The 144,179-nt window shown below is 38.7% G+C and overlaps 1 protein-coding gene across 2 annotated transcripts; it reads right to left on the bottom strand.

The window, feature by feature from the left end:
• Nucleotides 1-49,646: 49,646 nt before the first annotated feature.
• LOC131046625 (pentatricopeptide repeat-containing protein At2g20540) lies at nt 49,647-123,441 on the bottom strand. 2 transcript variants are annotated; one of them, XM_057980399.2, is made up of 6 exons: nt 121,566-123,441; nt 121,274-121,455; nt 121,067-121,138; nt 53,201-53,374; nt 52,539-52,695; nt 49,647-49,925 (listed from the first exon to the last, which is right to left on the bottom strand). In XM_057980399.2, the coding sequence occupies exons 1-2, from the start codon at nt 123,257-123,259 to the stop codon at nt 121,332-121,334; spliced, it is 1,818 nt and encodes a 605-aa protein (XP_057836382.2). In that variant the 5' UTR covers nt 123,260-123,441; the 3' UTR covers nt 49,647-49,925; nt 52,539-52,695; nt 53,201-53,374; nt 121,067-121,138; nt 121,274-121,331. The 2 variants fall into 2 exon arrangements, with proteins under 2 accessions (XP_057836382.2, XP_057836383.2); XM_057980400.2 differs by lacking the exon at nt 53,201-53,374.
• Nucleotides 123,442-144,179: the final 20,738 nt, after the last annotated feature.

The following is a 144,179-nucleotide window of genomic DNA, read 5'->3' as shown; positions in this document are numbered from 1 at the left end:
ACTCAATAGAAGATATCAGTGTCTTTTGCTAGGTTGGTGTTTAATAGTGGGGATTGGTGTCTCTAGTGGGTAGTTGCCTGCAAAGATTAGTGGAGATTAACATCTCTAGTAGGTTGGTGTCTACAAAGTTTGTAAGAGAATTTTAAAAGCAATATTTTGTTGTGGTTTTCTCTTGAAACGTTTTCCACATAAATCTTGTATTCTTAATTGTTGGTGTTGTCAATAGTTGAAACGCCAAAAGGAGCCAACACTAAGTAGTTATAACTAGAATATTCATTAGTCTACGCTCATATAATAATATTTCACTCAAAGGTTATGAATGAGATTTCAAAGTTGCAAGATTTCAACTATTCAAGTTTGTGTTTTTTTAATAGTTATTTGTTGTGGTTTTAATCGTACAATTTTTTTAGTTTATTGTTTCTATAGTTGTTGACGCTTTCATGTTATTCATGTAACATATTTTGATATATTACAAACCCATTAAATATTAAAAAAAAGATCGAGATTTTATCTTTCATTTATTAGCTTTATTTTCTTTCTAAAATATCAAAGTTTATTAAAAAATAATGGATAATCTAGGATTGTAATTGTAGACACCTAAAATTGTCATGTCTAATTAAATAAATATCTTTATTTATTTAATTACTTGAGCCAAATTCTTCTATTAATTAAATGAATCTTTATTTATTTAATTAATTCATTTATCCTCTTCTAGCCTTATTTCTCATTTAAATAAATACATTTATTTATTTAAATTATCTTTTTTATAAATTAAATAAATACTCTTATTTATTTAATTGATCCCACTTCCTCTATTAATTAAATAAATCTTTATTTATTTAATTAATTCATTAACCTTTTCTACCCATGACACATGTCATTCATCTCTTAATTCATACACTACCTACCCTTTCATTATTTTCTTATTTCTTTTACCTACCCTCTAATCATAGCCGACCATTTATCTTTTACACCTTTCAATCTCATCCCTCCATTTCTTATAGTGTCTTCTATATAAGGATATGCTTCCTTCATTATCAAACCCTAACTAACTACTTGATCAATTGACTACACCATGCTTTTGAACTTTCATATGCAATCAATCCTAATTGCAAACACATTTCCATTCTTTGTTGACCTCTTGTGCACATAAAATCTGAGAGCAAATATATCAAGCAAGATCAATGGAGATAGGAAGAATGGAGATTCAAACCCTATTGGACATGTGATGGTATAATCTTTGTGATTTCATTTGATTTGCATTGTCTTAGGTAATCTTCATATGTTATGGTGGATCTTTGTTGTTGTTAGGCTAGGCTTTTGTGGTTGAATCTATTTAGTCTTTCAATATTGTTGTTATCCATTTTCACCGTATACATTTTGGCACACTCGGTGTGACTCTTGTCCCTTTTGCATTTAACATCTTTTGTTGCAGATTTTGTGTTTTGAAGTTGCAGATCTGACATTTCCGATAAACTTTTGATATTTTCGCGTCTGCGTGGTTTCGGATCACGTTTTTGGTTTTCTGCTGCGTCTATGACATCTGGAATCGCGTCTACGCCCTCGACAGTATTTTTTTTTTTTTTTGCAGATTCCGAGAAACACGTTTGTGTTCCCTAGTCGCGTCTGTGAAGTCTTTAGGCGCATCTGTGTCCAGAAGCAGCGTCCATGTTCTAGAATCACGTTTGTGTCGGATCTAAGCGCGTCTGTGAAGTTATAAAGCTTTTGTGTCTCTGATAACTGCGTCTGTGTGAGGTTGTTACATTTTTGGGTTTCTTTGATTCGGTTTTTCGTCATTTGGGTTTTCAGATCTAGTTTATTTTGAGCTAACATCTTCAGATCTAGCTAACAAAATTGGTGCAGCTTGTTTAGAAGACAAAATCATTTTATTGAAGGCCCCTATTTCACAAAGTCTTTTGGATCTAAAATATACCTAACTTGTGTGCTTGCAGGAAGGGGTGATCATTTGAAACAATCCAAACTACTAATAGATCTTTGTTGCAGAACCTTGACAAGGGTTTTTGATTTTTATTGTGTGCCTTATTTTCATAGACTAGCAAACACTTCAATTGGTGCACTAAAATTGAACCATTGTCTTTTGTGTCTTGAGCAATAGGCTCTTTTTGTTTAATCTTTAGAGGGCTTGTCTCCCTGTGTGGTCATTAGGGCTACTAGTGAGGAGAGAACGACCCAAGTGGTAGCGAGGAAAATCCACCTCTTCCAAACCACTATAAACAACTGTATCCATGGTGAAAACTATAGATAATGTGTGTTGATTAGTTCATACCGACACTATGTCTCCCCATAAACCCGTTTGATCAAATTTATTTGATCAGTTGTAGGGCATAACCCCTACCGACTCGGAGCCTTCTGTATTTACAAAGCTGAAAATGCCACATGTATGGCCACACGAGCGGATGCCCTTACTAGCACCTTTTTGTTTTAGAAGCCAAAATCCTTCTAGTTGTTGGGGCAGGAGGTCGAACCTCTGGTAGCAGCCCACACACATACGGTTCTTAGTAGAGATACAAAGTTCACCACGGGTAGTTTTCATGGGGACTGATGCTTGGCTGCCTTGAGAAGTGAGTGCCGAGGGTGGAGCTAGTGGGGTCAAGCATCTAAGTATCCGCTCTGAATAGCGTAGCCTCGGGGGAAACTCCATGTGGGATCAACAACTATTGTCTTGGCTAGCCATAAGAATTGTGCTTGACTTATTTTAAACAATCAAACATTCAAGACCAAACACCAAAACATTGTCTTTTGTGTCTTCAAGTGTATGCAAAACAATTTTACATCAAACAATACACTTTTCTTTGAGTCATTTTGAGTCTAAACGCTTGCAAACATTGAGTCCTCATCAACACTATGTCCTCTTGTCACACGAAAAACAGTCAAACATTCAGATTTGGTCACAACAAAACAACTTCACAGATTGGAAAAATTGCACAAAGTTTGCAGAAACACGTTTATGTCTGACAGAACCACGTCTGTGTTATCTAAACGCGTCTGTGAAGGGCAGAAACATGTCTGTGTCTTTTGAGCAACATTGCATTTACAACATCTCAGAAACGCGTCTGTATCTGACAGAACCATGTCTGTATCATTTAAGCGTGTCTGTCTCTGATAGAATAGCGTCTATGTCCTTTAAGCGCGTCTGTGAAGTATACAGGCACGTCTGTGTTCATAATTGAAAACTTTCATAATCCAGCAAACAAGGAACAGTCAGTTTCAAACTTATTGAGCTTCCTAGGTATCTCTTTGGGTTTTCATCTAGAGTTCAACCTATCTTTGGGTCTTACAAAATCCATCATTGCTTTACACCTTACATTACATTCACATTTGTCTAAACTTGAGTCAAAAGGTCACTTGCTTGTCCTCATCATACTTTGTCAACACACTACATACAACTACATTTTGCTAAGTGGTCCCTCATCAAGGTCTCTCACCTTTGGGTCTCATTTGATCTTACTTAGAGTCAAGGTCAACTTACCTCATCAAGAGAAACTATCATCTCTTTGGAAGCCACACCTACTCTACTACATACATACTTGGTCTTACACTTTGGAAATTGCAAGTACACCTCAGATTCATTTACATTCCATCCAACTCTTGGTCTTCCATACTCTTTTCCATTTGCATCTACTTTCATACATCTTGGTCAAGACCTAGTTCATGGTTGAAACTCGTTCCCAAAAAACTAGGAGAGAAACTAAAGAGGCTCAAGAGTCCGCAAACATGAGTTCCTATGAATATGACAATGATATCTTTTTCAATTATGATCATAACACATTACCTGACATGGATGCTTATAGAAACATTCCAAATGTTAAGAACATGGATACTACAAACAACAATGACACACACAATGACAATATGGACAACTTTTCAGTACATTCAACAGAAGTGGAAGACACCATTATGGATCCCCGTTTCAATAGATTGGTTGAGGAAATAATGAAGAGAGATAGACAATATTTCTTACAAGTGATGGCACATAGTGGAGCCAAGATTCCACGTGAGTTTGACATATCTCAAATAATGGAAAATCGACCTTTGCAACAATCTCACTCCAACATGGATCAAAGGAGGCCTAATAGTGGAGGCAATGGAGGACCACATCTTGTGCCTGAATCGCCATCATCTTTGTTTCAAAAATCAGAGAGCCCATACACACATGGTCAAGCATATGATACTCACCTTCGCAAACCATTATGAAAGTCTTATGCAAAAAAATAAGGTCAATCACATACCAATGCTAAGGATCAACCACCAAAGCAATTGGATATTCAAAGGCATGCTCAAAATTTGGACACAAGGAAACCCCACGTCAAATTTGGGGGCAACACACTAGAACAAACTCATGACATTCCTATAGAGTATGGTATACATGGACAAAGCAGATATTCCATTCCTCAACATGACTCTATACCAATTGGTCCATATTTACAACATTATTATAGACCTCCTCCATATGAGCATGTGTATGATCAATATCATCCATATATGCAACATGTTCCTCCTCCACTCGGTGGTTCAGGCATGGGGTATGGTCCAAGAAGTCGATCTCCACCTAAGAACAATTTGGAGCAGCAAATCAAGGACTTACAAAAGAAAATGGAGGACATAAATACACCGAAACCAACTTGCACAATGAGAGACATATGTCCCTATCCATTTGACAAAAGCATTCCAATGCCTCCATTTCCTACACACTTTGTGACACCTAAGTTTGATAAGTACAGAGGAAAAGGGGACCCTAAGGCACACATAAGACAGTTTTTCACAGCTTGCATTGAGGTAGCAGCAGAAGAGACATATTTGATGAGATTATTCCCATAGAGCTTAGGTGATCAAGCTATGGAATGGTTCTCCCAACTTCCACTTGGAATTAAGTCTTGGGGTGTTCTAGCAAAGACATTTATCCAACATTTCTCATACAACATAGAGACAGACATATCAATCACTACCTTGTGCAACACCAAGCAAAAGGATGGAGAATCTTTTTCATCATTTTTACAAAGATGGAGAAATCTAGCCAGCAGATGCTCTTGTGAAATTCCACAAAAACAAATGGTAGAAATGTTCACCCAAAATGTTAACAAAGACATTGGTTATGACTTAAGAAAATCTTGCTTGTCCACCTTCAAAGATGTCATTGAAAAAGGCTTAGCAACAGAGAAGGTCCTAATTGAACAAGGAGTCATTAAGATATTCAAGGAAAACAAAGAGGACTTTAAAGGAAAATATAAGCCAAGATTTTGGAACAAAAACAAGAACACAGTCAATGATGGTGTTGTGGATGCCAATACAGTACGACCCAAAATCGTTTTTTTTTGGATTAAGCTCTACAAACAATCAAGTGAATACTCAAACAACTTCCAAATCATGAAGGAAGTATACCCCATTGGGAGAACCACTTGAGTCCGTTTTCAAAAAACTAGTGGCAAACAAGATAATCACAATTCCAGATTTTCCTCCATATGAGCCAAAGGTCAAACCAAATTGGTGGAATGATGATGAGTATTGTGAATTTCATAAGAGCAAAGGACATAAAATAGGAAATTGTCATCGACTGAAGAACATCATACAAGATCTCATTGATAGAGGTAACATTGAGATTGAAGGACACTCATCCAATCAAGAACATGAGATGTTTAAGGAACCATTCCCAAAATATGACAAGGGAAAAGCTAAAGCCATAGATGACCAAACCAACTATACCAGAACATCCTATAACTATGATTCCACTATCAATCACATTTCGATGGACAATTATGTCTCTACCATTATCATCAAGGACAAAACACCTGAGAATTCTACCCAAAGACCCAAGATTGTCCTAAAAGGCATTGGATCTTCTTCTGAACCTACCTCTGATTGTAATGTCACAACTCGTCGAGGTAAATTCACTTTACAAGGTGCTCCAGCTAAAAACACCGCTTCCTCATCAACCAATCCTGAGTACGATCTTGTAGAATAGTTAGGGAAGACACCTATGCTTATCTCAATCCTTGAGCTCTTACGCATATCCCCCGCACATAAAGCTATTCTTGACAAAATCTTGAGAGACACCATTGTCCCTACTGATCTGAACGTGGACCAGTTTCAAGCCATGGTGGGATACCTTTCCGTTCCACACTCGCTTACATTCACAGAAGCTGACGACGCCTCTGTAAGTCAGCCACATAATGCACCATTACACATTGAAGCCTTCATACACAAACATTGAATAAAACAAGTCATGATAGATGGAGGAGCAGGTATAAACATTTGTACATTGAGCACTATTAAACAATTTGGATATTTTGATAAAGCTGTGAATTCTACAAACAAAATTACCATCAAGGCATATGATGATGAAGAGCATTCATCCAAGGGCACAGTCACCTTACCTCTCAGAGTTGGGCCACTTACGAAGGATGTGGTTTGTCAAGTCCTAGACCTGGATCTCACATACAATATATTACTAGGACGTCCTTGGATTCATGAAATGAGGGCAGTCCCATCTACATATCACCAATGCATTAAGTTTCCTCATAATGGAGTTGAGATAACAGTTAATGGTGATCCTAATCCATTCATATACTGCAATAGCTTGAGACCGAAAACTGAGACGATTATTCCAAGTAATAGGGAAGTTGTCCCTTCTTCTGTATACATTGATCCCGAGTCATTAAAACCTTCGACCTCAAAACAAGGTGAGCTTAAAGGGAAATTTCAGGACAAGGGCATGGGTGAATACACTTTGAATCAAACCATGTGCTTACAACAAGTTATGAGTTCACCAAAAGAATATGGAAGACCACATCTTAATAAGCAGGTATCTATCATTATACTCAAATGGGACCCTACTATCTTTCAAAGATGGGGTGAACTGGAAGAAAAAGACTTATACAACATGTTTTACAAAGACATTGAAAATGGTACACAAGATCACATCAACATACCATGTGAAAAGTATGGCAAAGGATTCAAGATCCTACAAAAAATTGGGTATGATGGCAAAAGTCCTCTTGGCTTAAGGAAGGAAGTCATTATTGAACCTTTACAACCTAAATTGACATTCAAAAAGGAACGCTCGAAAGGACTTGGTTTCATGACTTCCAAGGTAAACACTCAAATGACAAGAGAAGCATTACAAATCAAAGCTGCCAAAATTCAACAAGAGAATCGCTATTCCACAGACTCTAATGAATGGGAATGGGATTCAAACAAATAATCCAGTTACTATGAACTCACCGAGGCATTCAGAGAACCAGGTGAACCCACAGAAGAAGAGGAATTTTATAAAAAATTCAAAGTTGGTCAAGAAACGACTCCTGAAGACCCCATACAATCCTTGCCTCTAGGTTCTAGGTCGAAACCACATAGAATGAGAACACCTATCCTAGAATGCGCTACTAGTGATGATAATTTGGATTCGTTCACGATCGAGACATATGAGGAGAGTGCCAACGATGACCTCGATGACTACCTTGACATACCTGAATATAACTGCATTTTCACTCTTAGCCCCGCTAACTTCGAAGACATCAAAGGCCTTCCCTTTGTTCACCACCAACTCATTGACTGGGACCATGAAGGACCTACACAGTTCGATACATTCCAAAATGATGAAGCCTTTATTGATTATCTAGGCATACGAGATGATCTTCCCCTTGGGGACCATAAGGCAGGATACACTATAGAACTTAACAACGTGGCATATTTTGGTGAGGGTGTTGGGCCTTCCAGTTGCAAAAATATAAAAATAAAAACAAATCAAGGGTCTTATGGCGAAAACCACGTTGTGGTGCTGTGTGACCCCAAAAAAGTAAAAAGAAAGGACGTATCTGAGGGCGAAAAACTCTCTGAGGCACCTGAAGATGGAAGGCTTGACATTCTCCCAGCATCATATGAGGAAAGGTCATCCATGTTGGTAGAGGAGACCATCAAAATAAACATTGGTACATAAGAAAGTCCACATAACATATTCCTGGCACAATCTCTGACGAAGACAGAAAGAGCAAAGTTCATAAGTTTCTTCACAAAACGACAAATCAATTTTGCATAGTCATACGCTGATATGCCTAGATTGGATCCGGATTTGGTAATCCATCATTTGACAGTTAAACCAGGGGCAAAACTAGTGAAACAAAAATTAAGAAAGATGCATCCACAAGTGGCATTATTAGTCAAAGTAGAGCTTGAGAAATTATTGGATGTCGGATTCATACGCCCAATTGATTTATCCCGAATGGATCTCCAACTTAGTACCTGTCAGTAAACTAGATCATAGCATCAAGATATGTACAGACTTCAGAGACATCAACAAAGCTTGTCCTAAGGATGACTTCCCATTACCAAACATAGATTTGATTGTAGATCTCATAGCAGGTCATGAAATGTTATCTTTGATGGATGGATTCTCTGGTTATAATCAAATAAAAATCGAATCTGAGGATCAGCACAAAACAACATTCACTTGTCCTTGGGGAACTTTCTGTTGGAATGTCATGCCCTTTGGGTTAAAAAATGTAGGCGCTACATATCAAAGAGCCATGACTACTATCTTTCATGATCTCATGCATGTTACTGTGGAAGATTATGTTGAGGACCTCTTGAGCAAATCAGTAGACAGAGATACACATTTGGACATACTTTTAGTCATCTTTGATCGGTTGGAAAAATACAAAGTAAGATTAAACCCCAAGAAATGTGTCTTTGAAGTAACCTCCGGGAAGCTCCTGGGATTCATTGTATCAAAAAGAGGAATCGAAGCTGATCCAGCAAAAGTCAAGGCCATCCTAGAGATGCAACCACCACGAAACATCAATCAACTTCGATCTTTGCAAGGGAGACTCCAGTCCATACGAAGATTCATAGCACAACTTGCAGATAAGTGTAATCCTTTTCAGCACTTGCTACATAAAAACATCAAATTCAAATGGGATGATAACTGTCAACAGGCTTTCCAGATACTCAAAGATTATCTTCTAAATCCGCCAGTTTTGATGCCACCAGTTCCAGATCAACCTCTATTACTATACATATCAGCTACTTCAACAGCACTGGGGGCACTCTTAGCACAACAGGTTGCTGAAGGCAAAGAAAAGGCAGTTTACTACATCAATTGCACATTGGTGGGATATGAGATAAATTACACACCAATTAAGCGTGCATGTCTCGTTGTGGTATTTGCTTCACAGAAATTATGACATTACATGCTAACTCATAAAAATAAGTTGGTTGCAAGGATCGATCCATTGAAATACCTTCTCAATAAAGCAACACTTACTGGGCGACTAGCCAAATGGGTGATGCTCCTGAGTGAATTTGACATCGAGTATGTGGACAGAAAAGCAATAAAAGGACAAGCTATAGCAAATCAGTTAGCAGATGCTCCCATGTTAGATGATGTTCCTTTAATTTCAGAATTTCCAGATGAATTCATTTTAACAATATCACATGCAAAGCCTTGGCAACTATACTTTGACGACTCATACACACAACATGGGGCAGGAGCTGGCATCCTCTTCATAACTCTTCAAGGGGATTCTATACCAAAATCTTATCGATTATCATTTCCCTGCACTAATAACATAGCGGAATATGAGGCATTAACAACTGGATTATGGATTGCAGTTCTGTGGAAGATCCAGGAACTTCGTGTTTTTAGGGACTCTCAACTTGTAATTCGTCAAGCAACTAATGACTACCAAACAAAGGACGAGAAATTAATACCCTATAAAAGAATGGTGGATGACTTGAAACAACATTTCATGAAGATAGACTTTGAGCAGATACCAAGAGAGCAGAATCGAGCCGCGGATGCCATGGCTACAATTGCTTCACTAATTGATCTACAATAGAATGAGACCCGCTATGAGTTCTTGGTGGATAACCTTTTGATTCCCTCATAAGAAATCACTCCTACTGAGATGATATGTGTCGTCGGTCCTGAGTCCCAATTATATGGTTCCATTTTCACATACCTTCGTGACAATACCCTTCCTCCTGACCTATCCAATAACCAATGTCGCACTTTTATTCGCCAATCTTCTCGATACGTCATTTTAGCTGATATCCTATATCGTCGAGGTCTAGATGGCACTCTTCTTAGATGTTTAGAAGGAGACTAAGCTCAGATTGCGTTACGTGAAGTTCATGAAGGGATATGTGGTCCACATTCTAGTGGTCCTACCTTAGCCAAGAAACTCATCAGGACTGGATATTACTGGCCCAATATGGAAAAAGACTCATATTAGTTTGTCAAGAAATGTAAGTAGTGTCAACTTCATGGAGACCTCATTCATGCGTCAACACAAGAACTTCAACCAATTGCGACTCCTTGGCCCTTTTGTCAGTGGGGACTCGATCTCATAGGCAAGATTCACCCTCCTTCCAACAGTCATAAGTTCATCATCACTGCCACATAGTATTTCACAAAATGGATCGAAGCGGTGCCTCTTACACAAGTCACTGGAAAACAAATTGCTACATTCATTCTCAACTATATCATTTGTTGATACGATATTTCTGTTTCCATCATCACCGATAACGAGCGTCCCTTCAAAAATCAGGATGTTCGTGAACTTTGTGATCGCTTCCATATTACCCATCATTTTTCCACACCTTATTATCCCCAAGGTAACGGTCAAGCTGAGGCATCTAATAAAACAATCCTTAAAATCCTAAAAAAGACAGTCGACGACGCTGGCCGCAATTGGCATATCCAACTTAATCCCGCACTTTGGGCTTACCACACAAGCGTCCGAACACCTACAGGAGCTACACCCTATTCACTTGTCTACGGCACTGAAGCTATCTTGCCTATTGAGGTCGATTTACCCTCTTTACGAGTCTCTTTGCAAAACATTATCAGTGACAAAGACTACAGGGTCTCTCGCTTACAAGAACTTGAACTATTGGATGAACGAAGACAAACTGCTTTTAATCATCTCAAGGCTTATCAACAACGAATGAGTCACAGCTACAATCATAAAGTCAAGCCTCACACATTTGAGGTAGGTGACTTAGTTCTCAGAGAAAATCCTAAAAATTAGCAAGACAGAGAGAGGAAGGGCAAGTTTGAACTGAACTGGCTTGGTCCTTACATCATCATAGCAGCATATGGATCTGGTGGATATCAGCTCTCAACCACAGAGGGTGAACCTTTGGAGGATCCTATCAACAACATGCACCTTCGCAGGTTTTACACATAGCTCTTCAAAGTATCCCAATTCGAAAATACAAAAAAAAATCAAAAAAATTTCAAAATACAAAAAAATCATAAAATAAAAAAATCGTTACTTGGTGAAAACCTGGCAAACAGGTGCCTTGTGACAAAAAAATTGAAAAATAGAAAAACATTTTGTCCAACGGTGAAAACCACTTCGGTGGTGCCCTGGGCAAATACCATGGTGAAAACTGGGTCACCAACACCATGCGTAGAGATATTGCTCCTTCCTCCTTCAGGATTCCATCTCATCCTTTCACTTTGCACACACTCACAACCTATCTATCCATAATAAACTTTACACATTCCCATCATGGCTTGTTATTAATCTACCCAAGATTGGTTAGCCATTCATAATAAACCTCCCTTTTCAACCTTTCCGTCCATAATAAATTAGATCCTATCTGTGGCTAAGGCAAATCCTACGTCTAGTAATGGGTGTGGAACTGAAAGCATCACATGTTTCGAGGAGTACAGTTTCTTCTACTTTTCTTCAGTCTATCCGCGCACAATCCGTAATAAAGCAACATTTGCATCATAGATCCGCAATAAAGTTCCATCTTCTTCACAATAAAGTATCAGTTTCATGGATTCAGTCAGTTTCAGATGAGACACAACAGCAACAATGGGCTTCAACAAATCAAATCTTTCAACAGACTCAGACAACATTATGGTTCAATGCAATCTATCCTTTTTGTGAAAGTAAACATTGTGACCACAATCAAATAAGACTTATACAAGTGACAAGAGACACTAAACTTGAGGACTATAGTGCATGTTGGTGTCGAGTCTTGGTTTTCTTTTTTTATTTTATCTTTTGTTGACATGTCTTTTAGCTTTTCCAGGATGTCTCTGACTAGAGATTCTATCTCCAGGATGTCTTTGACTAGAAAGGCGAGGATGGGGTATCGTCACCTATTTTTCTTTTGCTACCTATGGACTGTCTCTTAGTAATGCTATGACTTGTCCAAGGATATGAGGACATTGTGAGTCTAGTGTGAACTGGGGCATTCCTTGTTTGTGACTATCTTATCTCCATGCAAACGGGTACAATGACTTTCTGGGCCGAACATATGCTTCGATTGTCATAACCTATTTTGCCATAATAAAGCTCAATGATGATAACGCAAAATAAGCTCTTTCACTTTCATATCTTCTGTCTTCCATCCCTCGTTCTTGATTGACTTCCATCGTCCTTCTTGAGTCCGTGTAGCTTGCTATCACACGACTGAGTATAATGACACGCCAAAAACACTTCTGCATTTCATGTAGTCTGCACCTGCATTTCCACATATTAAGCATTTCATACATACATATAGATATCACAATTGCATCACATCCTGCACACAACACATGTTAGCACATTTTACATTCTCATCATGTATATAGTCATTTGCATTATCATATTCATCCGCATTTCATACATTTACATTTGCATTTGCATAACATATTGCTGGTAGTGCTAATCCTGTCTATGTCATGGTATCCCAAGCCACGTGTCCAGCCCTCATCTCCAATCCCGAATCCTAAAACACTCGTCTCAAGACATCCCTGTCTTCGTCTCGACCATAGGGAATCAACTCCCCATCAATCGGTATCCTCAGAATCCTGTACACATCCTCTAAGGTGACTGTCATCTCACCCATCGGCAAATGGAATGTGCATGTCTCAGAGTGCCACCTCTCAGGAAGTGCAGTCAACAAACCCATGTTCGCCCGAAACTCAGGCACATACAAAATGAATCACAAACCCATAACCTCAATTGTGGCTCTGTCCTCAAATGTCAGCTCTAGTCGTAACCTCTGAGTCGATGGGAATCTCTCCCGTAACTCCAACATAGGCAAGTACTCTTGCAGTCCAACAAATCAATTGTGTTAGTCAAAGTGGCATTCCCTGTTCATCACAAAATGATGCTCTTTATCTTAAGTGCTTATGATACTCTATCCTAGAGACACTCACTGTTCATCACAAAGTGTTGCTTCTATCCTAGTGACACTCACTGTTCATCACAAAGTGTTGCTTCTATCCTAGTGACACTCACTGTTCATCACAAAGTGTTGCTTTTATCCTAGTGACACTCACTGTTCATCACAAAGTGTTGCTTCTATCCTAGTGGTACTTCCTGTTCATCACAAAGTACTACGTGTTTTGCACTCCCTGTTCATCACAAAGTGCTTCTCATATTTGCACTCCCTGTTCATCACCAATTGCTGCTCATATTTTATATTCCCTATTCATCACAAAGTACTATGTCTTGGTACTCATTGTTCATCACAAAGTGCCTCGATCTATCCTAGTCTTCCCTAGAGGACCTGCTTGAGTGTATCCTCTCAGCAATTTATCCAATCGACAGTGTATGTTCATCACAAAACTGTCGATTTGCCCTAGAAGACATAAATGCACATTTTTGACAGAAACACGCCTTCATGACATAAACGCGCTTACATATTGCACAAATGTGCCTACTCTGCACAGACGTGCCTGAAATACATAGACATGCCTCTGCTCTGCACAGATGCGCTTGCTTTGCACAGACGTCCCCACATAGCACAGACGCACCTGCACAACGCAGACGCGCTCGCATTTTGCACAGACTTTTTTCCCAGCACAGACGTGTTTGACACCAACACAGACGCACCTAGCCAACCCAGACGCGCCTGGCACAAACACAAACGTGCCTACACATTTTTTGACATTACCTAAAAGTGCATTTATTGCACTACCTAACATGCATTAATGACAACATTTATTGCAACAAAGTACAAGGAGGTTTTGAGGTACTTACCGACTTTCTTGCATCTGTTGGCCTTTGAAATCGGCAAACGCGATCGAATATGTGAACCAATGCCATCGCTGCTGACTGCTGCAGCTCTATTCTCTCTCTGCACTTTGATCTCTTGGATGTGTGGATGACAATGAGGATGTATTCCCCTCGTGGTCTATCTTATAGACTGCCCTAGCCCTAGCCCGAGTCAGTCTTCTTTATCTCGTGACTCTGTCACTTTATCCTATCCGGTCAGTCCATTCTAGCCTTTCTTTCTTATCGAGAGATTGTCTGTGATCTTTTTAGACATTTTCATCCAATCTCTCGAGGGGGCATATCATTCCCATCTTGGGGCAACTTTGTATCAGTTCATCTTATCTTCTTTGAAACAACGCGACAAGCTACATTGTCTCAAAGAGGGGCAAAATGTAGACACTTAAAATTGTCATGTCTAATTAAATAAATATCTTTATTTATTTAATTACTTGAGCCAAATTCTTCTATTAATTAAATGGATCTTTATTTATTTAATTAATTCATTTATCCTCTTCTAGCCTTATTTCTCATTTAAATAAATACATTTATTTATTTAAGTTATCCTTTTTCTAAATTAAATAAATACTCTTATTTATTTAATTGATCCCACTTCTTCTATTAATTAAATAAATATTTATTTATTTAATTAATTCATTAACCTTTTCTACCCATGACACATGTCATTCATCTCTTAATTCATACACCTACCCTTTCATTATTTTCTTATTTCTTTTACCTACCCTCTAATCATAGCTGACCATTTATCTTTTACACCTTTCAATCTTATCCCTCCATTTCTTATAGTGTCTTCTATATAAGAAGATGTTTCCTTTATTATCAAACTCTAACTAACTACTTGATCAATTGACTACACTACGCTTTTGAACTTTCATATGCAATCAATCCTAATTGCAACCACATTTCTGTTCTTTGTTGAGCTCTTGTGCACATAAAATCTGAGAGCAAATATATCAAGCAAGATCAATGGAGATAGGAAGAATGGAGATTCAAACCCTATTGGACATGTGATGGTATAATCTTTGTGATTTCATTTGATTTGCATTATCTTAGGTAATCTTCATATGTTATGGTGGATCTTTGTTGTTGTTAAGCTAGGGTTTTGTGGTTGAATCTATTTAGTCTTTCAAGATTGTTGTTATCCATTTTCACCGTATACAGTAATATTTTATTTAAAAATCATAAATCTAAAACTTATTTGCCAATTTTTTATTGAGGTTAATAGACATTTGAGGAAATGTAATCATAATTAATCAAATTATTGTCATTAATTACTTATTGCTTAAGGACTAAGCAACCTAGCACGTCATCAAAAGCATCTAATAGTTTTATTTCTAGCCTCACTACAAACCTTAATCCACTTTACTCAAATTATTGTCATTAAGATATATCATTCCCAATCTTGGTGTTGTTTTTATTGTTTGCAAAATTATCAATAATAAGATATAACCTTAGCAACATATCATACTAGTAACACATTTAATATTTGATGCTGCTACAATTATTCCACCTTCTATGAGCATTACTTGGTCTCATATACCAATCAATTCCTACTTTGGAGTAATACTTCCCATACATTTGTTTTAGTTCACAAGGGCTTTGGCTTCTCATTATTTTTGCCAATCGCTTCTCACTCCTTAGCTCTATGATAATAATTTATTTTATACACTTCCTCTTCTCTCTAGGCTTTTTTTGGAATTAGAAAAAACACAATGGAGTTGCTCATTCACTTTGGCGGTGTTTTATAGTAGATCACTTTGTGGAGATCAATGATACTAGTTTGAGGAAAATATTTTCTTCCAAGGTGGTCATATATTGGCTGCCATTTTAGAAGTGCTTGGTGATAAAACCTATAGTTCCATGTTTATCAATTTTGACAATATGTAATAAAATTTTGTATATAGATAGTCACATGTGGAACATAGAAGCTCCCTTTTTATCTCTCTCAATCACATTTTTACTATGTCTATTTTCTAATGATTTTATTCTACTTGTGTGGCTTGCTTTGTGAACCATTTTATCTTTCCTTGAACCTTAATGTTTGAATGATACAAAATTAGATGTCGTAGAAATTTGATTGGAAGTAGATTTAGATCATTTCTCGTCATTATTTTAAAATGTATTATTATTTTGACATTTTTGAGGGGTGGAGGAAGTAGATGAGGCCCCACAATTCCAATCGTTAATTCAAATAGTTAGAGTTCAAGATTTCTAGCATGCACGCACATTCTACCACATAATTATTGGAAGCTAATTCCATAGTCATTAATTGACTAATCATGTCTCTAGAACATTTAGTTAAATTAGTTAGTTGTTTCTAAGCCCATATTGACACATAAGTGTTGTAAGAAAGTGGTGGCTAGCTTGTCAAAACAATGGATAGAAATAGGAGCTAAGGATTAGAAGTATTCAAGAACATGGTCCTTTGAATTCATTGAAATGGTTTAGGTAAGAATTTATCTTCATATGCATTATCTTAACATGTATCAGTAAGAGCTCATAGGTGAACATTGTGACCACCTTTTCCATAATATAACCCAAATATAGCTACAATAAAGCCAATGGAAAATGGATTTGTAACAATCTCAAATGCAAAAGGTGTGCAATGTAGAATCATCATAGAATGATAAGAAAGAATACTACAAATATTAATAATAGTACTTATATGAATATGAATAAAAAGTATCACACTTTAAATTGAGAATTCTAACTTAAAAATAGATTACAGCAATTTAATAACATCACAAATTATACACACATAATGTACGTACACAAAATAATAGTTTCCATCTAAACATATACCTTATATAAACCTTCCTCAACTTTCTAAAACTCAAATATTTTTTTTGCTAATTTGTATGGTGAATTGCAACTACAATTACCTATCATATCAAAATTACTTATAAATATGTAGCTACGCTTTCCATAAATTTCTTCCAGAACAGTTGCAACTACCTCTATCTTTATCCTTTATGCTTTGATGGATGTCCATACCCTATTCTAAAGCTTCCAGCTGGAAGGATGCTGGAAAAAGCTGCCAACTGCATTTGATTGCAAGTTTCTAAAGCCTTTTCAAATCCATTTTGTTAATATCTTGCAATCAGGGCATTGAGAACATATTTCTTTGAGGCATTTTGTTAAACAGTTCGCATGCCTTGTTACGCTTCCACATTTTGCATATCCTCCGATGATGGCATCCTGTAAAAGAGTTCGCGTGCCTTGTATATCCTTACACATCTTTTCATTCACGCCTGCCAAGGTAGTTGCAGCTAAAACATCTGATAATTTTGCTTTATCGATTATCCCGTGTTAGCTGTCCATACCCTGTTCCAAAGCTCCCATTCGACACAGATTGGGAGGATGCGAACTCTGAGGTTACACCTGTACATTTGGTTGAAAGTGTCTAAATCGTTTTCAACTAATGCATTTTATGCCATCCTGCAATTATAGCATTCCATAAGACCACATTTCTTTCAGGTATCCTGTCAAATAGTTTAGGTGCTTCCACATTCTGCATAAATGTCTGCCAGAGCATTTCCGACCGTAATATATGACAATGATCTCCCATCAAGTATGCTTTGATGGGTTGCCATACCCGGAGCTACTGCAATAAACATTTGTGCATCAGTTCTGCTTCGAATACCTTGCAACGTCTTGTTTTATGTTATACACGGGGTTTCTGAGCGGGAACAATTTAAATATGAAATTAACGGCGATGACTTTCAACTCAAACGGAAACGGACACTGGTGACAGGAATGGGCCCGCACATCTGCCACATAAGTAGCTTAGTGTGTGATGTTTAAGGCCGGCCATTATTCACAAACAGTGAGAAAAGATGTCCACATAGCCTCCGCAGTAATGAGCCCCTTTTCAAAATTTCACATAGGCACAATAGATCTCCATTATGCTCTCTGGATCGACAATAGATCTCCATTATGCTTTCTGGATCGACATCGAACCTCCCAGGCCTCTCAAGCTCACTACTTTTTGCATCTCTTCAAATCATCGATCACAAGCATTTTGCATGCACGATCGACCTTCCTTTCTCATGCTTTGAAGGCCTTGCGAGGTAGAGGGGAAATTATCTCCCTCCCCCGCGAGCCCGCATGGCTTCTAAGGCTCTCCACAATATCCTGCAGGGTGAAAATCCTTTGAGATCCTTGAGAGTTATTTTTTCTTCTGTGCTTCTTCATTTGTTGTCACGAGCTTTAGATTTTCTTTTATTTCATTCCTTCGTATCAAACTTTCCTGGGCCCACCATGATTTGAATAATATATGTCATATTAAATCATATCAAAATGATTCAATATATATTTCATTTTCTTATTCCATAATTTAAAATGATCTAATAAATTAACTCCCCCTTTTTCATGCTACCAGATATTTACATCAATAAAATGATTTAAAAAAAAATCATCTTCCCATCCAAATTTTTTAGCATTATCATTATTTAAATCAAAGAGATTTAAATAACACACAACTTCACACTTAGGTATTTAATAATTAGAGCAGGTGATCATTTAATTTTGACGCTTCAGAATTGGCTTTAAAAACTGATCAAATCACCTCTTTAAGCTCTAAAATGCCAAACGGTTGCTCATGATGATGCCTGAGATGAAAATTTTTAATCCTTGAACTTGCCTACTTAGTCATTTTCTGAACTTGCATCTTTCCAACCATCTTGAAACCCATCCAAACATTGAATTGAAAAATTATCAAACCTCAGTTTCAGGGGCCGACACTTGGCAAACTGATACATTTGTCTACCATGAGCATTTGTGCAAGGGGTTTGTCTTAAATTGATCACTTGTGCAAAATATTAGCATCCAAACTTTCCTTCTCTGAAAATTTTGGAAACACTGATTTAAATATTAGCATCCAAACTTTCTTTCTCTGAAAATTTTGGAAACATTGATTTTCAAACCGTGAAAAAGTCCATTTGGAATTAACTTTGAAAAAATATCGAATGACGTGTTGGGGTGTTGCAAACTGGCATATTTGTAGACGAATATATAGAGAATCATGGGGAACATTCATGTTGATGTGCAGGCTATTAGGCCATGAAATAAAAAATCAAATGCAGGGCTACTTTTGCAGATTTTACATTTTCCAGTCTGCAAATCTAAACAATTTGCAAATGGATTCAAGCTGGAAAACATGTCAAATGGATTCATGGGGCTATGCAAACTGACATGGGGCTTCATTAAGATGCAAACAATCACCAAAAAAAATTGGTTTGACATGACACTCAACTGGTGACAAAATGTAACTCCTCAAGGATGGCTACTTAGAAAAGTTAACCAGTTGCAATCAACAAACCTACTTTAAGACCCTAAAACAAGGACTTCAAAAACTCATCAAATTTGATCTTGGGAAGCTGCAAACAAACATATGCCATACCTAATAAGAGGGTAATATTATCCCAAAGCGTTTTTTCATGAAAATTAAGTGGTGTCAAAATACTGGCCCTCAAAGTGGGCTACTTAGGCAAATTTTGTAGATGTAATTTCTAAGTGACAACAAAATTTCCACTTGGATTCTCAAAATTTAACCAAACTTTGGAGGTCACAACATCCCCTACATTAACCTAGAACTCAACTAAAAAGTAAGATATTTTATATTATTTTTATATTAGAAAGCTTCTTTTTTTTCTTATGGATTTTACATTTCATATTAAATGAAACTTTACATAATATTTTTAAGTTTATAAATAAATATAATTACTTTAAATAAACTATTTCATTTAATTTTTTGAAAAGTATATATATATATGATTTGGATTTCTAAAATATTTTATGTATATTAATAACAAAATTATAATAATAAAATATATTTAATTATTAATATGAATTCTACTTTATTATATTTAGGAATTATAAGAAAAATCATGAAATAAATAAGCAAAATTATTTTATAATAATACTTACAAAATAGAGTTGTTACATCGTCAGAGCTAAAATTGTCGGGAGCATGTTAAGCAATTTGCTATAGTCCCAGGAGGATGTCGAGAAGATCACCATGGTCCCTCCAATTTTGCCTGAAATTTAGATTGTGGGTTAGTTATAGTCTACTTCATTGGGTCTTTTGTCATAATCTGTCTGTTGGTTCACTGTCTCTCTATGCATACAAAAGGGTCATCTTGTAGCCTTATTTTACATCTTTCTTCTTAAATTGTAGAGTCATCTTCAAGTACTCCCATGAGGGACCACTGAATTCACCTTGTGCCTAAGAACATCTTGGGCCAAGCAGATCATTCTCCCTCTTAAAGTGATTAAAACGAAAATAGGTTTTAAGCTACCTAGTTTGCCCATACAAGCTAGTGAACCCTACTTCCCCACATCACATTTTGGTGAACCTGGCCCATCCTATACTTCCATCTTCTGATTTTCAGATCTGATTTGGGATGTTTCATAATAGAATTCATTAAATTTGATTGGTTTTCTATTTCACATGTGATTACATCAAGCTTCTAAGTTACATTTATCAAAATTATATGTTGGATAATGGTTTCTTTGACTTCACATTGCTTCTTTTAATTCATAGTACTCTTGCATATGGTATCATTATAATTTCAAAGACATTTCCTACATGTGCAAATCATTTCTCAAAGCTTTTATCCATTTTCTATGTTGTTTTAAGATGATATTCTTAAGAAAATGCATAACATATGTAGATCACATGAAAGCTTTTGTAGAAAATGATAATCCTAGAGATGACATTAAAAAGCCTAACACTTGTACCTCTCCCGGGGTATCTTATGAGAATGAGGAAAGAATCAACACTCCTATCAATGATCTCCCCAATGGAGAGGAATCATTGAAGAGAAAAATGACATCATCTTCTTCTCATATACATACTCTAGTGCAAGTGGGGCAAGGTCAAAATCTTGGTATATCAATCCCTCTAGATCCTCCTTATTCTCCTAGAGCTTATCTTGTCTATCAAGATATTTGTAGACAATATCATGTTATGCACTTTATGCATGATCTATCTCCTAAAATAGAATTATGCAGGGATGAAGCTTTAAATTGATAAGGGTTCTTCTTTCCAACCTACCAATGTGAACATGAATAATGATGATAGAAAGGAGAATCTCCCTACAAAGGATATTCCTTCTTCATCTATTCATCCCTTTTGCCCTTGAAGTTGTTTTTACACAAAAAACTTTAAGGAAATTCATGACCAAAGTCCCTCCTCTTCACAATTAAAAACATCTTATGAGGTTGGTCATGATATCATTTCCTCCACAATGCTATATAGGACAAGGACTTCGAAAAAAAGAACAAAGAATCAAGGTCCATATAGATATTCCCTTTCAATCTACTACAAAATGTTTAGGATAACCCAATTCATCAATAACTATGGATGATCTCCATAAGGTTCAAATGCTTAAGAAGTACATTGCAAGACATAGAAACTATTGTCCATCTGTTGCCCCCTTTTAATTTTGGAGTCACCATCCAATTTTATTTTTCCTAAGTGTTCCTTACCACTTCATGTTTCAAGCTTCTAGTCGTGGGCTTTGTGAGTATTCTAAGTCATGTCGCGCAATGTGTCCATTTTCCAAGCTTGTCGAGGGGTTAGAAAGTTTTGAAAGTATCTGATCGCCCGATCTCCGTTTGTCATGTGCTTCGATCGCTCTAGCACGAGTTGTGAAAAGTTTGTAAATCTTGACTGTAGGTTCCTAAGTTCATGTTTTTCTCAACTGAGCGACTTGTCAATCTCACCTAGGTCTTGGGGCGTCGCCTTTGTGTCAAGTCATTGTATGGACTAACGTTGTTTGCCTTGTCAGCAGGAATAAGATGAATTAAAGGACAGTTTTGAAAGGCAAACTAAATGCAACAATTAAGGCATGTCACATCACTTGAGGACACAAAAGGGGTGGCGAATGATTTTTGAACCAACTTTCATTTTTTAGGTTTCACAAAGTGCATTATCTAGCTCGTGTCCATGTAGAGTGTGATACAAAATCACTGGGTGGGTGTGCGAGACATGGAAGTAGAACAATTGACCCTAGAGACTTTCCTGCAAGAGCTTGAAGGAGGTGAGAGAGCTCCGTTGCGATAAAGAATTTTTCAGTGTGGCTTGGCTATTGCAGTTGCTTTTCGTCTGTCATTCCCTACACAAATTTCATTGTTGCATGCTCTGAAAGATACAACCTAGAAACACAAGCAGAAGACGGTAGGGTTGTAGCACAAATTTATGCTAAAAGTGTGTCTCGTGCTTTGTGTCTTCCTGAGAAAGAAGCCTTTGAAACCATGTTCGTTCTAGCTGACTGATGGAGTTCACCTAGCTTGCTCACACTTCACCTAGTTGGTGTTGCTCAATTCCACCAACTCTCCAAGCCTATCTATTCTCTAAGACATCCAAGTCCTTCTCAATCTCTTATAGGGCTTGCTTCTTGTCAATTTCAAGGTGTTTGCTTCAAGTGTTTAACTAGGAACCCTACTAGTTTACAATGTTTCCCATGTGCTCATTATGATTGTCTTGGCTTCAACTTGTCAGTTTGACCTCCTGCTGTTATGAGTTGATGTAGAGGTGTGGAGGTGGCTTCTAACATGTTTTTAATTCATTTTGGTTTCAATTGAGGTTTTCTTTCATTTCCTTTCTTACCGATTTCACCAATTTGCCTAGAAAAGGGCTATAAGGAATGAGCCCCAATTAGGCCTCCAAAATATAGTTTTCTAGGGCTTGGAGGAAAATGATCCAAAAGACCCTGCAACAAGGTTTGATATTTTCAATGATACACCTATCCCCAAGTGATTTAGGTGGTTTTGTTTTCTTAACCCACCGTACAATTCCCTAACCCAAAAATGAGGGGTTTGAAGGGTTTATAGGCCTTCTAACCGACAGTGACTGGTCAAGTTTGTGTTTGGCTATTAAATGGTCTTGTCAAGGCTTCCCCTTGCATTCACAACTCTGTATGAACTTAATGGACCCCTCCAAAAGGTTATTTTGTGGTCTTGTATCCACCCCTGCACTTTACACTCCAAATTCACTCTGTCTCCTCTAGCCGGGTTGCTCCTGGACTCGCCTAGAACAAGGTGACAGTCATATCAAAATTCATCTCCAACACTTGTCCCTGCATATGTACATTGTACAAGTGGTTTCCTTCCATGTCCCAACATTCTGTAATGGTATCATAGAGGGAGTTCATGGGGCAACCATTTTACACAAAAGAGCTATTTACAAGCCAAAACTGGTTGTTTGCAAACAAAACCAAGAAAACACTAATACAACCTAACCACAAAGCTTGAAATGAAACTAAATACTCTGAAACACACCAAATAGACTAAATCCATTACTGGATCAATGGATTCAATCCATTTGTATTCACAATATCAGCAAAATAAGCCAAAATGATGTCAAACGGTCCAAAAATGAGTAGTTTCAGATTGTTGAACTTACAAAAGAAAAACTCCAACCTTGGTAATCATGCAAGAGAAGGTTTTTATAGTCTTCCCCACGTGTGGAGGCATTCTAGGGCGTTGGGCTATCCCTAACTCCATCGCTAAGCAATTTAGGACAAAAATTTTCATGACAACTTTTTGCAATTTTGCACTTTTTGCACTTTTTGCTTTCCTAATCTATGAAACCTATTCAAAGTCACTACTCATGAATTTTCAAGCATTCCTAAGACTATTTTAACCCTACCTAATTCTTATACCAATTTTTACCACTTTTGACCATCAAGAAGGTCAATTTCCTACTCAAACCACTACTTATGCACAAAATGCAAACCTAAGAAGAACTAACTCAATCTAGGCCTACATTTTACTCATCACACTCACTCTTGGATCCTCCTAGATTCCTCATTCAATACCTGACTTGGCTAAGGTCAGTACAAGCCAAATGTGAGAAAAACCTATAAGCCTAAGTCCTAGGTGCTCCTGCACCATTCTCCCAAACAAAAGAAAATTATGTCACCTCTTTGGGAATCAGATTTTGATCAATGCATAGATTCTTAAACTCTGTCTCAATCACCTATGTAGCTTCAACATCATCCATACCCTGTCATTTGATTACGTGCTCCCAATAGATTTGATGCCTTGTCTGCTTGGCGATCCTTGAACTCAACACCTTCTCGGCCTTTGGATTTGGTCTTGCTGGTAGTTGAAGGTTGTTCACATCATCTGATACCTCTGAGTGACTGCAATCTGAACCTTGAATTGGTCCCTTGTAGGCAACTAAGTCTGCTATGTTGAAAACCGGTGACAATCCTATGTCAATAGGTAGGTCCACCTTGTATGCATTTTCTCCATACTTGGCTAGTATGGCACATGGACCCAAACTTCTCATTTTCAACTTGTTAGGCACTCATTGCTTTAGCCTTGCTTTGTTTAGGTGCACCATGATAAGATCTCCTACTTGAAATTGTAGGTTCTTCCTTCTTTCATCAGCTTTTTGCTTGAGTTTGCTTGTGTTCTCCATCAAGGCTTGCTTGACTGATTCATGTACCTCCTTCATTGACTGAGCAAAGTCTTCTGCATATCCACTTCGTGCTACTGCACTACCTAAGTCTCTCAACTCCAAAATACCCCTTGGGTGAACACCATAAACCACTTCAAAAGGGCTCTTGCTGGTGGTCCTATTTATTGTGTCATTGTATGCATATTCAGCTTGTGAAAGCACTTGATCCCATGTATGACCATACTCTTTGGTAAGGCACCTCAATAAGTTCCCTAAGCTTCTATTCACCACTTCGGTCTTCCCATCTATTTGAGGATGGTAGGTTGATCCAAAAGATAGGTTGGTGCCAAGATTTTGCCAAAGTGTCTTCCAAAAATGACTCATGAACTTTGAGTCCCTATCTCAAACAATGCTCATGGGTAAACCATGTATCCTTACTATTTCCTTAAAGAACAAATGAGCTATTTGGCATGCATCATGAATAGTCTTGCAAGGCACAAAGTGGGCCATCTTACTAAACCTGTCCACAATGACATAAATGTTGTCAAATCCATGCTTTGTCCTTGGTAAACCTACTACAAAGTCCATACTAATGCACTCCCAAGGTCTATTTGGTATGGGAAGAGGTTGGTATAAACCGGCGTTTGAAGAAGTGCCCTTGGCCTTTTGGCAAACTATGCAAGTCTCCACATACTTTTTCACATCTTGATTCATCCTTGGCCAATAGTAGTACCTCTGAACCAACTCTTGAGTCTTATTGACTCCAAAATGTCCACTAAGGCTGCCATTATGCTTCTCTTGTATGAGATTTTCTCTCATTGAGCCCCTAGGCACACAAAGCTGCCCACCTCTAAACAATAGTCCATCTTGCAAAGTAAATTCAGAATACTCACTATGGAAGTGATTTTGATACTCCTTACACACCTTGTAGGCATTTGAGAAGTATTTATCCTCTGGGTATAGATCTCTAAACTGTCAACTCCTATGCTCCTCAATTGGATTTCTTGGACTATCAAAAGTCTCCTTCTTAATGCATCAGCAACCCGGTTTAATTGTCCTTTCTTGTGCTTGATTGCGAATGTGTAGGCTTGCATGTACTCCACCCATTTCATGTGTTTATGACTGAGTTTGTCTTGTGAGTTTGGGAAACTCAATGCTTGGTTATCCATATAGACTACAAATTCCTTAGGAAGGAGATAGTGTCTCCACTTCCTCAAAGCCTGCACTAAAGCATATAACTCCAAGTCATTAGAGGAGTATTTTCTCTTTGCATCACTTAGCTTCTCACTATGGAAAGCTAGTGGTCTTTCTTCTTGGCTTAGGACAACACCTACTGCAACATTGCTTGCATCACATTCCACTATGAAAAGTTTCTCAAAACTAGGCAACACTAGCACTGGTTGAGTAGCTATCTTCTCCTTCAAGGTTTCAAAACCTCTATTTGCTTGTTCACTCCACTGAAACCTTGCCTTCATTCCACCTCTAATGGTGTCTACCATTGGTGCACATATAGCACTGAATTGCCTAATGAACTTCCTGTAGTACTGAGCTGGTCCATGGAAGCTTCTCACCTCTGTTGCTGACTTAGGAGTAGGCCAATTTACTATGGCTTTAATCTTGTTGGGATCCATCTTGAGGTTTCCTTGAGACAACACAAACCCAAGGTAAACCAAATCCTTCTTAACAAATTCACACTTGTCCAAATTCATGGTTAGCTTTTCATCATACAATCTTTGTAGTACATCTTGCAAATGATTAATATGATCTTTCCTATCCTTACTGAAAATGAGAATATTATCTAGATATACCACCACAAATTTACCTATGATGTCCTTCATCACCTCATTCATGAGTCTCATGAAGGTGCTTGGAGCATTGGATAAGCCAAATGACATTACAAGCCATTCATAAAGACCCTCTGTAGTCTTAAATGCAGTTTTCCGTTCATCACCCTCCTTAATCCTAATTTGGTGGTATCCACTTTTAAGGTCAATCTTGGTAAAGTACTTGGCTTCCCCTAAACAAACCATTAGGTCTTCTATTCTAGGAATTGGAAACCTGTATCTGATGGTGATCCTATTTATAGCTCTACAATCAGTACACAATCTCCAAGTACCATCTTTCTTTGGGGCTAACATGGTAGGGACAACACAAGGGCTAATGCTTTTCCTAATTAGGCCTTGGTCTAAGAGCTCTTGGATTTGCTTGGCAATCTCAACATTTTGTTGGGGAGTCATTTTGTAAGTTGCCTTGTTAGGTAAGGATGCTTTGGGAATAAAGTCTATTTGATGGCTTATGGTTCTTTTAGGAGGTAAGGTGGCTGGTTGTCCATCACTCACTATGCCTTTGAATTTCTTCAACAAGTCTTGAACCTCTATTGGCAATTCTGGCTGCTCTTTCTTGTCTTCCTCTTTAGGTTTCATTACTAATGCAAACCCTATACCTTCACCTTCCTCTAGTGTCTTCAAGAATTGTTTTTCACTCAACAAAAGAACATTTGGGCCTGCTGCCCTCTTTTCACTTTCCTCAAGGATAGACTAAATCTTGAATGCGAATCCATCTTTCTTGAATGAGTATGCATTCTTGGCTCCATCATGAATAGTTTGTCTAACAAATTGCCATGGTCTTCCCAATAGAAGATGACATGCATCCACGGGTAGGACATCACATAACACCTTGTCCTTATACCTCCCAATGGTAAAATCCACCCATGCTTGCTCATTGACTAGGACATGTTGGCCTTTGTTCAACCAAGTGACTCTATATGGGTTGTTATGAGGTATCCTTTTCAATTTGAGCTTACTCACTGCCTCTTCTAACACAATGTTGTCTGTTGACCCTGAATCAATGATCACTTTTCAAACCTTGTCCATAATCTTGCATTTGATCCTAAATAAGGACCTTCTTTGGCTTGGCTCTTCTCTGACCAGTTCTTTGATCAAAGTTCTTCTTATAATCAAGTTGTCACCTACCTCTGATTCTAAGGCAACCTCTGAAGTCTTGATGCTTGAAGACTCTTCTTGAAGATAGTTCCCTCTTCTTTCACCACCTTGTGATGATCCCTTCTCTGGACACCTATATGCTGGATGATCAAGTTGGTTGCAATGGTAACACTTCATTGTTGCAAAATATGAAGAACCATTACCTTGTCCACTAGATCTTCCTCTAAAACCACTGTTTGATCCCCTTCCTCTATTGAATCCTCCTTTACTAGTGTCACTCTTTTGTTGCTCAGTGAGTTTAGACTCACTTTGTGTTCTTTGTTCAAAACTTATTCCTCCAAAGCCTCCCCTATGGTCTCTATTGTCTTTTTCTCTACCTTTGCCCCTATTTCTACTTGAATCATGTCTTCTATTCAGTTTTTCTTCCACCTTAAGGGCAAGTTGATAGGTTTGATGAACTGTCTTTGGACTCATTAAACTGATTTCTTCTTGGATGTTCCACCATAGACCATTTAGGTACCTAGCAACCTTGAGACTCTCTTCTTCCACTGCATGAGATCTAAGGCTAAGTTTATGGAACTCCTTCGTATAACTACTGACATCAAGGTCTTTTTGTCTTTTCCTATGAATTTGCACTTCATAGTTATCAGGGAGATAGACTTCTTTGACTTTGACTAACATCTCGTTCCAAGAAGAGATGGGTGCTTTGCCCATTTTCTTTCTCTCATCTTGCACAAATTTCCACCATGTGAGAGAAGATCCTCTCATCCTTGACTTGGCTACCTTGACTCTTTGGGCTTCAGTTATGCCTTCACATTCAAAATGGTTCTCCATGCGTTCTATCCATTCTAAGACAACTTTTGCCTCCATCTTACTAGTGAACAATGGCAATCCTTCTAGTGATTTACCACTTAAGGCCTTCAATGCCTTTAGGAAAGGTTCTTGTTTTAGGACAGGGTTAGGTTTAGGTACTTTGTCAATCTCTGACACTTCTTTACCCTTCCCTTATGCTCCTTCAACCTTTACCATCACTTCATCTGCATTGGTTTCAATCTCACCAAGCTTACTTTCCAATTCTAGCAACTTCTCCTTTAGGAGTCTATTTTCTTCCTCCTGATAATCCACTTTCCTTGCCAACTCTGAATTGTTCACCATGTTGTTGTCTCCTACAGATTCCACTGAGGATATCTACTCACCTAGCCCTAATCTTATAGGCTCTGATACCAATTTGATAGGGTTCACCTAGCTTGCTCACACTTCACCTAGTTGGTGTTACTCAATTCCACCAACTCTCCAGGCCTAGCTATGCTCTAAGACCTCCAAGTCCTTCTCAATCTCTTCTAGGGCTTGCTTCTTGTCAATTTCAAGGTGTTTGCTTCAAGTGCTTAACTAGGAACCCTACCAATTTACAATGTTTCCCATGTGCTCATTATGGTTGTCTTGGCTTCAACTTGTCAGTTTGACCTCCTGTTGTTATGAGTTGATGCAGAGGTGTGGAGGTGGCTTCTAACATGTTTTTAATTCCTTTCGGGTCCAATTGAGGTTTTCTTTCATTTCCTTTCTTACCAATTTCACCATTTTGCCTAGAAAAGGGCTACGAGGAATGAGCCCCAATTAGGTCTCCAAAATCTAGTTTTCTAGGGCTTGGAGGAAAACGGTCCAAAAGACCTTGCAACAAGGTTTGATATTATTCAATGATACACCTATCCCCAAGTGATTTAGGTCATTTTGTTTTCTTAACCCACCGTACAATGCCCTAACCCAAAAATGAGGGTTTTGAAGGGTTTCTAGGCCTTCTAACTAGCAGTGACTAGTCAAGTTTGTGTTTGGGCATCAAATGGTCTTGTCAAGGCTTACCCTTGCATTGGAAACTCTGTATGAACTTCATGGACCCCTTCAAAAGGTTAGTTTGTGGTCTTGTATCCACCTGTGCACTTTACACTCCAAATTCACCCTATCTCCTCTAGCCGAGTTGCTCCTGGACTCGCCTAGAACAAAGTGACAGTCATATCAAACTTCATCTCCAACACTTGTCCCTGCATATGTACACTGTTAAAGTGGTTTCTTTCCATGTCCCAACAGGTCGTGATGGTAGCACGGAGGGAGTTCATGGGGCAACCATTTTACACAAAAGAGCTATTTACAAGCCAAAACTGGTTGTTTGCAAAAAAAACCAAGAAAACACTAATACAACCTAACCACAAAGCTTGAAATGAAACTAAATACTCTGAAACACACCAAATAAACTCAATCCATTACTGTATCAATGGATTCAATCCATTTGTATTCACAATATCAGCAAAATAAGCCAAAATGATGTCAAACAGTCCGAAAATGAGTAGTTTCAAATTGTTGAACTTACAAAAGCAAAACTCCAACCTTGGTAACCATGTAAGAGAAGGTTTTTATAGTCTTCCCCACATATGAAGGCATTATAGGGTGTTGGCCTATCCCTAGCTCCATCGCTAAGCAATTTAGGACAAAAATTGTCATGACAACTTTCAAAAGTTGTCATGACAACTTTTTGCAATTTTGCACTTTTTGCTTTCCTAATCTATGAAACCTATTCTAAATCACTACTCATGACTTTTCAAGCATTCCTAAGAATACTTTAATCCTCCCTAATGCTTATACCAATTTTTACCACTTTTGACCATCAAGAAGGTCAATTTCCTACTCAAACCACTACTTATGCACAAAATGCAAACCTAAGAAGAACTAACTCAATCTAGGCCTACATTTTACTCATCACACTCACCCTTGGACCCTCCTGGAGTCCTTATTCAATACCTGACTTGTTTAAGTTCAGTACAAGACAAAATTGAGAAAAACCTATAAGCCTAAGTCCTAGGTGCTCCTGAAACATAGGCGAAGAGTATTTTTGAATGCACGGGGACTGGTGTATGAATTGCATTGCCAGAAATTGGTTAAAATCTGAAAAAGGAGGTAAGTCTCAATTGCCTGCCAAATTAAAAAGGATGCATTTCAAAGACGAAGCTACATAAATTATAGTTCTCTTGCACCGTGTTGTGGGAAGTTCTTGCACAGATTCTTTTCAGTGTTGGATGTGTCAATTCATTCTGGTAATTTGTGCTCCTAGGAGTTTTATTGACTAGGCCTCTATCATTAGCTCTCATTTGCATGAACAATTGTGAAATTTTTGTCAGTCCCTTGTTTTTCATATGTGTTCATATCTGATTCTCATCCTATCTAGTCAAGAGTCTGCTTGGTCAGGGTTGGAATTGCATCATCCTCTCCCTGCATTCACCCTCAGCTCACCATGCGTAAGGTTATGTAGGCTTTTTCTCGTGTCAATGATGTATTCTCAATGAATATGGTTAGAAAATTAAAAGGAAACCCTGGCCTATGGATTTCCCATGAACTAGCTAACCTTGTGACTAAAGTTGGGAGTTTCTACACCCAATTTGACAAGTTCACATACCTTAGAATTGGGGGTTTTGAAAAGGCCCCACTGAAATTGCCTCGATTCTCGTCTGATTATATTATGTTCCTAGAAGTTTGCTGCCAAATGGATGTGGTAAATATCAAATACCTGAACATGGGAAAGAAAGGATACTCCTTCTCACTATCCACAACTTACTTTTCTTGTAAAACAAATGGTGTTGCTAAGGTCGTGGCGACAATTCTAGAAAAAAATCATTTTCTATCTCTGCCATCTAGAAGTAGTTTTGATAGCAAGGAATATGTGAAATGCCATTTGTATGGAGCCAAAGGTTACATGCATCGGTTTGAGCTCGAAGATTTCTAGGAGGATTGTTTAGATGATGCTGAAGTGTTTAAGAGAAGTTTCATGAGGCTCTCTCAGCAAAAAATTCACGCTCTTTGTGTTCCCTTTAATGTTCCTGATGATGTGGTTGAAGATGAGGTCATTATTGACCCAGAGTTTCATACTCTTGCCAACACAGCCCCCACAGAAGTTGATTGGTCAAAAGGATAGGTCTCAGACCTAATGGTTCGTACTTCTCTAGTGTTGAGAAGGACATCCAGCTAGTTAAATGGCAAGTGGAAACAATAGGTCGGCTCCTCACAAAGCTAGAAGTCATCATCCCGCATAGAGCAACGAGCAGTTTCCTCTTCCCCCATCCCAACATCAATAGTTAAGTTTGCAGATATGTTGTCAAACTGAAGCTCTCAATCAAGTGGTGATGGGGAGAGACCTGAAGAAACCGCTACCAGATTGAAGTCGACCCTTGAGCGAGATGATTGAATTGTGCTACCAAAAGGGAAATCGCCTCTGATTGATTATGAATGTATTCACCAACAGATAATTGATGATCATTCTTTTTCTGATTTGCTTGAATTGCCCTCCTCTCTTGTGCAAAATACTCCCAACACTGTTAATAAAGAATCTAGACTTGAAACCTATTGTCCAACATGGCTGAAGACGGAAGTAGAAAAGAAAAGTGTTCACCCCTATTCCCAATGAGATGGATATAGTTGCACTGCTGCTAAAAAGTTCTCGCAAGCCTAAACAGGATAAGAGAATGTCTTTGATCATTTCTGACTCTGTATCTGGTCATCAACTCCTAGAAATTTCCAACCCTATTAAGGATATGAGTGCAAGTTGCATAACATAAAAGGATTATGAAATCAATCATGTGGATATGTGACCTTCTACTTTAGAAGGGGATACCTACCATGCTGACTTTTTAGTTCATGCATTGATTAAAAGGGCTCAAGAACAAAAGAAAAAGATCCTGGAGCTGCATTCCCAAGTGGAGTCATTGCAGGATTTCATTTCATCTATTATAAATCCTGCTACTGGGGAGGCTTAAAGTTCACATGTGCAGGGACTTGATCCAGATACAATGAAAAAGAGCAAAGGTAATTTGGGGTATGTTAAAGCTGTCATTGAATGGATAGATGAAATGTATAGAGTTGGTGTCAGTTACATCACTAAATCAAGAGTGTTATATGTGAACATTTGGAATAAAAGAAAGGAATTATTAGTTGAGCTACAACAGGTCAGAAAAGAACATGGGAGCATATTTGTGCTTTCAAAGGAGGTTACAAAGCTCATGTCATTAAACCACGCCACTCTAATGACTACGAAATTGGTAGAACATCCTAAGGAAGTTGATCTTACTTGGCATGAAGCTTTGGAATGGAAGGAGAGAATCTATCGTGACTATATCAATGACATTGATGATGCTCTAAAACAGTACTTGAATGATATGCTGAAAATAAAGAATAACCTTGGTGCTTTGGATGTTGACCTCATGGACAACTTTGAGGAAAACGTATAGGAACTTAATGAAATGATGGGCCAATTCAAGGGTAATTATCAGAAGAGAATCAAGGATACTCAAAATATTTCCTTGGAATCCTTTAAGGCATTGCGTCACTTGCAGATGCATACCATTACCTTTGAGTCTAAGATGGATGAAATGCACAAAAACATAGCCACTACTGATAGGTTAATTTAAAAATGGAGAACAAGGTCCTACGTATCACAACAGTACAAGAGGACATGAGCTCAGAGTTGATCGTGAACAGGTACCATGAATATAGACAAAGACTTAAAGCCCAGGAAGTGGCGCGTGCTGAACAGGAGGTGGAGATCATTGGCGATAATGAACCGGAAGCTGAATAGGCAAGGGCAGTTTCATGATTTTACTATTTTATTGTTTTTCTTGATTATTGGCTTGGAAGCCTAAAATACTTATTTTTAAATAACGATTGTCTTCTAGAAACAGTTTCTCTAAATATTTTAAATAGCTGGACTTAGTTTCTTTTCAGGATCTGTTGGGCGAACTTTGTTTTACTCTTAAGAGCAAAAAACTTCTTTAAGTATAATTTTGTTTCCTGTTTTGAATATAGAAAAACTGTTGGTAGTTTTTAGATATTCGTAGTCTTTAAATTATGATATGCGAATGCTTTCTGTTCTTTTGAATGTTTATCAATGGATGGATTTATATTTGAGCTGGTGGATGATTTAAATTTTCTATTACTACAAGAATATTATTTGTGAATGATGTTTTGTGGTGATTTAGTTTGATTCAAAATCTAAAAAAATCTAAATAGTGTTTGTATTTTATGCATGCCTTTAGAAAGTTTTCTGGTTAAAAGCTATTTCCTTATTTGCTTTCGGGTTAAAAGCATTCTGGTTAGTTCTTCATTCAATGAATATTATCTAAAGGTAGCTGCCACCTTGTAAAATAAGCAGAGAATCAGTTAGTAAATAGTTTGTTTAGACTGGTTCAACTATGGCTACATTTGTCACCTTTGTGGGCATGAGAATATAGAGTTAGGTGGTAAATCTGTCAACCAACACCATCTAAACATGCTTCTTCATCAAACAATCCTCCTCCTCCATTACCAATCCTTTTACCACAAGAAAACAACCCTTCTTCTTCCACAAGTGTATTTTGCTCTACATCTCAAGAGAGAATACCTATCCATGTTGAGAATCATGAATAATCAGCTACAAGAATCTTTTGGAGGTTGAAATATGACAAGAATGTTACTTTTCCTTTCATAAAACACGTTAACAATTATAAGAACAAAGATGGTGATGTGTATTGTCTCTTTCTTCATAGTTATTCTGATTCTCTTGGAAATTGTAAAGCTTTTAAAGAATTTGTGCAAGACCAATATGATAAATCTCGTATTACTCTCACACCTGATCTTAATATTTTTATTGGTGAAGAGGTTGTGCCTTCATATTCTTTTTGCCTATTATATTGCTCCACACCATGTAATTTTAGTAGTTGACCTTGACCTTTCAGGGGACTCTTTGTTTTGCATGTTGTTATGCTTTTATTTTTCAATCTTACTTTGTCAGTAATGTAATAGCTCCTTCCTTGTCTCCATGCCTGGGGAGCAAGGATAATATTTCATCTCTCTCTCTCTCTCTCTCTCTCTCTCTCTCTCTCTCTCTCTCTCTCTCTCTCTCTCAAATATTGCCTTTTCCTTTGGGTTGCATTTTTCATTATTTGACGTCCTTTCTTACATAGGGTGGTCCTCCATGCGAGTACATGTATGTCTCATGGTTGGACTTATTCTTTCATTGCATTAGGGTATCTTCTTATGAATTATCTTCACTTAGTGAATGTTTGCAATCTTTCTTTCTAAAGATACATATTTCCCTTGGTTAGGTGGTGTTTGCTTATGATATAATGTCATTTCTTGTGTGGAATTGTTTGGTTGCTCAAGGATTTTCTCTTATGCAAGAGGTGTGTATTCTTGGGTATAACCTCTTCCCCACTTGATGATGTATGTCTATTTTAAACAAATTCCTCGCTTGGAATCAAAAAGTGTGCTAATTCCTCATCAAGAATCCCTTTACCTAGAAATAGGAGGAAGGTGTGAATTATTGTTCTCCTTCCTTTCTTTGAATGATGTTATCTTTGTTAAAGATATCCTCTTAGAGGTAAATGTCTTTGAGCAAAGATCTTTTCCTCCTTCTTGTGTCCGTTAAAAGGATCCCTTTACAATTGTTGCAAGATATCTCACTATTATACTTTCCTTGGCTCATAAGAGTTATGCCTCTTTTGCTAGGATTGCATGCATATTATTGTTATAGATATCTCCTTGGTGATTGAAGGTGTGCATCCTTTTTATTATTTTCCTTAGGATGTCACCATAGCTCTACGCTGTCATCTTAAGGAGAGGGGCATATATGTAACCTTCTTGTGTATTAGACAATGCTTTCCTTGGTTATCCTTTTGCACCGTGTTTAGTGTATTTCCTTGGAGACAATGCTTTCCTTGGTTATACTTTTGCACCATTTTTAGTATATTTCCTTGGAAGACATTGCTTTCCTTGGTTATCCTTTTGCGCCAGTTTTTTAGTGGCTTTCCTTGGAGACAATGTTTTCCTTGGTTATTATTTGCACTATTTTTTAGCAGATTTCCTTGGAGACAATGCTTTCCTTGGTCATCCTTAGGATGGCTTGACTAGCATAACACAACTTTCTAGACTATTCAACTCTTTGTTTGCACCAAGCTCTCTTGGGATGAGTCAAACTAGCATAAAACAACTTGCTTGACTATTTTTTGCTCTTCCTTCCTCTTTCATGGATCACCTAGCATAACATAGCTTGCTAGCTCCTGGAATCCATGCTCTTCTACTCTATGCTCTATGATCCCATAGCATACTTTGCTTGTTGATTGGATCATGGAGTCTTGTCTCATCTTTGATATGTGGTCTTTCTCTTTCTAGGTAACCACTCATGCTCTTGCAATAAGATTCTGAGGGTGATATTAGTGGTTGAGACATTTTGATTGTCGAGGTCTCTTCAACTAGATGAATTGGAGCCTTTGTTTTTGTACTAAACCCCTTTTGTTTGTGTGTCTTTTGTCTTTATTTTTTATTTGTATGCCCTTCATGTGGTTGTAGTGTATTTAATCATATATCTAATCAAAATTGTATTGTATTTAATTTCCACTCAGTGAATGTGTGCAATCTTTCTCTCTAAGGATCCACTTTTCTAGCACTCTAAACATATCAATACAATTTTTTTTATTATTGCAAGGTTGAGACACCATTTTTCTAACAAATATCACACTTGTTGAACACCTTACAGGAGCAACGGGAGGGTTTCCAACATCATTGATTAATCACTAGGGGCTGAGAGGCCCATAGACTCCAAACACCATTTGAACTTCTTTGTGCTTACAACCTTAGTTAAAAACTCTGCAACATTCATCAAAGTCTCTAACTTAAGTAGCCTCACCTTGCCATCCTTAACCATATCTCTAATGAAATGATACTCAACACCAATGTGCTTGGTCCTGGCATGGAACGTCAGGTTCTTAGCTAAGCATATCACACTCTGACTGTCACAATAAACTATCGCTACACCTTGTTTTAGCCAAATGGCTTCTTTACAAGCATGAGTAGCTACCACATACTTTGGTTCAGTAGTGGAGAAAGCAACCACAACTTGTCGCTTACTCATCAAACTAATTACACCATAAAATAAAGTAAACACATAATCATCAGTAGATCTTCTACTATCAACATTACCTGCCCAATCTGAATCCACATAAACATGAATATCAAGGGAAATTTTATTTCCTATCAAATTGCCATGATAACATAAAGAATACTTCGAGGTACCTTTCAAAAATTTGAAGACTTTTCACTACATCCCAATGAACTCTACCAAGATTAGACATATATTTGGAAAGAAATCCCACAACTTGGGTAATATTTGGTCTAGTGCATACCATAACATACATCAAACTTCCAACTGCACTCTGGTAAGACACTCTGCTCATATCTTCCATCTCCGATGGGGATTAAAGACAAACTAAAACAAATATTTTTGTTCCAACTATAAAAGGAACACATAATGGTATGCAATATTGCATGTTGAACCTATGTAAAATTGGATTCACATACTTATTTTGGCCTAGCCATAGCTTTTTGTTCACTCTATCTCTTCTAATTTCCATCCCAACAATGTGTTTAGCCACACCAAGATCTTTTCATTTCAAATTTAGCAGCAAGTTGAGACTTTAGCTTTAAAATTACACATTTTCTTTTACCATGAATAACATATCATCAACATATAATGCAATGTATATGAGATTATCACCATCAGATTTATAATAAACACAATGATCCGATTTAGAACGCTTAAATCCCAAACTCTAAGACTCCATTTGAGGCCATACAAAGATTTCTTCAATTTACAAACCAATTTGCTTTTTTTACCACATAGTGTTATGGCTATGTCATATACGTATCCTCCTCCAAATCTCCATGAAGGAAAGTCGTTTTCACATCCATTTTCTCAACCTTTAAATCATAAACAACAACAATAAAAAGCATAAATCTAATAGATGTCAGTTTTGCAACATGAAAAAATATCTCATCATAATCAACACCTTCAAATTGAGAGTACCCTTTCACAACCAGACTTACTTTACAATTATCAATACCTCCATCTGAACCAATATTTTTCTTGAACACCCATTTGCAACGAACATGGTTATGTCCTTCAAGAAATTGTACAAGATCCCATGTATCATTCTTTTTCAAAGCTATCATTTCTTCTTCCATAGAAACCTTCTAAGATTCTGCATCATTCATGCATCTCTAATCATCAGGTGGTTGTCTATGTCTTGTAGACATTTGGACAAGATAAGTTGGATGTTCTTCCTCCTCTTCTAAAGACTCAGAGCTAGATGAGTTCTCCTCCACTTTTTACCTAGCTAGGGGTCTCGATTCAACCCTTTCGAGCATAGAAGGAAATTGAATCACATCTTTTTGTTCAGTCTATTCTAAGTGCAATGTAACAAAATGACGTTTAATTTCTCTAAAAATGATGCTTCTAATATGTATTACCTACTATGCAACAGGGTCCCAAATCTCATATCCTTTCACACCAAAACTATACTCGATGAAGACACATTTCATAGCCATGTTCTCCAACTTTGTTTGCTTCTCCTTTGACACGTGCACATGCCTTGCAACCAAAAACTCTACGATATCTCAATGAAAGCTTATGACCTAACCATGCCTCCATAGGCATTTTATCAACAAGAGCTAATGTAAGATACCTGTTAATTAGGTAGCAAGCAATGGCAATAGCTTTAGCCCAAAAATTTTGTTCCAGACCAGCACCACTCAACATATTTCTAGCCTTCTCCACTAGTGTCCCATTCATTCTTTCTGTAACTCCATTCTACTATGGAGAATACAAAGTTGTCTTTTATCTATTAATGCCATAGTCTTTACAAAATCTATCAAAATCATTAGAGAAAAATTCACCACCACTATCAGTCCTCGAATTTTTTATTTTTTTTCCAGTTTGCAACTCCACCATTACTTTAGATTTTTTAAATCGACTGAAAATTTCAAATTTACTCTTCAAAAAATAAACCCTTTCCTTTCTACTAAATCATCAATAAATGAAACATAATATGTGGATTTTCCAATGGAAGGAACAACTAAAAGACCGAACATGTCATCCGAATGAATGAGATCCAAAACGCCACAAGATTTATGAGAACTTGAGTAAAACTGAATGCAATTTTGTTTACCATAAATTCAATGCTCACAAAAATCAAAGTCAAGGTTACAATCATTCAAACCTTCAACAAGGTTTTTATTGTTTCAACATCCTTAGACCCTTTTCTCCAATGTGGCCAAGCCTCTAGTGCCATAACATAGTCTTCTATGCAGGTAACTTTTCTTCAAAAGAAAGAGAACCCTTAGGTACCCAAAAGCCATGCTCATCTGTTGAAGGTGAAACCCTCAAATATTTCAACAAAGTATACACAAATTTAATTTTCACATAAGTGTTATTACACAACAGTATATGCATCTCGCTTATACAATGTGCCAAATCTAAAACCTCTAGCAATCACCATAGAACCCTTCACTATTTTACACATTACATCAAAAAAGACTACCTGTACACCTACATCTATTAGTTTGCTCACAAATAACTAATTTTGTACTAATCTTGGGATATTCAACACACCACTAATCCTTTTTACTCCATCATTAGGAAACCCGATTCTAACTTTACCTTGACCAACAACATCTAAATGAGAATCATCACCCAAGTACACCTTACCTTCATTAAATTCTTCTTATTCAAAAAGCCATTCTCTATTGGAAGTCATATGGAAAGATGCACCTGAGTCAATTATTCATACATCATTACCTACATGAGTGGCCAAAGTTGCAATGAATGCATCACCATCTTCTTTCTCTGGCTCAGAATCAAAATCAAACTTCTTTTTCTTGTTCTTTTCTTCTTTGCAATCCTTATGAATATGTCTTGATTTACCAAAATTCCTAGAAATGACTTTGGACTTTCTAGGAGATTTGGATCTCCCTCTGAACTTGGATTTATCACACTTCTCATTCTTTTTTCTTTAGGTCTTTCACAAATAGTTAGGGATTCCTTTAAATTGGTAGATACCTTCTTCTGCATCTCTTCACGAAGGCACCCACCACATCTTCAAACTTCAAAACAACATAAGTGATACTGATAGCCATAACAAGAGAATCCTAGGAATTAGACGTAAAACAAAGCAAGATTTGACATTTCTCCTCCTCGTCCACCTTGACACGAACATATGTCAATTGAGCCACCAACATATTGAATGTTTCTAAGCGGTTTTTAATCCATCCACCCTCTTCCAGTCTCAAGGAATATAATTTATTTCTCAAAAATATATGATTCAATAAAGAATTGGCTTGATACATCTCACCAAGCTTATTCCATAGCTTCTTTGCAGAGGTCTTTTCATGGACATTGATTAGAATAGAGTCTACCAAGCACAATCTAATTAGACCCTTCACTTTACAATCAATAACAGCATACTGAGCAGTTAGAGGAGGATTTGTGGGTCTAGAGACATCCACATCAATAACATCCCACAGATCTCTATTTGTTAGCAGATCCTTTGTCTTCAACTTCCACGTCTCAAAATTATTTCCACAGAACTTCTCCACCACTATTCTCCCTGATGAAATTGCCATCTGAAAATTCCTACAACAAGATCAAAAAGTATCTTCTGCACAAACTCCCACTCAAATATGTATTAGTTCAAAAATTCCAACAACCCACAATTAAAACCAAAAGTGATCAGGCTCTAATACCACTTGTAAGGAAGTTAAGTAGCGAAACAACTTCTTACACTAACCTTGAGAGGAGGATAATGCGAAACTTTTACAAATCTTTATAATAGTTACAAAAACATAACAAAAATAAACATGATAACATGCATACCACAACACAATCATTTCCATGTGAAAAACCCTTTCGAGAGAAAAACCCCACACTCCAAAAGTTGTCCAATATATTATTCAACAACTTCTTACAATATACTTGCGAAGCAAGCTTCTCACAAGGGTATCACCAATGAAGATCTAGAGGCAACTCAACAACTATTAGACTATGATAATACATCACACTACATGGTCGTAATACAACGCCCTTATAATATAGGGTTGCCTTCTAGGGAAAACAAAGCACAAAAGATATTCACTGTTAGATCCATGATCTGATGATAAACAATCAAGATTAACAATAAAAAGTTATACATAAAATGTGGCCTTATAAACTATCGAACATTCTAGAAGCACTTTTGTAGCACATAGAATGCACTAGTAGGAAAAATTGAGCATTCCTTATCCAACACTATAAACGCACCAATACAATTTTCATTACCGTTGCAAAGTTGAGACACCATTTTCTTAACAATTCATAAAATTGTTGAAAGCATAAGTGTCTTGTTGAAAAGTGGTAGAAGATTCAAGATTCTAAATAATCTGATAATGCTTATGTGGATTTGGAAAGCTTTAATAAGGGTAATCAGGTGGTGATCAAGAAGGGGCCATGTTCTCGTACACAAGGTAACTTAAAGAAGTCTATTGAGCAGGCTAAAAATAATTTGCAAGAGATAAACAATATGCATCATAATATAAACCAACTAGAGGTCAAGGTTGTTAAGGCCCTCAAAAACCTCCATTAGTGATGTTTGTTTGTTTGTTTGTCCTCTTTTTGGTTTGTGCTTGTGTCTTTGTTGTTGGTGTGTTCTTGGTTTTTGGCTAGATGTGGGTTTTTGGTTGGCTATGGGTATCTTTATGTTAGTTTTTTGTAAATAAGGTTTCAGGGCCTTACAAAATCTTCTTTACCCTTAATAAAAGACATACCAATAAAATATGGTCTCATCATAATTATTTATTTATGAGGATAAGATGGTGCTTTGGGTTCTTTTTACAACAAGGGCTCTATGCGAATGTTGTCTATTTTGAACCTTATCCCCCCTATTCATGATTTACACTAACAACAATGAAACTAAAATGAAATGAAAAAACATACATTGATTTGATATGATAACATAGCAAAAAGAAAAATGAACTTTTCAATTGTTATCTTTTTAAATTTAAAAAAGATTATATATCTACGATAATAGCTAGTGTTTCCTTTAGGGTTGGGATAACGATTCAATTAGGTTTAGGGTTAAGTTTCTATTAGAATTAGGATTAGAGCCTAACTATGATTTGACTGAAGGCTAGGCTTTAGTTATGGTTATGCTACTTTTAGAATTTAGTTATAGTTAGGCTTAGAATTAAGGTTTAATTAGGGTTAGGATTCATTTAAGATTAAGATTAGGTTATGATTTACAAAATATATGGTTACAATTAATGTAGTTAGGGTATATTTAAACTAAATATCTCTCCATGTATTTTATATAGATTTTTGAAAATATAGATATGATGGTATTATGATGCTTATAAATAAAATGTATGCAAATTTTATTATAGTAATTTATTTTGAAGTAAGTTAAATAATTATCATATTAGAAAAAGATTTAATTTATTACTTTTGAAGTGAAGTTGGGTAGTGGGTGTTACCAAATAATACATAATAATATTTGTTGTAATTCTTAATTATTATAATTTTGAATTATTATTATTTTAAATATATTTATATAATATTAACTATAACTCTTACTTCAATAAAATAGTATTAATAATTATAATATAATATAAATATTATAGTGAAAATATACATGTCCTTGAAAACATAATCTTATTTTAATTAAAAAAATATTATAATTATTATTATAATAATAAAATTAATCTTAGCATTAATTAATAATTATTAGTTTAAGATTATATTCATGTAATATTAATTATTACTACTATTAATAATTATAAAATTATATAATAGAAACATTAGAGTGAAAATAGGCAGTTTTTTAATGACTTAAATGAAAAATATTTAAATTTATGATAAAAGTTTTAAAATGGTTAAAAAGAAAATTATGATTTTAAGAAGTATTAAAAAATAGAATGATTTAAAAAAAAATTATACAAAATTATAATTACAAAGAATACATACAATAATTGGGTTTATTTTTTAGTAGAAATACTTGTCGTGTGATCCTTGTAATGAAATAGTTTATTTTTTATTTTAAAATTTATTTAATTTAATTTAAATAGTGTAAGCCAAATTCCTCTAAAATAACTAATTGATTTTATTATTAAAATCTATATATCTAAATATAGACAAATCACTTTATTTACAATACTATAAATAAATAAAAAATAAAACTATTTAAAATAGACATTTATTTTTTAAATATAAGGATCCAAAAAGAATCTTAAAAACTATCATTCTTAAAATCTATTCTAATAACACCAATTTTTTAAATCATAGTGTAGATAAATAATTACTATAATATATTAAATTAAAAAATATAAATCTCAACTTTATAAAAATCTTATTTTGATAACAAAAATAATGATCACTTATCCATGAGAATATTCATACAGGAGATCTCACACGGCTACACTTGGATGAGATCCACAAAGGACAAAACACCGTTTGAAATTGGATTAAGCAACTTCATGGCAGAGTTGGAGAAGATAAGAAGACAAGAGGGCAGAGCTCGAGGTGGAGTGATCCCTGGAGTAAGAGCTGAGGCAGTAGTACCTTTGACCTATGTTGTGCCAGATGCTCCTATGGTGGAGGAAGTGAATTTCTCGAGCAACTCGGACAAGGAGCAAAAATGGATGGATGGGCCCCTTAAATGGGTTGCATGGTTCTCGTTCAGTGGATGAGTTGATCTCATATGACTTACTACTTGGCTTAGTATCATGATTTTGGTTATTGCTTCATAGCGTATGTAATGTATTTAGACTGATACAGTTTAGTTGTTACTATGCTAACACAATGTGGTTTAGTAAACATACTCATGATGTAGTATTTATGCTTTGATCTGAACTATAGATCAGTCATTTTGTATATTGGCTATCGTATATTTAATAGAAAAAAATAATAATAATCACTTTTCATTGGTGCAAAACAATTTATTTATTAAGCTTCAATAAATGTAATAGTATTACCTACAAGGTCACAATTTGAAAAGAGGTGTTATGAGACCTTAGTGCCTTTGATTTGGTTGTGAAAGTGGCTGTGTTTGTTCTTTGGAAAGCTTGTTATGGAAGATGTTGACTGAGGTTGTGGAACCTAGCTTTAAACCAACCAATTTCATTGCTTGAAATTTTTTCAAGCCTTCTCAACAAATCCATTGTTATGCATATCTTACAATCATTCTTGTAAGTTTCTAAAGTATTTTGAACAATTTTGTTTTCAACATATTTGGAATAAGCATTCCACGAGTCTCTTTTTATTCAGGGCATTTATGTGCCTTGTCTATTTTTCTATTTTGCCATGAGTTTTCCAGCTATAATATCTATCCAAAAATATCTAAAATATACTTTATAGTATCGAAAGCCTTATTTACCTAATCCATTTTGTGCATTTTCTGCAATCTTTAAATTTTCATGAGACAAGATCTCAATAAGTTATTGTGCCCAATGGGTCATACACCATGTTTATGCTTTCACAAATCATGTGCATATTTACAAAGACGTTTATAGAATTGAATAATATAACAAAGGATATGAAGCAGTATATCAATAAGAGAAGTAATAAAAGAAAAGGATTAATGATGAAAATCAAGGTAGAGTTGGATGGATAAGATAGTAAAAAGAATTAAGGTATGAAATTTCTTTTTGTAAGTGTGAGAAATCAATATGTGAATGCAATTCTTATAATTAAGATAATAAGTGCAACTTAAAATAGGAATAATTATCATCTTGAAATAACATTTTTCTTTAAAATGTAAACCAATTATATATGGTAATAAGTTTTTTAGGCATTATTGTGATTGTTAAATCTATAGAGAGCATCATAGCATATTCAAGTTTTAACTAGCTATATTTATACCATGATGTGAGCTACATTTCCATAAAAAATAGACATTTTAGATCTAATTTCACGACCTCTTAAGTTTGAATTAATAGTTTACTTTGTATCAATCACGAGTGTATTGGAAATTTGTCTTTAATTTGTAATTGGTAAATTTCTTCATCATTCGTGTTATTGCAAACACGCCTTTTCATGCTTGAAGAATGTAATTTTTCATGTTTGAAGAATGCAATTTTTAAATAAATACTTGATAAAACCTTATGCTTTATAAGGGGGTTCAAGTGTTTTAAAATTATAGCTACAACTTGACTAGCATCATTATTGATCTTTGATTTGTTATGTTTCCCATTCCTTTGAGAATTTTAAATGTTTATTTGTAATAGCCATAGAAACTAAAGAAGGAAATTCTAGTTAACTAACCTAATTTATCATGATAGTTTGTTTATCAAGTGTTATCATTTAAGATAATTATTACCATCATTGTTGACTTTGATATTTTGTAAAGAACAAAAATTATTAATCATAAATTTGATTTTTGTTTAGTCAATAGTTGGAGATTTATTTGCAAGTAATAGTCCTCATTAATCAATAGTTATGAAAATTTTACAAATTATGGAATTATCTTCAATACCAACTTAAGATATCAAACTGGTACTTGATGTAGAGGGAAAATAAGTTGCAATGAAAGTACAATGATCAATGGCTTGGTTGATAAATTATCTCTTCTTAGTAGCCGATTTCAAGATAAATCCAATGGGACAACAATTTTTATGGGATTTCTTAAGAATCCAAACACATTTTGAGATACCCTTTATAGAGTTAAGACTTCTCCTATTTGTTGCAACCTTCAATCTAAAATGTAAACCCTTCAAAATGACAAAAAATAGTCCTAATTAGCCCTTAAGGTCTTCAAAATTGAGTTTTTAAGTGATAACACCCTTACACATTCCGAAATGGTACAAAACCTACTTGAAAAAGTTGAATTAATTGATACATACTTACAAACCTAATTTCATTAGTTGGAGAGGCAAATCTCAAAAATCCAAATTCCTCCTTTCTACCCTATGTAAGGTTTTGACAAAGCAACAAAGGTAAAAATTTGATTTTTGAGTTAATAATTTTTAGTTTCAAGACCTCAAATAAAGTGCATTAGGTACGTATTGATCCTTGACATATCTAGGTATCAATTAGAGTTCTTAAAATTTTGTATAATGTCTAAATTAATAATTTATCAGTAAAAAGGGTACAAAAATATGCACTAAAATCCATTGATTTAATTAAAATTATTCTATTTCACCTAGAGAATGATGAAAACATAGCTATACACGAATATTAGACAACAAAACTTTGAAACCCATTTGTTTTACAAAAATGGAGGTCTAGAACCCCTATTCAAATCCTGTGAGCTTACCTACAACAAAAAACTTGAATTTCTCTTCAAAACATTATGAAAAATATTTTTTTCTATTATTTTATATAGTTCTATAACATACCTAACTACCCACCCCATGCCCTTACAAATTATAATTCACTAACTATGGTTTAAAAGCCTTGTTAAGGTGCTTGTGGTTGACTTACACACCAAAACTAAAAATTTGTGACATTATTTATTTAAACCTAACTAGTTGTCTCCTAAAAGTTAATTAACACCAATAATAACATTTAGTACAAGCCTAAAACAAAACAAAAAAATGATGTTCTTGCATCATTATCCCAAGGGGAAAAACTTGGCTCATAAGCTCTTGCTTAAGGTCTAAAGGGCACTCCCATGCCCACCAATGTCTTAGTTGGGTCACATTTAGCATCACCTTCTTTGTATGGATACATGTCTACACCGTTGAGAATAGGAAATATATCAACACCACTTGGAAAATCTCTCTCATAAGAATTGTTATAAAAAATTCTTAAAATCTTACAACCACCAATTTTCTTCATTTTTAGTTTGTTGTAATCACCTTTAGGAACCTTATTCCTCCTCAAATGAGCTAATAACGTCTCTGATTTAAATATTAACCCCTCTCATCTTGAGGAAGAGTTCGAATACAAAATTAGCATTAACTAGACTTTTAACATTTGAATGGTACATGTATCATCAAAAGGTATTTGAGGACATGAAATAATACTTGTTAAATGCACCAATAGTATTGCATGCTATTCATTGAAACCATTGTTATTATACATATCAAACACATTTGTTGAGAACAACAAAGAACATGCAATTTATTATAGTAGTCACAGCTTATAGATTACGAGACATGGTACACCTAAAAATATTATATATTTAGCACTATTCTTTTCCTCCCAAAAACTAAGACACCATGTGATCCGACATAGACATTTTTAAGTAAAAATGATTCTCTGAAATGCATGTTATCTAAAGCCAATCTTTTGGGTCACATTGCATGATAACCAATGATATTGTCAAGTTTGACTTTATGTTTGTCTCCAATAAATATAATAAAGGCCAATAAATTGTCAACCAATCACCTAAAATATTGTTGTCAACCAACTAGCTAAAATAGTGTTTTCCTTTGTCTCCTTGTATTACATTTTTCATGAATCTAAATGTATTATTGGTTCTCAAACAAGAGTGAGCAATACTAATAATACCTCTGTAGACACCTAAAAATGGTCAACGCTTGCAGAGTCATGCTTTAACATTTGCGCATTGCCTCATTTTAGGTTTTTGCGTCGCATTAACATTTCTCCTATGTCACGCATTTGGTCTTTATCATTTGCGAGCATCGAGTCATTCTTCTGCATTCTTCATCTGTCTCGCTTTCGAATTTGGTCTTGTCGACAACAATCTTCAGTCATGATTTTGGTCGATCTTTGTCCTTGTCAATCTTGTCATATTGCGATCGATTCGTCATCGATCCTTGTTCTTTTCAATCATGTCAATTTGGTCAATTTTTCATTGATTTTTGTCAACCAATCTCAATCAAATCATTTATCAACACTGGTCATTTATCAATTCAAAATCATGATCGAATTGATATCAATTATCCTTTGTCAAGACCTAATTGTCATCCTTGCATTTCTAATTCATCTTCCAAGGTTTCATGATTTAATCATTTAACCTTGCTTATCATTTTCTTCCTTTAGGATTAGTAAATTACTTATTTATCCTAAGTCTTCTCATTACAATTAAATATTTATTTAATTGACTAATTATTCCTCTTTGTGAATGAATTAATTAATAAATGAAAAATTATTGATTAATTCACTAATTTTCTAATTTCATCATTTCTAAATTCTTAATTTCCACCTATTTTCTAATTTCCTAATTGCAATTTCCACCTAATTAACTTGTCTTTAGTTCTCCCTATTTTTGTGCTTCGTGCGTCATACTCTTGACATAGCAAGATGTCATAAGATTCTAGTTCTCTAACCATTGCATTGGCAATATGTCATAATTCATGACATAGAAGGTGTCATAACCTTCTTCTTTCCACTCAATTTTCCCATTTTGAAATCAATTGCCTCTTATGTCAATTTAATGCTAATCTTGTCATTTCTCCAATTTGTCTATAAATTGGATGAATTTCTTCAATCAAATCCCTTAATAACCTTGAATCTTGAATCCGAATTTTCTATCAAACTACCGAACTTACGCTTCTAGTACTCTTGAGCTTTTCATCAATCTTGCTTTCAATTGTGTGAGCACTTGTAGGTGAGATCCACAAATCCATTGAAGAGGAAAGAAGAACAATGGAGTCGCATGGAAGAAGCATCCAATTCGTCATCTGGTTTGCATGATATTTGTGTTTTGAATGCTTTGTTTTCATATCTCTATTGAGTGTGCTTAGGATTAGGTTCATTTGCAATGAGTGCTCTCATGATTGAGTTATCATGTCTAGTGTTTTGATTTACTTGTTTTGATGATTCCTAATTTCTACGCTACAACCTCCATTAAGACACTTGATCACACCCTCTTTTCAACTTTGATTTTTCTTGCGCTGGCAATGTGATTGAATATTAAACATTTAATGTAGTGTTATGTGCAACCACATCTTTAAAGTTACAAGCAAGAACAATACTAATACCTCCCTTAAGAGACTTGGTCCCCCTCTTTTCAAATTCATTTTTTCTTAGAACTAACAATGAATGTTAAGCCATTTAATATGGGGTTATTTGTAGCCACTTCTTTAAAAGATTATCATATTGACATCCGTGGCAATTCACACTTATAGCTAGACAATTAACTCCAACCACAAGACCGGAAAACAAAAGAAGATTGACACAATATCATGAGTTGGCAGTATAACTACTTGATTCTTTTGACTCATTCCCCATCAATACCATCCCAATTTGTGATGGTTTTGTTTACCCATTTTATTTTTGGTAGCTAAAAACGTGTTTCTTATTAATTTTTTTGAAATTTTCAATCCATGATGATAGCTTAATAAAATTTATCATGTTTGATATTAATTGGTTACTAGAATAATAATATTGAATAATTTCTTGATGAATAGAGGACTATCAATAGCTTTCTAGGAGGGCAATTATCTCTTAAATATTAAACATTAATAAAAAATAGCACAAAACATAAACACATGTAGTTCGAAAATGTGCCCAAATATTCAAATACTCGACTCATCAAAATCAAAATATCCATAAAGATAATGTAGCACTACATATAACATTCCTTTTATAAGGAACGACTCCAAGAAATGCCCCACAATGAGATCCAAAAGAAGCTAGGACAATTACCCCTTAGACACTAAATATCTAATACACCAAAAAAAAAAACCATAACATGAAAATGTGCCCTAATCTTCAATCAACTCAAATTCAAAATAACAATAACCTAACAATAACCTTAAAGGTAGTGTTATACCATATATAACATTCCCCAAATGTTTCCCCTTTATTTAGGGATCGTGTGATTAGCTAATCCACTCAAATTTAAAAATAACAATATCCTTAAAGGTAGTGTTGTACCACATAACATTCACCAAATGTTTCCCTTTATTTAGTAATTCCACAATTAGCTAATCCTAAAGTTAAAAGAGTTAAATCCCTACTTTGTCTAATTCATATAGGGTGGACTAATGAACAACTACAATTTATTTCACCATTTAACCAATCAAGCCACTACAAATGCAACTCATTGTGCCCATACAAAATAGACCTAAGTTCTATGGCCCACAAATTAGCTACTTCATTACCTCATACATCATAACGTCATGGTCCTAGGCACATAGGACATCAGCCCCATTGTATATTAACATTCAACCTACCACTGAAAATTTTTCACCCTTGAAATACAGTAAGGTAACAAACCAAGCAGTAAGACTTCCACATGACTGTGCACACTAATACCATGTTGGATATCCATTCATGATCATGTTGGCAATCCTCAAAAATGACATACATACCAAAGCATTGTCATTGTCGACCTAAAAATGATGAAAGCATTCTATTTGTCTATAGCAATGTGCATTTGCATTATATATAGGAGCAGACTAATGTGTGCATATAACTATAAAACTAAGTGACTCTATGGTCTTCAAAGAGGGCTTGCGCCATCTAAGAAACAGTAATCCAAGATGCTAGATGATAACCATTACCAAAAATTGTAGCTTTTAATTGTGATATTACAAAATTTCATGCACACATCTAAACCATATATTGGTATATTCCCATTTGCATGTGGTTTTGTTTTCATTCTTTTAAAATCATTAATATACTAAATTTGGACTTGCAAAATACAACGACGGTGTAGGGCTCAACCTGCTATGTGAGCAATTCAACACAGAAGCTGAACTATTTTTCATCATAAGGTACCTGGGCCAATTCGCTTCATAAGGTTAAGATACCTGCCAGATATGACAGAATGATAAGGGTGTTAGGCTCGCTTTGACGGCATCCTTGTAAGAAAACTCCTCAGAAGAAACACAGTTTAACCAGATATTCATTTTTTATGGATGTTTCAACAGAATTTTTATTAATGATCAATGGCATGAATCTGAATGGGAAGAAGACCAGTTTAACCAGATATTCATTTTGTATGGATGTTTCAACAGAATTTTTATCAATGATCAATGATATGAATCGGAATGTATGAGTGAATTAACAGAGCCACACCTACCAAATACCTTGATGCAATAGGAAACTATAAGGAACTTCAAGTTTCGTCCACACAATAAAAGTTAAAAATAAAATATCACAATTGAATTCATTCAAGAGAGAATTTCTGTATAAATTCTTAATTATTGAATTTTGTCCATAAGTTTTTGTAAAGGTTGTGGTGATCTTTCATTAATCACAATTTGAAATCACAATAGAGAATTTGTGCAATGTTAATGGAAAGGCTGTGGTGATCAGAAGTAGCAAATGGCTGATGGCTGCTGTGTGGGAGTTAGTTGATACACCAAATAGATCGAATCAAGTGCTAGAGCAATGAGGGCACGCACTTTTATCCCTTTAAAGGTGATCCATTCAAATTTACCCTTCAGATGCTATAGAATACCATGCATAACACTAGATATACATACATACATACATAATACTCTAGATAGATAGAATCAAGTGCTCGAGCAATGAAGGCATGCACTTTTATCTCTTTTAAAGTTATCCATTCAAATTTACCCTTCAAATGCTATAGAAGGAAACAGCATAACACTAGATATATATGCATATATCACACTCTAGAATATTTAGAGTCTGCCAAAAATTCTGCCACATATGTGATAATATTTCGTTAAAAATTATTGTATTTTAGAACAAAAATGCATAAATACAACAACCATCAAATTTAGCCCATGCAGCTATACAAAAGAATAGCTGACACATATCTATGCACGTGTTTGTATCTATATGCATTCGTTCATAGCAACAATCACACCAACATACATGCATGTGAAATATGCAACATTGTAACATCAGCCCATATCGGTTTTAATTTGTCTATGTATGGTTTTCTAAAATCAAATCAAATCAAATCAAATAGAGAATTTTCTGAATACTGGAAATTCAGAAGGATTATAGTAAATAGTAAAGTATATACAAAAGAAAACTCCAAAATCATTTAACTTTGGTATCTAAAAATCTACAAAACATTGTGGTCACTACTGGCCTCATCTGCAATCAGATGTATAACTCATACATCTGATAAGGTTGTCATTGGAAACAAAGAAGTTCTCATTGGGTTGGGAGTACTGCCTCTGGAAGAAGAGTTCTAACAATCAGAACTTATTAGCATGAGCAGTAAGTGTTCAAAGAGTTTCTACAATCTCTGTAGTCAATACTACAGTGAAACCCTATGTGGTCTACAATTGCTTGAGGTTGAAAACTTTGTTGTCAATTTGTGAGAGTTTAGCTTGCTATTTGACAAATTATTTGTAGGTTGTATCAATTTTCTTTTGAAGTACTTGGACACTTTCTAAAATGACATTGCATGCAAAATCAGCTTCTTGATGGATAAAGTTAACATAGATCTAACTCTAGGACAAACTTTTTTCCAGTCACGTGGATCTGTACGGTGGTTAAGATATTTTAGGATGTACTTGGAATGGATGTAGTTAGTGAGAACACATGGTCCTTGCTTGCTGAGTGAAAATCAATGGAGAGATGTTATAAATGGTATCACACGGATAGTGACTGGAGAAATTGAAATAGATGTAGAAAATTTATTGAGATAGTGTTGGTAGATGCAATTGATAATAGAATAGGTGGCATTATTGACCACACATTTTTCCCTTGCTTCACTATAGTAATATTGACCACATGGAGCTCTTCACCACCCTAAATTTAAACATATATATATAGAGAGAAATAAGAAAAAGAGTTTCCCTGTCCTCTTTTCAACCTAGCTTACAAGGCAGGTGGGCCCCAAGCCTTGTGCATGGGAAATTCTTGGACTGGCTGAATTTGGTGAGATCCGCCCCCGCGTTCCCTGATTGCTCCACTGGGTTAGAGGAGTTTGCTTCCTTATCAATCCGGGCACAGCAGATTCTGCCGAAGCTTTGAGCATAATAGGGGCAGCCGGGGCCTCCCCCGGCTGTCCTCCCGGGTTTGTGGGGGATGACGAGGTATATATATATGATAATAGTTTAAAAATATTCTACTCAAACAAGCATCAACATGAGACCAATACAAACTCTTGCGGACACAACAATGAGACTAATACTAGCTCTTTTCGAGCAACTATACTAGAAACCACTTAGGAAACCCAAGAGTCATAACTTGGAATTCCATATTAGATGTCCCTTTTTGGGATTTGAACTTTGGCCTCCACAATGGGAGCTCAATGCTTCAACCAATTAAGCTCAACCCCTTGGACAAGTTAAAAAATATTTTAGAAAAACTATTAATTAAATACACAATCAAACTTATATAGGGCTTCACGGTTAAGAAACATATTACATAGAGACATTTGATCAAATAATTTAAATAGACAAGATCACCAAGTCAAATTTGAGAATAGATACCTTCCATCAGATTCATCAGTACATGGAACCATACACAAACATCGCAATGTTTTTCCTTATGGTAGATAACTGCTATGTCGTTAATAGAAACACTTCTTTGTCCTGGCAGTTGTCCTGTCTGCATGAATTTGAATAGATAATGGTGATTTGTACTGGCCTGCAAAGAAAGATAAAAATAGGGCGAGTCCATGTTCATTCTCGATAAATTGTTATAGTAATGCTCAATATCAATGAGTGTCTTTGTTGGGATCTAGGTTAAATTTATCCATTATTAAAAATTAAAACGGAACATTAAAAGTAATCTCATCTTCTGGTTTGAAGATCAAAAGTAGTAGTCCAAACAACCACCTTAGAGATGCAAAACTATTAGTTGTTTAAATGTTTTCATTTGGAAGGTAAAATTCAGCTATCAGTTTTCAATTGAATTGACAAAATCTCTCAAAGTTTTTTGGTAGAAAGGGTGAAATTTGAAAATTATGTTACAAATTCCTGCATTTCAATGGCATGGAAAACAGAAAAAATGAAGACACAAAATTTCATATGGGTATGAATAGTGGATATCGTGCTTCATGAACTATTAATTGTAATTTGAAAACATAAGCAAATTCTGAATCATTTGATCACCTAATAAATTTATGTGGGAATTGAAAAGCTGAGATTACCTAAACAAAGAGACAGAATCTGATGCAGGAGCATGTGGGAAGACAGGCGATCAGCACCAACCAGAAATATTGGTTTGTTTTCTTCAGTTTTGATTTCTCTGTCCAGTTGGCTGTGATAAGCAAATTAAAAATCTAGCCTCTGCTCCCTAGTGTTCCATCTGTGAAATGGGAAATCTGGAACAGCGCATGGACATCCATCAAATGACAAACTAAGAGAAAAGAATATGAGGCAATGAAATTAAAGTACATATTTATCAATGCTTTATGATTATAAGAAAGAGGAAAACTGTTGGTAGCATCGATCAAGAAGGAGAAGTGGGCAAAATATCAAGGCATCCTATACATTTGATAATCATTCACATTAGATCTTTTCTATATGGAATTTTGATTTCCGGTCCATGTAGTCACTTGCTGTTATGAAATTTTCTATACTATGAAAGCTGCAAGTTCAATGAGAGAAACTAATTTACCACGGCATTTGTTACATTTGTTGACTCAGTCAAGTAAGGTGTAATTAACGGCAGACAGGGAAATGTTAGCAATTGCTGAGAGGAGTAGGAGCATAACACAATTCAACTCTCTTTGCTGATGGTTTAGTAGCACAATCTATTGGGCTTGCATGACAAGATTTTAGTTGTAGAATAGCTCTGTTGAATAAGTATGCAATGAAGTGATTCAGTCAAAGAAGATGGTCCTTCAAAACATATTTAAAGTTGAAGTTCGTATACATGCCAATATTATGATGTTAAATTTCTACTTGATTTCAAATATCTTAGAAGGATTTAGTGCTGATCTCAAGAGGCTTCGAAAAGAAAACAGTGGTAACAAAATATCTTAGAGAAGTAAGGGAATGTAATTGCGCAGGGATAGAAAATGGTGGTTGTAACATAAGGGAAGGCAGAGGGTTCAAAGATCAATAAGTGAAAAGGCAGGACTACAATGCGATCACATGGTAGTGTTATTAATTTGCAACCAAGGGGAGGTATGGAAGAGGCAGCCAAGAGGAGATAGCAGGGGGCTGTGATCAAGAAAGAAGAGATCAGCCCGGTAAAGATTAGCAGGCATTGTCCAAGACAGTTTATTGTGTGGGTTGGCTTCATAAAGAGTGAGAAGCGATGTATGGTTAAGTGCACAAAAGGATAGTACGTGAGGGGAGTAAAAGAACTCAGTGCACGAAGAGATGATGATGGATGATCCGTGGGCAGTACTAAGAAGAAATTGACTGCAAGGTGAAAGAGGAGCGTGTAGCACAAGGAAGAGAAATATGGCGAAACAAATGAGAGGGGGTACGATGAGAATAGAGGAGATAAAGTAGAGAGAGGGATTGGTTTGATGAATACAGAACAGAGGCCAATGTGAAGGCCATTTTTGTAATAATGTGATTACAAATTCCTTTTGTTTTGAAAATCATGAATATGTTGCAATCTAGCCTGTGTGGATTTTTTGTTTAGTGTTTTGAGTGTTTGTAGCTGGAGGAGAGGATCCTCTTGCATCAGAATCCAAGATTCATGCATATTCAAATGGTCTGTGACTCTGCCTGCCTTTGTCTAGGACTCTAGACTATAGAGCTGTCTCCAATTCCCCAATACACTCCTAGCAGCAAGTTCCTGCTTTCCTGTTTTCAAATTTTCAAGGCTATTAACTTTTTTCTCATTTTCTATTGCAAGAATTATAGACTCAATGTTGGGATGACAGAAAATATTAGTTTAGTGTATGTCAGGCAAAAGGAGCTAACTATGATAAATTGACTACAGCCAAGGTGCAAGTCTTTTCAGAGTTTATGAGGGAGAAGTTATCCTAATTGTTCTAGAAGCTTCCTTGTAAAGATCTCAAAACAAAATTTCAAAATTGTTGATAAGGCCTGCATTTGTTTCCCAAGCTGATGAGGAGGAAAACTAGAAGGCCCATGTCACTAAATAGTATAAACATATCACTTGAAGGCCCATTTTGACTGGGATATCCTTGTAGAAGCAGATGGAAGTAGATTCCATTTCACTATCTATCATTGTTTGCATGTGGACTAGCTGACTCCAAGGGACACATAATACCCCTAATATCCAAGATAGAATTAGAAACAAGGTAGCCTCAGAGATACCATTTAGCTTCCCATGTCTAAGAGTGACAACGTATTTAAGGAAAATGGCCAAACTACTCTGGTAAAGAAAGCTAAAGGTGGATAAGAACCTCCTAAACCTCTAAATAAAGAGTACTGTTCCTCAGATCTCATTAGGACATTTGGAAATATGCTATTCATCATTTTCCACCTTATGGAGACAATAAAGACGACAGCCTATCCCAATGAGGATTAAGGTGGCCTAGCTCAATTTGTAGTTGGCGGAAACAGATAGCAAATCTACGGAAATCCTCAAGCCATGTAACCAATAGTGTTGGAGATAATGATGCCATCAACCACTTGTAACAAACCTTCAGAGTAGAAATTGATCATGGGATCAAGAGGCCATGGGGGAGAGGCTTAGGGGGCCTCAGTATACCTTCAGTGATGTCTCCAACAAATATGTTCATCAAATCCTTTGAGGGAAGAAAATGCTGAGGGATGCCCAAAAATTATCTGAATTGAAGAAGTCAACGAATAGAGATGCAAATCAGCTGCACCCAAAACTAAGCCTTAGAATACCAACATTGTTGATGTCCAAGAAGACCTAACAAAGCAACATTGTCCAAAGAACACAGTGCCAAGTAGCATGGGTGTCTCTCATGGCCGAACATCAATCACCTAGAAATCTAAGATTATGAAGAAAAAGATCCAATTCTTGACCTCTTTCCCTCCATATGGCTTGGGCTATTTAGTTGGAATATCCGAAAAAAGACACTATTACCTAGGAGTTGCAGGTTTAGGTCATAGAAGCACCTTATCACTATTGAAATGATAGCTCCTACATTTTTTATCTTGATTAAGAAGAAGCTTTTTTTAAAGAGAACCCCTTCAAATCTATTATTTTCTTAATTCCATAAATGGGAATGGTAACTAAATGTTGGCGGTAATTTGTCGACATAAGAATAAATATTTGTTATGTTTAGTTAGTAATTGGCCATGTAATGTTCCCGTAGGGGTTAGTTGGTAGTTGGCGATGGTTGGTATCTCTGCCAACTGCCGGAGAGTATATATGCTATGTTGTAACGGGAATGGGGACATTATTACTGTGTGTCTAGTTTATGTGATGAAATAAAGCTATATCTTTCTGCCATAAATGTTCTGTGAATGATATTTGTTGTTAGTGTTCATGTACTTACTATATTCTGTTTACTTCTGGTAATCTGAGAACGCACTCCATAGGGAGTAAACATTTTGGTGCCGTTGCCGATGCGAATTCGGAGATCAATATGGCGGCAAGTGGTAGGCACGTATAATGAGCCGACCATTCGAACAACAGTTGATAGTAACTGAAAGTGATACAAAGATGAAGTGACGCAGGCGGAAGTAGGGGAGGATCAATTGACGGTAGACTTGGTAGACCTGTGGGAGGTTTCAGTCACCCAGTACATGTAGAGGGAATCTTGGGGGAGAGTTGTCCCTGAAGGCACGGTGCGTGGTGAACTCATGGTCAACACTGTTGTCTTCGATTTTCTCATAAGCCTTCTGAGGTTGTTGGCGCGGAATCTCATTGAACTACAAGACCGAAGGGAGGAAAGCAACAATGAACATTGTCGGCAACAGATACTGCAATGATACGAAGAATGGAATTGTACAGAAGAGGAGAGGATATGAGCAAACACCATACCCCTGGCAATTAATGCTCCTATGACTAAACAAAGACTAACGACGTGTACTAGAACCACCCAAGAGGTGGGGGAGGGAATAGTACAAAGATCTCTCCGTATAAGAGAACAAAGTGTGCGGGGATAGTGGTTACGAGAAATTGTTGAAGGCTTGGAGAGTCCGGAAAAGAGAAGCAAGAGTTGAAGTATGAGTCATAGTCCAAAGAGGCAAAAATCGTGTACGTGGAACCAGTTGGTAGAGGTTGCCAAAAACCTACCACTTCCAAACGTAGTAGAGGAAGATCTCGCCGACCAAGCGGCACACTCGACATCGAGTGAAGAGTTCAGAACCGAGTCTGAGAACAGCTTGTCCGAACACTCAAAACATGACGAAGAGGAAGTATGGAATCTTGAAGCCGAGGTTGCCAAGAATTTTGAAACAAACCTATACCAAATCGAGAATCTGTCCCCAGTGGAGCAATCGAGCATAGAAGGGTTTGAGCCGAAGACTCCGGGAAGAAAAGACTACAAAAACGAAGGTGACTAGGGTGTGGAAGACACAGAAGGTGGATGGGTAGAGGGCTTGCGCGTGGCCGAGAGTGCAAGAGAGGCACCAGAACATGAAGAGCAGGAAGGTCCAATCTGGTTGAACGCACATGGTACCTTCCAAGCGACACATAGTACCTTCCAGGAAAGGACAATGTTGCAGAATCAGAATAACCCGGAGAGGCAAAAACTTCCAAGGTTCACAGGTGATGGATCGAAGGACCCTGCACGACATTGTAAAACATGTATAACGATATGGGAGGCGAATGGCCAAGATGACTAGGATTACTGGGTGAAGGCGTTTCTTGCCACCCTTCGGGGGATTGCCATTGACTGGTATATAGACCTTGACGCCTAGCACAAGGCGGAATGGACTAATCTAAAGAAGGCATTCGAGGAGGAATTCAAACTCCTAAGGGATGACAACGAGATTGTGGCCGAAATCTACAATACCAAACATGGAAAAAGTGAAAGTGTTCGGGCTTACAATCATAGGTTGAAAGAATTGTTGAACAAAATGGAATACCAGCCGGCCGATGGCTTGAAGAAGAGATGGTTCGTGGAGGGACTTGTCCCGTCCCTCAGAAGGAAAATGAAAGTGGTCCCTCCGCCATCGTTTGATGAAGCCTATAACCGAGCAATGGACATTGAGAGCAAGAGCAAAACATCCAAAGGGAAGAAAAGGGTTAGTGATGATGATAGTACAGGTGGAAGTAGCGACGGAGAGTCAAAGACTGTACAAGCCCTACGAAGGAATATGCTATGAATGATGAAGGAGTTGACAGTAGGGAGGGAGAGTGCTAAGGAGAGTAAGGAAGTATGGTGTACCGACTGCAAGGTAGAAGGTCATACCAAGGGCACTTGCTCAAAGAAATCATTCTGTGACATCTGTCAAGTACTCGGCCATTCCACCAAGGAATGCCCGTACAACTTGAAAACAAGGAGCACACAAGTGCTCTACGCCCAAGGGGAACGGGCTACCCCACTAACCACACTACCCAAACCACCAATAAATGTGGAATGCCTCACTAGGAGGGTACCGTAACAATTGGCGAAGGAACAATCGTTCTAACAACAACACATCGAGAAGCAAAATCCAGTACGATGCGAATGGGAGACCCATGATCCAATGGTGGAAGTGAAATGAGTGGGATCACTTCACTCGTAAATGCCAGAGCAGTAACAATAATGGGAGTTTGATGTGTAAGTGGTGTGGACCAGGAAACCATGAGGATGCCGACTACCCGAAGCAGAAAGGAGTCAACATGTTGAACAACAAAGAGCCAGGCGAGGATGTACTGGCGATCACTAGGCTCCAAACAAAGAAAGCATTGTACTTTGATCCGCATATGAATAAGGAGAGGCTCTAAGAGGCAAAGGCGGATGTTGAACAGGTGATGGCGGAAGAAAGAAGTCTCACATGAAATCGCCAATACTCCACTATGGGTGGAGTCCGAAAAAACCATAATGCGGCAGATGTTGCAAGCCATCGTACCTGTACGAGTGGCAAACCTTCTACAAACTATGCCACAATGGAAAGTAGCCCTCAACAATGTAGTCAAGGTTGAACCAGTTAGCCAGGAACACAATAAACCAACGGCAAAATCAGCCGTTAACCTGGCTACTAATCCCATGCTACTCACACTAGGGATTGGAAGGAAACCGACAGTAGTGGAAATGGAAATTATGGGACAGAGGTTGACCGACACCATTGTCGACGGAGGCTTTGGAGTGAATGTATTGCCTGAAGAGACCTAGAAGGGCCTCGACAAGCCAACACTCTAGCCACCAACCTTCCAACTGGTAGGTGCCGACTAGCACGGGATCAAACCTCTTGAGACACTCATGGCACAGAAGGTCATTATTGGCACTCAATCCTTCCTCTTGGACTTCGTGGTCATTCCACTAGAAAATAAGGCATATGACACTATCCTTGGAAGGGGTTGGCTAGTCGTGGCTAAGGCGGATCATAACTGGAAGAACACACTCTCCATCGATCGAGAGCGAAGGGCGGAAGTACGTCATTGATTTGAAGAATCAAGCCATAAGTGAAGAACTGGCTTCCTCCGGCTCAAACTCAAACGACTCTCATGACTATGAATGGGGTTCAAAGGATGGGAAGGGGAAGATGGAACCCAATGACAAAGGGGTGTTGGAACTAGAAGGCTGCTTGAAAGATGAAACCAACTCTCTCAGAGGGCTCTTTCACTAGCAGATGGAGGACTATGAGGTCTTCCACTCGGAGTGTAACATGTTGCAAATCTGTGAGATATAGGAGACCAGAGAAGGTACGAAGAGTGCGACCTTCTCTCCAAAGTACGGGGAGTACCAAGAGGGCATGGCACGGGTGGATGATACACTCGCTCATCAATTCGAGAGGGGCAAGGCTATCAAGTACGAGGAACCGAATATAAAGAAAGTGAACCTGGGAGATGAAGGCAACCCGAAGGTGATCCTCTTAGGGGATGACTGGAATCCTATACTAAAAGCCGCAACATTCAAAATATTTATGGAGTACAAGGACATCTTTGCGTGGACATACAAAGACTTGAAGTGGATACCTCTAGAGTTGTGCATACATAGAATACCTCTCATACCCAGTGCCCAACCTGTACACGATGAACAAAAGCTATGCGGCCAAAGTGCATGAGGAGATTGAAAAGATGCTCGAACAGGGCATTATCTTCAAGGTAGAAACAAGTGAATGGGTATCACCCATTGACATTTCCCTAAAGGAGGCAAACCAAATTTGAATCTGTGTAGACTTTCGATGCCTAAATGCGGTGACGATCAAAGATCCCTTCCCAATTCCATTCACCGATAGCATCCTAGAGGCGGTGGCAGGCCACGAAATATATTCATTCATGGATGGATTCTCAAGATATAACAAGGTCAACATTGTCGAAGAGGACAAGCTTAAGACCACCTTCATAGTAGAAGACGAAATGTATGCCTACAACCAAATGCCCTTCGGTCTATGCAATGCTCCAGCCACCTTCCAGCTGATAATAGTACATATCTTTGATAAGATGTCAGTGTGGAATTTCAAAGCTTTCCTAGACGACTGGTCCATTTATAGTGAACAAGGAACCCATCTGAAGGCGCTGAAGGAGTGCATGGAAAGGTGCCAACGGGCCCAACTGGCTCTCAACCCAAAGAAATACCAATTCATGGTGTCGTAGGGCAAGTTGTTGGGCCACATAGTCTGCAAAGAGAAATTGAAGATGAACCTTGACAAGGTAGGGGTGATTGTTGCAATGGAGAGTCTAGCGGATGTGACGGGAGTGAAGTCCTTCCTCGAGCACGTAGCCAATTATTGGCGGTTCATCAAAGGGTTTGCTTAGATTTCCTATCCAATTGATGAACTAAAAAGGAAGGGTGAACCATTCGTATGGGGAGCTAAGCAGGAGGAGGCTTTCAAAGAACTCAAGTCTTGATTGGTGAGTGCACCAATTATCGCATACCCCGACTGGGACAAGGAGTTTCATGTACACGTAGATGCTTCCAACTATGCCATCGGTGCTACATTGGCACAAGTAGGCGTTAAAGGGCTAGATCATCCCATTTTCTTTGCTAGCCGGTTACTCTCCAAGGCTAAACGAAACAACAGTACGATGGAGAGGGAGGCACTCAGCATGGTGTACTCCGTACAGAAGTTTTGGCACTACTTGTTGGCAACACCGTTCACATTCTATGTGGACCATCAAGCACTCATGTACCTTGTCAATAAGCCGATCATCCAGGGTAGGGTGAGCAAGTGGCTACTTCTCTAGCAAGAGTTCAACTTCACTATAATTGTATGACTTGAGAAGTCATGTTATTGTAGACCAACTCTCCAGAATCAAGTCCAGAGAACCTCCAGAGGGGGTAAATGAAGACTTCTCGGACACTCACTTGTTCTAGATAGCAGCATTGCCCCCATGGTACAAAAGCATTGGTGAATATCTATCTACCTCGATGTTCCCGAGGGATATGCTATTGAATGAGTGGCGGAAGTTGGCACTAAAAAGTAAAACATTCCAGTTGATTAATGGACTACTATATAAGATAGGACCTAATCAAGTCCTATGGAGATGTGTAATACAAGAAGAGATTCCAAGCGTACTCAAGGAAGCACACGAAGGGCTGGCTGGAGGCCACATGGGACCCGATGCCACCACACAGAAGGTTCTCCTGGCGGGCTATGGTGGCCAACCCTACACACAGACTCTCGGGAATGGGTCGTGGGGTGTGACACATGTCAGAGAGCGAGCAAACCACTGAAGAGGGATTTCATGCCTCTATTTCCATCCCAGCCACACGAGTTGTTCGAGAGGTGGGGCCTCGACTTCGTCGGACCCCTGAAGGTGAGCAGCATGCATAGATGTCGGTATATCATAGTGGCCATCGAGTACCTCACGAAGTGGGCAGAGGCAAGGGCCCTTAAAGACAACACCACCATCAGTACAATGAGGTTCCTATATTAGCAAATTGTCACAAGATTCGGCAGCCTAATCTAAATTACCAGCAACCGCAGGGTACACTTTGTGAACCAAGTTATCAAGACTATGACAGTCAAACTCAAGATATTTCATAATTTGTCAAGTCCATACTACCCTTGAGTGAATGGTCGGGCTGAATCTACCAACAAGGTGTTGGTGTCAATTATCTATAAGTCCTATGGGGTGTAGGAAGATTGGGAGGAGCAACTTCTAGCCGTACTATGGGCGTACAATACAACCTACAAGGTGACAACAAGCCACACACCCTTCCAACTCATGTACGGACAAGAAGCAGTGGTACCAACGGAGTACACCATACCAAGCCTATGGATTGTTGTGGAAAATCGGTTGGGTGACACGGAGAGTTTGAATGAACGTGTCTTGAACCTGACAAGATTGAATGAACGGCGGATGATGGCACAATGGGCTATAGAGGTTGCCCAACGAAGAAAGAAACTTTGGCACGATAAACACCTACAGCGGATGAACTTTTAATCAAGCCAGTTGGTTTTGAAATATAACGGTCACAACTAACTCCAACCAAGGAAGTTCCGAGTTCATTGGCTAGGACCTTATAAAATTTGGGAGGTTGGGATAAATGGTGCAGTTAAATTATTGACACTAGATGATAATCCCATCCAAGACCCTATGAATGGTTCTAACTAAAAATTTACAGAGAATGTGAAAAACTTGTGATTTCCGTCAACATGTTGGGATACGCCACCAAGGGGGACTGGACAATCAGTTGAAGTGATGCACTTGAGGAGGACCCCGTGATTATGGAGCAACCCTACAAGCCCGATGAGAATTGGGCTGACCCTGTCACATTCTTGGAGGAGAGGATGGTACGGAAACACGTTGAAGGTGTTGTAGTGCCCCGCATACACAAACACCTCACAAATGCGTACTTTGATACCCCAGCCTTGTGGGTAAGGTATGGCGGACATTGGTTGAGGAAGGCTCCATATGAAGGGACCGTGAAGGTTACATAGCCTACAAGATTGATGAAGAGAGTGAAGCAAGACGACGGGAGGAGGAGGCTACTAAAAAAAAGGAACAATTAGAGGAGGTTGAGGATGACCCGGAGGAGGAAATCGACCTTGCAGTGTATAGTTCAACCCTCAGCTCGTGCTTAAAAATAGTGATCAAGGCAGAGGATTATTTCATTGCAGAAATGCATCTGAGGGACAGGGAACCAACATCCAACTTGCTCTAGTGGGTAATTACCAACCCTACCGGCCCACCACACATTGAGGGAGAAACGGTGACTTGGTACCAACAATATGTTGGACGGTACATTGATGGATGGTACAAAGGGGTGGGACCAACACCCCTGCTCGATAATTTTTTTGACCTGGAATATATGGGCACGTGTTGCGAATAGGAGTGTTTCAAGTGACTGCCACTCACCTATTGGTGGCTATATGACTTAGAAATAAAAGTGCGACAGAGGACCCCGTAGGAGTAAAACGGGAGAGAGGAACTAGTGAGGAAGAGGAATCTCGTAAAAAACAAAAGGTAGAGGCTAGTGGAAAAAGAATGGAGATATGTTTTGGAAGGCGGATTAGGAAGAGAAAGGCCAAAAAATTAAAAAAAGCAATTGATCCAATAAAACCAAGAGCGCAAATACACAAAAGCAAGGCTAGAAAATCTAAAGTTGGGAAAAATTACTACAAAGTGCTTAAGGTATGAAAATTTAAATTTAAATATTTTGGTGCGCAAAAGTATTGGAGGAAATGTATTATGAGAAAAGTGCTAAAATTGGAAAATATAAGAGTTATAAAAATTAAAAGGAAAGGGTTGGACTTTGTTAAAATATTAAAAAAGATGGGAAAAATAATAAAGTGATGCAAGTGCTAGGCTAGGTGAGTGCAATTCAAGACAAAACTGTCACAATAGGCCACCAAGGAAACCCAAAACACCCTACCAACCAGACTTACACCTTAAAAACACTCTTCAATTAATCATAAACAACATTTTGGACCCTAAGGATAACATTGACAAGATCTTAGGATCAAAAGTTGAAAACTGCTCAAGCCTACTCAAACCGGCTGGACACCAAACTTGGCTTCAAGTTGGAATTTTGACAAAACAGTGAGCAGGGATCAAACCAAATGGTCAAGGTGGATGAAAATGCCCATACAAACATGCACAAGGTGTGGTGACACAACAAACTGATCAATTCAACAAGGTTCCTTTGTAAAACCCCGAAATCCTTATATACTCAAGGGGACTTATCAAAACAACTTTGCAAACTTGCAAATGACCAACAAAACAAAATGGATATCCAAATACCCTTTATTGAAAAAGGTCTAAATCCAAAAGGAGGTGGTCTGGAAAACAAAGGAGACCTGCTGCCCTTCACAATTGCAAGTAAGCCTACTTAGGCTTAAGTAGGTGGGTTTGTGAAGGAAGTGTATGAAATGTGATTGATCAGAAAGTTTCACCAATTGAAAAAGTGTTGTCCACACCCCAATTGACCAAATCCAGGAGTTTGTGCATTGGTTCAACCCATATTTTGTTTTATCACCAATTTTGCATTTTGAAACTAGGTTGTCACATGAGGATGCCAACCTAAAAATCAAAGCAAAGGCCAAAGACACCTGAAAACCTGCAAATTTCTTCCAGAATCATTGAGTACATATACAAACCTCTCATTCCACCAAGTTTTAGAATTTTTGTACAGTGGCCATGAGAGGAAATGCAAAAATAGGTCAAAACCCTATGTTTAGGAGGGTTTCAAAACTGTTTTTAGTAAAAATGCAATAACTTTCGAACCAGAGCACTTAGAGACCTCAAATCAAAGGCAAAAGAAAGGTAAGAGGCCCCTCAATTTGAATCCATAAGTTAGAACCTCCTAGTAGTCCGAAAATAATCCGTACAAGAGCAAAAACGTGACTGTTTGCAAGAAAACAAGGTTTTTTTATTGATTGCCAAATGAAAATTTACATCAACTCCTTCATCACCCACCTGAAAGGGCTTATGAAGGCCTCCCCCATCAGTTACAACCAATTTTCGAACTAATTAGCCAATGGGGAAGGATATTTGCTTACAAACAAAAAGTTGTCAAGTGTTGTGATGACAACATTGACACTTTTTGACAATTTTTGCTCAAAAGCACTTAAAAGTGCAAACTAACTTTCTAAATCCTACCAATGGTCATGAAGGACCAATTTATTGCCAAAAACAAGAAAATAACTCAAAACTAAAGTTTTATGACCCTTTGACCATAGTTGACCAAGTGGCTCAGAAATTGCCAAACCTGGGACTAGGCCTCACAAATGGATCAAAAACAAGACCAATGACTCCTAGCATGAAATAAACAATCCAAGACCCCTTAGGAGTCATAACAAGGTAGGATAATCAAGTTTTTAAAGTTGGTGCTCCTGCACCATAAAGTCAATAAAAGGAAAATTATATGAAGTAAAAAAGAGGATGTTTTATAAAAAGTTGATAGAATATTTGGTTGCAACCCTAACCCTAGCATCCAAGGGTTATAAAACCCCACAAAATAGCCGTGTAGTCTCAAAATGCATGAAGGAAGAAGTGGCATGAAGGAAGAAGTGGGACTGGGAAGGCAGTGGCAAGTAGAGAAATATGCAAAGAGACAAGGCGAAGATAACCTACCATATGGATTGGTATTGTACACTTTTGATTTGCAAGAGATTATACACCGTACAGGCATATTACCACAGAGATTATCGTACGGATTGGTGTGGCACATGGCTAGTTTGGGAGAGACTACACGCCGTCTGGATAGTGACAGAAAGATTTCCTCACTGTACGGGTTTGAGTGAAGGGGTGGGTTATCGTACGGACCCAGTGATTACAGAGAGAGGAGTATGTTGTACAAACTCAACAATCTCAAAAACTGAAAAAAATGAAGTCTATACCATACGGATTCAAGGCCGTATGACTTCAAAAAAGGAAGGTAGTGATATTTATACTGTACATCATACAGATTCACAACTTGAAGGAGTGCATGCGAGCAGAAGGCATATCGTACGTCTACACCTTACGGTCAAAGGAGAGGAAGAAAGGTTTCACTGGGTACGAACAGGTCATACACGATATTGATTGCCATATGGAGGAATCATTCACAACGTACAAGAAATTGTCCATAGCAATCGTACACCAGGAAAAAGAAAATCGTATGCCATAATAGAGGGACCCGTACATAATGAGGCGTAGTCGTACAACATAGGAGGGCAAGAACTATACAGAAAACGAACAGCACCAAAGCCATACAACCAAAAAATTTGGCATGGTTAGGATGATTTTGGGCAGCCCCAATTGGGTGAAAAAAGGGGTCCATTATAATAATGGTTATAATGGCGGTCAGCATAGCAATAAAATTCATAATGCCAAATTCCCACGCATAGAGCCATGGCAACCAAAATAGGAGAAGCTAGTAGTAGTTTGCAGGTGAACGTACGATCGAGGGTCCAGCGTGAGGAGAAGGTGACAGTGGAAAGCTTGACATTCGAGAGTGTAATAGGCATTGAGTGTCGTACCTGGTGGGATGAAAACCCTGCAAACCATCATTTGAAAGCTTCCCTCCAAAAAGCAGAGGTGGACCATGCTATACAAATGCCTGTGTTTAACGTGAAGGAATTCAAGCCCGTTCTTTGTACCCTTGTAGCAAGGTATGACTCTCGTTCACAGAGGTCTATTGTGCAGTACCAGGGCTCTAACATCACAATATCCTTCAAACCAAATGAATTGCAATGGGTATTCGGCATTCCCAACAGAGGGGAGGCAGCCACAAAGCCAAGAAGTAAAATGAAGAAGAAAAGGAAGGAGTGGCTGTTGAAGTTAGTTTGTCGTAGTGACCTGACATTGGTAGAATTGAATAGCTTGTGGACCAACAACAACAACAAAGGGTTGAAAAGAACTTTTATTAGCAATCCTGAGTGGCAATGCCTTATGGACCTGGTGAAGAGTATACTCACAGGAGCCAGCCGAGTGTCAGATATAGCCGTTTGGATGATAGGATCAATGAATGGCATTCATAAGGGGAAGGTGGTGCAGTCACGGCTAGGAGGGAGCTCCAAGAGATCTATCTGAACCATGCAACAGGAGTAAACACGACGGAAACAAGACAAGATGGTGGAGGCAATGCAGAACTGATTGAATTATATCATGAAAATCATTTACAATCTGTCGGCAACATGCGGGCTACAAGATTCGGCTCACAGGCCTAATACATACATGCTCAATTACAATGTCAATCAACTCCGAACCTCTCAATCCCTGAATCTATCTTCTATGTTCTAATAATTGATTTCTACAAGCTCAATTACATTGATTTATATGATCAAGAGGGATCCACATTGGGCCCAAGAAGAATCAAATGCCGATGAACAAGATAAAATGTGTAAAACCACCAGGTCGGCCTCCGCCAAAGAGAATCCTCCATAAAATCCAAAGGATGAGGCGCAAACCAAAAGGAAGGTCGGCCACACGTCAAGGAACGTTGGAAACAACAACCGGATGCCCTGCAAGCTACGGAAATGATCCGCAAGATTCACCAAAGCCAAAATAGGTCCAAGTGGTTCTGGTGTCCTAAGCCAAAAAATTGTCTTTGATTCCAGAATCGATGACTTGCCGAAAAAAAATCCAAATGTCTTGCGGACTTAGGGTAAGGAAGATGATCATGTCCACAAGCGAAATCCAGCTCCGCAAGATCTGGTGAGAAAATGCAAGAAAATGCAGAAAGAAATGTTGAAACTGCAAAACAGGAAACAAACTAAAAGAAAATGTTTTTGGTTGATGCAAGATTGCCAAAAACCAAGGATGCTCCTGCATCAAAAGGTCTATAATTGGGCCCAACTGCTTTCAGATAGGATTCAAGACTTTTTATCGTTGGAACACAAGACCTTTTATATGTGCCATCATGCAATTGGCCTGTTTCTGGAAACTATGAGGACACAAGTACCACCTGAAAGATGGGGCAAGTTTCAGCCGTAGAGCAGGGTCGAGCCAAACAAGCCGCCAATGTACTACTGGGTACATTGGAATACTCTCGGGAATGAAAGTGCACAGTTGACTAGGAAGAGGGGACGGCAGGAGAGTGAGCCAAACATAGAGGAGGATAGTTTGGAGGAGGCAGAAGAGGAAGAAGACATAGAGGAGGTAGAGAGCGGAAGTGGCGACGACGGTTTTAGATTGGCACCCCATGATACCAACTAAGGGGAGGACATAGAAGAAGTGGAGGGGCCACATTTGGAAGGAGGGGAAGAAGAGCAGTTGACAACAGCTAAGGAGGACGTACCGACACCACCACCAAGGAGAACACCTACCCCTACAGTAAAGAGGGTTATTGCGAGGGTTAAATTGTGATGTCCCCATCCTTTAAACATCATGGCCACCAAGTTCCTCAATTTTGTGAAGTCTCTGGAGAGACAAAATTGCTAAGCAGCGATTATAATTCAATAAAGTTAATGAACATATATATTCTACGAACGAATAACAAATATACTTTGAAAGGAAGCATGGTTGCATCGTTAAGAGTAACGATTAACCTATATGAGGACCACAACGACTTCAAGGAAAAAAACATAGAATAGATGATACAAGTCAACGATATCAAAGCCAAAAGGCCAATTGCCAACAAGTCAGATTACATCATCAAGCCAACAATCATGATCAAAGACATATCGGGCACTTCATGAATCCGATTTAATGAACCGGTCAAAGAATATATAAAGAACAATTGATAAGCAGAGCTTCATGAATCCGATTTAATGAACCGGTCAAAGAATATATAAAGAACAATTGATAAGCAGAGCTTCATGAATCCGATTTAATGAACCGGTCAAAGAATATATAAAGAACAATTGATAAGCAGAGCAATCCTAAGAACAACACCTATCTTCCAAGAGCCACCTAAAGTGATCGACCAATATTGATATCATGAGCGTTGTGATTTGAATACTTCCTTGGTGATTGTTTCTCGTTATGGTGTCTATAATTGGAAGGCTAGAATTATTAATGGACACTGCCACGACAACAAAACACTTGAACAAGCCAAGTTCAGTATCATTTCTCACAAGAATGACTTGATGGTGGAATAAAGACCACGCCGTATGATGGGATTTGGTTGTTAGGACAAATCGGCACACTCAATATGATAGATATGACTATTAAATCAATGTTAGCTCATCCTTGGCATCAAAACAAAATCGGAGGTATTAAATCAATTATCGTGGGTATAAGAATAAGTGGCCCATTGCAATCACCTTGGAATATTATTGCCAGCAATGTATATGTCTCTCATTATAGTGTAAACATACGTATTCAGGCACCACGATAATAAAATTTGGAGAGAGTAGACATAAGTGAAGTATCGAAACCATCAGAGAACCATGAAGAATATGTAGGCGGCAAAATGGTAGCAGTCGTCATGAATAACACATTGGAAAGCTATGGTTTGACCGAACCAAAATTAAGTCACTAATTAGAATTGAAATGGGTTGATAAGAGGATTGCCATGCCATCCAATGGTTAGCAAATACACATAGGAATTTCCATTAATAAAGAGCCACAACATTATATACTAATTAAGCTATGAGGAGGCACCAGCGATTACAAGAAATTCCTTGAATGGACGTGTCCCTACATGTGTCTTATCATTCCAATCACATGGTATAAGAAAGCACTTCTCCACATTTGAATGGAATCATAGGAGGGTTATTGATTATTTTTGCAGCAGTTTAGGAGGACAAAAGGGAGTGCAGGCCAAAGGCCAATATCGTGTATTGGAAGCCAAGGGTATTCACATCAGGCGCAACATCTTTGATAATAACAATCCCAAATCGAAACAATAGTTACCAGTTGGGCGTATTATCCAGTCCAAACTAGAACAACCATTCATATCACTATTATGACATCTAGTCCATTCACATCTACATTGGCCTATCGAACAACAAGCAATTGTGCACTTAGTGCAAAATTAATATCAAATCACTCCAGTATAAATTAAACTGTATAAGTCAGGGTAGCTAGTGGCTTGACCATCACCATTTATTATATATATTTACATCCTTATCTCCAAATATCTAAGCTTATTGAAAGAACGAGACATCAATTGTCGCATTATTCATATACTGATCGATAGGGGACATTACAGTTAAGTTTGCAATAGGAAAGTTACCTTCTATAGCACACTTCGTACCGGCTGAATCACTTAGGATAGCCACAACCCTCGGAGAGGCCACTCTCGTAGGTGTTTTGTTCTAGCAGAGGATACATGAGGCAACCGTATAAACACGACACTATGTTGTGCCTTTTCCGCATAAAGTCACACTTGTAGTGGAGGGAGTGGTACAGGAAGATACCCCTACGGTATGGGAGGATACCCCTACAATCAAGGGAGTAGTATAGCAAGTTACCCCTACGGCTGAGGGAGTGGTTCGGGAGGATATCCCTATGGCCGAGGGAGTGGTACAACAAGTTACCCCTATAGCCAAGAGAGTGGTACGAGAGGTTACCCCCTACAACCAAGGGAGTTGTGCGGGAGAACACTTTGACGGTTGTGGAGGAGAGTGTAGTGGTAAAGGGAGCGGTACCAGCAAAGGATGTGGATTGTCATGTTCCCTAATATTTGATTGACGATAGTATTAAAATATATTAATTAGTTTATATAAATTCTCCCATTCATTTATATAAATAATTAATATTAACAAGAATGTCTTTTATTTAAATGTATTTGTTTAACTCCGTAATTAATCCTAACTATTACGGGATTTTAACGGGATTCATAACCAACTGATGGTAATAAAAGAATGGGCAGCACCCGTGATGAGGACATGGAGTTTTTGATAAAACAAATCGTGGAAGAGTTTATAGGAAGTCTGCGGGTGTTAATATACATTCAAGAATTGTTTTAGCCTTTCGCTAGTCTCTTAGACTGGCCTATTGGTCTAACAGGAGGAGGAACCATTGGTAGTCCATAATAAAGTTCCTATGAAACCTGCAGTGAACGTACCTTTGCAAATTCAAATCGCGCAGTGTAGCGGAATGCATAAGTGGTGAAATCGCAGAGAACGGTGTCTATCATATCATCCACATGAAGCTACTGGAGCACGGGAACTCATCACATCATCGGTCTTCTGCATCCCGAACACAAGTCTCACGTAGCATAGCGAGGATTCATTTTATTAAGCATAGCAGATACTTAGTGTTTCCGCTCATGTAAACAAGACCCGATATCGGGTGTAATTCCATCGTCCCTTGCAAACGCGTTGGCACACGTGTCATATTCCAGTATAGCGGGAGTATGGGTAGGAGTATATCGGTGTAGCAGAGATAACACACCATGGAGCAACAGAATCGAGAGCATTGTGAACGTAGAAGGAATTTTACAGAGATTGTGTAAGCAACACATAATTAAGGAGATCTAGTTTTCCTTATGCTCACGGTGGATCCATACTGAGATGGTCAACAACACAAGCATGGCATCAAAGTATAGAGCGGTTAACAGGTGCACTATGTATACATTTTTTCTTTGATTAATGAATATCCAGTTCTGCCAATTACTAAAGTAATAGTAAATATGAATATCTAGTTCTATCAATTATTGAAGTAATCCTTGCTTGAATGCTATTCATTGTTCTACCATGTCTCACTGGCTATAATGGAAAAGACGTTGCTAATAAAAAGGATAAATATCTAAAAAATAATTAAGGAATTTTACATGGATGCCTCTTTGGATAGTTCGTTGGGCAGATTTGTTGTGACAGTAAACGCACCCCCACCCCCTTTCACCACGTACAATTGTGGGTGGCTAGATTGGGGGAGAGAGCCGCAGGAGTAGAGCAGCATGGCAGCAAGGAGGAAAGCCAGAGGGATAACATGATCATAGACATTGAAGATGAAAGCATCGAACTAGGAGAAAAGGGGTTGGTTGGTACTGAGTCAGGGATACAGGAGGAAGACCGTGGAGATAACAGCATTAGGATGTCCAAACCTGACCCACACAATGCACTGGGATCCGTTCATAGATTTTTGGTTGAGTTGGATGGTTTGACAGATGTTACTCAGGGGATTGCAGACTTGCCCAGGTAGGTGGATGTGGACTCCGTCCCTGAGGCTGAGAAACTCCTCACATTCATGAAGGACGGATGTCAGGAGGATTTTGTACAACATTTTACACAGAACGGCTGGCCAGCTGTAGGGACTGAGGAGATGGTGATGAGTTGGCAGCAGATGCATACCATGGAGGGATAGGGAAGAATTGGGGCCACGTTGCAGGGCGTGGAGAGCTCTTTCAAAGAGATTTTTTTTCAAATGCGTAGGGCCTAGGCAAAGTGAGGGTCTACCATGGAGGAAGCCGCTTGCAACTAGAAGGTGTTGGACCATCAAACTAAACTCATATCGACCAAGCAGAAATTGCGAGTTGCTCTGGAGGAGGAGCAACACCAGAAGACACTTGTAGCTGAGCAGAGTGATAAGGTGAGGGAGTTGGAGGATCGTCTGACCGTACTCACAAGACTACTGGAGCAGAAGGGCAAAGATATAATGGAGGCATTCTACGTGGTGAAGACAACCAGGGAGTGCCAGCTTGTTGTTGAGCATGACCTGCAGCTCCACACGGATCAGCTTCAACACCTTTGACAACAGTTTCCAGTGTCCTCCACTACTCCAGGGACATCTTCTCACCCTCCCTGTTCTTAGTAGTGAGTAGATTGATAGCCCCGTTTTGTCTTAGTTGTCTGGAAGACGACTTCTTTCTTTTCTTTCTTTTTTTTTTTGGGGGTTGGGGGGGGGGGGGGGGGGCTGATGTTGGTGGTAATTTGCTGACATAAGAATAATACTTGTTATGTTTAATTAATAATTGGGATTAGTTGGTAGTTGGCGACGGTATCTCTGCCAACCACTGGGTAGTATATATGCTATGTTGTAACGGGAACAAGGACATTATTACTATGTATCTAGTTTACATGATGAAATAAAGCTATATCTTTCTGCCATAAATGTTTTGTGAATTATTTTGTGAATGATATCTATTGTTAGTGTTCATGTACTTGCTATATAATGTTTACATCCAGCAATCTGAGAACTCACTCCGTAGGGAGTAAACACTGAACATTCAATCACCTAGACATCTAAGATTATGAAGAAAAAGATCCAATTCTTGACCTCTTTCCCTTCATATGGCTTGGGCTATTTAGTTGGAATATCTGAAAAAAGACACTATTACCTAGGAGTTGCAGGTTTAGGCCATGGAAGCACCTTATCACTATTGAAATGATAGCTCCTACATTTTTTATCTTGGTTAAGAAGAAGCTTTTTTTAAAGAGAACCCCTTCAAATCTATTATTTTCTTAGTTCCATATATGAGAATGGTAACTAATTTTTTTACAAGAGTGGATAAAATTTTCTTCACTAAAAAAAATACTACTATTGGTGTTCTAAATGTTTTAGAAAGGAAATTTTATGTTTTTTAAAAAATGATTGAGTAAATTGATCCTAAAAATGAAATAGGGTTATGGGAAATCACTTCTAAAGAATAACCTCAACACTCCTTGAAATGCTGAATGAATCTTTGGAGAAATGCATTGCATGTAGAGGGTTGAGTTTCATTCCATGAAGCCCTAATAAAATTCATTCATAAATTTTTGAGCGAAGTTTAATTTTTTTCAAATTTATAAGGTTAATAGAATATTAGCTTATCTTTAATGTCGAGAGGCATTCTACGGGAAATAATAATACAAATAACAATGCATACCAAATATAGGAGTAAAATATATTTATTCGCACATTAAATTATTATAGAGAAGAAGACTAGAGATGGTTGGCTAAGGATTACAATTCATTTGATTATATCCTACCACCTTCCTTGACGATACACAACATATTTAAAGGACCCAACAGTTGTCAAGAGGAACACAACCGTCAACCAACTGACACATTAACTACCCAAGAGTGACAACAAACTAAATTTGGAACATTAATACATTGTCGGATAACCAATATTATCAAACATAACAATAGTCGTTTTATGCTAACTACATCATCCCCCCCAAGAGAAAAAGCTATCTTCTAGACAATAAATAAACATCAAGTAATATTCAGGAAGACTAATGACAAGTGTGTAGACAATGAATTGTGCTGGACAACCCCAACTTGTAATGTACCTACCAAATCAAATGGGGGTTTGGAGGCAACGCCCCCAACAGGGTCAAGGGGCAACACCCCTTGCGGGGGCACAGGGTCTCGGGGCAGTGCCAGATTAAGACCTTCAGAACCACACATGGCGCACATAAGTTTTCTGACTTTTTAAGACGCCAAAAACAATGTTGATGAAGCCAAAAAATAGAGATTTTGCTCCTACCACCTACTTTATCTACCCTTCTTCTACAACCTAATCACGTACGACCCCCCTCACCTCATGTATGGCCTGATACAAATCACTACGGTTTGAAACAAAACACGTACAGTCTAAAACCTTATGTATGGGTTGATGGTGTTCACATACGGCCATTGTGGTACTCCACGTACGGTCTTATAATCCTCAATTCTGTCGTATGGCCCAATATCCCTGTATGACTTACTCTGTTTGTATGCAGTGCTTACTTTCATGTATGGCCTATGCTTCTCCCCGTACAGTCAACACTTCTTTCTCGTACGGTCTTAACAATTCTTTCTCGTATGGACTTGACACTTCTTCCCTATACGGTCTTGACACTTCCTGTACGGTTTCTCACCCACCTCATACGGCCATTCTCCATGCAGCCACTTTCTCTCTCCAGACAACTTGTCATGTGCATATAAACTGTGAGTTACTTTGTGGACATTTGTGGCGTACAACTTCAACTCGTACGGTTTCCCCTCATACAACGTTTTGATGCTGCTCACGTATGGTCTTCCTATTGCCAAGTATGGCTTTTGTAGCCTTATGTATGGCCTACTATCTCCCCCTCCATACGGTGTTCTCCTTCCTTGTCCGTACAACATCCTCTTCTCGTACAGTTTCCTTCTATTCTTGCCATGTGGCCTTCCAATTTGCTACTCATAAGGTTTAATGTTCCTGTACGACCATGTGATGATGTCCCTTCCTCCATACAATTTGGCAAGGTTGTTTGTGGTGTACAATTTTGGATCCTTGTCCTACGTGAGGGTACGGGAATGTTGTACCGTATGTTGTACCTCAGAATGTAGTTGCCAAAATCTCAAAGTGTCATACCAAGATTATTGGGTGGGCTTTGTCAAATTATGCCATATGAAATGAAGACTTGGATGCCATATTATAAAACTCCTTGGAGGTTGTGCATTGAGTATTGAGTGTCGTACCAATTTAATATATCCATTTTTAAATTTTTTCTCATTGGCCAACTCCCTATTTTGTCTTCTTAATTTTTTCATTTTTTTATTCCATTTTCTTTTTCCTTCCATTTTCCATCTTCGTACTATCATCCATCACTTTACACACTTTCATCAATTTCTCTCCAGCAAGAGTTGTAGCTTCAAGAAAATTAGACATTGGCAAAAATACCTTGTAGTCCTTCATTTGCCAGTGGAATAGTCCATTTAGGGAACTCGAACTTGTCTCATCTTCATAGCAGTCTTCCAACTTGAGCACCCCTTCATCATTAGGTTTCATTGTTTTCCTTCCTTCGCCCATACTCGACTCTCTATCCTCGGACTTTGATTCAGAGGATGCCATTTCTTCACTCACCGCTTGGTTCCTCAGGTCGATGACATACTTCCTCCTGTCACTCTCAATCGAGTGTGTTCCACTTCCAATTATGATTTGCCTTGGTAGTAATCAACCATCCCCTCCCAAGGAGTGTGTTTTATGCTGCCTTTTGCAACGGAATGACTACGAAGTCCAAGAAAAATTCTTGTGTCCCAATCATTACTTTTTGTGCCATCAATGTTCCCAATGGCTCAATGTCATGCTGGTCGGCACCTACCAAGTGGAAAGTTGGCAGCCAGAGCATTGGTCTTCCAAGGCATTTCCAGGTATCTTCTGGTAGTACCTCCCGAGCCTCCATCGATGATGGTGTTTGTCAACTTCTTCCCCATTATTCCCATCTCAATGATCGCTAGCTTCCTCCCGATGCTCACCGTCAGCAACATTGGATCACTAGCCTCATTCCCTTCACATGGTGGTTTCCCCGTTGGTTCTTCTTATGGTTTACATTGTTTTTGGCTAACTATGTTGCCATTGACCATGTTGGTAATTGCCACTCTCAGTTGCGACATAGTTTCAAGGTCTGTCAGCTTGATGGGTATGGTTGTCTGTAACACTTGCTGAACTATGTTCTTCTTTGACTCTTGCAATGGCGTATTTGCAGTTCCATTGGAAGTTATTTGTTCCTTTGCCAACACTTGTTCTACTTCTACCCTGGCTTCTCGAAGTCATTCCTTCTCCATACAAGGGTCTGAGTACACCGCCTTCTTCGTCTATGCTCTCATGATTGCGAGAACTACCTCGTCTTGTTTCGCCAAGTCCAACATATTAATACCCTTGTGCTTCGGGCGAAGAGTACTTGTGTACTTCTCATCTTCAAATTGTATGGGCACTCCTTGATTGAATGACCTAGCACTTAGCAAATTACACAAAACATATTTCTATGATAATTACCTTTCGTGTGCCCCTCACTTTTGCATTTTGTACATCATAGTTCATTACTTTCTTTATTGCTTCCTTTCTGTCTTCAATTCTTTCATCATTCTCATCATATCTTGTAGGGCCTAAACCGTTTTGGATTCTTCATCGCTACTACCTTCGGTGCTCTCGTCATTGTCAGTCTTCCTCTTCCCTCGAGAGGATGATTTGTTTTCACTCTAGATGTCCATCGCTTGATTGTAAGTATCAGCATACGAGGAAGGAGGCACTACTTTCATCTTCTTGTGTAGCAGGGGGATTAGTCCCTCAATGAACCACCTCTTCTTCAACCTGTCAGTTGGTTGTTTCTCCATCTTACTCAGCAACTCCTTGAGCCTACGATTGTATGTCCGTATGTTCTCATGCTTCTCTTGTTTGTTATTGTAGATTTCAACAACGATTTCATTATCGTCCCTCACGAGTTTAAATTCCTCCTGGAATGCCTTCTTCAAGCTATCCCACGATTCTGTGTGTTTCTCTTCTAGTTCTAAGAACCAGTCGATGGTTTTTCCCTGTAACGTTGTGTTGACGTGTATTTTGTACACCATCATACACAAAATAAAATACCTTAAGGCATCTTATCCTCTCTTGAATAAAGCCTCTAACTGCTGAAGATTCGCATGAAGGATCAGTTAGGATGACTCCAATGTTCTGGTTAGTAGGGTCTCTACGTGTGGACAAGCTCGCCGTGGTATGATGTGATTTGTTGTATCCTCAAGGGGTCTTACGCTTCTGAAAGCCTAAGATTTTACTAAACTAAAAGCGCTCTTTAAAAAAAAAAAAAAAAATGACAAAAAAGAAGGGTTTTCAAGAGGTCTAATCTAGTCTAACCCTAAGAATGACTTCGTGTGAACAAGACTTGGCAAGATTCAACCAACTTCAATTTTGCCATAAGATAACAACTCAATTGAAATTGATGCGATCTTCTAAGGTAACAAAATGATTTTCAATGCATCAAAGATCAAAGACACTACCACGAAGGTACATATCCAAGACACAATAATGATTGAAGGTTAAGTGATTCAAGGTATTCTCCAGTCGACCACGCAAGGCGTTCCTACAATCAGCAAGAAGCTAGTGGTTTGGATTACGAATCCTACCAAAGATCAAGTCTCACACTATGTCCTTCAAATTAACACACTACTTTGATTGAGCATGATTCAAGTAAATTGAACAACCATGAAGATAACCAAGAAAATTGCAACAAAACACCATAACTTTCAATATTTCATTGATTTCCAAGTCACCATGTACAACAATTGCTTGAATCGCTTTCCTCAAAACTCAATCTTGCTACAAAAGTAAAATTGCTTCTAACTTTAATCTCTCTAATCTCTCAACTATCTCTATTCTCTATTACTCTAGTTACAAATGAAATGAAAAATGAGGGTATAAATAGCATCCTCAATTACAATGAAAGGTCCAGATTGAAAGTAGATCAACGGTCAAGATCATGACACCTAAACCCTAATTAGGGTTTGTTACAAATGGCCTCCTTTTTACTGAACAATATTAAATGCATAGCCAAATATTAAATTTGGCACAAAAACCTAGGAGACATAAACCAATGACAAATAAGATGCCATGTCATCTATAACAACCTCTCATCTAGAATCTTATTCCCTTTCCAATTCTCTTTCTTAGCATATGCAATGAATCTTGATACGATTCCTTCGATCTCTGCAATTGGAATCTCGGGAAGATTCTTCATACTTTCTTCCAAATGGATGACTTGATCGAATGCATCTAGAAGAGCTGCATCCCATGAAGATTCAAGTTCCTTTGTTCTTTCAATCAGGAGCATAGTGGCAAACATCTGATCATATTGCTCGTCCGTAACATTAGCATCCTTGCAAAAGATGACCTTGATTCTATCCTCTAATTCCTGCATATCCACATCTGTCTCGACCTCGATCCTCCTGCCAAGGATGGTACGAAGTACCTCAAATACTCTGTCCTGGATAGGATTGATCACCTCCTCAACTTGGCTACATTTAGTACTGATGTCCTCGAAGAGAACACTCTTCATATGGAGTAAGGTTGACCACTGAAGCAAACTGTGAGGTCCTCCATCCATGATCTCCTCTTGTGCTAAGACCTTCCTTGATGTGTGTCTAATTACTTTCAAGACAGGAATGATAACATCTTTGGTATGAGCAAATGCGGCTACTGTTATCATCAAATTGTGGATTATCTCAAGAACCTGGATAGCTTGATGAATAATCTTCATCATCCTTGTTACAAACTCTATGGCAACTGTATGAGATTTATCCATCCAAGTACTTGTACGCTGGACCATATTCTTGAATCTTTCTGCCTCATTGATTGATTGAAGTGGAAGTGCCTGCACTGGTGATCTAGCTGGATCCTGACGTCCCAAAGGCTCATTGAGATGACTGAAATATGTCCTCCATGCACCGACCTCTCTCTCAAGCCTTCTATTCTTCTCCATTTCTTCTCTAAGCTTGTCTTTCAATGCTTCAAATGAATCGGTGGCATCATCCAATGTCTGCTCTGCTGTGGATGGTCCTAGCTCAAATGTCTGTATATCATATTCCTCTGCTAGGATTTCTCCCTCATATTTGTCTACTGCCGGTGTAGCTACCTGCAGTTTTCTGGATCCAGTCTCATCTCTAATCATCTTGGACATCTTGGTAGCCTTCCTCCTCTTTGTTACTTCGTGAGAACGTCCAACAAGGCTTTCCAAATCAATTGCATTATCTTCGTCTTCTATCACGATCACCTTGGTTAATCTTTCCTTCAACCAATCTGGGATAGCCGATCTTGTCTCTTGAACTTGAATTTCCTTATGTACTATTTCTTCTTGTCCTGGGAGGAGATGTCATTTCGTTGTCCTCTTTATCTTCATCTAACTCATAATCCTGGAGAGATCCATCTGGTGACCCTTGCTGTGCATGTCCTTCTTCCCGCCTGTCGTCCTGTACCATCGACTCCATGGATTCTTCCACTTGAAGTGTCCTCTTCTCTGGTCTAGAAGAAGTACCAGATGAACGATCTCGGTTGGCCTCTTGTTTCTTCTTGGAAGATTCCCTCTTTCCAGGTCTCTCTTTCCTCTTCGAGCCTCTTGGATGGAGATTGCCCTCACTGGCACATCGAAGGTTACCTTCACCTGAATTTCTAGGATTAGGATTGCCTTCACTCACACTAGCTCCACCTTCGGCTGGTTTCTCTTCCAAAGTGAAAGTCATAGCTATGCCTTGCTCTCTCAACTTCTGATGCTGTACGTCAACCCATCTGCGAGTACAAGACAAAACTGGAGCCATCAAAGTATCTAGATCCACGACCTCAGGCTCATTCCAATCCAACCTTATTGTTTTACTTTCTCGATCATAGGATGACTGGATATGTCTACCACTGTCCTGTGCTTGGTCGGCCACTCTGTAAATCCTGCATTTCCTGATGAAATCTAAAGGCAATCTAGAATGCATTTTTCGTTTCACTTCAAGATCATCTAAGAGATTCATCATAAAATCTTCAATTTGGTACTCATGCTTAAACTTCCTGCCGACTGTCTCCTCTAAATGTCCATGTGGATCAAAGCTTTCTCTCAAAGCAAAAGATGAAAAAGAATACAAGGCTAACTCCTTCTCTGCATCATCCATAGCTAAAGCATTAGGACATACCTCAACTGAATTGCCCAAAATGATAGGTACCGGAACTCCATTCCCATGTCTGTGTCTGAATGCCTTCGCATAAGCTACCAACTGTCTTGTTACTTCAAGTAACACAATTCTGTCTGTCGGATATCTCGGCAACATGTATGGAGGTAAAGGACATCCATGCACTCTAATATAAGTGAACTTCGGAAACTGAATAAACCAAGCACCGTACCTCTTCACCAATTCCTGTGCATCTTGAGATAATCTGTTGTGAATCCCACCTTGCAACGTCCTTGTGATGTTCATCGTGAAGGTATCATTAACTAGCTTGTAGTTGCTCCCTGGCGGATGATGCAAGTAGGCATAGGAATCACAAGCTCTGACCTCGCCGGGTCCTCTTCCAATCACTCCTCTGTGAGGTAGTCCTGCGTACTCAAAACTCCTGATCAAGGCATAGATGACGTATGAACTCATGTGGAAGGACTTGGTAGCCTTGAGTCTCCTCAACTGTACGTCCAAGCAATGGCTAATCATTCTAGCCCAATGTATGGTACCTTTCCCTTGAACAATCACCTGGATGAAGTAGAACATCCACTTCTCAAAGTAGAAGGCCTGAGGGGCTCCTGTAACTCGGTTGAGCATCGTGGTCAAATCTCTGTACTCCTCTTGGAAATCAATCCTGCGCGGTGTGTTCAGGATCTTGCTTAGACGGGGACGGCTCTTGAGTAACCAGTTCTTATTAATTATGCTTAGACAAGCATCTGGATCATCTTCGTACATAGACCTGGCTCCTTCTATGCTCTTGTATATCATGTCCCTGTGTTCTAGAAGATGGAAAGCTTCACTTATAGCTTCCTCTGAAAGGTACGCCAAAGTGTTTCCTTCATTGGACACGATCGTTCTGGACTGAGGGTCATAATGACGAGCACACTCGATCATCAACTCATGGCACTGAATAGCTGGAGGAAAGTCGGCCGCCTTAATGATGCCACTCTCGATTATTCTCCGGGCGACAGGTGATGGCTTGCCAATGTAAGGGACCTCTCGAAATTTCTTCGTGCTAAAGTTACCCAAGTTGGTATCTCCAATGTTGCTCCACTTCGACACGATCTTGGTCTCCACTTCTTCAGTCCTTTGATCTTCCTTCATGAGAGCTGAACAACTGGTGGATGCTCCCGCCTTCGGGGTCGCCATACCTACACAACATTTCATAATGAGAAACTAGATCTTGCAATGAATAACATAGATTAGAGAATATTTTTAGGAAACCTCATGATAAGTCTTAGAGTTATCATTTCCTAAAAACGAATTGAGCTAGGAATTCAAAATTCAAAATTTCAAAATTTAGGCTATGACGATCAAAACTAAAACAATAAAACCATTATCGCCATACCTTATTAGAGAGCTAACTCTAGAACGCAAAATGAATAAAATCGCTTAGGCAAAATTGAAGTTAGATAATCTTCAACGTGATCTCTTCTTCAAATTAGGAACTTCGCCACCTTTGATATGTTCTTGATGTGATCTCCAATGCCTTTGACAAATTTGAACCTCCTTGGATAATATTTGCGCCACCTTTAGATATAAATTCGCACCACCTTGCTTGAAATGAAATTCGCACTCTTCAAACACAATTCGCACTTCTCCCTCAAGAGCGCATGTGAGATGATAAAATGATAATGTGAAAATAAAAGTCTTTCACCTCCCTTTATAGCGCTCACCTCATATTCACCTTAAGGCCGACTTGGTAATTAATAAGGCAATTTAAAACAATTTTTAAATAAAATAGAAGGCCGACTTTCATAAACCAAGCGCCCTTTTTTAATTTTTTATTAATAATTGATAATTAATTATTAAATGCCTTCGTTTATTATCAATAAATTCGATTTTCCTTTACAAGGCAAAAAAAAAATTAATTAATGAATACCATGCGCTATTTAAATGCTTTTAATTAAATATCGATTTTCCTAGCATTTAAATAAATTCAAAAATGTGTTTGGCGCCAAAACTTGGAGAGTGGAAAATTACAAACCTCATCGCCTTGGTCCCTGACTAAGGGACAGGAGCGATCCATCATCTTGGTCTTGATTCTTGCATTTTTGACGTTCAAAGTCTTCATCTCCACGTTGAACTTGGCATTTTCGCTAGGGATTTCGAGCTAAAGTGTCTTGCTTGTGTGAACAAATGCCTTCTATGACTATTATCGCCCTGGTCCCTTGGAGAGGGACAGGAGCGATCTTCATAGTTTCTCCTTGATCTTGCTTTTTTAATCTCCAATTTTCATCATAAGGTGAATAATAACATTGTTTCTTTACTCCACGCTTGTCTCACTTGACTTCTACAAGGCGTATTTGATGTTTGGAAGGTTATCGCCCTGGTCCCTTGGAGAGGGACAGGAGCGATCCTTGTCTTCTAGCTTGAAATTCTTCGTTCTTGACTTTAACTCCTCGTTCATCACCTTTCAAAAGACGTTTCAATCCTTTTGCAACTTGGTTTTGACATAATCTTCGAATGACAACAAGTGCTTTAGCAAATATCGCCCTGGTCCCTTGGAGAGGGACAGGAGCGATCCTGGTGTCCTGGCTCAAATTTGCAAACTTTCAATCTTTGTTTCTTGTTCAGAATCTTCCAAATGGCATCCTTGATCTTGTGCAACCCTGCCCTGTCTTGATTTTGAAGGAACATGAGTGTTTTAATGAAAATCGCTTTGGTCCTTGTCCAAAGGACAGGAGCGATATAAGTTCCTTGGCTTAATTGATAGCATTTTGACGTTTGGAACCTTTGTATATCATCTTCAAAAGATACCTTTGACCCTGTGCGACCTTGCAAAACCTTGACTTAACGTGATTTTGGAAAGATTTGGCAAATATAATAGATATCGCTCTGGTCCCTTGGAGAGGGACAGGAGCGAAAACTTCAAGGTCCTGGGTTCATGCTTGCCTTCTTCAACTTGCCACTGCCTTCATTGGGTAAAATGAAGTCCTTCAATCCTTCTTGATCATTTGATACCTGTTTAACTTTCAAAATCTAGGCATTTATGAGAATTTCGCTCTGGTCCCTGCCTGAGGGACAGGAGCGAACTAGGTGTCTTGGTGTGATTCCTTCAATATTGGCAACTTTGGATACTTCGTTCTTTATTGGGATGCTTCGAAATGCTCTTGCCACCATGTATCCGATACTTGGAGTGTTTTGAACTTGAAGAAAAGGCAACATACTCATTACATCGCCCTGGTCCCTTGGAGAGGGACAGGAGCGATCTTGCTCTTGTGGGCTTCATCTCACCTTGTTAACTTCAAAAATTATCTTCAACGGATTTGTAATGTACCTTTCCACTCATCCATGCCTTGGAATCCATTGTAACTTGGCAAGAAATTTGTCTAAGACAAAAAATCGCTCTGGTCCCTGCCTGAGGGACAGGAGCGAACTTGGGCATTTGGGTCCCTTGTTGATGTTTGGTAATCTTCAATTTATCTTCAATGGGTTCGATTGACCTCCTTTCTTACCTTCAAACTTAAAACCTGCTTGATTTTCGCCCAGAACATGCCCTATGAAGGATTTCGCTCTGGTCCCTGGGAGAGGGACGGGAGCTACAAAGAACTTCGCCCTGGTCCCTGGCTGAGGGACAGGAGCGATTTTTACATCTTGGGTCATTCTCCTTCACGACGGTACTTCAAGTTATATTCATTTGATAAAATGCATCTCCTTGGACCTCTTCAAATTGTCAAGTCGTTAAAATCCTGCAAGGACAAAGTAATATTTGATTTTAAGCTCCGGTCCTTCAGTGAGGGACAGGAGCGATTTTGCTCCTACAGGCCAAAATATCAAGATTTCACAAATTTAATCACTTCACAAGGCAAAAACAAATCATTTCCAATGCCCGGGATCAAATATCAAAAAGGTCAAAATTTGGTCAAAATTACTCAATTGGACAAAATTCACATTTCATCATCAACACTTAGACAAATTTAAGACTCTGCACTCAAAATGCCAATTGAAAATAGACCATTCTGGCGAATTCATTTCATTCAAAATTTGCATCCTACAAAAGGAAGCTCAAAAAAGCTCTCAGGACTGACTGGATTCTGGCCTGAAAAGATCGAAAAGTAAACCCTAAGGCTTGACCCTAAATCCAGACAACTAACAAACTACCAAAACCCTAAAAAGCAAAGCGAAAGGCGAGCAAAAACGAGCAAAAAGAGGGGGTCCCCATTTCAAATGGGGCGATGTGTGAAATGGTCACAACACGTTGCAAGAAATGCCCTTGACTTGTAGCCTTTATCTAACTGACCGCTTGCCAACCAAATGGTATTGCACGTCTTACAATGCTGCGTAGGATCCTTTGATCCATCCTCCATGAACTTTAGCAATTTCTGTTGATCCACATTCAAACTTGTTGGAGGAGTCACCATCTTTCTCGCCTGCTTACTCCCTTGTGTGTTGGACCTAGGTGGACTGCTACGTTCTGATGCTTTCCCGACACTCTTAGCCACACGTGCATCCTCTAAACGTTCATCTCTAACGTCCCGAACACTCTAGGTACTTCCAAGCTCTGACTCATTCTTGTGCTCCCTCTGTCTGAGGTTGTGTTGACGTGTATTCTGTACACTATCAAACACAGAATAAAATACCTAAAGGTACCTTATCCTCTCTTGAGTAAAGCCTCTGATTGCTGAAGATATCGCGAAAAAGGATCAATCAGGATGACTTCAAGGTTCTTGTATGTAGGGTCTCTACGTGTGGATAAGCAACAGTGGTCGTTGTGATTGCTGTGTCATCAAGGGGCCTTACGTTCCGAAATAGAATTTCCTATACTAACAAGTTCTCAAAAAAGATCAAAAGAGGAGGGCTTACAAGAGATTAATTCTAATCTAATCCTAAGGATGACTCAATGTGGACGAGATTTGGCAAGATTCTACCAACTTCAATATTGCCATAAAATAACAACTCAATTGAAATTGATGCGATCTTCTAAGGTAACAAATGATCTTTCAATTCATCAAGGATCATAGACACTACCACAAAGGCACATATCCAAGATACAACAACGATTGAAGGTTTGAGTGATTCAAGTTTCTCCAGTTGACCACGCAAGGCGTTCCTACAATCAGCAAGAAGCTAGTGGTTTGGAAAGTGAATCTTACCAAAGATCAAGCCCAACACTTAGTCCTTCAAATTAAAACACTACTTTGATTGAGAATGATTCAAGAAAGTGAACAACCATGAAGATAACCACAAGAATTGCAATAAAACACCATAACTTCAATATTTTATTGATCTCAAAGCCATCATGAACAACAATTGTTTGAAATTCCTTCCTCAAAGCTCAATCTTGCTACAAAGTAACTTGCTTCTATCAAATTGCTAATCTCTAATCACTAATGCTGATATCTAAATCTCTAGTTCTAAAATGAAAAGAAATGAGGGTATATATAGCATCCTCAATTACAATGAATAGTCTAGATCAAAAAGAAGATCAATGGCCAAGATTATGACACCTAAACCCTAATTAGGGTTTATTACAAATAGCCCCCTTTTTACTGAACAATATTAAATGCATAGCCAAATATTAAATTTGGCACAAAAATCTAGGAGACATAGACCAATGACAATTAAGGTGCCATGTCATCTATAACAACCTCTCTTCTAGAAACTTATTCCCTTTCCAATGCTCCTTTTTAGCATATGCAATGAATCTAGATACGATTCCTTCGATCTCCGCAATTGGAATCTCGGGAAGATTCCTCATTCGTTCCTCCAAGTGGATGACCTGATCAAAAGCCTTGAGAAGAGCAGCGTCCCATCCAGGTTCAAGTTCTTTAGTCTTCTCAATCAGGAGCATGGTAGCAAACATCTGGTCCCATTGCTCATCTGTGATAATATTCGCATCTTTGCAAAAGATGACCTTGACTCTTTCTTCCAATTCCTGTAGATCCACATCTGTCTCAACTTCGATCCTCCTGCCAAGAATAGTACGTAGTACCTCAAACACTCTATCCTGGATCGGGTGGATAACCTCCTCAACATGATTGCATCTAGTACTGATATCCTCGAAGATAACTTCCTTCATCTGGAGTAAAGTTGACCACTGAAGTAAACTATGAGGTCCTCCATCCATTATCTTTTCTTGTACTAGGACCTTCCTTGATGTTTGTCTGATTACTTGCAGGACAGGAATGATAACATCTTTAGTATGAGCAAAGGCAGCTACCGTTATCATCAAGTTGTGGATGATCTCAAGAACCTGGATAGCCCGGTGAATGGTCTGCATCATCCTCGTTGCAAATTCCATAGCAACGGTATGAGATTTGTCAATCCAAGAGCTCATAACCTGGACCAAACTCCTGACTCTCTCTGCCTCACCAATTGATTGAAGGGGAAGTGCCTATACGGGTGATACTGCTGGGTCCTGACGTCCCCAAGGCTGATTGAGATGGCTAAAGTAGCTTCTCCATGCACCGACCTCTCTCTCAAGCTTTCTATTTTTCTCCATTTCTTCCCTAAGCTTGTCTTTTAATGCTTCAAACGAATCGGTGGCCTCATCCAGTGTCTGCTCGGCTGTGAGTGGACCAAGCTCAAATGTCTCTACATCATATTCCTCTGCGAGGATCTCACCTTCATACTTGTCCACTGCTGGTGTAGGTATCTGCAATTTCCTGGATCCTGTCTCATCTCTAATCATCTTGGACATCTTAGTAGCCTTCCTCCTTTCTGTCACTTCCTGAGAATTTCCGACAAGGCTCTCTAAATCAATTACATTATCTTCGTCCTCGATCACAATCACCCTTGTTAGTCTTTCCTTTAACCAATCTGGGATGGCAGATCTTGTTTCTTTAACCTGTATCTCCTTAGGTAATGTTTCTTCTTCTCTGAGAGGAGATGTTACTTCGTTATCGTTCTTATCTTCATGTAGCTCATTAGCTTGGAGAGATCCACTTGGTGACCTTCGAGGTGCCTGTCCTTCTTCCTGTTTATCGTTTTGTACCATTGATTCCATAGACTCTTCCATTTCAAATGTCCTCTTTTCTTGTCAAGAAGATGTGCCGGATGAACGATCTCGGTTGGCCTCTTGCTTCTTCTTGGAAGATTCTCTTTTCTCAGGTCTCTCTTTCCTCTTTGAGCCTCTAGGATGAGGATTGCCCTCACTTACGCTTCGAAGGTTACCTTCGCTGGCACTTCTGGGATTAGGATTACCTTCACTTACACTAGCTCCACCTTCAGCTGGTCTTTCCTCTAAAGTAAAAGTCATAGATATGCTTTGCTCTCTCAACTTCTGATGTTGCACATCAACCCATCTGCGAGTACAAGACAAGACTGGAGCCATCAAAGCATCTAGATCCACAATCTCGGGTTCATTCCAATCTAGCCTCACTGATTTGCTTTCTCGATAATAAGATGATTGGAGATGTCTGCCACTGTCCTGAGCTTGGTCGGCCACTCTGTAAATCTTGCATTTCCTGATAAAGTCTAAAGGCAATCTAGAATGCATCTTTCTTTTCACTTCAAGATCATCTAAGAGATTCATCACAAAGTCTTCTATCTGAAACTCATGCTTATATTTTCTTCCGACTGTCTCCTCTATATACCCATAAGGATTAAAGCTCTCTCTCAAGGCAAAGAATGAAAATGAATATAAAGCTAACTCCTTCTCTGCATCATCCATGGCTAGAGCATTAGGACATACCTCAACTGAATTCCCTAATATGATAGGCACAGGAACTCCATTTCCATGTCTGTGTCTGAATGCCTTCGCATAAGCTGCCAATTGTCTAGTTACCTCAAGTAACACTATTCTGTCTATCGGATATCTCGGCAACATGTATGGAGGTGAAGGACATCCATGAACTCTCATATATGTAAATTTTGGAAATTGGATAAACCAAGCACCGTACCTCTTTACAAGCTCTTGTGCATCCTGAGATAGCCTATTGTGAATTCCGCCTTGCAACGTCCTGGTGATGTTCATCATGAAGGTATCATTGACTAACTTGTAGTTACTTCTTGGCGGATGATGCAAGTGAACATAGGAATCACAAACTCTGACCTCGCCGGGTCCTCTTCCAATTACTCCTCTGTGAGGTAGTCCTGCATATTCAAAGCTCCTGATCAAGGCATATATGATGTATGAACTCATGTGGAAGGACTTGGTAGCCTTCAGCCTCCTTAACTGTACGTCCAAGCAATGGCTAATCATTCTAGCCCAATGAATTGTTCCTTTTCCCTGAACTATCACTTGGATGAAGTAGAACATCCATTTCTCGAAATAGAAGGCTTGAGGAGCTCCTGTGACTCGGTTGAGTAGTGTTATCAAATCTCTGTACTCCTCCTGGAAGTCGATCCTATGTGGTGTGTTCGGAATCTTGCTCAGGCGAGGACGACTCTTAAGTAGCCAATTCTTATTGATGATGCTTAGGCAAGTGTCTGGATCATCTTCGTACATGGACCTGGCTCCTTCTATGCTTTTGTAGATCATATCTCTGTGCTCTGGAAGATGGAAAGCCTCACTTATAGCTTCCTCTGAAAGATAAGCCAAAGTGTTTCCCTCCTTGGACACGATCGATCTTGACTGTGGATCATAATGGCGGGCACACTCGATCATCAACTCATGGCACTGGATTGCTAGAGGGAAGCCGGCCGCCTTAATGATGCCACTTTCAATTATCCTTCTGGCGACAGGTGATGGCTTGCCAATGTAAGGGACCTCTCGAAACTTCTTCGTACTGAAGTTTCCCAAGTTGGTATCTCCAATGTTGCTCCACTTAGACACGATCTTGGTCTCCAATTCTTCATTCTTTTGATCTTCCTTCATGAGGGCTGGACGACTGGTGGATGCTCCTGCCTTCGGGGTCGCCATTGTAACACCTACACAACATTTCATAATAAGAAATAGATTTTGCAATGTATAAATATAGATTAGATTAAAGATTGAATTTAGGAAACTTCATGATAAGTCTTCGAGTTATCATTTCCTAAATACGATTGAGCTACTGGAAATTTCAAAATTTCAAAATTCAAAATTTAGATTAAGACTATGACGATCAAAATTCAAAATTTGAACAAAGAGGACTTCGCCATACCTCACTTTGAGAGCTAACTCTAACAAAATGCAAAATTAGGAAATTCGCCTAGGCAAAAACGAAGTTTGAAATATTCAACGTGATCCTCCTCTAGCAAAGGCGCCTTCCTTGTCAATTCCACCACCTTTGGGGGTCTCCAACGCCTTGATAGAGAATTCGCTCCACCTCTAACCAAATTCGCACTCTTCCTTGGATGGAAAATTTCGCACTTCTCCAAAAATCGCATGTGAAAATGATTGAATGATGATTTGAAATGCGATATCATACTTCCCCTTTATAGGCGCTCACCTCTACAATCCCCCATAGGCCGACTTTTGAAATAAGGCAAATAATAACAAAATTTAAATAAAAAGAGGAGGCCGACTTTTATAGAAAACATTTAAAATAAAACCCAAGCGCTCTTTTTATTTATTTAATTAATAATTAATTAATTTAAACACCTTTATAATTAATAATTTCGATTTTTTTAAAGGGTTAAATTAATCATTAAATGCCTCATGCGCTATTTTTAAATGCTAATTTTAATTAAATATTTCAAGTTTTATCGAATTTTAGCATTTAATATAATTCAAAAAAATTGGCGCCTAAGCATAGGAGGTATAAGGGATATTAACCACATCGCTCTGGTCCCTGGGAGAGGGACAGGAGCGAACTTTGCTTTTAGGTTCTCCATCTTTCATTTTTCACATTTGAAACTTCATCCCCTGCGTCCAAAATAGGGTTCTCGCTAAGTATTTTGAGTGTGACCTATTTCATCTTTGGAAGGAATACCTTTTAGACCATTTTCGCCCTGGTCCCTTGGTGAGGGACAGGAGCGATTTTTGCTTTTACTCCTTGGTCCTTGTTTTCCAAGTTGCAAAATCGAGTCGTGAGGTAGGCAATGATCACCTTTGTTTGTTTCACACATGCTAAACTCCTCGTTTGCAAAGCAAATTTGACATTCAAGTGATTTTCGCCCTGGTCCTTGATTGAAGGACAGGAGCGAACTTTGTATTTGAGCTCAAATTAGTCAAATTTTGACGTTAACTTCTTGTTTATTATCCTCCTAAAGACATTTCGGACCTTGTGTAACCTTGCTTTGATGTGGTCTAGGAAGAAAATGATTGTTTTAATAGAAATCGCCCTGGTCCTTGGCTGAAGGACAGGAGCGAACTTTTGTTCCTTGGGCTAATCCTTGTTCATATCAACTTTCAATTGCCTTCAAAGTATAAAATGGTGTCTCTTACTCCTTCTTGAACGTTTGAAACGGAAGTGGCTTCTCAAAATTAAGCATACTTGGACATTTCGCTCTGGTCCCTGGGAGAGGGACAGGAGCGCTTTGGCGATTCTCATCACTTTTCATGGTCTTTGACACTTTACTTTCCCTCGAAGCACCTTCAACATCATCTCCATCACGCACCTTGGCCTGGATTCATTAAAATTCAGAGGGGAAGGCTAAATAACCAAGATTTCGCCCTGGTCCTTGACTAAAGGACAGGAGCGAACTTGCACTTATAAGCTCATTTTCGCTTTGCCAACTTTCAAATTTGTCTTCAATGGATTCATTACGCTCCCCTTCACTCATCTTTGACATGAAACTCGCTCCAACTTGGTGGGAAATTTGTCTTAGGAGGAAATCGCTCTGGTCCCTTGGAGAGGGACAGGAGCGCCTAAGACAAAATAGGCTTCACTTGCTCTTTGCAATCTTCAAAATCATCTTCAATGGATTCGTTATGCTTTCCTTTATTTGCCTCCAACTTAAAACTTTCTTCACCTTCGCCACAAACTTGTCCTTTAAGCAAATCGCTCTGGTCCCTGGGAGAGGGACAGGAGCTATCTCTAAAATTTGCCCTGGTCCCTGACTGAGGGACAGGAGCGATTTTACTTCTTGGGTCGATTTTCTCCATGATGGCACTTTCAAGTTATATTCAACTGATAAAACACACTTTCTTTGTTCTCCTCAAATCGCGAAATCATTAAAATCTTGCAAAGACAAGGCGATCTTGGATTTCAAGCTCCGGTCCTTCAATGAGGGATAGGAGCGAACTTGTCATCATAGCATGTTTTTTGCTTGCAAATTACTTCAAATTATATTCAATGGACAAAAGATGCCCTCCTTTATCTCTTCCAATCCAAAAATCGTCTTGGTCCTGCAAGGACAGTGCAATTTTGAGAAACAAGCTCCGGTCCTTCAGTGAGGGACAGGAGCGATTTTTGTCCTTGAGGTCAAAAGTTCAACTTTTCATTGTAAACGGCTAAATCCTGACGTTCCATCATGTTGATTTCACCTTCCATTGCGTCCTTGACGCTTCAATTTGATCAAAATGAGGTCAAAAATGGTCTAAGCAAGTCATTTCGCCCTGGTCCCTGACTGAGGGACAGGAGCAATTTGACCTTAAACTTTGAAAATCTTGCCAATTTTGAGTCTCAAAACTTCAAAACCTTCAATTCGTGTTCAACTGTATCTCCTGGCGACCCTGCACAAGACAAATGAAACAAGTCAATGACCAAGATGTATAAAAATATGATTTTCGCCTTGGTCCCTGGCTGAGGGACAGGAGCGATTTTGCTTCCATAAGCCAAAATATCAAGAATTTAGGACTTTAGTCACTTCACAAGGCATAATTAGGCTATTTCCAATGCCTGGGATCAATTATCAAAATTTCCAAAATTTGGTCAAAATCACTCAAACAAAATTTCAAAATTCCATCATTAACACTTAGGCAAAATTTGGACTTGCTTTCAAAATTCCGACTGAACCTAGACAGACTCATCTGACATCTTGACAGATTTACCCTATTTCAAAATTGCAACCTACGCGAGGATGCTCAATAATTCTTCAAAATGGACTGGACTCTGGCCTAAAAACATCGAAATGGAAACCCTAAGGCTTAACCCTAGTCCAGGCGACTTACTCACTTACCCAAAACCCTAAAAGCAAAGAGAAGAACAGGCAAAACCGAGAAAAAAGAGGGGGTCCCCATTTTAATGGGGCGATGTGTGAAATGGTCACAACAGGTTGGTAGTTCGGATCCTCCAATTCTTGGTTCCCCTGAGATGGATAGACGGCGGAATACGTTTGTGAGTTCAAGATTTCCCTCTTCGTAATCCTCATCCGACATTGAGCGTACAGATGGATGGTCTAATTGTTCGACTAGATTTTCCTCGAACCCCAGTTCTATGGACCATACAAGAACCTAAGGAAAGTTGGTGAAGTAGCTTATGAGTTAGAGCTTCCTGAAGATAACAAAATCCACAACATCTTCCATGTATCAAGGCTCAAAAAGGTCCTAGGGCAGCAAGTTGTCCCATGTGCAGAATTGCCACCTCTCAATGATGAAGGGAAACTCATATTGGAACCAAAAATCATCCTAGACACTAGGGAGAAGAAATTAAGAAATAGAACTATCATTGGATTCCTAATCAAATGGAGGGGACCACTATAGGAAGACACCACATGGGAAAAAGAAGAAGATATTAAAACATTCAAGGAAAAACAAAATTATCTTGAACACGAATGAATAGTACCCTATACGGGTCAACATTATTGTATTTAAGATCATAAGTAGTATCAATGTAAGAATGTATAGATCATTAATTACTTTGCCTAAAGAACTAATAATGCATATAGATATGAGTAAAAGTTAGAATGATCAGGATGAATGATTCATGAAAAGGTCCATCCTAGAACATTTAGAACCTTAAGGAGTTAAGCAAATTGGTTACAACAACCAAGAAAGAGGGAGGTGAGAATGGTGGTCAAGCTAGCAAGGGCCGCCAAGTAGATGTTGGTGTAGGAATAGCTCAATAAAGGCCCCGTTTCTTCCCAAAGAGTAGGTAGGGAAGAGAGAATGTGGACAACAAACATGAGCTGCAAGTGAAGTAAGAGGGTTGTAGGGAACAACCTCTCTTAGGCTTGGTGTAGAAATGGCTCCAAAAAGGCTTCACATTTCTTCCCAAAAAGGGAATGAGAATGGCACAAAGGCTACCCTAAGCTGCCAAGCAAAGCAAGAAAGTCTCTTAGGCTTGGTGTAGAAATGGCTCAAGGGAAGTCCCCATTCCTTCCTAGTATTATCAAAAAACTAGTATGAAGGCCAACTTGAGCCACCAAGTAGTGTAAGAGAATTGTAGAGAATAATTATTAATTCCCCTTAAGCTTGGTGTAGAAATGGCTCAAGGAAGCCCAATTCTTCCAAGTTGCAATATATGCAATAGCAATTAAGTAGTAGTCTTTCAAAATCCATCATTTCTTTGATATATACAATTGTATGTCTTGTATAGAAATTTCTAACCTATGTGCGGGATCATCCAAGAACAAGAGACAAGGCAGAAGGAGTCCTAAATTGCTTGAGCCAAGAAAATTCAAGAGGGGCAGATTGTGATATTCCCAACCAAATGAGGACTTAGGAGTGCAACGTATCACCATCAGCTTGGTTCAGGTCAAAGAGGACCATCAAAACACACAATTTACATGCTCTCACTATCGTTGTTCAGAGGATTAAAGTTAACACAAACAAATCAGTAATTAATAACTAATATTCATACAAAGGATGCGATCTATAATCATGAGGAGACACAAACTAGGAAGGGATATGTCTATTCTAAATGAAGGGATGCCACTGATCTGAGTTGTGAGATATTTAATAAGAATCCATACTCCTATTCAGTTTGGTCTAGTTTTATTATTGGTCTCCACTCGGATCTGCTCATATAAGGAACAGCCTTTCGACATATTCAGGTTGCATGGGTCAGAAGCGACATTCAGAAGCAGCATCATCCATTGCATACTTTCCAAGTAAATCAGATACAGCAATCATCACCTTCATTGCTATAAGCGATCATGGAAACACTAACAGCATATTGCCATTGCTAAATCAGAAAACGGCTATAAGCATTTGTGAGATTACTTGCAGCATAATATACATCGATGTATCAGGAAGCGCGAATCACATCTTAGAAAATCATAATATACCAGAGATCTCTATATACCTGCAGATTGGAACATCTTAACCGTGCATAATTCCTCAAGATTAAATCAGAAACAGCAGTGATATTACATCCAATCAACCAAGCTACCAGTTGCAGACTATATAATATTTGTATCATCATATATTATTATATATTTCAGAATTAATACATTATCATTCTATTAAAATTTGTTGTCAGCATCATAAAATTCACAAGGATTTAGAGTTTTTACTGAGGAGAAGTCTCTTGCAATTGATTTGCAAGTCAATTGTTTCCTAATTTCCTAACAACAGGGCAAGGGGACATTACAGTATTATTCAGCAACAAATACAGTTACAATACATTTTCAGGCTCTAGGCTTTTACATGGAGATTTACATCTTGCTCTATTTCTTAGAAAAAATTCGGCAACATAACCCTTGTGAATCAATCTCTCCTCTCTTTAAGGCTCCTCTAGCAACACTTGTATTTATAGAGCTTACAATGCAATAAATGTCAATTTTCCAAAACCCATGTCTAAGCATGAAGATGCCACATGGAAGATGCTAAATCCATCACACATGCAAACGGTAACTTTCCAATTGACAACTCATGCCATTCAAGCAACTACCAACTATTTATTATGAGACTTGCATAAGAAACAACACCTACTAAATAAATAGCTGCATCTCCAAAGGCGCCCCACATATCATGTAAACTCGACATGAAATAGAAACTTCAATTTGCATAACCCCCGCATAAATAGCAGCTTCCAAACTCGACTCTGCCAAGTGGGTGCCAACTTTGTAGGACCTAAACAATAGGACCCTACCTAGTCAACTCAACAATGTCGGGACACATGTCACCAAAGCACACCTTTGATAAGTTTTTACAAACTCCTCTCTCCAAATGAGTGCCCAAGTGACAAATGGCACTCCATTGAGCTCTCCTCATGTTGCATGTAGGAATATTCTCCCATATGGGTCCCACAAAGTGATATGACAACTATTAAAGTTAGGACTTTGGATATGATGCAACATTTCCATCAAATATAATCCAAATATTAAATGCAAGGACTCAAAGGTTGAGACACCTTAATCCCAACACACCATTTTCATAATTTTTTAAAAGGCAAAAAACAATGCTTAGAAAGCCCAAAAAAAAAAAAAGTTTTTTGAGTGTTTAACACATTTTTTTCTGTATTGTTCATGCAATGAGTCAAGTCATCGGACTCTCCAAATTTCAGCAAGTTTTTTAAAAAGCTCGGCACAAACTCCTAGTGATTTATCCTACAAGTACAAATACTTGGGAGCAAAAAAAACCGTGAGTATTGCAGTTATACTGCTGTCATGATATATTTATTGCTGCCGTTATAATGTTGTCATGTTATACTGCTGTTATAATGTTTTTAGGATATATTTAAGATCTCTTTTTTTTTTTTATGTTATGAATGATTTTTTTGAAACATTATAAAAAATTGCTTTGCTGTTAGGGACGTCTGGCCAAATGTCTCCACAACATTTCCTAATTCTACATGTTTCATAAATGTTTTAATGACTTGAAGATTTTTTAAGATGATTACGTGACATCCCCTGCCATCTCACTATACCCAAAACGCCATTGGGATGGGGACAAGGGTTTGAGGGCTGAGACTGCATCCCCATGTAACATAGTTTGATAGCATTATAATAAACCTTAGCTAAAATATCCATATAAACACTTAGATCTGAAAGACGCACCAAAACAATTCTAGCAATAGATTCCAAAGTAGCAAATACATGAAATTCCTACAACACATATGATAGATTTGCACATGGAATACTAGCTGGAACTGAATATTTCATTCAAATACATAGCAGCTTCAAATAATTAAACAAAGATTAAATGATTATAAAGATATTCTAGAATGTTAATGATGCTAAAAATATCCAAAACATTGTTGAGATCCTCAAGCATGAAGTACATATGCAATCTCCATATGAAGCTTCCCTCCAAAAACCAAAGGGGTCTTTTGATCTCCAAATTCAAGGGTTTTCATCCTTGGATCCAATAATTAAACAAGAGTACTCAAATTGGGGTTGAGGTTTCTTGTCGAGTTAATAAAAGATACAAATTGATAAAATTGCTCACTTTAATAAGAGGTTGAAGGCCTAGTGTGGGCCCATGTGTGCTGAGAGTTGTTTAAAAGTTTCCTACCATTTTACAGTCAGATTTGGTCCCATGTAATGTCCCCTTTTGGTGAAAGCCCTAATTTAGCCCTACATCACAATTCCCAAATGAACAAGAGCAGGGTTAGAGATATCTTTCACCTGGTTGAGGCCCTGCAAAACAGGTTAGAAAACCATTTACAACAATAATTCATAAAGCAGATCTTTTAGTTAGGAATCCTTGAAGCATATAGCAGAAATATCAACTTAATCATAAGATATCTTAAATATGTTTGAGGAAGCTCGATTATAGGAGAGCTAGGATAAGGTGATTCGATAGGGTGTCCTAGAGATCCTCTACCCTAGGCCCAAGAGCAGATATACCATCCCTCTTGGCCTCATGTGGCCCATGCCATCCACATGAGGTGGCGTACCTAGTGAGGTGTCCTATACCCGTTCCCCTTCTATCTTGATATCCATCTCTCACTTCCCGTGATTGGACTTCATGGTGTATTAATTCACCATGATAGAGGGATGACGTATATTCATAATAGGGCGCCCGGGAAACCCATCTATTCTAAGCCCAAAGGCAGAACCCCTTGTACCCCATTGGCATCATGGCACCATGAGGTCGTGTACTTAGAAGAGTACCCCATCACTGTTCCCCTCCTGGTAATCCCTCATTTCCCCTACCATGGCTGGTTATAATAATCAGACAGAATATATATAGAGAGAGAGAGATAGAGCATCCTATATTATGTCACAAATCCTATATTAAACAGTCATAAGCAATAACATAATATGAATCAGCAATGAACAGATTAGAAATAACGTTCAGTATACCATATTGAATAATCATAACAGCAATATGTTATTAGTCAGTAGTATGCAAATATTAATAGTATTCATTAAGCCATATATGGGGAACTCATACCACAACCGAAGTATAGAATTGAACTGTTGTATGTTCAATCTCTTATAATTGCCAAATCTGATCTTAGTCGATGATTTTTGTATGATTGATTGATTGATTTAATGAATTCCTTTGATTGGGTGATTTGAGATATTGGTGAGTGATAATGTAATGAAAGCTGGTTTGATATATTGGTGAATGATGATGGAATGGATGCTGATTTGATAGAATGATTTGCTGATTGATTGCTTGTTTCATTTGAATGATTAAAGTGATGATTGATAAGTGATCCTTGAATGATTGGAATAATCTCTTTCATACTTCATTGGTGAAAAGGTCGCCATCTTGCATAAGGCTTCAGACACCACCCTTTATTAGAATTGAGTTAGGTTGCCACCCTTCATTTCTAACTTTGAGATTAATAAATTATTTCCCAAGTCAATCTCCCTTGGATGCTCTCCTCAAATGAAACCTTCTCCCCTTTATATCTTCCAATGTGGGAGAGAGTCACACCTCTTCATCATGTCTGTCCTTTTGCTATAGTCACAACTTTTCACAATTACCACTCCTCGAAAGAGTCACGACTCTTCATCATCTTGAATGATTGGAATGATCTCTTTCATACTTCATTGGTGAAAAGTTCACCATCTTTCATAAGGCTCGAGTCAGCACCCTTTATTAGAATTGAGTCAGGTTGCCACCCTTCATTTCCAACTTTGTGATTAATAAATTATTTCCCAAGTAGGTCTCCCTTGGATGCTCTCCTCAAATGAAACCTTCTCCCCTTTATATCTTCCAATGTGGGAGAGAGTCACACCTCTTCATCATGTCTGCCCTTTTGCAATAGTCCCAACTTTTCACAATTACCACTCCTCGAAAGAGTCACAACTATTCATCATCTTGAATGATTGGAATGATCTCTTTCATACTTCATTGGTGAAAAGTTCACCATCTTTCATAAGGCTCGAGTCAGCACCCTTTATTAGAATTGAGTCAGGTTGCCACCCTTCATTTCTAACTTTGTGATTAATAAATTATTTCCCAAGTTGGTCTCCCTTGGATGCTCTCCTCAAATGAAACCTTCTCCCCTTTATATCTTCCAATGTGGGAGAGAGTCACACCTCTTCATCATGTCTGTCCTTTTGCAATGGTCACAACTTTTCACAATTACCATTCCTTGGAAGAGTCACAACTCTTCATCATTTCTGCCCTTTGAGAGAGAGACAGCCTTTCATAATTATCCCCCCCTTTGAAAGAGTCACAACCCTTCATCACTTCTGCCCTTTGAGAGAGTCACAACCTCTCATAATTATCCTCCTTTGAAAGAGGCCCAACCCTTCATTTCCTTCCCATTCCTTCTTATTCCATTTATCCTAATTCCTATGCTCCGTTCTTTTTTCCCTTCCTCCCTTCCATATCCTTTTATACTTTCATATTCTATTGAGGATACACATCTCTTTGGAAAGAGACATCCATTTAAAGGGTCATTGTGTCTCCTCATTTTTGTCTTATAATCAGATCTGCACTTCTCAATATAGATTAAATTGTTGCTTCAAATGAAGTTCTCTTCTCCCTTTTATACCCCATGTTTAAGGGAGTCACAACTTTTCATTTCATGCCTTTTGACCATTCATTAATCTTAACTAAATTTTCATTATTTTCATTTTATTTTTTTACATTTTAATTTTAACTTTTTTTTTCTTTTTTTATATTTTAATTTATTATTAAATCCTATTTCAAAATGGGAACATTACAGTCCGGCTGCCCAAAATTGCTTGCCCTCAAGCAATGATCATGGACTGTTAAAGATGATTCCCAATATGAAATGGCTTTAGATACACATGGAATAAACTTCTTAAAACACATCAAACATGATGCAAAGCATATTCAAGACATAAGGCATACATTAGGAAGGCACACACACAAACATGGAGCACACACATAAGATATGAAGCATAACATAAATACATGTAAGACATGAAGCATCCGAATAAGACATGCATGACATTAAGTAATACATGTCAGACATGTAAGGCATGAAGCGATGTAGGACACAAAGTATAAGATACAAGTGATACATGAGAAAGGTAAGCAAGCTGTAAACCATCAGTGATGAAGCAAAACACAAATACACTTATGATACGAAGCATCAAGACACAAAGCATACATGAGAAGGGTATATAAAACACATATGGAGTGAACATGCAAAAAACACATTAGGTATGAATCCAACACGTCAAGTAAAGCATACACACGAATTCATAAGACATGAGTTATACACATGAATACACATGGAGTATACATATGAAAGCACATAAGGCAAGAAGCATCCACGTAAAGCATAATTATACACAAGGCATGATTCATACACACGAATACATGGTAAAGCATGAAGTGTACACATGAATACACGTAAGGCATGAAGTATACACACATAAAGTATGAAGTATACACACGTAAGGCATGAATTATACACATGAATACATGTAAAGAATGAGGTATACAAATGTAAGGCATGAAGTATACATTTGAAAGGTACTTATGGAGTAAACATGCTGAAGACACATTAATTGTGAAGCAAACACATATATACACATTAGACACAAGGCCTACATATAAAACACACATGCTGAAAATATATCAGACATGAAACAAACACAAGGCATACATGAGAAAAGCATGCATATAAAACACACATATAGAAATGCAATGTTGGCCTACTTGAAACCCAAGTGAATGTCTATCAAAGTAGGTATGTCCCGTAGGCTAGCAGGATTAAAGCTCTTATAGCAATTGTAATGTCCCCTATTTCTGAAAGCCCTAATTTAGCCCTAGTCACAATTTCCAAATGAGAAAGAGCAGGGTTAGAGATATCTTTCACCAGATTGAGGCCTTGCAGAAATGATTAGAAAACCATTTACAACAATAATTCATAAAGCAGATCTTTTAGTTAGGAATCCTTGAATCATATAGCAGAAATATCAACTTAATCATAAGATATCTTAAATATGTTTGAGGAAGCTCAACCATAGGAGAGCTAGGATAAGGTAACTCGATAGGGTGTCCTAGAGATCCTCTATCCTAGGACCAAGAGTGGATATACCATCACTCTTGGCCTCATGTGGCCCGTGCCATCCCTATGAGGTGGTGTACCTAGTGAGGTGTCCTATACCCGTTCCCCCTTCATCTTGCCATCCATCTCTCACTTCCTATGATTGGACTTCTTGGTGTATTAATTCACCATGATAGAGGGATGAGGCATATTCACAATAGGGTGCCCTGGAAGCCCATCTCTTCTAAGCACAAAGGCAGTACCCTTGTAACCCCTTGGCCTAATGGGACCATTCGGTCACCACCATGAGGCAGAGTACTTCGAAGAGTACCCCATGGCTGTTCCCCTCCTTGTAATCCCTCATTTCCCCTACCATGGCTGGTTATAATAATAAGACAATATATGTATAGAGCATCCTATATTATGTCACTTCCTATATTAAACAGTCATAAGCAATAACATAATATGAATCAGCAATGAACAGATTAGAAATAACATGCATTATGCTATATTAAATAATCATAACACCAATATGTTATCAGTCAGTAGTATGCAGATATTAATAGTATTCATTATGCCATATATGGGGAACTCGTACCACAACCAAAGTATAGAATCAAACTGTTGTATGTTCAATCTCTTATAATTGCTAAATCTGATCTTATTTGATGATTTTTGTATGATTGATTGATTGATTCAATGAATTCCTTTGATTGGATGATTTGAGGTATTGGTGAGTGATAATGTATTGAAGGCTGGTTTGATATATTGGTGAATGATGATTGAATGAATGCTGGTTTGATAGAATGATTTGCTGATTGATTGTTTGCTTGCTTTGAATGATTGGAGTGATGATTGATAAATGATCCTTGAATGATTGGAATGATCTCTTTTATACTTCATTGGCTAAAAGGCCACCACCTTTCATAAGGCTTGAATCATCACTTTATTAGAATTTGGTCACCACCCTTCATTTCTACCTTTGAAATAATAAATTATTTCCCATGTTGATCTCCCTTGGATGCTTTCCTCAAATGAAACCTTCTCCCCTTTACATCTTCCAATGTGGGAGAAAGTCACACCTCTTCATCATGTCTGTCCTTTTGCAATGGTCACAACTTTTCACAATTACCACTCCTCGAAAGAGTCACAACCCTTCATCATTTCTGCCTTTTGAGAGAGAGACAACCTTTCATAATTATCCCCCCCCTTTAAAAGAGTCACAACCCTTCATCATTTCTACCCTTTGAGAGAGTTTTCATAATTATCCTCCTTTGAAAGAGGCCCAACCCTTCATTTCCTTCCCATTCCTCCTCCTTCCATTTATCCTTCCTTAATTCCTATGCTCCATTCTTTTTTTCCTTCCTCCCTTCCATATCTTTTATACTTTCATATTCCATCGAGGACACACATCTCTTTGGAAAAAGACATCCATTTAAAGGGTCATGCCTCCTCATTGTTGTCTGATTATTCAAATCAGATCTACACTTCCAATATAGATTAAATTGCTGCTTCAAATGAAGTTCTCTTCTCCCTTTTATAACCCATGTTTGAGGGAGTCGCAACTTTTCATTTCATGCCTTTTGAGCATTCATTAAACTTGACTAAATTTTATTTATTTTAATTTATTTTTTTACATTTTAATTTTAATTTTTTTATATATTAATTTATTATTAAATCCTATTTCAAAATGCAGACATTACATCCCATTAATGGCATCCCTAGTTGGCCTCAGTAATTGTTGAATTCCTTCATTCAAATAGTGGAGTTTTGTGAAAAAGCATGCTAGGAGATGGGGATCTGGGAAAACACATACCAAAAGGATGAGTAAAGAATACAACCAAGGTCTGCCAAATGATGTAGTATTGTGGGGGTATGGAGATTCACATGCTCAATGGATGCAATGGTGAGAAGGATTCGGGAAATAGGAGTCAAGATGTCACCTAGAGTTTTTTCATTTGGTATGCTGTTATTCAGTTTCTGAATTTCCAAAGTTGAGGGTTTGGGGAACATGATACAAGGCCTTGGGGCCTAGATAGGTAGAGCGGTGGAGCAAGGATTGGGCTTCAAAGATACCCAATGCAAGAGGGAAAAGGGATTAAGCTTTGGAGATGCACGATACAAAGAGCAAGGTTGCAAGGGTGTGGGGAATTAAATGAAAAGATGAAAATATGAGAACGTCTAATATCCCGCCCAAGGCTAGGAAGTGACTCAAACACCCTAATACTTAGGATCAGGGGCATTAGATTGTGGGAGATTACCCTCTCTAACTACCCTATACATAGGCATAAAACATTTTTGTGAGACATTGTTTCAAAAATCTGATCTATCTTTGCTACAATAGATCATGTGTGAGTTAGTAAAGAAGTGCAGAACGATGAGTATGCATAGTTATATAGCAAAATGTTCTTTGGAGTTGGTGCAGCAGGTGTTGAGCATGGAATTACTTGAGTAATCCAACATCTCTTACTGCCCCCTATTACAATTACATTGCAAATATTTGCATTATACATACACGTGTTACTATGCACGTATGGATACCCAAGGAGTACATTACAGAGATCTGCTGACATTATATGTTTAAATAATTCCTTGTGCAAGGAGTATTGCCATGGAATTCATAGCCATCATAAATCATCTTACAGATCAAAACAGTGATGACGAGGTACTAACAGCACTCCCATAGCTATTGATATTCTTTATTTAACTTTTGTTTTTATGTTTTTCTTTATCTCATTCATGAGGCCATTGAGAATGACCAATCGTTCTTTAGGATTGAGGGAAATCTAGTAACCCGTGTATCGTGAGGCATCTCAGCATTCCCAAGCCATCCCAAGGATGTCTACCTAAGCACCCCCATTATTGAAATTTTAAGGGGTGTTCCAGGTACGAATTGGGCATGATATGGGTTTCCCAGTGATTGCCAAAGGATGTTTTCTCCCTATCCTTGCATCCACAAAAAAAGAGGAGACACCATGATAGAGGTACAATGTCAATGTTTGCCTATATCATCGAAAAAAGGAATAACTGTAAGGGAAAAAAAAAAAAAGGATAGTGCCAAAATAACTACTAAATGGTGTTAGTTTTACTTTCAGATTAACAATAATCTCAGAAAATAGATGTTTGTTGTTAGGGTTTTCAACTTATTAAGTGGTAGAGAGCAAACGACCAACCATATGAAAAGAGACAAGACAACATTACCTTGGGAAAACCTCCTAGGAGGAAAAGAAACCCAGCAAGAAGAGATCCTCAGATCTGATTATAAATTATGCAATATTCTGATTACAATACTTATCTCTTATTGCTGTCCAAACAGCAAGTTGCCAAGGTGATGAAGGATGATGCCCTAGTTGTAGATGACCAAGAAACCAATCAGCAGAAGATGACTTCAACAGGCTGAAGCAGCATTATAACCAAATGTCCTTGGAGTTCGCCAAAGAGCAGATTCGCCAAGTGTAGGAGAGCAGATCACTTAAGTGGAAGAGCATATCGCATTTGCTGGTGATGTGTGAAATGAATATCTTACTTCATCTTGAAGTTGAAAAATATATATCTTCCTCTTGGCAATAGACCTCTAGGTCGGCTTGCAATAATTAATATTATTTTATTAATTACTTTTCCCACGTTTGGTGTATGGGTCCAGCCCTATCCCTTAGCACGTTTCATTTGGGTGAGAGACACATAATGTGGCGTGAGTTATAGGGTCGGCCCTATTAGAGAGTGGCATGTGAGAAGGGCCCAGCCCTAAAGGGTACGCGTTATCCTTTCAAGATAAAGGGCCCATCCCTTAAGAGCGGATTCCAATGTTGCCTTAGGCAATTGGAATCCGCTCTTCACCCTAAGTAAAACTAACACTCCCTCTTAATTAGGGAGAAGAGAATATAATTAGAATATCACTATCTTCCATCTTGCACACAAGCAAAGAATGGATTACATAATCATAACATAGTAGACTTCCATCTTGCACACAAGCATAGAATGGAATTACATAACAAAAAATCTTCCATCTTGCACACAAGCATAGACTAGAGCCACCTTACATTGCCCGCAGAGGGTGGCGAGGATCTTTTCTACCATCTTACATTGCCTGCAGAGGATGGTAACAATTGCTCTTCTCCCTGAGAAGACTACCACCTTACATTGCCCGCAGAGGGTGGTTGATGCAACACAATGCATCACTGAGGTTGAGATTCCTTCTCAACCAAGGTTTCATTTTCCGAAATGCCAAGCCTGTCTCTGAAGTACACAAACTTCACCTTGGATAGAGGCTTGGTAAAGATATCTGCAATCTGATCATCAGTACTGACATACTTCAACTGAATAGCGCCTTTTTGCACCATATCCCGAATGAAGTGATAATGAGTTTCCACATGTTTTGACCTGTCATGGAACACTGGATTGACTGACATCTTTATGCAACTCTAATTATAACAATGAATGACTGTGGGTTTCCAAGGTTGTCCAAACAACCCAGCAAGAAGTTTACGAAGCCATACTACTTCCCTAGAAGCAACACTTGCAGCAATATACTCAGCTTCAGCTGTACTTAGTGCCACTGAGGACTGTTTTCTACAAGCCTAAGAAATCACTGCAGATCCTAAGTTGAAGCAGATGCCTGAAGTACTTTTCCTATCTTTTACACTTCCTGCCTAATCTGCATCTGAGTAACCTTCCAGGGTTATTGGAGTTTTCATTGGATACTTCAGCCCCAAGCCAACTGTGTCTCGCAAGTATCTCAGGATGTGTTTGGCTGCAACAAGGTGAACATGTTTAGGCATGCTCATGAACTGGCTGAGAGTATTCACTGCATAGCATATGTCTGGTCTAGTGTTAACTAGATACATCAATGATCCAATCAACTGCCTATACTCAGATGGATCTGCAAAATCAGAGTTAGCTGCAGAAACACTCAACTTCTTTAAGTTAGATTCCATAGGAGTAGACATAGTTTTACAATCCATCATTCTAAATCTTTTCAGAATATCAATAGTATACTTTCCTTGACTTAAGAAAATTTCGTTAGGTCTTTGCCATACTTCTAGACCTAGAAAATAATGCATTAGACCTAAATCCTTCATTTCAAATTCTGAAGCTAATTCTTTCTTACATCTAATAATGAGTTCATCTTTACCAGTAAGAAATAAATCATCCACATATAGAACCAAAATTTAGCATTTCATCATTAGATACTTTAAAGTAAATGTTAGAATCAGCATCATTTTTACAAAACCCTAAGCTTACCAAGTACTTATCAATTCTTTCATACCAAGCTCGAGGGGCCTGTTTGAGGCCATATAGTGCTTTCTTTAAAGTATATCTAGCAATAGGAGCAAATGTTTCTTCATAATCTATGCCTTCCTTTTGAGAAAAACCACGAGCTACAAATCTAGCTTTGTATTTCTCAATACTACCATCAACATTATGTTTAATTTTAAATAACCATTTAGAGGAAACAATAGACTTACCTTTAGGTCTAGGTACAATATCCCAGACATCATTTTTGATGATTGACTGATATTCTTCATCCATGGCTAACTTCCAGGCATGATGGTTCAAGGCTTCTTCAACATTGCATGGCTCAGACTCAATGAGATTGCTCATCAATGCAGCATAGTTGGAGAATACTTGAGGTCTCTTGCTTTCTCTGAAGGTACCACTGGGGGCTGCAAATCTTTCAGCTTCTTGAATGGTGTTTCTCACCCAAAGTGGCCTCTTTTTGCTAACAACAATGTCACCAGGTACATCCGTGGGATTCATAGGCTCAGGTGGGTCATCATGCACTTCTTGTGGTGGAGGCACAACAGACTCCCTTTGAATCTCAAGGTTAGTATCAACATTCATATCTTGATTATCATTAGCCTCATCAATAACAGGAGAACCTTTTGATTTCTTAAATGCAATATCTTCTTCAAAAGTAACATCCCTACTTACCTCAACATACCTTTGACCTGGAATGTAGATCCTGAAGGCTTTGGAGGATTCACTGTATCCAACTAGTATTCCTTTCTTTCCGGAGGGCTCCAACTTAGTTCATTTTTCTTTAGGCAAATGAACATATATAAGACTTCCAAAAATTCTCAAGTGGCTGATGTCAAATTTGGATCCTGAGAAGGCTTCTTCAGGAGTCATATTCTTTAGAACACGGTGGGGACATCTATTCTGAATATAGACTGTTGTTCTAGAAGCCTCGGCCCAAAGAAAAGTTTGCAAGTCTTGATCATGGATCATGGCCTTTGCAGCCTCAACAATAGTCCTATTCTTTGTTTCAACAACTCCATTTTGTTGAGGATTGTAGGGAACACAAAACTCCCTCTTAATTCCTGACTCAATACAAAAGTCATAAAAACTGCCAGAGGTATACTCACCTCCATTGTTAGACCTTAAGCATTTAATTCTTTTACCAGAGATGTTTTCAATCAATGCCTTAAATTCTTTAAATCTACTTAAGACTTCATCAGATTCTTTACTCTTTAAGAGATAGATCCAAGTTTTCCTAGAGAAAACATCTATGAATATTACATAATAAAGAAATCCACTAGGGGATGCTATAGACATAGGGCCACATAAATCAGAATGAACAAGCTCTAGTTTTTCTTTAGCTCTACTTTCACTTTTATGAAAAGGACTTTTAACATTTTTACCCATAGCACAACCTTTACATGAGTCATCATGAAATTTACTGAGTTTAGGCATACCTTTAACTATCTTTCCAAGAAAGGGAAGAGCTTGAAAGTGTAAGTGTCCAAGCCTTCTATGCCATAGCTCACAAGATTCAGGGACCTCATTAATGAGGGCTTGAAAAGGGTTAGAGGAAAGCTTATACAAACTATCATATCTATTTCCAATAACACGAGCAGATTTAAAACTAGATTTCTTAGGCCAAGCAAGTACTTTACCCTCAGAAAATGCTACTTGATAACCTTTATCTTCTAGAGCAAAAATAGAAATTAAGTTTCTTTTAATTCCAAGAACAAATAAGATATCACTAAAGTGAAGTGAAATACTAGAGTCTAAATTTAAAGTAGTGCCAAAACCTCTTATCGAATATCGAGCATCATCACCAATTACCACATGTAGACTAGTATCCTTTTCTACTAAGTCTAAGAGATGTTCACGATAACCTGTGATGTGTCTGGAAGCACCACTGTCAATCAGCCATGTGTTACTATCTGAAGGTATGCTGCTTGATAAGGCAGAGATGAATAAGAAGTCTTCATTTTGTTCTAAGACTTCATTTAGGTTGGCTTCCTTTTGCATGGGTTCATTCTGACATTCTTTAGCATAGTGACCATATTTGTCACATCTGAAACATCGGACACGAGAGAGATCTCTTGGCTTCTTCCAAGAATACTGAGAGCTAGGTGGTCTAAAATCTCTACTCCTCTTGGGATTATTCTTTTTCCAATTACCACCTTTCTTGCATTGGGCTGCAAGCATATGTTGATCATCCACTTGAGGACTTTTGAGTTTTCCCCTTGTGGCAAGGCGAGATTCCTCATGAAGGCAATCGTTCCGAAGACGATCAAAGGTTGGGAATTCAGATCTCCCACTTATGGATTGAATGAAAGAGTCCCATGAGTCTAGAAGACCATTTAATGATATCATGACAATATCTTTGTCTTCAATGTCATGAGCAATTGTGCCTAGTTGGTCCTTTAGTTCTGAGATCTTCATGAAGTAAGACATAACTAAATCTTCCTTTGCCATTTTAATATGAAGTAATTGTTGCCTTAATGCAATTGCTCTACTAAGGTTATTGATCTCATAAATACCTTCTAGATGTTTGAATATCTCTCTAGCTGTAGTGAACTTGGAGATGGAGGTGACAAGGTGATTTCTAACTGAGTCAATGATGAGTTTTCTGGCTTTGAGGGCATTCCTTTTATATTGCTTTAATTCTTCTTGATCTGTGGGCGCAGTCAGCTCTTTGTCTTGCACAAATTGAAGGAGATCATCTTCCTCAAGAGCAAGCAGGATGCGAACCTTCCAGGCAGCAAAGTTAAGAGCCCCTTCGAGCCTATCTTCAACTTTCAGTCTTGTCATTGTCCTGACTGAAAATGAAACAGCAAACTGAAATAAAAGGCTACTGAAATCTGAAAGTTAATATATATATGTATGTATGTAACCTAGGGCTCTGATACCATGTTAATTTTACTTTCATATTAACAATAATCTCAGAAAATAGATGTTTGTTGTTAGGGTTTTCAACTTATTAAGTGGTAGAGAGCAAACAACCAACCATATGAAAAGAGACAAGACAACATTACCTTGGGAAAACCTCCTAGGAGGGAAAAAAAAACCTAGCAAGAAGAGATCCTCAGATCTGATTATAAATTATGCAATATTCTGATTACAACACTTATCTCTTATTGTTGTCCAAACAACAAGTTGCCAAGGTGATGAAGGATGATGCCCTAGCTGTAGATGACCAAGAAACCAATCAGCAGAAGATGACTTCGAGAGGCTGAAGCAGCATTATAACCAAATGTCCTTGGAGTTCACCAAAGAGCAGATTCGCCAAGTGTAGGAGAGCAGATCGCTTAAGTGGAAGAGCATATCGCATTTGTTGGTGATGTGTGAAATGAATATTTTACTTCATCTTGAAGTTGACATATATATATCTTCCTCTTAGCGGTAGACCTCTAGGTCGGCTTGCAATAATTAATATTATTTTATTAATCACTTTTCCCACGTTTGGTGTATGGGTCCAGCCCTATCCCTTAGCACGTTTCATTTGGGTGAGAGACACATAATGTGGCGTGAGTTATAGGGTCGGCCCTATTAGAGAGTGGCATGTGAGAAGGGCCCAGCCCTAAAGGGTACACGTTATCCTTTCAAGATAAAGGGCCCAGTCCTTAAGAGCGGATTCCAATGTTGCCTTAGGTAATTGGAATCCGCTCTTCACCCTAATTAATTCTAACAAATGGGAAATAATGATTTATAGTATATTTGGGTAATAATTGCTAGAATTAAAGAAAGTAGATTGGAAAATATTCATTTGCAAACATAAAATAAAACAATTTGATGGAAATGTGTAATCTATATAAAGCTTATTGTCTTGTCAATCCATTCCTCTATGTAGTCAAAAAGCTTGGTAATCGGTTTTCTTGTTGGAACGAAAAAGACAATTTTTAAATGGATTTTTCTTTGAAAATTTTACTTGTTGATACAATCTTGTTCCGGTTTGATTATCAGTACATGTAAACCATGTTGCTTACTTGGGTCTCTTTTTTATATGTTGCATGAGTGTAGAATTGCTCAAAAATTTTAGAGGAAGCTCTATATGAACAGGAGAAGTATATTGCAAGAGATATTTATCAATTTCTAGAGAGACAGCTAGCTTAGCCATATTCATATTTCTGATTTCATGATAGAACTTTAGTTTTACTCATTATTCTTTACTAAATATCTCTTGATATTGTGAAAAGAAAGAATAGTTGTATGTTTAGGCATAAACCTGTTAAAACTTGAGCCAGAATACACAAATACACAAGTCCTTATCCTGGGAAAACCCTCCACTTGAGGGTGAAAAACCCAGCCACACAAAATGAATCTTTTATTATGATTGCAAGTCTGATACAATAATAAGAAGTCGAGAACTAAATATGATTGTTATCATATAACAACCAACAATAATCTGAACCTGTTCAAGAGAGACTGAACCTTCACAGAGAGAAGACTAAAAAAATGATGAAGATCGCAGCATAAATGATCTCCAACAAAAGCTCGAACATTACACAGAAGCCCAAACCTTACACAGGAAACTTGAACATTACAAATGAAGCCCGAACATTACACAGGGTGATTATTGGACAAAAAATGAATGAGGGAATGCCTTCAGCTCTACGCACAGCTGCCTTATCACCAACCTTGTATAGGAATCAATCATAACCCTCAACATAGGAAGAAGAAAGATCAAGCAATGAATGATAGACCCCGGTAACAATACGAACATCAAGAGCTAAAAAAGAACTCCTTCAACGGATGCCGACTGGTAAGAAAAACACCACATCGCAGCCAACACACACAAAGAGCGGTGGCAGTTATCTTGCCACGCTGGAAGAGAGGTTACGGAGAAAGTTGGTTGATGCACGATGCAAAATTGCATAGAGAATGACAAGAGTCACGCATAAAGAAAGAGGTCGGTTACACCACTGACGCAAGGAGGAAAGGCAACCAACAAACTCCATACGGGAATAGAAACAAGAGCCAGCACAGAATCACTCCACATCGGATAAGAACAGCTGGCAAGGCTTCTTCAGAAAATCTCTCTTGTAGCTACAATACTTCAACAAAACCAAGAAAGGTAACTGAATATGAATCAGAAATCATGTATTTGATTGTTGTATATAAGGTATCTAGACAAATGCACTGGTAAAAGGATTTAAAATCTTTTATGATTGGTACTTTTTCAGAGGGATTGTTTACAAGGAGAGACTCATGAACCATACCCTTGAGGAAGCACTTCCAGAGTAAATTACTAGAATCTCTGTTAGCGGTAATATTGTACGAGAATAAAACCGTAGTTAATTAAGTAGTACTTGTCTTTGTTAGTATGGTAACTGAGGGATGGTAATTACAGGTGCGATGGTTGACCCTCGCACCCCCTCGGTACCTTTATATACCATGGAAGGTCACTTATAAAGACACACATGATTATGAATGGAAATAGTATCTCTTATATTTGCGTGATCTTATCTAGTATCTATGGCATTATTGTCTTTCGTTGAGCATTCTATTTGTATGTTCTAAACTGATCACCCAGAGGGTAAACATCTGGCGTCGTTGTCGAAATTTATCCAGAGCACGGGAGTATACTACATGGCACACGGATAATGGGACAACCATTGGCCGAAGGGACGAGTAGTAACCCGGATGAGGAGCCTGAAGAACTGTTCGAGGGAGAACTAGCACTCATGAAAGATTTCTCCTACATCCTCCATGTGGCGATTAAAACACACGTACGAAGGGAAGCCACCGCCGAGGATGTTCCAGAGGACGCTGTGTGGAGTGCGCTTGGTGTAAGCCCGGTGGTAAATCGGTTGATGAGCAATTTGCCCAAGCTTCTAGCACATGCATTTTTGGCTCTCCAAAACCACAGGGAAGAGACCTATCGGGAGAACCGACGCCAGCAAATCCTACGGGAGCTTCACGAGCGCCAAGAGGAGAAAAATGAAACCGACCGAGGGGTCAATAATCCTTGAATGTGTACGGGCGAAGGAGAGTAAAAAGAACACCCCCATTGTAGTGACATACATTGTATACCAGGGATGAATTAATAAAAGTGTTCTTTTCAATATGATGCCTTGTTCTATTACATAAGAAGAATTTAGAATTAATGCCCAATCTGCTAAATAAGGACAAAAATAAGAAGGAATACATAGGGGACTCTGAAGCCGCCCAACGAGCATTAATTCTCGAGCAACAAGTAGAACGAAGAAGAAGTTTCAAGAGGATTGTTGAGGAAGGAAGCGGCGAAAATGGCAGCAATGGCTCTGGCGAGGGCCAAGTTTCCACACTAATAGAAACTACCAAGAAACGGTTGGGGGACCTTTCCCTAACATTGGAGGAGATTGGTGACGGGAGTACAGTAGAGCCGTACGCGCCATACAGAGGTGCCGAGACCAGGAGGGAAGACGAGACAGAGACCGCGAACAGAGAGGCCGAGGATACCGGTGCGACCGAAGGTGTCGGGAGGACACAAGGTCACAATAGCAGAAGCAATCTGTTTGGGGCAGGCTCATCACACCCTGGTAGTCAGAGCAATTTGGTGGGACCCAACGGACCAAATCTAGGCGGAGTACCTTCGGGGGGACCAATGTCTAGAGGAGTTCCTAAAGGGTCAAATTCGAGTTCCAAAGGGTAGACCGGGCCGCCGCCAAGAAACGTAATGGCGAATCGGCAAAAATTGCCGAAGTTCATTGGAGATGGGAAAGAAGATCTCGTACGGCATTGTCGTACATGTGAAACAATTTGGTCGGCCAATGGCGTGGCCGACAAGGCCAAATGGGTGGTGCAATTCCCCGCCACCCTATGAGGAGTAGCCATCGATCGGTACTTGGACACTGACAAAACTCAGCTAACAACTCGGAATGAATTGCACAAAGACTTCGAAAAGGAGTTTCAACTCCTCAGAGATGATAATGAATTTGTAGCAAAAATCCTGAGCACCAAGCAAGGGAAAAGTGAGACCATTCAAGCATATAGCCTACGCCTCAAGGAATTGTTGGGAAGAATGGATAACCAGCCCGACGATGGGTTGAAGAAAAGGTGGTTTGTGGAGGGCTTAAAATCATCACTCAGAAGGAAAATGAAAATTGTACCCCCCACATCCTACGACGATGCCTATAACTGGGCAATGGACATGGAGAGTGAAGGGAAGACATCCAGGAAAAAGAAAGACAGATCCTCCAGAGAGGACTCCTTCGACAGAAGTAGCAACGACGAGGGGTTGAGTAAAAAGGTGCAAGCCCTTCAAAAGGATATGCATCGCATGATGAAGGAATTCAAGAGCATGAAGGGAAGTACCAGCAAAAATGAGGAAGTATGGTGCGCAGAATGTAAGGAGGAAGGTCACACAAAAGGCTCTTGTCCAAAAAAGGCCTTCTGTGATATTTGCCAAGTGTTGGGACACTCTACCAAAGAATGTCCCTACAACATGAAGACATGCGTGAACCAAGTGCTCTTCACCCAAGAGCAGCCGTCAGTGATAGCAGGCACATCGTAGCCTCAAGCCAACACCATGGCATCAACTAGCGGTTACAGAGGTAACCGAAGGGGAGGAAGAGGCAACAATAATAACAGCAATAATCAGAGTCGAATGCAGTATGATGCCAAGGGACGGCCGATGATCCAGTGTCAGGCATGCAACCAGTGGGGACACTTTGCACGGGATTGTCAGAAAGGAGGCACCCCAGCACTTGTGCAAATGGTGTGGTCCTGGAGACCACGATGAGACAAATTGCCCCAAGCCAGGGGTTAACCTCCTCAACATTGAGAAGACTGGTGAGAAAGAAGTACTGGCAATCACTCGTGCTCAGACCAAAAAGGCCACTTATCCCGACCCCCGTACGAAGGAGAGATTACGGGAGGCAAAAGCCAACATTGAGCATGAGATGACGGTCGAACGACGAAACAAAGAGGTGGTGAGTACATCATCCCGTACTGAAGCCGAAAATAACATAATTGGGCAAGTACTGCAGATGGAGGTGTTGATAAGGGTGAAGGACCTTCTAGACACAATGCCACAGCTGAGAACTGTCATTTTTAGTTCCATACAACCACTGCGCAGGCACCTTTGAGTGCAACACAGGCAGAAGTTTGGTCAGTCCCTCGGCTGACCCAATGTTGTTGGCCTTAAATAGTGGTCGGCATCCTGCGGTAGTAGAGATGGGAATTCTCGAGGCTATCCTCAAAGACACCGTTTTGGACAGAGGTTCAGGGGTGAATGTGCTGCCAAAGGATACGTGGAAGAAGCTCGTGAAGCCAACACTATGGCCACCCACATTCAACTTGGTAGGTGCAGACCAGCACGGCATCAAGCCACTCGGCACCCTGATGGCCCAGCCGGTGACCATTGGCACACAACCCTTCCTACTAGATTTTGTGGTAATCCCACTCAAGAAGAAGGGGTATGAGGCCATCTTAGGGAGAGGGTGGCTGGTTACAGCAAAGGTGAACCACGACTGGAAGAAGAAAACCCTTTCCATGGAGAAAGGGGGGCGGAAGTACACCATTGATCTGAGGACCCAGGTTGTCGGCGAGGAACTTGATTCAAAGGATTCAAACAGATGGGAGTGGGACTCCTATGAAGGTAAAGACGAGAGGGAACCAAACAACGAAGGAGTGCTTGAACTCGGTGGATGCTCAGAAGATGACACTTCCTCATTGAATGGACTCTTCCACTAGCAAATGGAAGACTATGAAGTGTTTCACCCTGCTTGTCACATGCTACAGATTGAGGATGAGCCAAGCGAGGAGGAGTTCCCGCCAAAGTACACGGAGTATAAGGAGGGAGACACCAAAGTAAATGATGTTCTGGCATACGAATTTTCAAAGGATAGACCAATACGGTACGAAGACCTCACCGTGAAAGAGACAAAATTAGGAGACACTGCCAACCCCCGAAATATCTGGGTAGGCAACGATTGGAACCCGGTGTTGAAGGCCGCAGCATTCAAAATCTTCACGGAGTACAAGGACGTATTCGCCTAGTCCTAAAAGGATCTGAAGGGGGTCCAGCCAGAATGGTGCGTCCACCGGATACCATTGGTCCCGAGAGCCCAACCGGTACGGAAGAGGCCGTACCGATTGAATAAGAACTATGCTGCCAAAGTGAATGAAGAGATCGAACGGATGCTGGAGGCCGGCATCATTTTCGAGTGGAGACAAGTGAGTGGGTCTCGCCGATTGTGATCTCACTCAAGGAGGCCAACCAGATCCGCATCTGCGTGGATTTTCAGTGCCTCAACGCAGTCACCATCAAGGACCCATTTCCTATACCCTTCACAGACAGCATCCTAGAGGAGGTGGTTGGCCATGAAATGTACTCATTTCTCGACGGCTTTTCAGGATACAACCAGATTTCGATAGCTGAGGAGGACAAGTTGAAGACCACCTTTGTGGTGGAAGATGGAGTCTATGTGTACAACCGGATGTCATTCGGGTTGTGCAATGCTCCTGCAACCTTCGAGAGGATAGTCCTTCACATCTTTGATAAGATGTCGGTGGGAAATTTTAAAGCCTTTTTGGATGACTGGTCAATTTTCAGTAGCGAAGACACTCACTTGGTAGCGCTAAGAGAGTGCATGGAGAGATGCCCAAGGGCCAGGCTCACCTGAAATCCACGGAAATGCAAATTTATGGTACCACAAGGAAAGTTGATGGGCCATATCGTTTGTAAAGTTGGACTGAAAACTGGCCCGAATAAGGTATGGGTAATTGTAGAAATGGAGTCGCCCATTGATGTGACGGGAGTCAAATCCTTTTTGGGACACATTGGATACTACCGGAAGTTCATCAAGAACTTTGTCCAACTTTCTTTCCCACTAGACAAATTGACAAGGAAGGGCGAACCGTACATATGGGAATTGGCACAAGGGGAGGCATTTGAGGAACTCAAGAGGAGACTGATGGCAGCACCCATTCTGGCCTATCCAAACTGGGACCGAGATTTCCACGTACACGTGGATGCCTTGAACTATGCCATTGGGGCTACACTGGCGCAAGAAGGGGGACATGGGTTGGATCATCCCATCTACTTTGCCAGTCGGTTGATGTCGAAAGCCAAGAAGAACTACAGTACCACCGAGAGGGAAGCCCTCGGAATGGTCTATGCCGTATAGAAATTTCGACACTACTTGCTGGCGACACCCTTCACCTTCTATGTGGATCACCAGGCTTTGATGTACCTAGTAAACAAACCCATCATCCAAGGCAGGATAAGCAGGTGGCTACTGCTCCTTCAGGAGTTCACGTTCACAATAATTGTACGGCCAGGCAAGAGCCATGTCATTGCTGACCAATTGTCCCGGATTAAGTCTGGAGAGCCGCCAGAGGGGGTGAATGACGACTTTCCAGATGCTCACCTATTCAAGATCGCAGTATTGCCAATCGGGGAATATCTCTCCATCTCCGTGTTCCCGCAAGGTATGCCACCGGGAGAATGGAGGAAACTCGTGTAAAGAAGCCGTACGTTTCAATTGATTAATGGATTGTTGTATAAAATGGGACCCGACCAAGTGTTGTCGGTGTGTGATGGAGGAAGAGGTGCCAAGCGTTTTGAGGGAGGCACATGAGGGGCCTGCGGGAGGCCATATGGGACCAGACACTACGGCAAGAAAGGTGTTGCTAGCAGGCCTGTGGTGGCCCACATTATATAATGATGCCAGAGAATGGGTAGTAGGTTGTGACATGTGTCAGAGAGCAGGGAGGCCACTGAAAAGGGATTTCATGCCCCTCAACCCTTCGCATGCTCAGGAACTATTCGAGCGTTGGGGGTGGGATTTTATTGGGCCACTCAAGGCCAACCGCGCCAGGAGATGTCGCTACATTGTGGTAGCCACAGAATATTTAACCAAGTGGGTTGAAGCATGGGTCCTGCCTGACAACTCAGCCGTAAGTACAGCAAGATTCATTTATGAGCAAATCATTACACGGTATGGTATCCCTAAGCAGTTGACCAACGACAGAGGTGGACATTTTGTGAACCACGTTATTAAACTCCTCACTACTGAATTTAAAAAATTTCATTCATTGTCCAGCCCCTATTATCCGCGACCAATGGGCAAGCCGAGGCTACCAACAAGATTCTCGTGGGGGTAATCTACAAGTCGTGCGGTGTCGAGGGAGAAGACTGGGAAGAAAAATTACCTTCGGTCTTGTGGGCCTACCGCACAACCTACAAGGTGACCACTAGCCAGACTCCGTTCCAACTCATGTACAAGCAAGAAGCTGTTGTGCCAGCGGAATTCATGGTACCAAGCCTTCGCATTGCAATCGAGAACAGACTGGGGGGCATGGAGAGCCTAAGGGAGAGATTGTATGTCTTGAACAAGCTGGATGAGAAAAGAATGATGGCCCAGTGGGCTACGGAGGCAGCCCAACAAAGGAGGAAGTTGTGGCACGACAAGCACTTGAAACGAATGAGGTTTGCTCCAGGACAACTGGTACTGAAATATAATGGGCGTATTGAGATTAAACAAGGCAAATTCAAGGTACGATGGTTACGACCATATAAAGTCTGCGAGGTGGCACAGAACGGGGCAATGAAGTTGTGGACACTGGATGGACGAGAGGTTGCAGGCAGCACCAATGGGTTGAAATTAAAACTGTATCACGAGCAGAGGCGATCGACTGACCCTGAATCCTCTCGAAGAAATAATAATTTAAAAAAAAAAAACGTATGGTCTTACGGGGTCGTACGAAAGGGGAAAAAATGAAAAGTGCACTGTACGGCGAAGCTACGTGCTCACCATGCGGTGGCACCACGTGCCCACCCTACAATGGAGCCCCACGTGCCCACCGTGCGATGGAGCCCGCATACTCCCGTGCGGTGGCACGACATGCTCACCGTGCGGTGGATCCCGCGTGCTCCCGCGTGGTGGCATGGCATGTCCATTGTGCGGTGGAGCCCGCGTGCTCCCGTGCGGTGGCATGGTGTGCTCACCGTGCAGTGGAGCCCGTGCTCCCATGGTAGTGGGATTTATATTATACCCCTGCAAAAGCATTTAAAACAAAGGAAAAAAATTTAAAGGGGCAGCATCAAGAGGAAAGGTCCCACGAGGAAAATAGGTACGTGCAGAGGCTTGTTATTCTAACCCTATTTCTTAATATTAAAGAGGGCACAAAAGACAAAGGCAGAATTATTTAATGGATGCCAACGATGGAAAAAATTGGCAAAAGCAGTTACCTGCTACAGTGTCGTCAACCTCTGGGAATAAGAAGGTTGTTCGGATTCTGCCTTCAGGTGTGAAGGTCAGGGGCGACATGGCTGACAGTAGCAAAAGTAAAGGGAAAAAGGTGCAACCCAAAGTACAGCAGCAGATGGCAACAAAGAATGATGTGACGATGGACACCATTACCTTTGAGGGTTTGACTGGAACAGATTGTAGGAAATGGTGGAACGAGACCCCACATGATGACCCTATGAAGACACAGCTACGACTTGCACAGGTATAGTGGGCCATCTAGATGCCCATTTTTTGCACTAAGGACTTTGAGGTGGTGTTGCGGGCCATGATTGGTGCCTATGACCCACACAGGCGGCAATCCGTATTTGACTACGAGCACCAACAGATTACAGTGTCCTTCACGTCGACAGAATTTACAAGAGTTTTTAGTATTCCAGGGGTGCAAGGAAAGAAAGTGGACAAGGGGCAGAAAATCTCCCCAAATTTAAAAGATAAACTTCTCAAGCTGATGTGTCGCAACGACCTCACACAAGCGGAACTTGATAGTCTCCAGCATGCAAGCAAAGGAAGAGGTTTGAAGAAGTCATTCCTGAGAGAGGGGATATGGTGGTGCCTTATCGATGTATTGAAGAGTCGCCTGAGGGAGCGAGTAGGGCTTCAGATATTGCCATGGCGCAAGTGGTGTTGGTGAATGGCATCCATAATGGTGTGGTATATGACTGGGCATTAGTACTCGCAGATAGGATGGAGGAATTCATGACCCTCCAGCACAGGACCTTCTACATGCCCTACCATGCGATTGGGCTCTTCCTCGATGCGGTACGCCTTCACGGCTCACCGAACGCACAGCACTTGGCACCCCAAGGCTGTGTACACCCGAGGCAACCGCCTATATTTTATTGGGTTCACTTGGATATGATGGCACCGAGCGGAGATACACAATCAGGCAAGAAACGGAAGCGATGGGTGGTGGTGTCTGAGGCAGAGACAGAGTCGGAGTCCGCATCTAGTGACCCAAGTGAGGAGGTAGAAGACTCCAATGATACATCATAGGCCACCGAGGGTAGTTTCAGAATGGTGGGTAGAGGCGAACAGCAGGTGGAGGAGGAGATGAGGGCAACATCTTCTATAGTAGCACAGACAGCCACACTTCCACCTCTCTCAGTTGTACCAGCAGCAGCCACACGACCCTCGGGTGAGTTACCCGAGGAGACGGTCTCAGCAAGTACCACTTGGCCTCTTTCTGGAGCGGCGGTATTGGCAGTACCGGTTCCTGGTTTTGGGCAGGGCCGGACACCCGTGATTATGGTCCTCCCACAGGTAGTCGCAACATTGGTAGCATTACCAGAGCATCAGGTGGTCGACGACATGAGTCTCACGCCAGCAGTAGAGGTTGGGTTCAGTAGCGAGAAGGTGGATAGGGAGGCCATACGAGCAGAGCAGCTTGGAGGGAGTGGTATGCCTTCCTAGATGGATATGCCTTCCGAGATGGACATGAGTACGTGGCTAAGTCGATACAAAATGATGCCACTGGCACCAATCGGAGTAGCGGTCCTCTCCCCACAGCCTGAGCCGAGCCTTCACGAGATAGTGGACCTAGTCGGAGACAGTTCACCAAGGATAGCAAGGATTGTGCAGAGCAACCACTCACCCATTCGTGAGTTGGTGTTGAGTCCCAGGCAGGAGGAAGAGTTGATCCCGAGCCCCCCGCATGACGAGCCATTCTAGAGTCCTCACAAAGATGGTGTCCTAGCATCTCCGAGAGTGGAGGGCGATAGGGAATTGGAGCAGTTCCTTGCTGATATGGTTGTGGAAGCCCGGCGAATGGTAGCCTTTGCACGGTCTCAGGGAGATACTCGGACGATGAGGAGTTGGAGCAGCTACTCGGATTTATGAGGGGAAGGTGCACAACACACTTTGCGCAGTGTATTGAGTCTAGTGGATGGCCTGCTACGGAAACCTTATAGATGTTGGAGAATTGGGGCCTCCGCGAGCAAGTTGGCGAGACCAATAGACAGTCCTTGTTGCGGAGGATAGAGCAAGTTTTCCGAGAGACCTACTATGAGTTGCGGAGGACGCAGTATATTGCTGAGAGTACCAAGACCGAGCGCCAGGAGACTATGTTGGCACAAGACGAGTTGGCTGCTCAACTCCAGCAAATGGAAGAGTCGCACAGAGAGCAATTAGCTCAGGAGAAGGCCTCATGGGATGCAGAGCGTGCTACCTTGGACTCAGTGTTAGTCGAGGAGAGGTCGGCGAAGGGTGCCTTGGAGGTAGAGTTGGCGGAATCCTGCAAGGATAGGGCTATGTTGGAGAGTTGCCTGGGTAGTGCCTTGGAGATGGTAGAGCAGAAAGATAAAGAGGTCTTGGAGGCGGCGATGATGGTGAAAACAGCGATGGAGCGCCAGATGGTTGCGAAGCGGGACCTCAAGCTGCAGACTAAGTAGGTCTATGAGTTACGGGCTCACTTGACAGCTGCATCCCGCTCATCGGCACCCTCTTCATCAAGGACGCCCTCTGCACCCCCTTAATTTTTGATTTTAAGTTATATTGTAGCAATGTATTCCCCATTTTGTTTGTAAGTCGTCCGGAGACGACCTCCTTTTTTGGGGGGGATGATGTTAACAGTAATATTGTACGAGAATAAAACCATAGTCAATTAAGTAGTACTTGTCTTTGTTAGTATGGTAACCGAGGGACGGTAGTTAGGGGTGCGACGGTTGCCCCTCGCACCCCCTCGGTACCTTATATACCATGGAAGGTCACTTGTAAAGACACACATGATTATGAATGGAAATAGTATCTCTTATATTTGAGTGATCTTATCTGGTATCTATGGCATTATTGTCTTTCGTTAAGCATTCTATCTGTATGTTCTAAACTGTTCACCCAGAGGGTAAACAATCTCTTATCTGTCTGTCCTGTTAGAGAGGAAAAGTTAGATGCTAACAAGTAGGGGGTGCTTAATGAGCCTGCACTTGTGAATGGCCGAAAAAATGCTTCTAAGCCTAAATCTCCGTAGAGAATCTAGGCAGGTGACAAAGTGGAAATTTGAAACTAATATTATTGATCTACCAAGCTACCAGACCTGTGGGACTTCTAGCTACAATAGTGAACAATAAAGACAATAAAGCTACAAATGCTTCACCTTGACTCGTGATGATTTTATATAAATGTTGTCCATGGATCACCTACTTTTTGACACTCAACGTAACCTTTACCTGTGATTTTTGAACTTCTAACTGCATGGTTTTAGGGCAAAAATTTTCTATTGATGATGGTTAGAATAGATTGATTATATGTTATTGCTACTGTACCAATAAATGCATTAATATGACATAAAAGAGTTATAAGACTACTTACATTCCCATGTCAATCTGCTCTAGTGTGTCCGCCATCCAGTGCAACAATACAGGCAGTAACTGTAGGCATTGCCTATAAAGGCAAATGGATTGGCATATGTTAGCTTCCTGTTATGCAAGACTATATTTGTGCTTGTTCCAATTCAAATCACCAATAATCCCACGGGAACACATTCCATTATTGACAGGATGGAAACAATTATTTTACCTCACAACTATTTCTCTTAACAATTTTGGAGATGTACTGCTTAGCATGATGGCGATCATCACAGAAACAAAAGTTTTTGATGATCCAGAGAGCATTCCAAGGCATCTTCTTGTAAACCCAAAAGCAATGCAAAGTCTCTCACCGTGACCATGAATAGCTTCCTTCTCATTCTTGTCAACAAACTGCAGCTCAAAGAAACTGTCAGGCACATATCTGCCTCCTTTACCTGTCCATCCAACCTCTCTAATATTGTATATATATCATCACATTGTGGGTTAGATTTTGCTCCTACCAAAATTCCTGAACTCTGTTGTTGACTTCAATCCAACTGCAACCTGGTCTCTTTTTCAATCTTCGCCCTTTGAGGAGTAATCTGACCTTTGCCACACCATCCCACCTACCAGCTTCAGCATAAATGTTTGAAAGCATAACATAATATCCTGCATCATCAGAATCTAATTGAAAAATATGTTCTGCTGCACTTTCTCCCAATTCTACATTGCCATGAATTCTGCTGGCACCAAGCAATGCTCCCCACAAATCAATGCCAGGCTCAATTGGCATGTTTTTGATAAATTCATGAGCTTCATCAAGACGGCCTGCACGACCAAGAAGGTCAACCATGCAAGCATAGTGTTCCAATCCAGGTGTAATGTTATAATCTCGGATCATGCAATTGAACCATTTAAAACCTTCATCTACTAAGCCAGCATGGCTGCAAGCAGAAAGAACGCTAACAAAGGTTACATGGGTTGGCTTGATTTGTTGTTGCTGCATCTGATTGAAGAGCAAGAGAGCATCTTCACAATGCCCATGCATCCCATAAGCAACAATCATTGCATTCCATGAGACCACATCTCTTCTTTCCATCTTGTCAAACAGATGCCGGGCAATCTTAATAATTCCACACTTAGCATACATGTCTATAAGAGCACTCATAACAAAAACATCAGCCTCGAATCCCCTTCTAATAATATAGTCATGGATCTCTCTACCTTTCTGTAGAGCTGCTAAGTGGGCACACGCAGGCAGCACACTAACAACCGTAACCATATCTGGAGTCATACCTGCCAGTTGCATCTGACGCAATTGATTCAAGACCTCGCCATAAGGTCCGTGTTGGGCATAGCCAGCAATTATTGCATTCCAAGTGATGGTATTAGGTTTTAAGTTTTTATCTTCCATTTGACAGAACAACATCATAGCCTCGTCACAGCTCCCATTCTGAGCATAACCAGCAACCAATGCAGTCCATAAGACCACGTCTCTTTGAGGCATTTTGTCAAATAGTTGGCGTGCAGAAGTCATAATCCCGCATTTCGAATACATGTCCACAAGAGCACTGCCCACAAATAAATCCACGTCCAACCCTACCTTAATTATACGATTATGAATCTCCTTGCCGTGCCTAAGAGCTTGCAAGGACGAACAAGCCTTAATAACAAAGGGAAAGGTGAATTTATCAGGCAGCAAACCACGTGCCTCCGTCTGATAATAAAAAATAAGGCCTTCCTCACAGTTTCCATGAGTGACCAGTCCTCTAATTATGGCATTCCTTGCGAAAGTACTTGGGTTGGACATTCCGTCAAATACTTTGCGAGCATCCAAAACACTACCAGAATTGGCATACATGTTCACAAGATTAGCAGCTAAGAACACATTATGATTAATTTCAACCCCGCATTTTAACATGTGGGCGTGAACTTGTTTGCCTTTTCTTGTTGCTTTTTCATTAGCGCACACCTTCAAGTGAGAGGCACAGGCATCAAAATTGACAGAGATGATTGTGGAACTTACCTCGTCCTTCAATCGCATTTCCTTGTGCATTGAGCTCATATCAATGTCATTCACTTCATCACCATCTTGTAATTCAAATGCTGCAGCATCTGCTGCTTGTGTGAGTGATTTTGATTTCATGGACATGCTAGTTTTTAAGGTTTTCGCGAAGAAGACATTTTGGCCATTATTATACACCATCCTCTGCATATTTGAAGTCGAAATGTCGAACCTTACTTATTTTCTAAGCATTATTTGTAATACTAGTTTTTTGCGGAATGCTCAAAGTGCATATGTTAGGTATGTGAAGATTGGTGTTGTAATCTGCCAGGATTTCACCTGTGCTCCATAAGCAGTTTTCTTTGACGTTTTTTTTAATGTTAGGCTATATTTTATAATTTAACGGCTATTTTTAGTAACTAGTTTTTAATTATTCTTTTTTAACAAGAGTGGAAGAAAGAGGGAGAGAGGAAGTGAGAAATAGATAGAGATAGAGATAAGTAGAGGAAGAGATAAAAAGAAGATTAAGTTCTTGTCATTAGTGTGGTTAGTTTAGAGTAGATAAAAGTAGAGACAGATAAATGGGAAGAGGAAGAGGAAGAGGGGGAGATAAAAATAGGGGTTTTTGAAAACTTGTTATCAAAAGGGTAATACAATCAAAACATGCAAATATAGCATGACATTATGATAGAGGCTAGATCAATTTTGAGAGTAACTCGGCTAGATAAGTACCCCTCTATAAGTTTGGATGATAGATGGATGAAGGAATTGTAGATCTTGATAAATAGTCTTAAATGAGGTAGAGGCAATGCCTTTTATAATAGACTTAACACACAATTTAATAGTTGGATGAAGAAATAGACAATGATTAGTTTGAAAGAAGTCACATTGACCCTATTTAAAATAATAATAATTTAAATCTTCAAGAGTTGAATTTGTAGGTATGAAAATAAATGGGTCAAATCCACACGAGTAGAATTAAACCTGGGAGGAGATTTGATGAAAATTCTAATTATTTTAATTTTGTTGAATTATTTGTAAAATTTAATGTATAATTTTTTTTCTTGGAAGTAATATAATTAAAAAATACACATTTTTATAAGAGAATTATTTTTATTAATTTGAACCTACTTTTAAAATAAATCAAAAGGTTAGTACTTCAAATTATGTTTTATAAAATAAATTTAAAGTCACCAAATTTTTATAATTAGAAAATAATTTATATTAAATATTTTTAAAACAAAATTTTAAAAAGAACTTTAATATGAAAAAAATGTCCTCTATAATAGTTAAAAAAGTGTTTTTTAATAAAAGTTACAAATAACCTTCACCTATAATTCTGTGACATAATAATATCTCTATCAAATTTTGAACTAAATATCTTATTGATTTGTTTTATTTTTAAATATTTATTTATGTATATAAAATATTTATATTTACTATTTATATTTTTAAGAATATTTACATTTTAATTGATTAAGATATGTGAATTACGTACATTTACTTTTTATTCATTTTTAAATATTTTAAAAATCAAAAATATTTAAAATCTAAATCTGATTTGAATGTTACAACTTGTACCATATTATTTATTTTTATTTTTTTAAAATATTTTTTCCCTATTTCAAATCTCAATAATAAGAAGTTAGAAAAGCTAGTACCATCAGCTTTCAACGATGCCTGTCCCCACACAAAAAACAAGCATCGAACATAAAAGTAAATGCTCTATAATTAAGAGAATAAGCATTGCATGTTCAGTTGTGAACTTCAATTTATTAAATAAATAAGTTATTCTTAATTTATTTATTTTAGATTTAATTTAACAAAATAAAATAGATATTACACATAAATACATAGTTAATAAATAAAGTAGTATTCAAAATTTTATTAAAAATTTTACTAGCCAATGCTAAAATGTTCTCGTACATTTAGCACATATGACAGCAAAATATTTTCTACAAGATGTGACAGCAACATATTTACTACCTCTGGAGTATCTGGAAGGAAAGGAATGACAGGATATTCAGAGACAAAGAGGCCTCTGTGGAAACTATGTTTGTTGGATTCCTTAAGTTGATTCTTGAGAATATCTTTGTTTCTAAAACCCGGCTAGCCTCCAAGCCCCCCTCTACCTGGGACTAAGAAATTGCTAGATGTTGGAACATCCCCCCCTCATTCTCTCTTGTTGACTGCTCTAAGAGACTCCTAAGGCAAAGCATGGTCTGGTCCCCTTCGGCTTCACATTTCAAACTCAATTTTGATGGTATTGTCAGGGGGGTCTCATTGTTGGTGGAGGGGTTATCATAACCCATTTGGGGGGCCCTTGTTGCTTCTTATGCGGGTAACCTGAATGGGCATTCCTCTAATCAGGTTGAAGGTATGGCCTTAGCTTGGGGAATTCATCTCACCCTCACCATGGGAATCAGGATTATGGACATTGAGGGTGACTCCAAGCTCATCATTGATGTTGTCAAAGGGCAGAATTGGCTTAATTGGACCATTGAGGGAACCATCATGGACACCATGAGGCTCACCTTTGGGCTTGATTCATTTAAAATCATGCATGTCTATAGGGAAGGCAACAGAGTGACGGATGCCCTGGCGGCCATTGGCCTAAATATTTTAGGTTTGAGATGTTGGAGGAGCCATAATTCCCTCCCGGACCATGTTAACTTCCTTCTTCAGGAAGAGAAATCTAAAATTCCTACCAATGATTGAGTTGTTGCCAAGTGTTTTCCTTACTCTCCTCTCTTCCCTTGGGGTCGTCTGGAGGTGTTGGTTTCATAATTCAAATCATGAGAATATCCCTTTGATCTATGCCGATGTGGTGGTGACTCGTTCGGCCAAGATGGCGGTGATGGACGTGCTGCTCTGTTGGCAATTCCTTTGGGCTTGCAGCGTCATGATGAGGTACGATTGGATTGGTAACGTGTTGGTTGTCGTCGGTATTTGCTAGCTCTTCATGCCTCGTAACCAAGAAATCATTTCTAAAAGTCATTTCAATTTTTCCCATGTGCCCAACCTCATGTCTCATTTAATGACGTCGGGCTTGCACACTTCACATTGTCTTTTCTCGGCTTGTTTCTCAAAGGGTCTCTGCAACTTCCTCTGTGAAATTTTTTTCATGACTAAAGAAGCTCTGTTGGTGGAGGATATGGGGGTTGATAGAGTTAGATACAAACCGGACAATCTGGATGATTTCAAAAATGACCCCGTAGTCTAGAATTTCTGCATTGAAGGAGGGGTTTCCGATTTTTTGGAATGTCTATAGGGCCACAATGAGTAACTCTCAGTTGCTTTTGCCTCCTCCTGGTCTGGGAGGCATGTCTCAGTGGGTGACATTTGTTTTGATGTCTCTAAGGAGACTATTGCCCAGGCTACGAAGCTGGCCCTCGACGGCTGACGCTGGAAGCGCACCAGCCATGTTGCCAACAGTGAAGGTTTGAAACGCTTCTTCCGCAACCGTGAGGAACTTGTCAAACTCCAAGGTGGGTTTGCTCGGTGTTGGTGTAAATAATTATTCATCATGGATATTATTACACTTACTTAAGTTTACTTAGGATAATGCATTTCATAGTAAGTTTGGATATGAGACACTTGGGTGTTTGTGCCACATTGGGATAGTGTGTGTAGGAGAAATTCCACCTTTTATGGTGTTGATCTTGTTATTACACTATCATATCCACTTATTGTGGAGTGATAATTCCACCTTCGGTGGGTGATCCACCTCATGTGGAATATTATATTATTTCTCCTACCTACCCTTGTTTCTTATTGAGCCACATGTCATATTTGTGTGCTCATACATCCATATGGCTTTGCCTATATAAGCAAGCCTCTATTCATTGTATGTAACTATTGAACAATTATTGATCATTTTCTATTGATGAGAATACAGTTTATTCTTGTCCTATATTGTGTCTCTATCTTGTACATTTCATTGACCTCTTGATCTTGGCAAAATCCAACATGGTATCAGAGCCATTGGGGCTTCATTGATTCGTCTTGAAGAGGCATTATTGCGACATCAAGAGGCAGATCTGAGGAGCAGCATCTTTTGGAAGCATCCTAGACTAGATCCGACCCCGCCATTGCGTCCAAAAGGCCGTTTCCATGAATTTTGGTTATAAAGTTGGCCTATTTTGGTGAGAAATTTTTTTTCCCCAATTTTGCTATATCGTACGGATTTTCGGAATTTATTTTATATTTTTTCGGAAATTTTTTTTTTCTGAAAATTGTTTTCAAAAATTGAAAAATCAAAATATCAAAAAAAAAAAAGGGGCTTTTTGGGGGTCCGCAGACCCCCCCGTGACGCCCGTACCTGCGCGTCTGCAGGTCTGCTGGTCCGTAGCGCCACGTGTCATACCTATCTGCCAACTGTATCGCCGGCCGCTTTACCTCCCGCCGGCTCCCGCTACTCGTCCCCGCGACATCGTCGCAGCCTGTGCTCCGGCGCCCTCCGCCCCGCTCTAGCACTGCTCCCTCCGCTCGCAGGTCCCCGCCGGCAACAGACCGCCGCCACCAGCGGCCCCCACAGCGCCGCCTAGCCGGCTCCTCCGCCCAGCGCCGGCAACCACACCCCTCTCCGCCCAGCTTCTGCGACTGCAGGTCTCCGCCATCCTTGGCTCCCTTCGCTCGGCTCCAGCGCCTCCCGTCGCCTCCCGGCACAACGCAGACGACCAGTCACGAAGATCGGAGGACCACGCCCGCCACGTGGCAGGCGGCCACTGGCCCGCGGGAAAACCGTACAGTACAGTCAGCATTTTCCATATGACACATCATCTGTACGGATTGCCACATCATCTGCCAGATCAGCTCGCCCAGTCAGCAATTCCGTACAGTACGTAATACACAGTCAGCCTGCCACGCAATCTGTCCGTACAGTACGAACGCCAGTCAGTAGAGGGCGAAGTTTTTGAGATGGTCATATAGCCGTCAAATTTAAGCCAGTGAATTGCTGATGTCAGTGGCACATCAGCAGGGTTTGAAAATTTTTGGACCCCCTCTCATCTGCATTTTTGATTTTGCAGTTCAACTTCAAATGGCCATAACTTGCTCATTTTTGCTCCTTTTTTGGTGCAATTTTTTTTGAAATGGGCTAGAATTTCGTGCTCTCCGCAGTGGTGAAATAATTTTTTGATTTTGATGCATGGATTTTTCATAAAATGCAGTTTTTGGTGACTGTCCCTGAGTAATCCCAGTTTTTGCAACTTCAGAGGCTTCGTTTGGGGTCATACGACCTCCTTTTCATGTGCCATTTTTTTTGAAAGTGCGTATTTTTTCATCTACTTTCACATGATGCTATCAGATTGATGTAATTGTAAGTAGAAATTGTACTTTCATATTTAGGCCATTTTTTGCTCTCTTGGTACTTGTATATTTGCTTGAATCTCAGTTAGATTCATTGCACTATTGATTGAAGTCTCTTGTATCTCATTTGAGAAGTTGTAAAATTTGCATCATAAGTCCACTTTGCCTTGTCTTGCAAGTGGCTCATTGTAATCGCACTAAGTATAAAGTGCCAAAATCATCACTTTTGGGGGGGTACTTTGATTGATTGAATTTGGGGGGTGTCTCTTGTGCTTTTGTGCTCTTGTGTTCTTTCCTTTTTGCTGCTATGGGTTCTTCTAAGTTTCCTCTCTTAACTCCACATAACTATGCTACTTGGAAAATTGATGCATGGAGTAAACTTATGGAAAAAGGACTCACTCATTACATTGATGGAACTATTGTTGCTCCAGCTGATCCTAAGGCTGATCCAGTTGGTGACTTAGATTGGCTCACTAAAAATATCATGGCAATTGGTACCTTAAGAAAGTATGTATCAAAGGATCTCATTTTTCATATTGAGAAATGTACTCTAATCAAGGATGCTTGGCAAAAGTTTCAAGACTTGTATGGTCAAGTTGATGAGATTAGGGGATATCAAATTGATAGTGATCTCACCATGTTAGATCCCAAGAACTTTGATACTATACAAGATTATGTCACTAAGGCAAATGAGTTGAGGGCACAACTCAAAGATTGTGGCATTGATAAGAAGGATACTCAATTGATATTCAACTTGATAGGCAAGCTTCCACAAGAATATGCAACATTTGTTTCTAGTTTCCAAACCCATAGGATGACAATGGGTTCAAGCTACAAAATGCCTACATTTGATGCTTTCAATGAAATGTTGATGATGGAACAAACTAAGTTGATAAGCATGGGCATTCTTAAGGCTTCTAAGTCTCAAGCATTAGTGGCAAATCAAGGGAGCAAAGGAAATCAAGGAAAGGACAACTCAAACAAGAAGAAATGGCAATCAAAGCCTAAAGAAAAAGCACCATCTTCTCCACAACAAGGAGATTCATCCTCTTCCAAGAGAGATAATTCACCAAAGAGAGAGAGACCTACTTGTGCTTATTGTAAAAAGATTGGTCATGAGGAGCATCGTTGCCATTCTAAGAAGATTGATGAGCTTACACATATCATCAAAAAGCATAACATTGATTTGCCTAAAGTCTACAAGAAGGATGATTCATCAACTTCCACGTCCTCACATTCAAAAGGAAAAGGGCAAGCATTCATGGCTTCTACAAGTGGGAAGACTCACTCTTTTGGAACAAGAAAAGGAAAAGCTCTATGTGCTACTATCAGTCATGATTCAGAGAGATGGCTTCTAGATTCAGGGGCTTCTCATCATATGGCATCTTCACAGTCTATGTTCTCTACATTTGAGCCTTGCACCATGCCACAGATTTTGATGGGCAATCATACATACATGGATGTGATTGGGAAAGGATCTATTGACATTGGGGATAACTCCTTCAATGATGTGTTGTGTGTACCCCACTTGACAAACAATCTCCTTTCTATCTATCAAATCACACATGGCGCAACTAAGAGAGTTGTGGAGTTCACACCTGATTCAGTTTTCATTAGAGACATGGAGACTAGAGCTATCATTGCAACTGGGGTGGTTGATCATGCATCTCGGTTATACTCCTTTTTAGATTTTGTTGATGATGATGATTTCACATTTGATGATTCTACACATGATGATCACACTTATTGTGAATGGTTCAGACTTTGAGGAGAACTTTGGACACTTGAACATGGGGATTCTCACATGTGAACCCGTTCTTGAGTCTTGTATCTCTCATATTGCACCTGATGATGCAGATAGTGCGATAGTTTTGCCTTCATGTGATTCAGTGTAGCAGGATATACATTGTCTTCCAGCTTCAGATTCATGGGATGATTACATGACAGATATTGCAAGTTTGTTTATGGAATCCTACATTGCATATTTGGGAGACATCATTGATGACATTCATCTTCTCTTTGATGAAGATGATCCTTCTTCGATTGTTGTGAGGGCACACTCTGACCCTCTTGTTCATTCTCTACATGATCATTCTTTCGAGGTTGACATGATTGTGGATACTTATGTACAGCAGTTGGAGGAGGTCTCTTTATTTTTTGAGGAGACATATGAGTCTTTGGGACATGTTCTACATTCATCTTCACTAGATCTTGGAGTGCCTTTTTCAGCAGTGTGGCACAGTTTACCACCTTTGGAGGGGGTATCTTTTAGCATCGACATGGGGACACTTGAGCAGTTTTTAGAGATTCCTTTCATCATGAGTTTTCTTCATACATCTTCCCTTCATGATTGGGGAGACTTCATGGATACACCTTTGGTTTTGTGTCTTCCTAAGGGGAGGAATGTTGTTCGACGTTCGTGGAGCAGTTTCTTCATACATCGAGCTTCTATCATTGGTACAGATTTTCCATTGAGGGGGGGTCACAGTTTGACTTCTCTTCTTCTCTCATTTGGGGGGGACTTTTTCCTCACATGGGGTTTTGTTCCTCACATACTTCTTTGAGAGTTTTTTGTATAGCTTTCATCTCTCTTTTGGGGGAGGGTTTTTTCCCATAGGGTTTTTCTCTCTTTCCCCACTTTGTGAGAGATTTCTTTGCATTGGTTTGCATGCATTTGCATTTGTTCATGGGTACCTAACATGGCCTCGTAGCCGAGACCCATCTTGCATTGCTTAGTTGCACTGTAGACTTAAGTGCATTCCCCTAAGTTGCACTTAAGGGGGGGTGTTGGTGTAAATAATTATTCATCATGGATATTATTACACTTACTTAAGTTTACTTAGGATAATGCATTTCATAGTAAGTTTGGATATGAGACGCTTGAGTGTTTGTGCCACATTGGGATAGTGTGTGTAGGAGAAATTCCACCTTTTATGGTGTTGATCTTGTTATTACACTATCATATCCACTTATTGTGGAGTGATAATTCCACCTTCGGTGGGTGATCCACCTCATGTGGAATATTATATTATTTCTCCTACCTACCCACACCTATTTCCTACCTACCCTTCTTTCTTATTGAGCCACATGTCATATTTGTGTGCTCATACATCCATATGGCTTTGCCTATAAAAGCAAGCCTCTATTCATTTTATGTAACTATTGAACAATTATTGATCATTTTCTATTGATGAGAATACAGTTTATTCTTGTCCTATATTGTGTCTCTATCTTGTACATTTCATTGACCTCTTGATCTTGGCAAAATCCAACAGTCGGGAGGAGCTTAAACAACCGTGGAATATGATCTGCCTTATGATCATGAAGTACTTCACTCTCGAGGGCAAGCACAAGGTATTTTACTACTATCATTTGTCCCTTCTGAATCATTTCCACATTAATAATCTACTCTGTCTACCCTTTTATTTACTGCGTTCCATTGAGAGCTTTGTTAAAGACACCATGGATCCCAAGCATGGGGATAAGTCATCCTACCTCCTTCAACAAGGCCTCATTTACAAGTTGTACAAATTTCATGAGGCCCTTTGCCCCCTCATAACCTCTTTCTCTCTCAACCCCCTAGGCCTACTCCTTAGCAGCTTGTTGCCCTGTCTATGGCCTTCCCCAGATTTTTCCAGTACCCTCACGAAGGCTTTGCTATGGCCAACTTCTCAATGTCTCTGTATGCTTATGCCTCTTTTGTTTCTTTATCTGCGGTCTCCCCTAGTTTGACCATGTCCGCCTCTCCCAGCATTTCCTGCTCCCTATCCAAGGGCAAAGGCAAAACCACTGTTAAATGCAAACGTATTGTCTTTGATGACAATTCATCCCTTGAGGATGCTCAGAATGACAATCCTTTCCTTGATTCAGAGGTTAAAAGTAGATCCTCTAGATTGGCTTCCAAAAGCTTGTGCAAAAAGAAGACCCCTATGATCGAAAGTATTGACTCGAAGGAGGACCCCATTAAGGACAAGGAGGGAGAGGACCATAATACCACTATGGGGGCCCCTAATGGGGATGTTGTGGATGTGGATATGACTAGGGACCTCATGGTTCTTACCACTGTTGGTGTCGCTGGCACAGGCAATTTTGAGATGCCAACCCAAGACTCTATGGATGTTAAGCATAGGGCCCCTATGAACATGGGCACTTAGGGTGTCATGGGTGAGGAAAATTATGATAACAAAGCCCTGGACTAACTTGGACTTGGATTTAAAGATGGCGGAACAAGTGATGAACTCTCTTCCCCTGATGGGCCTGGGCAATGATATTGATTGTTCCCCTGCTGAAGATGTGGCCAAAGTGATGGATAAGACTATGGATGGCATGGCTACTGTGAACCCCCAGGGTGCCCCTACTCTGGAGCAAATGGAAAAGTTGCGCACGGACGTGTTGGACATCACATGGAGGATTGAGAACCTGGGACTTATGCTTGAATTGCAAGCTATCATGGATGATGTCGATTGGCTCAAGAGCAAGATGGAGCCCTGGGATGCCCGAATTGCAAGCCTTAACAAATTTCATATGCAGGTTTTACATAGCTCGGTGGTCACCCTCTCTCTATTGAGGGAATGTACTGTGGACACGGAAGAAGATAAGCAAGAGGCTAGGGACTTGTATAAGTTTTTGTCCAATGAATGGAATAGTGTCATTGATGCCACTGGGGTGCGAAAGGCACCCTTGTAGTTTGTTTCTGTGTTTTCTGCTGCTATTTTTTATTTTCTAAGACTTGGTCTCTTTTTGTTGTTAGTTGTTGTTAATGATGTTATAGTGTTGTTTTTGCATTGTGGTCTCGTTAATAGTTCTGCTATGTAAAGGGTCAGTGCCCTAGTTCTCACTGCTTTTTTAATCAAAAACATATTTACTGCCAGGTGAAAGATGTTGGATTAAAAGGTAAAACCAATTTGCTCACTTGTGCTTACAATACCTCGATTTTTGTAGTCATTTAATTTTTTTTGTTTTTGATATTTGATATAATTTTTTTATTATAGTGATGTCAATTGTAATAAATAATCTACTTTATGCATGATTAAGCATATTTTTGTGTGACAAAATTGAATTTCTTACCCACACTAACCAATAAGGATACAGATAAGTATTATTTTTATTATTGTTTAAAATACAAATTAAATTTGTATTATAGTTTTTTTGACTAAATATTTTAATTCTTTCTTTATCCTGCCTTCACATGAACTAAAAATATTTATCATTATTAAAATATAGATGTAATTTTTATAATAAAACACATTGAAAAAATGATTTTTCAACATTTAAAATGTTATTTTAAATTAATATTAAAAAGTTAATCAATTATTTAAATAAAAATAAATTCATGAATTATTAAAAATTTAATCAAATATTTAAATAAAAACAAGATCCATTATTTTGAATAGAGATAAGTTATATAATAGTGTGTTCAAAATTATATCCACCTTTTTCAAAATAAAATATATTAATTTTTTATTGAAATAATAAAACTTAAATTCATAAAATAAATAAATTTGATAAATTTTTAATTACAATAATATTAAAATTTGTTTTATAAAAATTTGAATTATTATATATAAAATAATTACAATAATATTAAAATCTGATTTATAAAATATTTGTATTGATCATATAAAAAATATATATTAATTTAAAAAATTGCATGTTTAATAACTAACATACTTATATTTTAAAAAAATTATGTAAAGTACAACAAGAAATACCAATTTAAAGATAACTATTGAAGATTAACATAATCTAAATGAATGTAGCTTAACCTATAGGGATGACTAGACAACATTTTATTCTCTTTTTAAATAATCTCGATAATTGATGTTAAGAATTCATGCAAAGAGTCACCTAGTTTGGAGGAAAATATAATGTCAATCCATGTTTTTATCAGATTGATCCTCAAGTTTTCAATCAAATGCAATTAGTCGTTGTAAAGCAAAATTCATGGCCTAATGCTTAGCAACTTGAGTCAAGTCACCTCAAAATTAGCGGGGAGTGGTGAGGCCACCTCCCACTCAAACTGCACTCACTAATGATTTCAATGTAGTGGAAAATTGATGAAGCCTTTGACAGATGGGAAAACTTATGTGGAGCCCTTTTACACGATCTTAATTCTCTTCAGCAACACCTTTTCACAAAATCTAATTACATCCCCTTCTTAAAATTATAATTTAAGTCAATGGGCCCTTGGTCTACTGGTGAAGTTGAATGGCTCCAAATGAGCCCATCAGGGATCAAGTCTTGCTGAGTGCAAGGCTCTAACATCATAAGGGATGAGGTCAGGATCATGCCCTGGGCGAATTTGGCGAAATGGATACCCCTCAGTCCTTGGTTCTTAGCTGAAGACGTTTAGCCTATTGGCTCATGCCCGCATATCAGGTTACAAAAAATACTTCGTGAAGGCCCTCACTGGGCTGTTAGGTCACGGGCTTCATGCCCTTGTTGGGTTGTCGTGCTCGCAGGTTTGGACCTCCATCAAAATTATAATTTAAGTAACTCTCTATTTTATTTTTTATTATGAGTTTCTTACAATGTCGCTTAGCTAATTCAAAATTCAAAAAAATTATTGTTCAATATTCAATAATTTGTTAATTATATTTTTTGATATTATAAAATAAAAATTAAATAAACAAAACCAAGACAAAATCAAACAAACAAAAAAAATCTCAAACCTCATGACTACTCTAAACACCTACATGAAAAGAGTAAACATCAAACTTTGGAACATTCCAAAACAAACAAGAGGAATTGTTGGAGATAGAAATGGTTGTCAATTGTCAAAATAAGTTTTGCTCAAACACAAACAAATTAATGAGATTTACTAATAGTAAAGAAAGGTTATTATTATAATCTTCAAACATAACATCTTACTACTTCAATTGTATATTGGTATTATAATCTTCTGAAAATCATTTTTGAAGAATTACTACATATGCAAAAAATTATGCCTTGCTTTAAGTAAAATTCTATTTTTCGATAACAATTATTAAAAAAATAAATGAAGGAAAAATAAGGGATAAACAATACAAAACAACTAAAATACAAGTTCAACTAATCAACATTGCTAAAATAAATTAGAAACTCAAAAAAAGAGAAAACAATGAAAAATAGTAACTATGCTAATAAAAATTCATTAAAAAACAAAATACATATTTTGCTTAAAATTAGAGTTGTTGCTCTTACATACAAAAAATAAAATTGTTGTTTGCTCCTACTCCTTTTTACATTCACTAAACATATATATATATAATATGTCACATTACTTTCCAATGCATAAGTTATTGCAGAAACACTTGAAGCTTTGATATGCAGTGGAGCACTCATTATAGGCTTGGTCATTTCTTTGATTCTCCATATGCATGACCTAGGCACTGCCTTTGCTTATTCAGCGTCTTGTACCAATTTTGCATTCAAATAAATATCATCACTATTTAGCATTAGAAAATTTAAGGAAGTTGGTTATTACAAAACGGTTTGAACAAAAGAACAACTATCACTCTTGATGACTTAATTAATTTTATCATCTTGATCATGGATCAAATCATTGAGTTTGATAGATATATTCTATTCATTTTAAATTTACTACATTACCCATGAAATATTATCTAAGTATATTTCATTGAAAAAGTTGGGTATAAAAAATTGTTATCCAAATTAATTTCTTAGATGTGAGGGCCTCTTGATAGATTTCAATATCTACCGCATAAAGCAGAGTATCACCATCTACACATTTTAATTTTTTGACTAATCTAAATGCAAAATCATAGAGCTTGAAAAATAAGATAATTCATTTTACAAGGCTCACTAAGAACTGCACATGTAATTAAATTAACTATTTGACATGAAGGAACAGTGATGTTATAAGCTCCTCCACTTGTTATTCATGTTTGAAATGCAAAAGAAAGAAGATTAAAAAATGAAAGCAATTGAACTTACGACCTCCTTTGTCCTTACACCTTCAGAATTTGGAAAGTCTTCAGTGCATCCAAAGAACATGTCGTGATGAAACAATAACTATAAAGATAGAAATAAATGTTTTTTCATTTTTAAAATATTTTTTAAAACATGACATAAATATTTTTTAAATATGAATTTAGAAACTTACCTTAATTATGTTGAGAGGCATTCTACACTCACAACACAAAGTGGATGTACATAACACCTATTTTTAGGAAGGGCGTCCTTATCCATTCAATGACAATTTATTATTTAACATTTTATAGAAAAATCTATTTTTTAAGGATATCTTTATCCATATCATTCTTATGTTTTATTAAAAAAAAAATATTGACAAAATAATATAACATAATTTTCTTTAATACTGATAAAATTATTATAATTTAAAAATAAAAAAATAATTTAAAATAAAGTGACTATAATTGTTCTTATAGCTAGGCATGGTCAAAGCGTATGATCGTGTCAAATGGACTTTCCAGCATAAAGTTATTTTCACTTTTGGCTTTGAAAATGATTAGATTAATTAGGTTATGAGTTGTATCACCTCATCTTCTTTTGATGTTCTTATCAATAGTGGGCCTTCAGAGTCATTTAGGACTTCTAGAGGGCTTTAGCAAGGTGATCCTTTGTCCCCTTATTTGTTTATTTTAATGGCAAAAGGGTCGAGAAGATTTATCAAATCTCAAGTACAAGGTAAGGTTTGATCAAAGGCTGAAATTAGGTTCATGGAATGTCTCCCAAATCTCATTTATAATTTTTGGATGACGTGACCTTTTTGGGTGTTGCTAGAATCAATGAGGGAGATAACTTAGAAAGACTTTATATATTTATCTAGTTACTTTGGGTCAAAAGATTAATGAAAATAAATTTTCCATTTTATTCTTTAAAACTCCTAAGCTCATTCAAATCAAGATTGCTCAAATTTTGAGGCTCTAGATTGGTTCTCTTCCTTTTGTTTATCTTGATGTTCCTCTGGCGGTGAGTCTTTTGGCTAGAGGATTTTGGATAGATATTATAGATACGTCCAAAGGAGGGTCAATCATTAGACTTGCAAATGGCTCTAGACTGCTAAGAGAGTGACCCTAGTGCCCCTCCTTGGTTCAGCTTGCCTTTTTGTATATCAATAGACCATATTGATATAGCTTAGTCTACTTTATGATGATGACTATGGTAATGCTTGGTTGTCGTGACTATCTTCTACTGCGTTTGTGATAGGGACGATGCCATACCACTCATTCATCAGCACGATATGACATTGTGATTCCCCTTCACTTGTTTGTTTGTTTTATGATATATGTTATTGTATATGTTGTTGTGTGTGCATTGGTGGTGACAGGTTTGTAGGTACCAAACATCGACTCCACCTGGCTTCACAGGTCTAAGCATGTCTTCATCCCAATGGCAAGTTGATCGAAGGTGACATAAAATCCCATTCTATACTCTAGATTTAAGTTGATATCCTTGTTAGTCTAGTATCTTGAGTTGAGTCATCGTATAGCGTCGTGTGGTATTTTGTGTTGCCGTTTGTTGAGTTGTCTTGAGGAGTTGTGATTATTGGTTATTTAATTATTAGTTAATTAATTGACTCATATAGTTTATAATAATAAATTAAATTAATAGTTGATATTAATATTTAATAATAATGTGAGATTGTTATTAAGAATTATTTATTAATGATTTTATATTAAGGATTATTTGTTATTTATTTATTAAGTGTTTTGGAATTATTATCCACTTATATAGCTGAGGATTTAATATTAATTTGGAGTATTTATTTATATTACCCTTGGTTATTTTATTATTGGGCTTTTATATTTATTGTGCCTATGGTTTAATTATTTATCTAGGCCATTATATTTTATTGCGTCTTGATTATTTATATTATTTTAATCCCTTTTATCCTATTAGATTATTTGATTATTTATTTATCCTACCTACCCTATTTTGCTATTGGTTGGATGTTTTGGGGTAAGTTAATTAAATAATATTTTATATACTTACCATGGTGTTTGCATAGGGTTTGGTAAGAAATATATTTTAATCTATTATTTTGATTGGTCAATGTATTGGTATGGTTTTGGCTTGATTTTCTATTTATTGTATTTTATGTGTTTGTCGTGGGGTTGTCCTTCTCGAAAATTCTCTACGATTGAAGAATTGAATCTTGGATTGCTTGGCTTGGTTGGTTTTCTGGTTGGATTGCTCTTCATCAATTGTTCATAGACCTTCTCTTCAATTTCCAGGTTGGAGCTTTATTTCTCTTGCATTTTGGTTTGAAAAGATTGTTTGTGCAATGTCTATGGAAAGATTGTCTGTGGGCTGGGAGATTGAAAATCGTAGTAAAGACTAATGACATAGTTGAATGAGTAATATATATATATATATATATAAAAGTGGGGGCTATAGTGTGATTGTTTGTATTCTGGAGTGTTGCCATGAACGACATCTGCATAATGTTTTTGTTTGTGTGATTGCCAACAAATGATTGTTGTGCTTTGGTTATATCCATACTTATTGTATCTATTCAATTTATCTTGGTTATTGCTTGCATTGTGTCCTTCTTTAGGGTGATTTTGGCCTTGATTGAAAGACTTGTGAATATTTATGGGTGTTGTCATAATCGTGTTTTTCGTTTCTAAGTTTTTTTTGCACTTTGTGTCATATGCGTTATTTGTTTGGATGTATGCGCTATTAGATCTAGTAAATGTGCTAGACTGCACCCTGGATGCACTGAAACATGTAGTAAATGTGCCATTAAAATTTGGTCTATGTGCTACAAATTTCTTGGATGTGCTGCAAAATCAGGCAGATGTGCTAAACTGCCTTATCTTTTGTGTTTTTGATCTTTTTTGGGCTCCTTGAGTTGATTAGTTGTCTTTTTTTTATCAGGGTTCTTGAGTTGTCCCAGGATTGGTTTATTGGTTGGAATGGATTTTATGTGTTATTTGTGTTATCTACCCGAGCTCATATTGGATAAGATCTTGATATTGAGGATTTGATTGTATACTATTTATGAGGTTGTTATGATGACATTTGATGTTACTTATCTGATTGAGAACCTTGGATAACCAGGCTATGTATTGTAGAGAGCCCTTGGTCATGTTAAATTATGTTTGTATGTGATGTCACCTTAAGGTCTAGGTGCATGGTAGGGGGAGTGGGCTTCCAATTGAGTGATTGGGGTTGTGAGGAGTAGACAGTCAGGTTACTCAGGGTCTAGACCACCAGAATATCTCATTGGGAGTTTACCTTGTAATCAAGTGATAATTTAATTAATTATTTCTAGAAGGGCTAGGTAGCATTAATTCATCTTAATTAAGATAAGGAATGGACATGGTGGCCCTAATGCCTTGCCCAGGGGTGGCAATCCAAGATAGGATTAGGAAGGCCTTGGTGACCCGAGTAAGCTAATCTCCCTTACTCCTTCAAGGTTGATATGGTTTTGCATGAGCATCTTGGATGTCGAGACAAGTGCCCAAGTTCCCATTATGATTGCATGCAATGACACTCTTTCCCTACATGTAGGTCCTAGCACCTTGAGTCTTGATTTATGAGTAGCCTCCAAAGGTCTTATGTTTATATTGAGCTTGATCTATCTGCTTGAAGTGTGGAGTGTTATCCTTTGGTTGTTAGGTGTCAGCCTAGGTCTAGAGTGTGTGTGGGATCTTGTGTCATCTCTTAGCACAAAGGGTGGTTCCACATGGTCGGGGGGTTTGATGCCTTCTTCCATTGGGATGTTCTTCGTTGGATGCTCTTGCATGGATGCAATCTTTTATCTCTTCAGCTATGGGTGAACATTTGTATCAGATTGATGTATATGCTTCATATGGCATATGTACTTGTAGAATTTATGAGATAATTGTATTGTGGTTGAGAGATATGCTCCTTGATGTGAATGGATATTGTATTCATGTGTAACGGTAGATGATATAGTAGGTGAACATATTGATGTATCTTGTAGTATATTGGATATTGCTTATTAATGGGATTAGTTCTATGGATATGCATTTAGTGTTACATGAATGTCTATGATGGTTAAGGAAATGGATTAGTAATGTAGTAATTGGTAATGGAAATGGAATAATAATGCTAGGATGTTGAATAAGTGATTGGGGTTAGGAACATTTGGATTGGTGTTTTAAAATGAACCTAATGGGGTTTAAATGGTATTTGCATTATTAGTGGTTGCATTCATGATAGATAGATTAGAAAATGATCATATGTTTATGCATGAAAAGGGGTAGATAATAATTTTGTTAGATTGCATTGGATTATAGTAGTGATTATGATGATATTGCTTATGGTGATGTTGTAAGTAATGACATTGAGATACCCTAGTGAAGATAGTTAGATATTGAGTTGTGTTCATTTTCACTTGTGTTATGAGATTATATGATTATGCTTTTATTTTTATGTTCATAATGAAAACATGTATATCTTGTTAATGGATGTTAAATGCATATGAGTAGTTAGTTGTATATGTTCTGATTAATATGAAAAATAGGTTTTAAGGACCCGAAACCTTTAACATAGGAGCATATAATAGTTCATCAAAAAGCATCCAGACCAACTAAGAACAACTTACAGGACGATTGGCAAAGAGGCCAGTTAACCGAAAGGTCAGCAAAAGAAAGGAACAACAAAGCAGAAAAACCAGGGAAAACACATCACAACTATAACGACTTAAGGAGATCCGCTGCCTATTGACTAGCTGGTCATAGTTTGCCACAATAGCTTTGAGTTCTTCCAGGTCCTTGTTTGTTTTCTTCTCCTTCTTTTTACCTCTGGTCCTTGTTTTAGGTCCTTGCACTTCTCCCGTGCCTTCAATGTCAGGTTCAATCTCCAGGGAGTCCTTCTCCTCCTCCAGTTTGCTAATGAGGATTTTTGTATTGCCAGCAAAGGCCTTCAGAATGTTTAAGCTTTGCTCTGCAATAATTTTAAGGCATTCCTCAATTTTGTTGACTTTACTGTCAGTTTTCGTCATTCTTTGATCCATAACATTATCATTAGTTTTTCTCTTAGTTAGTTCTTTCTCAATTTGCTCGAACCTAGGGTTGAAGGAGTCTCTGATCTCTTCAACTCTGACAATAGTTTTGGTCAAATCCTCAACATATTCTCCCATAGATTTGCCTCTGCCAATACTGATTGTTTCTAGAATTTGGACTCTATGGTTAAGCTTCTTATTGTCCTCTACAACTTTCTTGTAACTGGTAATTAACCAATCCATGGTGTCCACAAACCCTTTCAGACCCTCAGGAGGAGGATTTGATGAGGGTGTTTTCTCACGAGAATTGTCCTGATCCTTTTTAGAGATGTCACCACCAGTAACTTTATCAACTTTTCCATTGACCCTCTGTTCAAAACCTTCCCCAATGGTCACCTCCTCCACATTCTGGTCAACTTCTGAAATCTTTCTCTGCATTTGTTCCTTGAGCTTCTTAACATTGTCTTCATGTCTCTTCTATTTGTTCCTATTAATTTGTTTCATTATTATTTTGTCCATTTATGATCTTTGGGGTATGATTGTATCAATCCTTAAAAATGATTGATCTGATGTCCTCGAGGAGGCCCTTTTCTCCCTTCCATGTGACCATTTTTTCTTGATTAACCACCATGTTGGCAACCTAGTCAACTAAACAATTAGCTTCACAATAAATATGAGATATGAATCTTTTCTCAAAAGTTTTGATGAGGTCTCTAGCTGCCTTTATTATGTTATTGATAGTCCATGAAGGCTTAGAGGTTCCCTTTAGGCATTTGATGATGTTGTTAGAATCCCCTTCATTCCATAGGTAGGGACAGTTCCATCTTTTGGCCAGGAGAATACCTTGGAGTGCAGCCATTGCTTCTGCTTTGTGGTTTGTTTGATTCCCTATAGGAACAACAATCATTTCCTTATAGTTACCGTTTTCATCTCTGAGAATTGCACCACATCCCGCAGGGCCAGGATTACCTTTTGCAGCACCATCGAAATTGACTTTGAGCCAACCATTTGGGGGAGTTTGCCATCTAGCTTCTAATCTTTTGTTTTGTTTGGGATCAGAGCTACCAACACTCTTCAGATTCCAGGAACTTAATATGTGAGTTTCCAAGAGGTTGGCTGAAATGCAAGGAACCCCAATGATCCCAATGTTCTCCATAATCCCCCATTGAATTTTCTAGAAAACAACATCCTGGGTGAGAGAAGTGTCCCTGAAGATATGGTTATTCCTTTCTTTCCATATCCCCCACAAAATGTGAGTGAGAGATAACTGCCACAGAGATCTCAAAAAGGGGTTAGACTAGTGATAATTTCAAGAGTGGAACAATTCACTGATAGTGTTAGGAAACACCCAATCAATGCAAAAATTCTTAAGAAATCTTTCCCAAATTGAAACGGTAAAGGAACAGTGGATAGCCAAATGGTCCACAAACTCTTCATCCTCAAGACATAGAGCACATCTATTAGGGAAAGAAAAACCTCTACCCTTAAGATTGTCTAAGGTCAATATTTTATTTTGAAGAATAGTCCAATAGAAAAAGTTGATTTTAGGGATCAGGCCCTTTATCCAAGCTTTAGACCAAAATGGAGTTTTTGAGAGGGCAGGGGAGAGAACACCATACATTGAAGAGACAGTAATGTTGCCTTTAGGTTCATATTTCCATATAAGGGAGTCTTCCTCTTTGTTCACCTATCCAATACCCCTCAACCAAAGGGCCAAAGATTCTAATACGGGAGGAAGCATAAGGGGCCCATTCAGGGATATCAATTAGAGATTTATCAAAAAGCTAGGGATCTTCCCAGAATCTAACTTTCCTACCATTGCCAACTTTCTATTTAACCCCTTTAGCAATACTTTCTTTACACTTAGAGGCATGATTCCATATATGGGACCCATTCATACTAAAATCAAAATTGATAAAAGAGGATAGAGAAGAAGACAAAATAGAGTACTTACTTCTCCAAATTTTACACCATTCACTATCAGAGTGGAACAATCTCCATACCTGTTTAGACAAGAGAGTTTCATTGAGGGTCCGGATTATTCTAAGGCCCAAGCCTCCTTTATTTTTTGATTTACGCACTTTATCCCAAGCCACAAGAGACATTCTTTTCTTTTCCTCAACCCCTGACCAAAGAATTTTTTTTTGAATTTTCTCAATTGCATCAGCATACTTAATTGGAATTCTAAAGAGGCTAAGGGCATAGATAGGTATGCTTTGAAGAGAAGCTTTTAAAAGTTGAAGCTTTCTAGCCTGACTTAAGAGGGCTCCTTTCCACCTAGCAAGCTTTTTTTAAAATTTGTCCACCAGAGAGCTCCAAAAGGAGTCAGGTGGTGCAATGCCCAAAGAGAGGCCAAGATAAGTGGCAGGAAGATCATAAATCTGACATTCTAGAATTTTGTTGATTCTATGTTGTCTTCTCTCTAGAGTATTGATGAAAAAAACTTCACTTTTAACCCAATTGATAAGCTGGCCTGAAGCAGAAGCAAACTTACATAGAGTGTCCTTCAGGGTTCTAGCTTCTGAAATGCTTGAATCCCCCATGACAATGGTGTCATCTACAAACGGTTGGTGGGAACAAGTATGATCAACTAAAGAAGGTTGGAGTCCCTTAAACATTCCTCTCATCACCATGCTTTCCATAGACCTACCAAAACATTCAGCCATAATTATGAAGAGGATAGGAGAAATGGGATCCCCTTGCCTCAATCCTCTAGAAGCTTGAAAAAAGGAGGAAGGGGATCCATTGACAAGAACAAGAAAGGAGGCAGCTAATAAGTTGTTTGAAGAGGTCCACACATTTGGTAGAGAATCCATAGGCCATAAGAACCTTCACGAGGAAAGACCAATCAACCCAGTCATAGGCCTTAGAAAAATCAAG

This window comes from Cryptomeria japonica, chromosome 10, assembly GCF_030272615.1.
Source record: "Cryptomeria japonica chromosome 10, Sugi_1.0, whole genome shotgun sequence".
NCBI classification, from domain to species: Eukaryota; Viridiplantae; Streptophyta; class Pinopsida; order Cupressales; family Cupressaceae; genus Cryptomeria; species Cryptomeria japonica.
The sequence above is the reverse complement of the archived record's forward strand: the minus strand, read 5'-3'. Positions and strand labels throughout refer to the sequence as shown.

Coding starts and splice junctions, on each gene's coding strand:
- LOC131046625 (XM_057980399.2), bottom strand. CDS start 123,259: ATGCAGAGGATGGTGTATAATAATGGCCAAAATGTCTTCTTCGCGAAA. Junction 121,456..121,565: donor AACAGAGTTCAGGAATTTTG/GTAGGAGCAAAA, acceptor TTTGAGCTGCAG/TTTGTTGACAAGAATGAGAA.